This window comes from Salvelinus namaycush, chromosome 23 (genome assembly GCF_016432855.1).
Source record: "Salvelinus namaycush isolate Seneca chromosome 23, SaNama_1.0, whole genome shotgun sequence".
Taxonomy (NCBI): Eukaryota; Metazoa; Chordata; class Actinopteri; order Salmoniformes; family Salmonidae; genus Salvelinus; species Salvelinus namaycush.
Window position 1 is genome coordinate 43916945 of NC_052329.1, and position 107812 is coordinate 44024756.

At 43.4% G+C, this 107812-nt stretch overlaps 3 protein-coding genes across 6 annotated transcripts; 2 read left to right on the forward strand and 1 right to left on the reverse strand.

Moving 5' to 3' along the window:
* The first annotated feature begins 6395 nt into the window (after window positions 1-6395).
* Window positions 6396-24003, forward strand: zgc:162872 (BAR_ACAPs and ArfGap_ACAP domain-containing protein). 3 transcript variants are annotated; one of them, XM_038961686.1, is made up of 22 exons: window positions 6396-6981; window positions 7178-7235; window positions 7344-7463; window positions 7614-7667; window positions 7768-7826; window positions 8301-8484; window positions 11194-11238; window positions 11434-11529; window positions 12103-12177; window positions 12263-12366; window positions 12480-12531; window positions 12660-12760; window positions 13032-13143; window positions 13369-13565; window positions 13821-13890; window positions 14118-14212; window positions 14857-14933; window positions 15093-15247; window positions 15649-15758; window positions 17011-17121; window positions 17210-17271; window positions 22395-24003. In XM_038961686.1, exons 1-22 carry the CDS (start codon window positions 6929-6931, stop codon window positions 22562-22564), a joined length of 2160 nt encoding a protein of 719 aa, XP_038817614.1. In that variant the 5' UTR covers window positions 6396-6928; the 3' UTR covers window positions 22565-24003. The 3 variants fall into 3 exon arrangements, with proteins under 3 accessions (XP_038817614.1, XP_038817616.1, XP_038817617.1); XM_038961688.1 differs by having other exon boundaries at window positions 13396-13565; XM_038961689.1 differs by lacking the exon at window positions 12103-12177.
* Window positions 24004-27009: 3006 nt separating this feature from the next.
* On the forward strand, window positions 27010-59379 carry LOC120018466 (protein IWS1 homolog). 2 transcript variants are annotated; one of them, XM_038961691.1, is made up of 16 exons: window positions 27010-27415; window positions 28155-28240; window positions 30728-30871; window positions 30914-31856; window positions 37171-37233; window positions 37465-37666; window positions 39361-39418; window positions 41162-41277; window positions 41388-41538; window positions 41622-41704; window positions 52360-52489; window positions 52606-52723; window positions 53038-53149; window positions 57366-57422; window positions 57507-57618; window positions 58664-59379. In XM_038961691.1, exons 1-16 carry the CDS (start codon window positions 27373-27375, stop codon window positions 58787-58789), a joined length of 2544 nt encoding a protein of 847 aa, XP_038817619.1. In that variant the 5' UTR covers window positions 27010-27372; the 3' UTR covers window positions 58790-59379. The 2 variants fall into 2 exon arrangements, with proteins under 2 accessions (XP_038817619.1, XP_038817618.1); XM_038961690.1 differs by having other exon boundaries at window positions 30728-31856.
* LOC120018467 (coagulation factor IX-like) lies at window positions 59357-104420 on the reverse strand. The gene is made up of 8 exons (XM_038961692.1): window positions 104219-104420; window positions 103502-103668; window positions 67323-67347; window positions 67093-67206; window positions 63235-63369; window positions 61472-61731; window positions 60947-61061; window positions 59357-60825 (listed from the first exon to the last, which is right to left on the reverse strand). The coding sequence occupies exons 1-8, from the start codon at window positions 104286-104288 to the stop codon at window positions 60260-60262; spliced, it is 1452 nt and encodes a 483-aa protein (XP_038817620.1). The 5' UTR covers window positions 104289-104420; the 3' UTR covers window positions 59357-60259.
* Between the last annotated feature and the right edge of the window lie 3392 nt (window positions 104421-107812).

The window sequence follows — 107812 nt, forward strand, 5'->3', positions numbered from 1 at the left end:
CCTGCCACGGGTGAACAGAGATCTTACTGTGTTTGCCAGTCAGTGGAACCACCATGGGCTGAGGACTGAACAACGGCAGTCAGCTCTGCAGTTGTTTGTCTTGGCTTCCCTGGCAATGCAGAGGGCCAATCTGACAGCAGTCAGGGATTTGTTCGCCCCAGCTTCAACCACCATCAGCTCTCAAGCCACCACCACCACCTCAGCTCCTCCAACCACCAAACCTTAACAAAGAGTGTCAAGGTGTATGCCCCCTCGGTGGGTTCAGATATATATCTGTGTTTAGGTACTACTGGAGTTGCCAGTGCGCAGTGGTCCCGACACCGCTGAGGTAACTAGGTAACTTGTGCTGTAGCTGAACTGGAGCGGACCTTGACCAGAGTTGAAGCGATGAGAGGAGACCTTCCCAAAAGCTAAGTACTTCTCCATTCAACATATACCCCGCCTATCCATTTACCTTTGATTTTGAATGACCTTATCACACTTTGTTGATTTCCCCATTGAGTTGTGGATTTATATAATATTATTCATTGTTTTTTTCTTTGCCATTATTGTATTCCTGCTTTTGGAAACCCCTTCCACCCTCCCCACTATTTCACACACTATGATTTGGTCTCTAGAAAGGTACGACAGACATCTTCAACTCTAAACGGATGGGGACCAGAGTTCAGACACAGGTGGCCTGTTAGGTCATATTTGGAGAGAGTCAGGTACTGTTAAGATATACGGCCTATGGTTATTTTGCTCTATGGCGCTTTAGCACAGCATTCCATCTGCTGACACAATATTTGTCTTCCACTCAGTACAACACGACCCAGGAGAGGCCTACTGCAAGCACTGGATTGGAGCCTTCAGAGCGTGCCTGCCGTGGGAGGACAACAGAACATTCCGAATGGACATTATTAAAACAGAACTTTCATTTTTGTAATGCCCAATTGGGACTTTTATAAATTGTTAAAATAAATCATTGTGTGGAGAACGCCCTATAGTTTAAAAAATAAATTATGAAGATAGGGATTCTACTGGACCTGTGGTTCGTCCCCCGTTACATTTTATATCATTGTGATTAACAGCAACCTATTACAGTTAGTAACATAACATTGTTGACACATTGTGACAGCTCAAATGATGTGGTTGAAGATGGACTAGTGCAGGGCTCCTAACCTTGTTCCTGGAGAGCTACTGTCTTGTAGGTTCACTCCAACCCTAATCTAGTGCACCTGATTTGAATAATTACCTGCTTAATAAATGAATCAGGTTAGTTACAACTGAGGTTGGATTGAAAACCTACAGGAGGGTAGCTTTCCAGGAACAGGGTTGGAGAGCCTTGGACTAATGGATCTAGGTCTTAGATCAATGCATTTGAAATTTACAAAGGTGCAGTTCCCAGAAGTGGAGCTGTCACTTAATGCAATGGATGGGAAGCCTTATTGCATGTATCTCCAATTAAATTATAATGGCTGAAGTTAATTTGTTCTTAAATGTAGGACATCAAATGATCAGATTTGGATGAGTAGGCAGCAATATGGCAGCAGTTCTTCAGTCAATATCAGTAAAGGTTATTAGTGAAGTGTCCGTAAAGTGTTTCTAAAAAACAAAACCATAAAACACCAAGACAAACAACAATATGGACTGTATAATTAATTTAGAATTACTAATCATTAAGTGAACATTAACAGCCAATACAGATATACAGTGCATTCGGAAAGTATTCAGACCCCTTGACTTTGTCCACATTTTGTTACATTAGAGCCTTATTCTAAAATGGATTAAATAAATACAAATGTAGTGTCATACCCAAGACTCGATGCTGTAATCGCTGCCAAATGTGCTTCAACAAAGTACTGAGTAAAGGGTCTGAATACTTACTACGTAAAATGTGATATATATATATTTTTTATACATTTGCAAAAATATCTAAACACCTGTTTTTGCTTTGTCATTATGGGGTGTGTGTAGATTGAGGAAATAAAAGGGTCTGAATACTTTCCGAATGCACTGTACTAACAATACATAGAAGGTAAGTAGATAAATGCTTAAAATGTTGATGTGCAGTTACATTTTCAAACACTCAATTGTTACTGTAGTTTAGTGCTACTGGATACAATTCTATAATTTCTGTATCATAATATGTTTTTATGCAACACTGAAATGCGGGGAATTCACAATACCAGAGGTCATGAATTCCCTAAAGGCATTGTAGGTGCTATGAAGAGGGAGCCTTAGTGTCACAGCACACGTGTTTGCCTCTGGGTACTTTTTCTTCTGCTGCCCAGTGAGACTCCCTCGCGCTGTGTGGAGGAATTCGATGGTCGGGGGTCACCACTGTTGCCCCAGTAGCAAATGCCAACACCATCGCCACTGTTAGAGGTAGACATTCTCCATCTGAGGAGTACACAGTAAAACATTTAAAATACACATTTAAATCACAAAATGGAATAATATGCAGTTACCGACAAACTTGAGCAATTTAACTATCTTACCTTGCACCTCGGCCAGCCAGTTGAACCACTGGCAGATGGTGTTGTTCTCCAACCACTGCCGGTTGCCGCCAGGTATGGAATAGGTTACTTTTAACAGGTGGGAGGCTTTATGGAGTCAAGCTGTCGGGTGGTTCCCCAATGCCTCCAGCAGCCCAAGAGAGTTGAGACCATATTTGAACCTGTTATGGTTTAGAGACGGTACGTATATTTAAAAAATAAGTGTTAAGTGCAAATTTAGTGATGTGTATTGTTTTCAGGGGTGGACCGATTAAAAATACTTATGTTAGAGGAGGTAATGACAAGTACTTCACATATTTATGACAGTGTTGACTTACTGCTCCAAGGCCACCTGCATGATCCCTTGGACAAATTGTTGAGCCACCAATTCAATCACACCATCCCTGTCCTCCATTGTCTTGACAACAATCCTTTTCAGCCCCAGTAGGCTCAGCCAGTCTTCCAATTCCTCCAATTTGTTCTTCACCTCTGATCGGTCCTCTGCTTTTTTGATCTAGAATTTAAAAAATTTATGACAGGCAATCAAGAATTTTAAACACAGCAAAAGAAACCATACCTGTAAAAAATGATATATTATTTCCTGTTGCTGTTAGGGAGGACATCAAACTGACATTTTCCAAATGTGCTCTCAGAGTAGTGTGGCTCACCTCCTTCAGACTGAGTGGTGGTGCAGGCTTCCCACACACTGCTGCAAAGAGTCGCTCAGAGAAGAAGTGTGGACCAACCCCTCCATGGACCACACACACACTGATAATTTTCCCAATTGTTGTATACAGGCCCTCGTGATGCTAAAAAGACCATTTCAAATGTGTGCCAGCTGTATTATCCCTATGATATATCACCCTGGACAAAGCACCTGAAAAAGCCTCTTCACTAATTGTTTTTGCTTCATTTTTGTATTTTACATGAAAATCTGACCTTAATAATACAGATAAAAAGAAGGCTTACCATGAACATCAAGGGACAGGTGTTTCGCTCCTTCCGGACCCTCGAAGATGGCCGAGTCCCTGATGTCCCTCATGAGGAGCCTGTAATACTCCCTGGAGGGACCCCTTGGTCAACTGCCCCCTCCGCTTTGGACTCAACGTACACGAATGCAACATCCATCTTAGCCCCTGCATTCAAGTTTTTGCGTTGAAACGCATACAGGCTACTGTTTAGGACGTTGCCCCTGTGGACATTTATCATGTCGACGATGGGGCAGTTGTCCTGGTCCACTCGGCTCTATAGCGAACGTAAAATGTCACTTATGTCAAATCAAATCAAATCAAATTTTATTTGTCACATACACATGGTTAGCAGATGTTAATGCGAGTGTAGCGAAATGCTTGTGCTTCTAGTTCCGACAATGCAGTAATAACCAACAAGTAATCTAACCTAACAATTCCACAACTACTACCTTATACACACAAGTGTAAAGGGATAAAGAATATGTACATAAAGATATATGAATGAGTGATGGTACAGAACGGCATAGGCAAGATGCAGTAGATGGTATAGAGTACAGTATATACATATGAGATGAGTAATGTAGGGTATGTAAACATAAAGTGGCATAGTTTAAAGTGGCTAGTGATACATGTATTACATAAAGATGGCAAGATGCAGTAGATGATATAGAGTACAGTATATACATATACATATGAGATGAGTAATGTAGGGTATGTAAAACATTATATTAAGTGGCATTGTTTAAAGTGTCCGTTCTAGAGGGGGGAGCTCATTCAAAATGTATGACAAATCGAATAAGGATTGATCCTAAGGGAAAATACTCGGACATTAAGGTTTTAAATACTACAATTTGTTTATAAACAAATGGAGATGAGGGAGGTGAAGGTGAGGGAGAAGGAGAAAGTGAGTTAGAACATGAGGGGTGAAAATAAGAAAAGAGCTGCTGGATGGTAGGGTCAGCGATCAGGCAAACCCTCATATTTATCAGCCGGCTTCTCCCTGTTTGCCGCCTTTGGACTCCAGCATTATGCCGTCTCCTGAATGATTGAAATCTGACAGGTGCAAACGTTATAAAAAGTTACACTAATGACACTCAGCATAATCGACGCCGCCCATACTCGCACACCCCATGGTAGCAGTTGCTATAGTTAGCCATACCTAGCTAGTTAGTGTAGTTCAGTCCAGTCCTATGACCCTTCATGTTCAAGCGATATTTGAAGAAAAAATCTACGAAATCATAAAACAACATAACAGCAATGTAAAGGCCTAGTTTACTCGAACGGACATACTGTTAAATAACAAATGATAACATGGCTAGATAGGCTAATAATAGAAAGGGGGAGCGTTACATTAACGTTAGGTAGCTGTGCCGGTTAATGTTGACTTTTGCCAGGCATTACCAACCAGAATTAATCCTACCTTTGAGCCACCTGATCCTCCTGGGGTGGTTGTAAAGGTGGTTGTACTTGGTTGGCAAAACTTTAAAAGCGGTGTCATGTTTTCAAGGTTCGACACGACTTATTAGTTTGTTGGTGATGATGATTGACAATGTTTTTCACATAGCTGGCTTCACATGCGCCTTATTTGTGATTGGCCAATATTTGCATATTGTTATTTGACACGTCAAATAGTGTTATTTGATGTGTATCTTTTTTGACACATAAAGACCCAAACGGCGTTCCATACACTTAACCAGCATGGCTACCACAGCATTCTGCAGTGATATGCCATCCCATCTGGTTTACGCTTAGTGGGACTATCGTTTGTTTTTCAACAGGACAATGACCCAACACACCTCCAGCCTGTGTAAGGGCTATTTGACCAAGAAGGAGAGTGATGGAGTGCTGCATCAGATGACCTGGCCTCCACAATCACCTGACCTCAACCCAATTGAGATGGTTTGGGATGAGTTGGACTGCAGAGTGAAGGAAAAGCAGCCAATAAGTGCTCAGCATATGTGGGAACTCCGTCAAGAGTGTTGGAAAAGCATTCCAGGTGAAACTAGTTGAGCAAAGGGTGGCTACTTTGAAGAATCTCAAATATAAAATATATTTGGATTTGTTTAGCACTTTTTTGGTTACTACATGATTTCATGTGTGTTATTTCACAGTGTTGACATCTTCACTATTATTCTGCAATGTAGGAAATAGTAAAAATAAAGAAGAACCTTTGAATGAGTACGTGTGTCCAGACTGGTGCTGTAGATCCTACAGACCCTACTGTGTACTCCCAAAACCACTTTTACATCGCCTCAAATAATATTTTTTTCTCTATAAGCCAATATGTAAATCATATAATATGTAAAGCATATACAGTGATTTTCATTGTGGCCAATGGAATGGGTGTAGTAAAAGGCCAGCAACACTCTGTATTATTCAGTGCCCCATGAAATGACACTATATATAGATTCTACAGACCCTCATGAATACTCTCAACCCCACTTTTACATCCGCACAAAGAATATTTTTTTCTATATAAGCTTATATGTAATGCATATACAGTGATTTTCATTGTGGCCAATGCAATGGGCGGAGTAAAAGGCTAGCAACACTCCGCATGATTCAGCACCCTTTGAAATGACACCATATATAGATTCTACAAACTCTAATGAGTACTTCCAACTCCACTTTGAAACTGGCACAAATAATAGTTTTTTCATTATAACACCAATATTGTGACATGCCAGTCTAAAATGTGTATTTTTCAACAGTGGTCTGAAAATAATGTTTTTAAAAACATATATTTTCCATGAATTGCTTCTTGAATTTGCTAAGAAGCACAGTAAAAGTAGACATTGATTCAAATGTATTATCTTTAGAATGATTTATCCACCTTGCAATGTTTTGAAATGGGGGCTTTTATTTTGAAGGTTTCATCATTACCATAGGAACGTGACGTCATCGTTAGTGCCGCTAGCAGAAAAATAGTCATCATCGGATATTTTCAAAAAGCGATTGGCAACACTTTGCATGTATGCGGAGACAGCTGTTTGAGACTAGTATTTATAGTTAGTTATTACAAAGGGACATATCTACAATTCTGTTGAGCTGTTACACGCTCATGCAGTCCATCACTTGTTGTAAGCGGTCATTGCCGCTCGTGCTCAGAAAAACGAATGACAGTTTTTCAGATCCCATCGATCGTCTTTCAAGGAAGGATACCTAGCCGGCTAGCTTTAGGCTATCCTTTACTCGAAGCTTAATGATAGGCATGCCATTTTAATGCACTAGCTACTGAACATGTCAATTACATTTTGTTTCATTCTTTATACTTGTAGCAACTGGTTGTGTTATTGTCACTGTTGGTGATGCAAGTTGTGACTTTAAATCTGTATCATGAATAGCCTAGACAGTTTATAAACATAGCTAGCCTAACGGTTTTAGCTAGCTTAATGCTATCTAGGTCTCCCCATTGCATTGAATTATTTTGTCAAAACTATTAGCCAGCTACCGTTCTACCGAAGAGAAATCGCAGCCAAAATGGATTCATTCTTGGACTATGAAGAATGCATCCAGGACTCACCTGCATTTAGGTTGGTAACCTTCACTAGGGCCTGGAGTTTTTCCTGCTCAGGTGTTAAGGAAAAACTCCTTGCTCCTCTACCTGTCACAACACTGGTCTGGATGATTTTAAACAATATGACACTATGACAATATGGTGCATTTCATAGCTTTGATGGTGAGTTTCTGGAGACTGTGGAATAATCTGGTTTTATTGGTTTTGCTCAGGCTTACCCTGGATAAGTGTCAAACTGATGTTGCAGAGCTGCAGAGTCGAGTGGAAAAGGTGCAAAGTTCTTTGTGCTCTGAAAATGTAGCAGCATGATGATTTTGCTTCTGCAGTGATGTCAATTGTAAGTGATAAATATCTGAGTGTGTATACCTCCCGATGCAGGTGATGAAGCTCTGTGGCAAGATGGTTGAATCAGGGCAAGCATACAACACAGCAAATCAGCATTTCCTCGCCGGACTGGCTGAGTTCTCCACGTATCACAAACGTGACAGCGTCATCATGGTATGTATGAACAGGGAGGGTTAAAATGTAGGAAAGAAGTGTTTGGGGCAATTATAAGGGACACAAATCATGAGGCTAAAATTTGAATTTGGTTCTGTTTTATTATCACTAAATTGATGTCTGTTGCGTTCTACTCTTCTGTCCTCATAGAACTGCATGAGTCAGTTCATTCAAGGACTACAGGAGATGATCAACTTTCATACTGTGAGTTGAGTTCCACTTGAGACGGATGATTGTTGTCCACTTGTTATGTGCTTTAGTCAGCGCAGGTTTTACTCTCCTAGTGGTTCTCTCCTGTCTTTAGGTGCTGTTTGACCAGACGCAGAGAGCTATCACTCAGCAGCTGTCAAACCTTCTCACACAGTATGTTGCCGTGTACACACACACACACACAGGTGCACTTATAACTTGTTATAAGCATGAGCCTTAATAATGTCTTATAATAAGGCTTAGGTCTCTCGATGTTTCAACATTTCAACTTACTCAAAATGGCTGGAATCTAGTCGGGATCATTATCATTAGGGTGGCAGGTAACCTAGCGGTTAGAGCGTTGGGCTACTAACTGCCGGTTCGAATACTCGAGCCGACAAGATGAAAAATCTCTCGATGCCCTTGAGCAAGGCACTTAACCCTCATTTGTTACAGGGGCACCATACTACTATGGCTGACCCTGTAAAACAACACATTTCACTACACCTAACAGGTGTATGTGTCAAAAGAAGAAGAGATAATTATAAGACAGTGTACGGGGGTCATACATGCTCATGACAAGTTTTACAATGCATTATAACTGCATCATAATGCATTATAAATGTCCTTTATGTCTTTGTCATTTAGGTTCATACCCCAGCTAGGAGAGACTAGGAAGGAGTTTGTGCGGATTGGGGAGGATCTGGAGACAGCGGCGGTGAAAAATGCCCAGATATACCGCCACAAAGTCACCGATGCAGAGCGTGCCAGCCATCTGCTGTTGGCCACACGCAAATGTCACCAGCACTTTGCCCTTGATTACTGCTTGCAGGTAAATGCAATAGCCAGATGCATAACCACAGATCAGTACATACAATTGGAAAATAAACTGCTAGTTATAGTCGAAGAATTTCACTTTAGTTTGAGGAAGTACTAAGTAGGGTTGCAAAATTTCGGAAAGGTGTAAAAAGTCTCCAACCCGGAATTCCGAAAATACCTGCTAACTTTGGAGACAATTTCTGGAATTTTGCAACCCTACTTGGGATTAGGGATGTTTACACAGGGTAGGAATTGTTAGTGGAGTGAGTAGCACTCAGGTAATTCTTACTTAGATGATTCTTTTCATTCTGCTCATAGTGTAAAGTACACTCAGCTGTGATCTTTTTTATTTTACCATTATTTTAGCAGGTAAGTTTACCGAGAACACATTCTCATTTACAGCAATGACTTAGGGAATAGTTACAGGGGGGAGGAGAGAGAATGAAGGGAGATGCAGTGGGGAGAACAAGTATTTGAAACACTGCCGATTTTGCAGGTTTTCCTACTTACAAAGCATGTAGAGGTCTGTAATTTTTATCATAGGTAAACTTCAACTGTGAGAGACGGAATCTAAAACAAAAATCCAGAAAATCACATTGTATGATTTTTAAGTAATTAATTTGCATTTTATTGCATGACATACGTATTTGATACATCAGAAAAGCAGAACTTAATATTTGGTACAGAAACCTTTGTTTGCAATTACAGAGATCATTTCCTGTAGTTCTTGACCAGGTTTGCACACACTGCAGCAGGGATTTTGGCCCACTCCTCCATACAGACCTTCTCCAGATCCTTCAGGTTTCGGGGCTGTCGCTGGGCAATACGGACTTTCAGCTCCCTCCAAAGATTTTCTATTGCGTTCAGGTCTGGAGACTGGCTAGGCCACTCCAGGACCTTGAGATGCTTCTTACGGAGCCACTCCTTAGTTGCCCTGCCTGTGTGTTTCGGGATGTTGTCATGCTGGAAGACCCAGCCACGACCCATCTTCAATGCTCTTACTGAGGGAAGGAGGTTGTTGGCCAAGATCTCGCGATACATGGCCCCATCCATCCTCCCCTCAATACGGTGCAGTCGTCCTGTCCCCTTTGCAGAAAAGCATCCCCAAAGAATGATGTTTCCACCTCCATGCTTCACGGTTGGGATGGTGTTCTTGGGGTTGTACTCATCCTTCTTCTTCCTCCAAACACGGCGAGTGGAGTTTAGACCAAAAAGCTCAATTTTTGTCTCATCAGACCACATGACCTTCTCCCATTCCTCCTCTGGATCATCCAGATGGTCATTGGCAAACTTCAGACGGGCCTGGACATGCGCTGGCTTGAGCAGGGGGACCTTGCGTGCGCTGCAGGATTTTAATCCATGACGGCGTAGTGTGTTACTAATGGTTTTCTTTGAGACTGTGGTCCCAGCTCTCTTCAGGTCATTGACCAGGTCCTGCCGTGTAGTTCTGGGCTGATCCCTCACCTTCCTCATGATCATTGATGCCCCACGAGGTGAGATCTTGCATGGAGCCCCAGACCGAGGGTGATTGACCGACATCTTGAACTTCCTCCATTTTCTAATAATTGCGCCAACAGTTGTTGCCTTCTCACCAAGCTGCTGGCCTATTGTCCTGTAGCCCATCCCAGCCTTGTGCAGGTCTACAATTTTATCCCTGATGTCCTTACACAGCTCTCTGGTCTTGGCCATTGTGGAGAGGTTGGAGTCTGTTTGATTGAGTGTGTGGACAGGTGTCTTTTATACAGGTAACGAGTTCAAACAGGTGCAGTTAATACAGGTAATGAGTGGAGAACAGGAGGGCTTCTTAAAGAAAAACTAACAGGTCTGTGAGAGCCGGAATTCTTACTGGTTGGTAGGTGATCAAATACTTATGTCATGCAATAAAATGCAAATTAATTACTTAAAAATCATACAATGTGATTTTCTGGATTTTTGTTTTAGATTCCGTCTCTCACAGTTGAAGTGTACCTATGATAAAAATTACAGACCTCTACATGCTTTGTAAGTAGGAAAACCTGCAAAATCGGCAGTGTATCAAATACTTGTTCTCCCCACTGTAATTAGGTTACGATGATGGTATGAGGGCCAGATTGGAAATTGAATGAATGTGTGATTCCTCAGAGAGCAGATGATGGCTGCTGAAGTAGGGCATTCCCAGCAGAGACTATTTAGCAGAGAACTCAGATGACAAAGGACTCACTGACAAAGACATCCTGGAACAGCGGGAGGGGTTTATTTGTTTAAGGTTTGAGTAAGCAGGTGAGAGAACACGTTTAGGTACGTCTAACAGAGCAGGAACAGATACTGTATGTCATCATAAACAGGCCGGTGCATAACCAGACAACCCATGACATGGCTAGACAGTAGCAAACGTGCATTTTAGGATGGCTATTAATGACAAGGATGAGGCCTGGGTCGTGTTCTTTAAGGTGGAATTAAAATAATAATAATTGCAACAGAAAACAAAATATGAGCGTTTCTTATTGGATAAGTGAAGGAAGTCCCTCCTTGTTTCAGTCCATGTTCTTCTGTTTGGTGCCTAATAAACAGAACCCAGAGTTAACGGAGTTAAGGCATTCATTTTGGTTTCTTCAGCGATTGGTGAGGTCATATTAATACGTTCAATGCTTTGAAATTCATTTTGTAAAGTTGAACAGATTTTTAGATTGTGGCTTGCATTGTTTTTGTTAATTTGTCCTTTTAACCATTGCTCTTCTTGCAGCTGAATAACTTCAAGGCCCAGCAGAAGCTGGACATCCTAAATTCTGTGAGTCACAGTTTCTAAGCTGTAGTGGGTGATCTTAAATGCAAACGTAGTTAAATACCCAAGTGAACACAGTGCAATGAATGACAATAAATAATTAAAACGTGAATTGTGAAGAACATTGGAGAGTGGGCATGTCATATTGAAACTGAAGATGTAGAATTGGTTGATCAGTCATCCCTATATTGTTTGTTTCAGGTGTTCTCCTACTTCCATGCCCAGTATACCTTCTTCCACCAAGGCTTTGACTTGCTGAGAGACTTGGAGCCCACTATGAAGTCCATGGCCGCACAGGTGAGACTACAGTGACAGACCAGACGATGTGATTATTAGTTGAGGGAAAGTCACTATAATTAAGGACAGGAGTTTTTACTGACCATGCGACCTGACCAGGAAAAACTCTGTAGCTAAAAATACCTGGCATAACTGTAAAAAAAAACTAAAATCGCCTGGTTCTCAACAACAAAAAAGGACATACTCTCCATTCGGTGTCAGTGGCCACTGATTGCATGCGGAAGTCAGACGTGCGCACTTTAAACTGGAGGGTGAGGAGGGGGATTTTTCCCAAGAGTTAATTAAATTAGCTAGTTTAATGTGAAATTTGTTACATTTAAAATTAAAACATTGAAAAAAGACTAAAAATAAAATTTGAAAAAGTCATTAATAAAAAAAATCTGAACGGGGAGGAGGTCAAAAGGGCAGGTGCTCGGGCACTGGTTGAGCCCTATCTGTGCTTGTGCCTGCCACTTAAATACAAAAAAATCTGTGCTTGTGCCTGCCACTCAGGGAGTATATAGTCCAGAATGCGGCTGCCAATATCATTGCCTACTGGTTCATTGAGATTTATGATAATATGCCCTTTGACAGCTTGCTCAACTCTCGACTGAATGTACAGCTAAAAGAAAGGACCTGGAGAATACCCACCTACTGATCCAGCAGAGAGTGAGTGTTATCATCAGATGCCAGACGCTCACAGTTGGTGAAGGATTATCACTTAACTAACACAAATGTGTGTGTTTGTGTCCAGGATGCCTCAGGGGAGCCCATACTACGTTCCTGTCCTGATGGTGGGGAAACCATACAGGGCTACCTCTTCAAAAGATCTCGGAGAAAGAACAAGACATGGAAGAGGTGAGCGAGAGAAACACATTCTTTACTGTGATACCTTACAACTTATGTCACACAATGGCAGTTAATTACTCCCCTGTATTCAACACGTCACTAAATCTCAAATCTTGCTTTAGATGCTGGTTCTCCATTAAAGACAACCAATTGGTGTACACAAAGTCACACAAGGTAGGACAGTTTATTTATGTATTTATTTGGTCTTTTGAGCAATCATTTATTATAGTTGTACTGCAGAATTTTATTACAGACATTTTTGTGTCCTTGAATAGTTGTGATTGACAGTTGTCTTCCTGTAGGAGGAGCCTGTGTCGCTGTTTGATGACCTCAGGCTGTGTGCGGTGAAGTCTCTGGACAGCATTGACCGCCGCTTCAGTTTTGAGCTGGTTTCTGTTAAAAAGTAGCTAAGCAGTTTTAAATTCTATATTTGTTGTTGTATTTACATTTTTTCTGAAGTTTTCCACCAAATGTTGTTTAAATGTATCTCCGTGGGGCTTTATCTGTGAGATAATAAAAACTCAGTCATTGAAGATTTAACAGTGCAAGCATCGCAGCTGATTTCGGATACAGTGGAAATATTTGACTTATATTTTGTATGTGACGCATTGAATTAAAGCAGAGCTCAAGTCCAAGTTATCCCTCATTGACCTGTCTGTCTTCCCTCTGCCCAGATGCTGTGCCCTTCAGGCTGACTCAGAGGAGCTGAAGCAGGCTTGGATCAGTGCCGTTCTAGGGAGCATAGACATGGCCTACCGCGAGAGAGTGGAGTCCCAGCAGCCTCAGGTATTTACAACTCAGACAAGCTTACAGACACATTAACAGATTTTCCATACTACAATATTTAACTACAATTGTCGAGCACTTAGATTTTTGTATTAAAAAAAATAGTACAAAGAAAACAAAACAAAGTCACATTTAACTAAACAAAACAGCATACCGTCAGTGTCCTATTGACCTATTAACGAATCTCTAGGCAAATACATTCTAACTAAGCCTCTGTGTGCCCAGCCCAAAGAAATCCCTCTGCCCCTCCAGAGCCCCTCAGACCCCCAGCCAGGACAGCCTCCTCAAAGGCCTGCGGCTTTGGTTGTGGCCCTCCAAAGTCCGGGGAACCACCGCTGCTGCGACTGCAGTGAGGAGGAGCCACGCTGGGCCAGCGTCAACCTGGGTATCACCGTGTGCATCGAGTGCTCCGGCATCCACAGGTACTGCCTTGCTAGTGTGTGGTGTTTATAGTCCTGGGGGACTGACAGGGCGTGCAGGCTTTTGTTCCAGTCCAGCACTTTCACACCTCATTTTACAGATCAAGGTCTCAGATCAAGATCAGTTGAATCAGGTGTGTTAGTGCTAGGCTGGAACAAAAACCTGCATGCCCTGTAGTCCTGTTAGTCCCCCTGGAGCTTCCCAAGACCGGTGTTACTGACCACCATGTTTCTGTTGTGTTGTGTTTTTTTTAACAGGAGCCTTGGGGTCCATCTCTCCAAAGTGCGATCTCTCACCCTAGACTCCTGGGATCCCGAACAGCTGAAGGTACTGTAGCAGAATTCTCACATACATGTTACAAATTAAAGTTGAGAAGCTCAAGATAAAATATTACAATTATGAGTAGTAGCCCTGAGATTTTCCTGCCTGCATGACCATCTGGCTATACCTAGGGCCAAGAGTTTTACTTGTCAGAGCTCATGGTCAGGAAAAAACGAATCGCCCCTAAGTATGAGGTTAGTTTCTTAACTCTTCTGCTCTGTTCTTCTCGGCAGCTGCTGTGTGGTCTGGGTAATGATGTCATCAATGGGATATATGAGTCCAGGTGTGCAGCAGAGGGCAGAGTAAAGCCTAGTCCTGGCAGCCCTCGGTAAGCATTTCGCAACAGAGGTTCTTTGGCAACACTGTCAAACCCCTTATATTCCCCTTACTTCGCTACTATGGCCTATTTATTGCCATACCTCCTCACGCCATTTGCACACACTGTATATAGACTTTCTTCTTTTTTTTCCTATTGTGTTATTGACTGTACGCTTGTTTATTCCATGTGTAACTGTGGTGTTGTTTGTGTCGCACTGCTTTGCTTTATCTTGGCCAGGTCGCAGTTGTAAATGAGAACTTGTTCTCAACTGGCCTACCTGGTTAAATAAAGGTGAAATAAAAAGAAATAAAACCCTTTATATAAGTCTCACATGTTCCAATTGAAAGAGACGTACTCCATCAATTGAAAGGCATTGCTTTTATTAAAGAGCTACACTGAATGAACTGAACTCTTAGAAAGGTTCCATCTAGAACCTAAAAGGGTTCTTCGGCTGTCCCCATGGGAGAACCCTTTGAAGAACCCTTTCCACAGGGTTCTACATGGAACTATTTTTTCCTAAGAGTGAACACTCTTAGGTTTCAAAAGACTTCACATAGGGCTTTACAATGTTTGATTTGAAACAAAACTACTAAAATAGTTTGACTCCCTGCACAGTCCCCTGCTTTAACAGTTATTCTCTCTCTCTCTTTCAGCCCAGAGAAAGAGACATGGATTAAAGAGAAATATGTGGAGAAAAGATTTGTGAAGGATGCCAGCTCGCCTGAAACACGTAGGTCCCTATCGTACTACTCAGCTCTGCACGAGTTTGATGTTGTTTGTGTGTCTCTGTCGGTCGGTATGTGTGTCTTTGTGTGAATTTAATGAGTCCTACTCCTAAATTTCGTCTCAGTCCATTCCTCTTTCAATGACGCTATTATTGTTACTGTAGAGATTGGGAGGGAGAATGCAGGACGCCAGTTGTACCGGGCTGCTTTCCAAGGGGACCTGGTCACCATGGCATCAGCGTTGGCGCAGGGTGCAGAGGTGAACTGGAGCCAAGCTGAGGAGGAGGGACGCACTGCTCTCATTGGCTCAACTTTTGGGGTGAGTAGCGCCATGGACATTATTTAAGGGTACAGTCAGCGATGCACAAAGTAATCAGCAATATCAAGCTGCTCAGGACATTCAATCCCAGGGCTAAACTTCTCAGCTGTTTCGGTTTTGCAGTTATCACACTGAAGCTATTGAAGTGCACCGATGCACATGTGCAGATATTCTGTGATACTCTTGAGTGCATCGTGATGCATCATCTGCAACATCATGGCAACGTAATATTGCTAAGTCTGTTTGACATAGATTGTGTTATATTTATACTTTAGCATGGTAGGCCCCCAAGGTTATCCTGACTAGGTAGTTTGTTTTATGTGTATTTCTTTTTACTTCAGGGCCCTAAACATGGGTTGTGCACTTGTCTTACATGTATATGCTTTTCTGTCTGTCTGCAGGGCTCCCTGTCGGCCTGTGAGTTCCTACTGCAGAATGGAGCCAATGTAAACTACCGTGACCAGCGCGGTCAAGGTGCCCTTCACACTGCAGCCACCTGGGGCCACACAGGGTGAGGGTCACACCCATAGAGATACATCAGTTCCATATACAGTATATGTATGGTGTTGGAATAGTGTTCTATTTAATTCACACCAATGCTTTCCCACAGACTAGGGTTGGGCGATATTACTATAGTATCGTCTATTGGCGATGATTGACAGCTAGGTAGCCTGAATGTCAAGAGCGTCGGAAATAAATGATCTGGGCGGGTCAGAAAACCCCCTGACCCTCCATGGCCAATAACCTATCCTCCTACTAGGCCTATCATAAAAGCTTTAAGACAAGTTAGAATGATATACAGTAGCCTATATCCCAAATATTCAAATAGCCTCAGAAGGTTGACGCTTTAAAAAGGAAGAAGAATGAAAGTCGGAGTCTATAGGACCTAGGCGTAGGCTATTCTCAATCACAGCTTTACGAGAGCGATAGAACAAACAATATTAAGGGAGGATGAGGCAAATAGTCCTAAAGCGATTATTATCCAGTTCTAAAGACGGTAGACTTTGCTTCTATTCAGCCCTTGATTTATAACTCACTACCGTGAGACGGCCCATTTGACTGATAATTTGCTCCATCATAGCATGTGTCACAAAGACACACACACACACACACACACACACACACACACACACACACACACACACACACACACACACACACACGGACACACATAAACCTGTTTCACTTTGGCCAATAGGGGGCGATACCATCGTCCAACCATAACACAGTCAGGGAATACAGTATATAGAGCAGGGATGGGCAACACCATAGACTACGGCTGGCTATTTTACAATATCTACACTATGCATGCCCAAAACGTAGCTTCGTTTTTAACTGGTATGCTATTGGAACAGTGCCTGTAACTAGGACCCAGAGTTTATAGTCAGGGTAAAGTCCTTGGCCTACATATAGCAGTAGAAGAAGTACTTCCAGGTCAGGCCAAGGGTTTTCTTAAGTTTTTGGGGTCAGGGACCCCTTTTGTGATAGCAAATTCCTCCGGGATCCCTTCATAATCAGAACACAACTCCTACTTGAGAATTCAATAAAAAAGCATGCAAAGGGTTTTACTATGATTTCTGCAGTGCATGATCGGACTAACCAAGTATCTGGCTCCTTTTCTTCTTTTTTAAAATAATTTGGTCGCTGACCCCTTGCAGTACCACATTGAGAACCACTGATGTCTTAGGCTATAGTATATCAGTATATGATTGGTTAAAATCTGTTTGGTGGGTGCAAATGAATAACTATCATGTTTCTCACAGGCAAGTGTGTCTACTTCTAAAAAAGGGAGCCAATCAGTATGCAGTTGACGAGAGGGGGCAGGACCCACTCGCCATTGCCATAGAGACAGCACATGCCGATATTGTAACCCTGTAAGTAAATCCACTCTGAAATGCAGGAAAAGTGGAAGCTTTGTGGTAGTTTGTTAATGCCCTGTATTTTTTGGGGACTGTTTTCCAGACTACGAATGGCTCGCATGAATGAAGAGATGAGAGACTCCGAGGGATTCTTTGGATCTATGGGTAACATTCACTATGTTGATGTTTAATAAAATGCTGATACCTTTATTTGTTTCTCGCCTGTAGGCCTTTACACTCGTACCTGTATACGGGTTGAAAATGGAAGATATGTTAACTGATAAGTGACTAAATTGGAACGCAGTGGCTGCACAGTAACATGCTATACATGACATCAGAGCTCAGGGCCTCCACTTCACAGCTCTGTATGGGTTTTGACCCGTCAGCTTTTCTGAAATTGAGCACCGCACGTGACAAGAAGTTGCCCCCATCCTTCCCACTAATTGGGCATCTTTTGCAAATGTTTTGTTGTCTGAGTGAGGGGAATGCTGTAAATTTACATTTTACATTTAAGTCATTTAGCAGACGCTCTTATCCAGAGCGACTTACAAATTGGTGCATTCACCTTATGATATCCAGTGGAACAACCACTTTACAATAGTGCATCTAACTCTTTTAAGGGGGGGGAGGGGGGGGTTAGAAGGATTACTTTATCCTATCCTAGGTATTCCTTAAAGAGGTGGGGTTTCAGGTGTCTCCGGAAGGTGGTGATTGACTCCGCTGACCTGGCGTCGTGAGGGAGTTTGTTCCACCATTGGGGTGCCAGAGCAGCGAACAGTTTTGACTGGGCTGAGCGGGAACTGTACTTCCTCAGAGGTAGGGAGGCGAGCAGGCCAGAGGTGGATGAACGCAGTGCCCTTGTTTGGGTGTAGGGCCTGATCAGAGCCTGAAGGTACGGAGGTGCCGTTCCCCTCACAGCTCCGTAGGCAAGCACCATGGTCTTGTAGCGGATGCGAGCTTCAACTGGAAGCCAGTGGAGAGAGCGGAGGAGCGGGGTGACGTGAGAGAACTTGGGAAAGTTGAACACCAGACGGGCTGCGGCGTTCTGGATGAGTTGTAGGGGTTTAATGGCACAGGCAGGGAGCCCAGCCAACAGCGAGTTGCAGTAATCCAGACGGGAGATGACAAGTGCCTGGATTAGGACCTGCGCCGCTTCCTGCGTGAGGCAGGGTCGTACTCTGCGAATGTTGTAGAGCATGAACCTACAGGAACGGGTCACCGCCTTGATGTTAGTTGAGAACGACAGGGTGTTGTCCAGGATCACGCCAAGGTTCTTAGCACTCTGGGAGGAGGACACAATGGAGTTGTCAACCGTGATGGCGAGATCATGGAACGGGCAGTCCTTCCCCGGGAGGAAGAGCAGCTCCGTCTTGCCGAGGTTCAGCTTGAGGTGGTGATCCGTCATCCACACTGATATGTCTGCCAGACATGCAGAGATGCGATTCACCACCTGGTTATCAGAGGGGGGAAAGGAGAAGATTAATTGTGTGTCGTCTGCATAGCAATGATAGGAGAGACCATGTGAGGATATGACAGAGCCAAGTGACTTGGTGTATAGCGAGAATAGGAGAGGGCCTAGAACAGAGCCCTGGGGGACACCAGTGGTGAGAGCACGTGGTGCGGAGACAGATTCTCGCCACGCCACCTGGTAGGAGCGACCTGTCAGGTAGGACGCAATCCAAGCGTGGACCTTGCCGGAGATGCCCAGCTCGGAGAGGGTGGAGAGGAGGATCTGATGGTTCACAGTATCAAAGGCAGCCGATAGGTCTAGAAGGATGAGAGCAGAGGAGAGAGAGTTAGCTTTAGCAGTGCGGAGCGCCTCCGTGACACAGAGAAGAGCAGTCTCAGTTGAATGACTAGTCTTGAAACCTGACTGATTTGGATCAAGAAGGTCATTCTGAGAGAGATAGCAGGAGAGCTGGCCAAGGACGGCACGTTCAAGAGTTTTGGAGAGAAAAGAAAGAAGGGATACTGGTCTGTAGTTATTGACATCAGAGGGATCGAGTGTAGGTTTTTTCAGAAGGGGTGCAACTCTCGCTCTCTTGAAGACGGAAGGGACGTAGCCAGCGGTCAAGGATGAGTTGATGAGCGAGGTGAGGTAAGGGAGAAGGTCTCCGGAAATGGTCTGGAGAAGAGAGGAGGGGATAGGGTCAAGCGGGCAGGTTGTTGGGCGGCCGGCCGTCACAAGACGCGAGATTTCATCTGGAGAGAGAGGGGAGAAAGAGGTCAAAGCACAGGGTAGGGCAGTGTGAGCAGAACCAGCGGTGTCGTTTGACTTAGCAAACGAGGATCGGATGTCGTCGACCTTCTTTTCAAAATGGTTGACGAAGTCATCCGCAGAGAGGGAGGAGGGGGGAGGAGGGGGAGGAGGATTCAGGAGGGAGGAGAAGGTGGCAAAGAGCTTCCTAGGGTTAGAGGCAGATGCTTGGAATTTAGAGTGGTAGAAATTGGCTTTAGCAGCAGAGACAGAAGAGGAGAATGTAGAGAGGAGGGAGTGAAAGGATGCCAGGTCCGCAGGGAGGCGAGTTTTCCTCCATTTCCGCTCGGCTGCCCGGAGCCCTGTTCTGTGAGCTCGCAATGAGTCGTCGAGCCACGGAGCAGGAGGGGAGGACCGAGCCGGCCTGGAGGATAGGGGACATAGAGAGTCAAAGGATGCAGAAAGGGAGGAGAGGAGGGTTGAGGAGGCAGAATCAGGAGATAGGTTGGAGAAGGTTTGAGCAGAGGGAAGAGATGATAGGATGGAAGAGGAGAGAGTAGCGGGGGAGAGAGAGCGAAGGTTGGGACGGCGCGATACCATCCGAGTAGGGGCAGTGTGGGAAGTGTTGGATGAGAGCGAGAGGGAAAAGGATACAAGGTAGTGGTCGGAGACTTGGAGGGGAGTTGCAATGAGATTAGTGGAAGAACAGCATCTAGTAAAGATGAGGTCAAGCGTATTGCCTGCCTTGTGAGTAGGGGGGGAAGGTGAGAGGGTGAGGTCAAAAGAGGAGAGGAGTGGAAAGAAGGAGGCAGAGAGGAATGAGTCAAAGGTAGACGTGGGGAGATTAAAGTCACCCAGAACTGTGAGAGGTGAGCCATCCTCAGGAAAGGAACTTATCAGGGCGTCAAGCTCATTGATGAACTCTCCAAGGGAACCTGGAGGGCGATAAATGATAAGGATGTTAAGCTTGAAAGGGCTGGTAACTGTGACAGCATGGAATTCAAAGGAGGCGATAGACAGATGGGTCAGGGGAGAAAGAGAAAATGTCCACTTGGGAGAGATGAGGATCCCAGTGCCACCACCCCGCTGACCAGAAGCTCTCGGGGTGTGCGAGAACACGTGGGCAGACGAGGAGAGAGCAGTAGGAGTAGCAGTGTTATCATTGGTAATCCATGTTTCCGTCAGTGCCAAGAAGTCGAGGGACTGGAGGGAAGCATAGGCTGAGATGAACTCTGCCTTGTTGTAAATTAAGAGGTATTTTAAGTGTATTTTGAAAGATGAGACGTTGAGGATTATAATCAATACCGCTGTGATGTCATACAAGCAAGCCAAACACCTGTGAGTCCAAATGTGCACTTCACATTTCCATAAAACTCATGTCATATACAGTGCCAACGTTTATGATCACTATGTTGATGTACAGTTACAAGATGACATGGCTTCATACCCTAGGTTGTTATGAACAGAATGAGCCAATGTTTGTCTATTGTGAAGAAAATTTGCGGCAGAACTTGCACCTAAATGCACACATGACTCCTTTATGACTCCTTTTTAAGATTGTATTTTATAACTTAGCTAGTCATGTTGGCAATAGAACAAGCTTTCAAATTATGCCCACCTGACCCAGATTGCCATTTATAATGGGACGTTTTTGAATTGCGTAAACAACAACAGTAATTATGCTGGGGACAATAAAAGGCCACTCTAAAATGTGCAATTTTGTAGCACAACACAATGCCACAGATGTCACAAGTTTTGAGGGAGATACAACTGGCATGCTGACTGAATTAATGTCAACCAGAGCTGTTGCCAGAGAATTCAATTGTTAATTATTTTACAATAAGCTGCCTCCAACATTGTTTTAAAGAATTTGCCAGTATGTCGAACTGGCCTCACAACCGCAGACCACATGTAACCACGCCAGCCCAGGACCTCCACATCCGACTTCTTCACCTGTGGGATCGTCGGGGGGGGGGGGGGGGGGGACTCATTCTGATTGACTGAGCCTGGCTCCCCAGTGGGTGGGCCTGGCTGCCAAGTGGTTGGGCCTATGCCCCCCCCCCCCCCCCCCCCCCAGGCCCACTCATGGCTGCGCCCCTGGCCAGTCATGTGAAATCCATAGATTAGGGCCTAATGCATTTATTTCAATTGACTGATTTTCTTATATGAACTGTAAATGTTGCATGTTGCGTTTTTATTTTAGTTCAGTATAAAATGCACAGAAAACAGTTCTGCGGTGAACTGTTGTGTCCTCAATTTTGGTCAAATAATTTACCCGTAATCTCCAAACTGCTCCCTTTGAATTGCTACCATGCTTATGCATATGCTTTTCATATTTCTTCTGTAAGAAACATTTCAATTTAGCCCTATCCATAGAGTCCAATTCCAGTTGCAAGTCATAGTGATTTCCAGAGTTGAGGTGAACCAATCGACCCAACAATGTTTATCTAAACTTTGTGAGTAGACTTTGTTCTTTCACCTTCTGTGGTATTTGTCTGTAGCTTGGCTGACGCCACCCACATGGTACACAGCTAGGGAGTGCTGTGCCCCACTGGTCTGGACAGGAATTCATTTGTTGGTGCAATATTCATTCAGAAATAGAGCACGCTTTGATTGGTTATCTCAAACGTTAAGACCTCTCGTTTGGATGTGAAAAATCTAACATTTGTAAAGGAAGAGGGCGGTGCTCCGGGGCTGTGTGAGGCTGTCCATGAGGGTGTTTGAGAGAGAAAGACGAAGAGAACAAACCAGTAAAAGCACAGCCCCCTTCATTATTGACGCATAGTGCTGACAGCATCTAACAGCCTCCCTAGACTCTGTAGTCAGGAGGACTTCGAGTTTTGGTATCAGCCAGACTTCTCTGTCCGTGCTGAATGTGAAAACTCCTAGAATGCTATTTTGCTGTGCCGGGTTGTATTCATTAGGGCTCACCATAGCAAAACGTTTTGCAATGAAGACTAAAATGGCTTGTTTTTATTGAACAAGTACAGATAGTTCAGCCTGTTTCACTCTGTTTCATTTCGTGCCTACTAAACACAACCCTTAATTGAAACACAAAATGTTGCTGAAATGCTTGTGTGTTTCTTTCCAGGTGACGATGAGACATTTCAAGACATCTTCCGTGACTTCAGTGATATGGCTTCTCACGATCCAGAAAGACTCACCCGTCGACAGTTCAGCAGAAGCGGACAAGAGGAGGGACAGGACAAGAGGATGGTGAATTACCAGCACAAGGCAGAGAAGGAGGAGGAAGACACATAGGGAGAATCTCAATTGCATACTCCTCGTGTCCTCTCATCTTGCCTCTTTCTAAAAACCCATTGGAGGAAAAGGTCAGACGGGTGGGGCCTCTGGCATTCTCATCCAATGGGTTTTGAGAAGGAGGTGAGGAGAGAGCACACAAGGATTATGCAATAGAGATTCTCCCATGTAAATAAAGAGGAGGAGACCTAGGGTTTGGAATTCTAAAGGAAAAGGGGCGTTACCACTTTTCAGGTCAAGAATGGGGAACCCAGGGGTGAATCCAATGAGGTGAAACGTTCACAACGTTGCAGGTAGAAATAACATGGCTCTCAGTTCTACATAACAAACACTCACACCTCATCTATACAAAACATCTACAGTATATCTAAACATTCTGTAAAGTTGCTCCCTCCTGGTCCTTCAGGGCTGCAGTGTCGGACAGTTGTCATTGTGCCTCAGCAGTTAAATAACAAATCAAATTCTGACTTGAACAAAGTAAAACATATAGATTTTTTAAACTTTTTGAGGCACACTTTTAAAGTTATTAGAAAAGTTCCCTGAACAGTTTTACAAAGAAAAAGAAAACTTAAACTACTAGGCCTACTGCTACAAGGAAGCAAACGGTCTCAGGATCTCAATCCTGTTTAGAACTTATTATATTCAATGTTACAGATGCATATGAACTGTGTTTGCTCAGTCTGCTGTAATGCCCAAAAAGGACATAAATAAGGAATATAAAAGGGTTACATATTGAAATACTAAAGTATTATATTTTTTATGTATTGTTATTAGCCACTCCAATATTTCAGATGTTATTAGATGACTTACACTTACTGACTGAACTGCTGCATGCCATAGCCTATACATGTTGCTAATTACAGGTCATCTGAGGGAACAGTTGATTCTTGTTGAACGTGGGGTGTATTCACTAGGAACCAAACAGGACGAAACAGGGAGGGACCTACCCAAATCTGTCCAATAAAAACTCGTTTTCATTGCAGAACATTTTCTGTTGTGAAACATTTTTGTTACATTGTGTACTAATGATTACACCCCGGTTAATCTTTCAATTTGAGTCTGGATCAATCCCATTGAAAGCAATGGCTCCTTATAATAGACTGTTATTGTTATGTTTTTTTTGCAGAGGAATTAAGTGGACCAAAACTGTAAAATGAGAATGCAGGGATTTAGAATGTATTATAAAGCGGGTAGTTTGGGTCCTGGATTATAATTGGCTGAAACAGCATTTCAGCTGTGTGTATATCAGACAATATGACGCAGAAATACTTGTTTACTGTTCTACTTATGTTGGTAACCAGTTTATAATGGCAATTAGGCATCTTGGGGGTTTGTGGTATATGGCCAATATACCACATCCCCTTGGGCCCTATTGCTTAAATATAGGCCTATTATATATTATTTTACTGAGGCACAGTCAGATATAATAAAATGTGTCTTAATACTGTTTTGAGTTTTTATTGAATTATGGTGCACTGTGTCCCAGATGTGATTGAAATAATGAGTAAATGATGAGTACAGTCCTTAATGGAAAAGTAATTTTTTACAACCAAATCTCTATTTTGTATGTAAATGGATTGTTATAGAAGGGTCCAGACAAATATTTTGTGATTTCACCTTTTATAGAAATTGACCCCAGCAAACAGCAAATCACTTCCTCATCCTCGTTGTGTAGTATGTGGGCCCTGAAAAAGACATGAACAAGGCTCAAAAAACACCAAAATACATAATTTTAGAAACAGCAAAGCTCTCAGTATTGTGATGCAGGTCTTTAGATGTTGTACACATGAAATTGTGTCATACTGAACTTTATACACAACTTTATATTCCATTTTGTTGTGACTCCAGAGATACCCCTGTCCATTTTACAGGTAACTGCCAAATTAAAGGAAACACTTAACTAAATGAGGGGTACAAAATATATTGAAAGCATGGAGTGCTTCCACACAGGAAGTTCCAGACACTTGTAGAATATATGCCAAGGTGCACTGAAACTGTTCTGGTTGCTTGTGGTGTCTCAACGCCCTAATAAGGACACTCACTATATACTCACTATATGCCACTGACACGGCCCGCTACCAAAACCTGCGGACTCTCCTTCACTGCAGCCGATGTGAGTAAAACATTTAAACATGTTAACCCTCGCAAGGCTGCAGGCCCAGACGGCATCCCCAGCCGCGTCCTCAGAGCATGCGCAGACCAGCTGGCTGGTGTGTTTACGGACATATTCAATCAATCCTTATCCCAGTCTGCTGTTCCCACATGCTTCAAGAGGGCCACCATTGTTCCTGTTCCCAAGAAAGCTAAGGTAACTGAGCTAAACGACTACCGCCCCGTAGCACTCACTTCCGTCATCATGAAGTGCTTTGAGAGACTAGTCAAGGACCATATCACCTCCACCCTACCTGACACCCTAGACCCACTCCAATTTGCTTACCGCCCCAATAGGTCCACAGACGACGCAATCGCAACCACACTGCACACTGCCCTAACCCATCTGGACAAGAGGAATACCTATGTGAGAATGCTGTTCATCAACTACAGCTCAGCATTTAACACCATAGTACCCTCCAAACTCGTCATCAAGCTCGGGACCCTGGGTCTCGACCCCGCCCTGTGCAACTGGGTACTGGACTTCCTGACGGGCCGCCCCCAGGTGGTGAGGGTGGGAAACAACATCTCCACCCCGCTGATCCTCAACACTGGGGCCCCACAAGGGTGCGTTCTGAGCCCTTTCCTGTACTCCCTGTTCACCCACGACTGCGTGGCCATGCACGCCTCCAACTCAATCATCAAGTTTGCGGATGACACTACAGTGGTAGCCTTGATTACCAACAACGACGAGACGGCCTACAGGGAGGAGGTGAGGGCCCTCGGAGTGTGGTGTCAGGAAAATAACCTCACACTCAACGTCAACAAAACAAAGGAGATGATTGTGGACTTCAGGAAACAGCAGAGGGAGCATCCCCCTATCCACATCGACGGGACAGTAGTGGAGAGGGTAGTAAGTTTTAAGTTCCTCGGCGTACACATCATGGACAAACTGAATTGGTCCACCCACACAGACAGCGTTGTGAAGAAGGCGCAGCAGCGCCTCTTCAACCTCGGGAGGCTGAAGAAATTCGGCTTGTCACCAAAAGCACTCACAAACTTCTACAGATGCACAATCGAGAGCATCCTGTCGGGCTGTATCACCGCCTGGTACGGCAACTGCTCCGCCCACAACCGTAAGGCTCTCCAGAGGGTAGTGAGGTCTGCACAACGCATCACCGGGGGCAAACTACCTGCCCTCCAGGACACCTACACCACCCGATGTCACAGGAAGGCCATAAAGATCATCAAGGACAACAACCACCCGAGCCACTGCCTGTTCACCCCGCTATCATCCAGAAGGCGAGGTCAATACAGGTGCATCAAAGCAGGGACCGAGAGACTGAAAAACAGCTTCTATCTCAAGGCCATCAGACTGTTAAACAGCCACCACTAACATCGAGTGGCTGCTGCCAACATACTGACTCAACTCCAGCTCACTTTAATAATGGAAATTGATGGAAATTGATCAAAAATGTATCACTAGCCACTTTAAACAATGCCACTTAATATAATGTATATGTATATACTGTACTCTATATCATCTACTGCATCTTGCCATCTTTATGTAATACATGTATCACTAGCCACTTTAAACTATGCACTTTTATGTTTACATACCCTACATTACTCATCTCATATGTATATACTGTACTCGATACCATCTACTGCATCTTGCCTATGCCGTTCTGTACCATCACTCATTCATATATCTTTATGTACATATTCTTTATCCCTTTACACTTGTGTGTATAAGTAGTTGTGGAATTGTTAGGTTAGATTACTCGTTGGTTATTACTGCATTGTCGGAATTAGAAGCACAAGCATTTCGCTACACTCGCATTAACATCTGCTAACCATGTGTATGTGACAAATAAAATTTGATTTGATATGTTGGTGTTTCCGTTATTTTGGCAGTTACCTGTATCAGCAGGCTACATGGAAAATGGAACCGCTGGAGTTGCGCAAAAGGGCATTAATATAACATTGCGGATAAAGTTTGGAATTATACAATTTAATGTGTACAACATCTAGACCTGTATCACTGTACAGAGAGATTTGCCGTTTCTAAAATGCCGTTTTGATGTGTTTTGTTCATGTTTTTTTCAGGGCCCCTATACAACACAACGAGGATGAGACAGTGCTGTTTGGGGTAAGTTTCTCTAAAACATGTGAAATATCAAGAAAGGTATTTCTTTCTTTTAAAGAACTCTATTTACATATTTTTTTTTATAGATTTGGTTGTAAAAAGAAAACCTTTCCTTTAATGTAAGGTAGCCTACTGTACAACAGGAGTCTCGAAGAATTTCAAAATACATGCGCATAACACTACGTCATTCGAAGAGCGACCAAACTGAACGCATGAGCATATGACGGCGCCAGTCCTTTGACCCCATTTTAGACATCGCAGGACTGTTTTATACAGCTACTTGCTAATGTTGATCAATTAGCTGTTGTTTTAACTTGTTGACCGGCCAGAGACACTATCATTGCTGGCTAGCTTTCCGACTCATCTGCCCAGATGGTCTTATTTCGTTAGCTAGATCTTGACATTGTTCAAGTTGTGGTTGCTAATTAGCTAGCAGCAGGGCCCATTTTCGATGCAGATTGCTTGTTTCAGGACTTGCATTTTCTCGTTGACACAATAACCACATATACAATTGATTATTCGCCGAGCCTAGGTACTGAGTTGATTGTCCATAGTGTCCTTCGCACAAATGGATGGCGAAGAGGACGAATTCTTCTCCGGGAACCACTCTGGTAAGAACGGCTTTGATCCCGGCTCGGCGCGGACTACTGTAGCTTGCTAACGTTAGCCTAACCCTATTTATTTTATAACCCTATTATCGGTTAGGTCCTATTGGCAATAGGTTTATTTAAAAAAACGAATTATTAATAATAGTATTACTTTTTTTGTATTTGTTATGGATATCGTTGGCTGCTGCCAAGGCAACAACTCACTGTTACTCTTCCTGTGGTCCAGCAAAAATTAAGGAAGTACATTATATCATTTTTAAACATTAAAATACATTTTACAACAGGTTTCACAATACATTAATTGTGTGCCCTCTGGCCACTCGGGTGGCATGTCTTGTGGGGTATGCATGGGTGTCAGAGCTGTGTGTTAGTAGTTTAAACAGACAGCTCGGGGCATTCAACATGTCAATACTTCTTACAAAAACAAGTAGTGATGAGGTAAATCTTTCTTCTACTTTGAGCCAGGAGAAATTGACATGCATATTATTAATGTTAACTCTACGTGTACATTTAAGGGCCAGCCGGTGCTACCCTCTTCTGGGTCAGTTGTAATTTTCCCAAGGCCCTATGTGGCACCTGACCACACAACTGGGCAGTAGTCCAGGCGTGACAAAACTAGGGTTACTGTTGCATCAATGTTATTGTGTGCACGGTCCTCATGCCCGTTGTATATGATACACATATCTGTGAACATTAATTCTGGAATGCCAAAAAAAGTGTTGGTTATGTCCTGGTCCTGTAGATGGTGGTGGCACCCCGGTACAGGACGAACATGCTCCTGGTTCAGATGCGGAAGAGGAGATGAGGAATGAGCCACGCCACTCTGAGGTAAGGGGATAGTTATCTAAGCAAGACGTTCAGATAACCAGTGTGGTGGTCAAGCCCTCTTGATTTCCAGACCATCTTGCACATACCGATTTAACATTTAAAAATAAATATACAGTATCAGTCAAAAGTTTGGACACCTACTCATTCAAAGGTTTTAATTTATTTGGACTATTTTCTGCATTGTAGAATAATAGTGAAGACATCAAAACTATGAAATAACGGAATCATGTAGTAACCATAAAAGTGTTAAAAAAATATTTTATATTTGAGATTCTTCAAAGGAGCAACCCTTGACAGCTTTGCACACTCTTGGCATTCTTTCAACCACCTTCAAGTGGAATGCTTTTCCAACAGTCTTGAAGGAGTTTCCACATATGCTGAATACTTGTTGGCTGCTTTTCCTTCACTCTGTGGTCCAACTTATCCCAAACAATCTCAATTGGGTTGAGGTCATGTGATGCTGCACCCCATTAGTCTTCTTCTTGGTCAAATAGCCCTTACACAGCCTGGAGGTGTGTTTCAAAATCAAATCAAATTTTATTGGTTACATACACATGGTTAGTAGATGTTATTGTGAGTGTAGCGAAAAGCTTGTGCCTCTAAGTTCCTACAGTGCAGCAATATCTAACATGTAATCTAACAATTCCACAACTACCTAATACACACATCTAAGTAAAGGAATGGAATAAGAATATATTCATATAAATATGGATGAGCAATGACAGAGCGGAATAGGTAAGATGCAATAGATGGTATAAAATACAGTATATACATATGAGATGTGTAATGCAAGATGTGTAAACATTATTGAAGTGGCTTTATTAAAGTGACTAGTGATCCATTTATTGAAGTGGCCAATGATTTCGAGTCTGTATGTAGGCAGCAGCCTTTGTGTCAATGATGGCTGTTTAACAGTCTGATGCCCTTGAGATAGAAGCTGTTTTTCAGTCTCTCGGTCCCAGCTTTGATGCACCTGTACTGACCTCGCCTTCTGGATGGTAGCGGGGTGAATAGGCAGTGGCTTGGGTGGTTGTTGTCCTTGATCTTTTTGGCCTTCCTGTGACATCGGATGCTGTAGGTGTCCTGGAGGGCAGGTAGTTTGCTCCCGGTGATGTGTTGTGCAGGCCGCACCACCCTCTGGCGAGCCTTGCGGTTGTGGAGGGTGCAGTTGCTGTACCAGGTGATAATGCAGCCCGACAGGATGCTCTCTATTGTGCATCTGTAAAAGTTTGAGGGTTTTAGGTGACAAGCCAAATTTCTATAGCCTTCTGAGGTTGAAGAGGCGCTATTGCGCCTTCACCACACTGTCTGTGTGGGTGGACCATTTCAGTTTGTCCGTGATGTGTACGCCGAGGAATTAAAAACGTTCCACCTTCTCCACGGCTGTCCCGTCGATGTTGATAGGGGGGTGCTCCCTTTGCTGTTTCCTGAAGTCCATGATCATCTCCTTTGTTTTGCTGACACCACACTCCGATTTCCCGCACCTCCTCCCTGTAGGCTGTCACGTCATTGTTGGTAATCAAGCCTACTACTGTTGTCGTCTGCAAACTTGATGATTGAGTTGGAGGCGTGCATGGCCACGCAGTCATGGGTGAACAGGGAATACAGGAGGGGGCTGTGCACGCACCCTTGTGGGGCCCCAGTGTTGAGGATCAGCAAAGTGGAGATGTTGTTTCCTACCTTCACCACCTGGGGGCGGCCCGTCAGGAAGTCCTGGACCTGTTGAAAGACAAATGATAGTCCCACTAAGCGCAAACCAGATGGGATGGCGTATCGCTGCAGAATGCAGTGATAGCCATGCTGGTTAAGTGTGTCTTGAATTCTAAATAAATCACTGACAGTGTCACCAGCAAAGCACCCCACACCACCTCCTCCATGCTTCACGGTAGGAACCACACATGTGTACATCATCCGTTCACCTACTCTGCGTCTCACAAATACACAACGGTTGGAACCAAAAATCTCAATATTTTTAGCTAGGCACACCTGTTAATTAAAATGCATTCCAGGTGACTACCTCATGAAGCTGGTTGTGGGAATGTGCAAAGCTGTCATTAAGGCAAAGGGTGGCTACTTGAAGAATCTCACACTTTTTTGGTTACTACATGATTCCTTATGTGTTATTTCATAGTTTTGATGTCTTCACTATTATTCTACAATGTAGGAAATAGTAAAAATAAAGAAAAACCCTTGAATGAGTAGGTGTGTCCAAACCATTGACTGGTACTGTAGTATCCCATGGCTCTATGCTGACCTTTTTTGGAAGGAAAAATGTAGGCTCACACAGAAATTTAGGAGGACAATGAAAAATAAGGTAATAAAGCTAGAATCCTTAATTTTTCTAGGGGCACTAAATAAAAATGTCAGGTCGAACAGCAAAATATTTAGGGACATGTGCAAGTAAAACGGTCACACTGTAGAGCCTTGTATCCATTCCTAACCGTAGACTTATAAAGCGTTTTATATTTCTATTTTTTTTTTATTCAGGATGAGAATAATGATGGTGAGGGAGCTGCTCGGGCCATGGAGACAAACAGCGTGGCCAGCGGGTCAGACAACAAGGGCCCCAAAGGGGCGGACAGTGACTCTGATGGGGAGGCCCCTAGGCCTGCAGACAGGGATAACAAGGAGGAGTCCCCGCCCAAACGCGGAGGCAGCACCTCTGACATAGAGGAGTCCCCGCCCAAACGCGGAGGCAGCACCTCTGACATAGAGGAGTCCCCGCCCAAACGCGGAGGCAGCGCCTCTGACATAGAGGAGTCCCCGCCCAAACGCGGAGGCAGCGCCTCTGACATAGAGGAGTCCCCGCCCAAACGCGGAGGCAGCGCCTCTGACATAGAGGAGTCCCCGCCCAAACGCGGAGGCAGCGCCTCTGACATAGAGGAGTCCCCGCCCAAACGCGGAGGCAGCGCCTCCGACATAGAGGATTCCCCGCCCAAACGCGGAGGCAGCACCTCCGACATAGAGGATTCCCCGCCTAAACGCGGAGGCAGCACCTCCGACATAGAGGATTCCCCGCCCAAACGCGGAGCCATCACCTCCGACATGGAGGATTCCCCGCCCAAACGCAGAGGCAGCACCTCCGACATGGAGGATTCCCCGCCCAAACGCGGAGCCATCACCTCCGACATGGAGGATTCCCCGCCCAAACGCGGAGCCATCACCTCCGACATGGAGGATTCCCCGCCCAAACGCGGAGCCATCACCTCCGACATGGCGGAGTCCCCGCCCAATCGCAGAGGCAGCACCTCCGACATGGAGGAGTCCCCGCCCAAACGCAGAGGCAGCACCTCCGACATGGAGGAGAAAGAAACCAAACGGGATGCAGCCGGGAGCGACTCTGAGAACAAGAACCGGCCCCCATCCCCTGCCCGGAGCAGACACTCGACTGCACGCAGTGACTCTGAGATTGAGGCGCCCAAACACAAAGCGCAGATAGAGTCTGATGGAGAGGACGGCGGTGAGAATAAAGGGAAGTGGAAGGCTGTAATCCACTCCGACAGTGAGGATGAGGTGGAGGCTCGGCCAGTGAAAGCAGCTGCAGGCAGTGACCAGGAGAAGGAGAGTCCCGCAAAACAGGTGGTGGAAGTTAGTGAGGATGACGACGAGATGCCAAGTAGGTGCAATTTACATCAGTTGACTCTTGATAAGTGCACAATCTACTGATCCCTATTCAAAAATATTTTCTATTCACTTGCTCTAGATATCGACATGCTCTGGTTTAGTACACACATTCATACTACAACAGTTCCATGTTATTGTTTAAACCAGTGGTTCCCAAACTTTTTATAGTCCCGTACCCCTTCCAACATTCAACCTCCAGCTGCGTACCAGGGTCAGCGCACTCTCAAATGTTGTTTTTTGCCATCATTGTAAGCTTGCCAAACACACACAGTATACGATACATTTATTAAACATGAGAATGAGTTTTTGTCACAACCCGGCTCGTGGGAAGTGACAAAGAGCCCTTATAGGACCAGGGCACAAATAATAATATAATAATAATCAATATTTTTGCTCTTTATTTAGGCATTTTACATATAAAACCTTATTTGTTCAAGAAAAAATGTTAATAACCACAGGTAAATGAGAAGGGTGTGCACATAACTCTGCAATGTTGGGTTGTATTGGAGAGTCTGTCTTAAATCATTTCCCACACACAGTCTGTGCCTGTATTTAGTTTTCATGCTAGTGAGGGCCGAGAATATACTCTCACATAGGTACGTGGTTTAACCTGTCTAGGACTGGGGTTCCGCTAGCGCCAACAGCCAATAAAAATGCAGGGCGCCAAATACAAATCTCATAAATCTAATTTCTCAAACATACAAGTATTAGGCACCATTTTAAAGATACAATTCTTGTTAATCCAGCCACAGTGTCTGATTTAAAAAATGCTTTATAGCGAAAGCTCCACAAATGATTGTTAGGTCACCACCAAGTCACAAATGAATCCAGCCACAAATAGAGATAAAATGAATCACTAACCTTTGATGATCTTCATCAGATGACACTCATAGGACTTCATGTTACACAATAGATGTATGTTTTGTTCGCTAAAGTTCATATTTATATCCAAAAATCGTATTCTACATTCAGTAGTTCCAAAACATGCAGTGATATTGCAGAGAGCCACAAGAATTCACAGGAATACTCATAATAAATGTTGATGAAAATACAGCTATTATAAATTAAACTTTAGATACACTTCTCCTTAATGCAACCGCTGTGTCAGATTTCAAAAAAACTTTAATAACCGCCATGTTGGGTTGTCAACATTATTCATAAATAGTATAATAAATATTCACTTACCTTTGATCTTCATCAGAATGCACTCCCAGGAATCGCAGTTCCACAATAAATGCTTGTTTTGTTCGATAATGTCCATCATTTATGTCCAATATATTCTTTTGTTAGGGCGTTTGGTAAACAATCCAAAAGCGCCATCTGGTCCATTCGGAAGAAACGGTTCAAAAAAATATATTACAGGTCGAAGAAACTTGTCAAACTAAGTATAGAATCAATCTTTAGGGTGTTTTTTATCATAAATGTTCAATATTGTTCCAACCGGAGAATTCTATTGTCTGTAGAAAAGCACTGGGACGAGAGAAACCTCAAGTGAAAGCGCGTGACTGAGAACGAGGCTGTAGGCAGACCCCTTACTCAAACATCTCCCATCCGGCCCCCCTTCACATGAGAAGCCTGAAACCACGTTCTAAAAACGGTTGACATCTAGTGGAAGCCTTAGGAAGTGAGAAAATACCCATATCCCAAAGTGTATTCGATTGGGGTGAGTTCAAAAACTACAAACCTCAGATTTTCCACTTCCTGTTTGGATTTTTTCTCAGGTTTTTGCCTGCCATATGAGTTCTGTTATACTCACAGGCATGATTCAAACAGTTTTAGAGACTTCAGAGTGTTTTCTATCCAATACTAATAATAATATGCATATATTAGGATCTGGGGCTGAGTAGGAGGCAGTTCACTCTGGGCATGCTATTCAACCAAAAGTGAAAATGCTGCCCCCTATCCCAAACAAGTTTTAAAGGGCATCGGTGTCTTAACAGCACGTTTTGCCAAGGCAGGATACTCTGAGCACAGCCCTATCCAGAAATCTGGCAGTGGCTTCTGATTAAATTCAATTTTCACAAAACCGCTTGTTGCAATTTTGATGAGGCTCTCTTGTTCAGATGTCGGTAAGTGGCAGGGCATGGAAGGGAGGGCATGAAAGGGATAACAAATCCAGTTGTATTTGTCGTCCGTTTCGGGAGAGTGAAATCAAATTTTATTAGTCACATGTGCCGAATACAACAGGTGTAGACCTTACAGTGAAATGCTTACTTACGAGGCCTTAACCAACAATGCAGTTTCGAAACAATACAGATAGCAGGCAATATTAACCAGGTGAAATTGTGTCATTTCTCTTGCGTTCATTGCACGCAGAGTCAGGGTATATGCAACAGTTTGGGCCGCCTGGCTCTTTGCGAACTGATTTGCCAGAATTTTACGTAATTATGACATAACATTGAAGGTTGTGCAATGTAACAGGAATATTTAGACTCATGAATGCCACCCATTAGATAAAATACGTAACGGAATAAACGTTTTGTTTTCGAGGTGATAGTTTCCGGATTAGTCAAAGGTATATGGTTTAGAGAGAAATAGTCGACTCGTTATAATTCCTGTAATAACTTGCGGCTGAACTTGAAAGGGGTTCCTTCGTTATTTTACCGTTCATGTCTTCCATAGAGAATGTCTTGATCTACTTCAAATAAGGTCTGTGTTTCACGGAGGAGCAGACTGACAGGGGACCATGCAGACAAACTCTGCTTTCTGCACTACAACCTAAAACATAACTGGGATATTGAAGACCCATGAAAGCTGGTGGTTTGTTTTAACATATGTTATTTGAGACTAAATTTATTTTATTTATGTATTATATTAAGTTAAAATAATAGTGTTCATTGTTCATTCAGTATTGTTGCAATTGTCATTATTACAAAAAGGTGTGTGTGTATATGATATATATATATATATATATATATATATATATATATATATATATATATATATATATATATATATATATATATATACACACTGCTCAAAAAAATAAAGGGAACACTAAAATAACACATCCTAGATCTGAATGAATGAAATATTCTTATTAAATACTTTTTTCTTTACATAGTTGAATGTGCTGACAACAAAATCACACAAAAATTATCAATGGAAATCAAATTTATCAACCCATGGAGGTCTGGATTTGGAGTCACACTCAAAATTAAAGTGGAAAACCACACTACAGGTTGATCCAACTTTGATGTAATGTCCTTAAAACAAGTCAAAATGAGGCTCAGTAGTGTGTGTGGCCTCCACGTGCCTGTATGACCTCCCTACAACGCCTGGGCATGCTCCTGATGAGGTGGCGGCTGGTCTCCTGAGGGATCGCCTCCCAGACCTGGACTAAAGCATCCGAGATGAGATCCTCAGACCCCTTGTGAGACCATATGCTGGTGCGGTTGGCCCTGGGTTCCTCCTAATGCAAGACAATGCTAGACCTCATGTGGCTGGAGTGTGTCAGCAGTTCCTGCAAGAGGAAGGCATTGATGCTATGGACTGGCCCGCCCGTTCCCCAGACCTGAATCCAATTGAGCACATCTGGGACATCATGTCTCGCTCCATCCACCAACGCCACGTTGCACCACAGACTGTCCAGGAGTTGGCGGATGGAGCGAGACATGATGTCCCAGATGTGCTCAATTGGATTCAGGTCTGGGGAACGGGCGGGCCAGTCCATAGCATCAATGCCTTCCTCTTGCAGGAACTGCTGACACACTCCAGCCACATGAGGTCTAGCATTGTCTTGCATTAGGAGGAAACCAGGGCCAACCGCACCAGCATATGGTCTCACAAGGGGTCTGAGAATCTCATCTCGGTACCTAATGGCAGTCAGGCTACCTCTGGCGAGCACATGGAGGGCTGTGCGGCCCCCCAAAGAAATGCCACCCCACACCATGACTGACCCACCGCCAAGCCGGTCATGCTGGAGGATGTTGCAAGCAGCAGAACGTTCTCCACGGCGTCTCCAGACTCTGTCACGTCTGTCACGTGCTCAGTGTGAACCTGCTTTCATCTGTGAAGAGCACAGGGCGCCTGTGGCGAATTTGCCAATCTTGGTGTTCTCTGGCAAATGCCAAACGTCCTGCACGGTGTTGGGCTGTAAGCACAACCCCCACCTGTGGACGTCGGGCCCTCATACCACCCTCATGGAGTCTGTTTCTGACCGTTTGAGCAGACACATGCACATTTGTGGCCTGCTGGAGGTCATTTTGCAGGGCTCTGGCAGTGCTCCGCCTGCTCCTCCTTGCACAAAGGCGGAGGTAGCGGTCCTGCTGCTGGGTTGTTGCCCTCCTACGGCCTCCTCCACGTCTCCTGATGTACTGGCCTGTCTCCTGGTAGCGCCTCCATGCTCTGGACACTACGCTGACAGACACAGCAAACCTTCTTGCCACAGCTCGCATTGATGTGCCATCCTGGATGAGCTGCACTACCTGAGCCACTTGTGTGGGTTGTAGACTCCGTCTCATGCTACCACTAGAGTGAAAGCACCGCCAGCATTCAAAAGTGACCAAAACATCAGCCAGGAAGCATAGGAACTTAGAAGTGGTCTGTGGTCACCACCTGCAGAACCACTCCTTTATTGGGGGTGTCTTGCTAATTGCCTATAATTTCCACCTGTTGTCTATTCCATTTGCACAACAGCATGTGAAATCTATTGTCAATCAGTGTTGCTTCCTAAGTGGACAGTTTGATTTCACAGAAGTGTGATTGACTTGGAGTTACATTGTGTTGTTTAAGTGTTCCCTTTATTTTTTTGAGCAGTGTATATAAAAATACATATTATTATTATTATTTTAATCGGCCGATTAATCGGTATCGGCTTTTTTTGTCCCCCAATAATCGGTATCGGTATCGGCGTTGAAAAATCATAATCGGTCGACCTCTAGTACAGACATTGTAATTTATTGCCCTGGCCTCATCTGCATGCCTCCTTGCAGCATGTCTAAGGCAGATGTCATGTCTAAGGCAGATGAGCAGGGGCTTCTGCATTTTTTTTTTTGAGTCAGTAGAAAGGCCCCTTTAGTGTCCTAAGTTTTCATGACTGTGACCTTAATTGCCTACCGTCTGTAAGCTGTTAGTGTCTTAACAACCGTTCCACAGGTGCATGTTCATTAATTATGGTTCATTGAACAAGCATGGGAAACAGTGTTTAAACCATTTACAATGAAGATCTGTGAAGTTATTTGGATTTTTACGAATTATCTTTGAAAGACAGGTCCTGAAAAAGGGACGTTTCTTTTTCTGCTGAGTTTAACTCCATCTATCTGTCAGTATGTTAATGTGATTTTGATATCTATATACTGTTACAGTGAAGAGGAAGAAAGCCATCCTGTCAGACAGTGAAGGTGAGGAGGAGAAGGCTGACGAACCAGGTAATATGACAGACCGGCAGCTGGGCATGTGCAGTTGGGTGGCTCTAGTCAAAAGTAATGTACTGTATGGGGAATAGGTTGCCATTTATGAGGCACACCTTATCTTGAAGTCTATGATGGCTAGCTAGTGTGTGGTGATTAAGGCTGCATCTTAAATTACCCGCTATTTCCTACATAGTGTACATGGTAGTGATGGTAATGATGATAATGATGGTGACTTCTCTTCCTCAGTGGTGAAGAAGAGCCGCGCTGTGTCTGACGATGACAGCTCCGCCAGTGACGCGGGCTCAGAGGCGCACGACAAAACCATGGCCAAACTGCGGGAACTGGGCTCAGAAAGCGAAGACGAGGATGATGGACAGAAGGTGGAAGGAGGGAAGAAGGACGAGAAAACACTGTTTGGTAGCGACAGCGATTCAGGCGACGAGGAAGAGTAAGTATTCTGATCCCCCTCTCCCCCACACACACTCCTTTTTAGTTTAAGTTATGATTTTCCTTACACAAATGACAATTTTGTTGTTTACTTTCGTTTTTATGCACTTTGAGATTCTTACTGTAAGGAAAGTAGTAGTAGTATTTTTATTGTGGAACTTGACATAAATCCAATCAAATGCTTCGTAAACAACAGGTGTAGACTAACAGTGAAATGGTTACTTATGGGTCCCTTTCCAACAATACAGAGTTACAGATAGATTGCAAAAAATGATATTAAAATAGTGACAAGGAATAAATACTTAGTGAATAACAATGAGTAAAAATAACAGTTACAAGTACTGAGTCATTGTGCTGGGGTATGAAGTAGCTATGTACAGTGCATTTGGAAAGTATTCAGACCACTTGACATTTTCCACATTTTGTAACGTTACAGCCTTTTTCTAAAATGGATGAACGTTTTTTCCCCCTCATCAATCTACACACAATGCCCCATAATCACAAAGCAAAACGTTTTTTTTTTTATATATAAATAAAACGGAAATATCACATTTACATAACTATTCAGACCCTTTCCTCAGTACTTTGTTGAAGCACCTTTGGCAGCGATTACAGACTTGAGGCTTCCCGGGTATGACGCTACAAGCTTGGCACAACTCTATTTGAGGAGTTTCTCCCATTCTTCTCTGCAAATCCTCTCAAGCTCTGTCAGGTTGGATGGGGAGCATCGCTGTACAGCTATTTTTTAGGTCTCTCCAGAGATGTTCGAACAGGTTCAAGTCCTGGCTCTGGCTGGGCCACTCAAGGACTGAGACTTGTCCCCAAGCCACTCCTGTGTAGTCTTGGCTGTGTGCTTAAGGTCGTTGTCCTATTGGAAGGTGAACCTTCGCCCCAATCTGAGGTCCTGAGCGCTCCAGAGCAGGTTTTCATTAAGGATCTCTCTGTCTTTGCTCCGTTCATCTTTCCCTCGATCCTGACTAGTCCCCCAGTCCCTGCCGCTGAAAAACATCCCCACTGATTGGTGGAGTGCTGCAGAGATGGTTGTCCTTCGGGGAGGTTCTCCCATCTCCGCAGAGGAACTCTGGAGCTCTATCAGAGTGACAATCGGGTTCTTGGTTCTTGCCCTTCTCCCCCGATTATTCAGTTTGGACGGGCGGACAGCTCTTGGAAGAGGCTTGGTGGTTCCAAACTTCTTCAATTTAATAATGATGGAGGCCACTGTGTTCTTGAGGACCTTCAATGCTGCAGACATTTTTTGGTACCCTTCCTCAGATCTGTGACACAATCCTGTCTCGGGGCTCTACGGACAATTATTTCGACCTCATGGCTTGGTTTTTGCTCTTACATGCACTGTCAACTGTGGGACCTTATATAGACAGGTGTGCCTTTCCAAATCATGTCCAATAAATTGAATTTACCACCGGTGGACACCAATCAAGTTGTGGAAACAGGATGCACCTGAACTCAATTTCAAGTGTCATAGCAAAGGTTCTGAATACTGTTTTTGCTTTGTCATTATGGGATATTGTGTGTATAATGAAGAGGAAAAAATGTATGCAATCCATTTTAGAATAAGGCTGTAATGTAACAAAGTGTGGGAAAAGTGAAGGGGTCTGAATACTTTCCGAATGCACTGTATGTACTGAAAGGATGTGTGTGTGTTGTAGTTAGTATGGTATGCTCTCTCTCGTATAGGAAAATGATTGCAGACATTTTTGGTGACTCTGGCGATGAAGAGGGGGAAGAGTTTACGGTGAGTTGTACAAATCAAATTTTATTCGACACATGCTTCGTGAACAACAGTGAAATGCTTACTTACGGTATCTTCCCAACAATGCAGAGAGAAAGAAAATAGAGAAATAATAGCAAAGTAATAATACATACAGTGAGTAACGATACCAAGTCGTTGGTATCGTACCAAGTCGAGGTAGATACAGTGCCTTCAGAAAGTAGTCAAACTCCTTGACTTTTTCCACTTTTTGTTGTTACAAAATGGGATTAAAATTGATAGATTTTCTTTTTTATCTACACAGAATACTCTGACAAAGTGAAAGAAATGTATGGATTTTTTTTTAATATTGAGAAATAAAACACAAATATACAGTATCTTGATTAGATGCATGTCAGAATCACCTTTGGCAGGGATTAAAGCTGAGTCTTTTGGGTAAGTCTCTTAGAGTTTTGCACACCTGGATTGTACAATATATATTTTTTTAGCTCTTATTGTTGATCATTGTTAGACAGCCATTTTCAAGTCTTACCATAGATTTTCAAGCCCATTAAAGTCAAAAATGTAACTATACCACTCAGGAACATTAGTCATCTTGGTAAGCAACTCCAGTGTATATTTGGCCTTGTGTTTTAGGTTATTGGCCTGCTGAAAGGTGAATTTGTCTCCCAGTGTCTGTTGGAAAGCAGACTGAACCAGTTTTTTTTGTTGTAGGATTTTGCCTGTGCTTAGCTCTATTACGTTTCTTTTCATCCCCCCCAAAAACTCCCTAGTCCTTGCCGATGAAGAGCATACCCATAACATGATGCAGCCACCACCATGCTTGAAAGTATGAAGATTGGTACTCAGTGATGATGTTAGATTTGCCCCAAAAATAATGCTTTGTATTCAGGACAAAAAGTGCAAACAAATTTTGGAATATTTTTATTCTGTACAGGCTTCCTTTTCACTCTGTCATTTAGGTTAGTATTGTGGAGTAACTACAATGTTGTTGATCCATCCTCAATTTTATTCCCATCCCAGCCGTTAAACTCTTTGTAGTGACTGGGTGTATTGATACACCATCCAAAGCATAATTTATAACTGACATGCACTGTCAACTGTGGGACCTTTTTATATAGACAGGTGTGTCTATCCAAATCCAATTCATAGAATTTACCACAGGTGGACACCAATCAAGTTGTAGAAACGTCTCAAGCATGATCAGCGGAAAAAGGATGCACCTGAGTAAAAAGGGTCTGAATATTTATGTTAATAAATGTGCAAAAGTGTATTAAAAATAACTGTTTTTGCTTTGTCATTATGGGGTATTGTGTGTAGATTGAGTTTTATTTTAATCCATTTTAGAATAAGGCTGTAACGTAACAAAATGTGAAGTGGTCTGAATACTTTCCCGAATGCACTAAGTTTGGTTGAAGATTGGAGCAAGCCCATTTAAAAACACTTAGAATTAATTTGTTGCCAGCCTGGGGTCATGCACTCCCCATAAAACTTATTTACCCCTCGAACCTTTATTATTCAGTAACATCAAATACCGCCATAACGTCAAATTTGAAGAACACAGTGAAAAGGTCGAACTACCATATCCCGTCCTTTTCAGATCTGTGAACACCAAGGGTCGGTTTCCCAATCATAGATCAAGCTTAATGAGTCTGGGAAACCGCCCCCAAAAGGTTTAGGGACTCTCGGGAATTGTTTAGACACCGAAACTATACCGCATCTGATTCCTGTTCCCTACGGCTGATGTTGTTGTTTCTGCACCAATAGGGTTTCAATCAGGAGGATCTGGAGGGGGATAAGAGCCAATCTCAGGCCTCTGCAAAGAAAACAATGGCAGATGACTCTGATTCTGATGAGGGCGTGGACAGGGGTGGTGGCCAAGAGTGAGTAATCTCATGTATCTCCGTCAATGTTTTTTCAATCAGTCGATTTTCCACTTGCCACGATACTTTCATTCTATAGTGGAGGCATGGCTGACTCTGTTTCTATTCAGCACCAGTTTCATGTCGGACTTTGACGTGATGCTGGCTCGTAAGAAGGCCCAGAGCGGGAAGCGACGGCGGAACCGCGATGGGGGAACGTTCATCAGTGATGCTGACGACGTGGTCAGCGCTATGATCACCAAGATGACAGAAGCTGCAGAGGTGAGGTTCTGGCCCCAAAATGTGTGTTCTCTCATAGGTCTTCACAATACTGGTGTGGGTGTACCATTCTATGTGATTTACAGGAGGACAGAACACTGAACGCTCAGAAGAAGCCAGCGTTAAAAAAGCTGACCCTCCTCCCCACTGTTGTTATGCACCTGAAAAAGTGAGTCCATCCATGGCTCTCGATACTACCACAAGCCTTAGTCTATAGACACTGAGTGTAGAAAACATTAGGAACACCTGCTCTTTCTATGACAGACTGACCAGGTGAAAGCTATGATCCCTTATGGATGTCACTTGTTAAGTCCTCTTCAATCTGTAGATCAGGGGTTCTTAAACTTTTTCAGCCTGGAACCCAAATGAGAAATTCTCATAATTTCCTGGGACCCAAGCTTAGGAACGTATACGTAAATATTGGTACATTTCATTGCCCTTATGCCGAAAACAAATGCAATATAGACAAAAACGAATACCAATTAAATTAAATAGCCATATCAATAGCTAATCATGTTTATTTTCCCCCATTTAAAAACTCTGACATATCTGTCTAGGTTGGAGCTGTTGCTGTTAAAATTCCATAACTAATTTCCATTCTGAACTGGAACAAACTGATTGATCACATCACACAGATGCATAACAGAACTGACATGCAGGCTTTTTGATAGTGCAACCCTAAGTATATGATCAGACCTACTGTAGAAATTATTGTCGAAAGAAAGTCTAGGTTGGAGCTGTTTCTGTTAAAATAGAAGTCATCATTTTTATTCTGAACTGGAATAAACTGATTGATCCAGGCTGTATCTCATCCAGACGCGATTGGGAGTCCCATAGGCGGCGCACAATTATCCCAGCGTCGACCAGGTTTGGCTGGGGTATGCCGTCATTGTAAATAAGAATTGGTTCTTAACTGACTTGCCTAGTTAAATAAAGGTTCAATTTAAAAAAAAACATTCACACAGATGTAGACCAGGAAAGGCACACACACACACACACACACACACTCACACAGTTCTAATGAGAGGTGTGTGGCTGGTTGAAGTTTTCAACGAGCAGGTCTATTCTGGGATCAGTTTTTGACAGTACAACACTGAGGTCATGCTCAGCATTGAGACTGTTTCTGTACTTGTTTTTTAAGTAATCCAGAGTTGAGAACCCTGACTGACATGGGCATGTGGTACCAAACTAGACCAGAATATCTACTGCTTTCTCAGGCAGGAGACCGCTTCCTGCTGTAGATGAGAAACCCAGAACTTTGTGTGTGTTTGTTTCAAAGTATCTTGCTTCAATCAGTTTATTCCAATTCAGAATAAAAATGATGACTTGTATTTTAACAGCAAAGGTTCCAACCTAGACTTGTTTTCAACAATAATTTCTACAGTAAGATGTACAGTAGGCCTGATAATTTTTCATCTTAATCTGTACTGTTACTTAGGGTTGCACTATCAGTAGCTGGCTAGCTTGCTTTGGCTAACGTTAGCTATTACCTGTGTACAAGGCCAGGGGATTATTTGAAAGAGAAACTCGCATATAACGTTACTACTATGAGATAGTACTCCCTTATTTCTGCTTAACACCTGTTTATAAAATGACAACAATGCCTTGCTAGCTGACTTACTTTTCCACTGTCGAAGCACTGTTTCCTGTAGCATTCTGCCCTGTTCTGAAATAATTCCCTGGGTATACCGTCACGCTGTGGATGTTTGGTCATGACGTGTCGTTATATGAATTTGTTCGTTTTGATTGACTCATTACTAAGCACTTCCCCGCACAAAACACATTGAGGGAGCTTCTCTTTATTTCTCAAAGTTTTCGGTGTATTGGCGTTTCATGACGATTGAGCTCAGTCAAAACTTGTTGCTAGCATGAGTCCATTTGATGACAGCGGTGAGTGTTGGCGAGTGGGAATGACAAGTCAGTGGCTGACAGCGCATCGTCTGCTGCTGAACGACAGCGCTGCATCGTGTGTCGCCGAGTGATCTTCAAGAAAACTGCGAATTACACGGGCGTCTCCCTATCGCGCAGCTGCCAAGCTGAGCAGAGACCGCAGTTGCACTTGGCCAAATCAATTCCAATAATTAAATAATTATACATTTACTCTTGACGCATCGCGACCCATCATTAACATACTTTGAGAAAGGCTGGTGTAGTTGAAGGGGAGGAGACGGGTTAAACAATGTTTTTTAAGCCTTGAGACAATTGAGACGGATTGTGTATGTGTGCCATTGAGGTTGAATGGGCAAGACAAAATATTAAAGTGCCTTTGAACGGTGTATGGTATTATGTTCCAGGCGCACCTGTTTGAGTGTGTCAAGAACTGCAATGCTGCTGTGTTTTTCATGCTCAACAGTTTCCCGTTGGTGTCAAGACTAGCCCACCACCCAAAGGACATCCAGCTTTCGACACCTTGTAGAGTCCATTCCCAGACGAATTGAGGCTGTTCTGAGGGGAAAGGGGGGGTGCAACTCAATATTTGGAAGGTGTTCCTAATGTTTTGTACACTCTCTGTGTGTGTTACAGGAGGTTCGTGGCACCTTTAATTAAGGGAGGATGGGCTCGTGGTAATGGCTGCAGCGGACTGAGTAGAATACTATCAAGTACATCAAAAGTGTAGTTTGATGCCATTCCATTCGCTCCGTTCCAGCCATTATTATGAGCCGTCCTCCCCCTCAGCAGCCTCCACTGGTGTGTACAGTACCAGTCAAAAGTTTGGACACACCTACTCATTCAAGGGTTTTTCTTTATTTTCTACACTGTAGAATAATAATGAAGACACAAACTATGAAATAACACATATGGAATCATGTACTAACCAAAAAAGTGTTTAAAAATCCAAATATATTTTGTTTTAGATTCTTCAAAGAAGCCACCCTTTGCTTTGATGACAGCTTTGCACACTTGGTATTCTCTCAACCAGCTTCATGAGGAATGCTTCAACAGTCTTGAAGGAGTTCCCTCATATGCTGAGCACTTGTTGGCTGCTTTTCTTTCACTCTGTGGTCCAACTCATCCCAAACCATCACAATAGGGTTGAGGTTGGGTGATTGTGGAGGCCAGGTCATCTGATGCAGCACTCCATCACTCTCCTTGGTCAAATAGCCCTTACGCAGCCTGGAGGTGTTTTGGGTCATTGTCCTGTTGACGAACAAATTATATTCTCACTAAGCGCATACCAGATGGGATGGCATGTTGCTGCAGAATGCTGTGGTAGCTATGCTGGTTAAGTGTGCCTTGAATTCTAAATGAGTCACTGACATTGTCGCCAGCAAAGCACCATCACACCTCTTCCTCCATGCTTCATGGTGGGAACCACATGTGCAGAGATCATCCGTTGACCTACTCTGCGTCTGACAAAGACACGGCGGTTGGAACCAAAAATCTCAAATTTGCACTCATTTCCACCGGTCTGATGTCCATTGCTTGTGTTTCTTGACCCAAGCAAGTCTCTTCATCTTATTGGTGTTTCTTTGCAACAATTTGACCGTGTTAACTCTAATGAACTTATCCTCTGGAGCAGAGGTAACGCTGGGTCTTTCTTTCCTGTGTCAGTCCTCATGAGAACCAGTTTCATCATAGCTCTTGGTTTTTAAAAATGTTCTTGCAGAAACTTTCAAAGCTCTTGACATTTTTTCAGATTGACTGACCATCATGTCTTTAAGTAATGATGGACTGTCGTTTCTCTTTGCTTATTTGGACTGATCTTGCCATAATGTGGACTTGGTCTTTTACCAAATAGGGCTTTCTTCTGTATACCACCCCTACCTTGTCACAACACAACTGATTGGCTCAAATGCATTAAGATGGAAAGAAATTCCACAAATTAACTTTTAACAAGGCACACCTGTTAATTGAAATCCATTCCAGGTGGCTACCTCATGAAGCTGGTTGAGAGAATGAAAAGTGTGTGCAAAGATGTCATCAAGGCAAGGGGTGGCTACTTGAAGAATCTCAAATATAAAATACATTTTGATTTGTGTAACAGTTTCTTGGTTACTACATGATTCCATATACCTGTTTCATAGTTTTGATGACTTCACTATTATTCTTCAATGTAGAAAATAGTAAAAATAAAAGAAACCCTTGAATGAGTAGTTGTCTGAACTTTTGACTGGTGGTGTGTGTGTATACACATACAGTGCGTTCGGGAAAGTATTCAAACCCCTTGACTTTTTCCACATTTTGTTACGTTAGAGCCTTATTCTAAAATTGATTAAATAGTTTTTTCCCCTCATAAATCTACACACGATACCTCATGATGACAAAGCAAAAACAGGTTTTTAGAAATATTTTCAAATGTTTTCAATTTTTTTATATAGACCCTTAACTCAGTACTTTGTTGAAGAACCTTTGGCAGCGCATACAGCCTAGAGTCTTCTTGGGTATGATGCTACAAGCTTGGCACACCTGTATTTGGGGAGTTTCTCCCATTCTTCTCTGCAGATCCTCTCAAGTTCTGTCAGGTTGGATGGGGAGCGTCGCTGCACAGCTATTTTCAGATCTCTCCAGAGATGTTAGATCAGGTTCAAGTCCTGCCTCTGGCTCGGCCACTCAAGGACATTCAGAGACTTGTCCCGAAGCCACTCCTGCATTGTCTTGGCTGTGTGCTTAGGGATGTTGTCCTGTAGGAAGGTGAACCTTCGCCCCAGTCTGAGGTCCTGAGTGCTCTGGAGCAGGTTTTCATCAAGGATCTCTCTACTTTGCTCCGTTCATTCTTCCCTCTATCCTGACTAGTCTCCCAGTCCCTGTCGCTGAAAAACATCCCCACAGCATGATGCTGCCACCTCTGCTTCATTGTCGGGATGGTGCCAGGTTTCATCCAGACCTGACCCATGTCATTCAGGCCATAGAGTTCAATCTTGGTTTCATCAGACCAGATAATCTGGTTTCTAATGGTCTGAGAGACTTTAGGTGCCTTTTGGCATACTCCAAGCGTGACATTTTTGGGTACCCTTCCCCCGATCTGTGCCTCGACACAATCCTGTCTCGGAGCTCAACGGACAATTCCTTCGACCTCATGGCTTGGTTTTTGCTCTGACCTGCACTGTCAACTGTGGGACCTTATATAGACAGGTGTGTGCCTTTCCAAATCATGTCCAATCAATTGAATTTACCACAGGTGGACTCCAATCAAGTTGTGGAAACAGGATGCACCTGAGCTCAATTTCGAGTCTCATAGCAAAGGGTCTGAATACTTATGTAAATAAGATAATTCTGTTTTCTATTTCATGTGCAAACATTAAAAAAAAAAAAAAATATTTAAAGTGCTTTGGCATTATGTGTAGATTGCTGAGATTATTTAATACATTTTTGAATAATGCTGTAATGTAACAAAATGTGGAAAAAGTCAAGGGGTCTGAACACTTTCTGAAGGTAGTGTGTGTTTATATACACTACCGTTCAAAAGTTTGTGGTCACTTAGAAATGTCCTCTTTTTAAAAAAAAATTAAGAAAAGCAACAACAAAAAATGTCCATTAAAATAAGTGTTTTCTAATGATCAATTAGCCTTTTAAAATGACAAACTTGTATTAGCTAACACAACGTGCCATTGGAACACAGGAGTGATGGTTGCTGATAATGAGCCTCTGTACGCCTATGTAAATATTCCATAAAAAAATCTGCCGTTTCCAGCTACAGTAGTCATTTACAACATTAACTATGTCTACACAGTACTTCTGATCAAAAACAAGGACATTTCTAAGTGACCCCAAATTTTTGAACCGTTTGTGTGTGTTATTATATATATGTATACACACACACACACACTCTGAGTGTACAAAACAGGGACACCTTCCTAATATTGAGTTCCACCCCCTTTTTTCCCTACGAACAGCTTCAATTCATCGGGTCATGTACTCTATAAGGTTTCGAAAGCATTCCACAGGGAAAGTGCCCATGTTCACTCCAATGCTTCCCACAGTTAAGTTGGCTGGATGTCCTTTGGGTGGTGGACAATTCTTGATACACACAGGAAATTGTTCAGCGTGAAGACGCCAGCAGCGTTGCAGATCTTGACACTTAAACAGGTGTGCCTGCAACTTACTACCATACCCCGTTCAAAGGTACTTGTCTTGCCCATTCACCCTCTGAGTGGTACACATACGCAATACATGTCTCAAGGCTTTAAAAAAATGTATCTTTAACCTGTCTCCTCCCCTTCATCTCTACTGATTTTGAAGTGGATTTAACAAGTGACATCAATGAGGGATAATAGATTCACCTGGTCAGTCTGTCATGGAAAGAGCAAGTGTTCTTAATGTTTAATGTGTACTTGGTGTGTGTATATAATACCTGTCAAATTTGGACACCTACTCATTTCAGGGTTTTTCTTTATTTTTACTATTTTCTACATTTTAGAATAATAGTGACGACGTCAACACTATGAAATAACATATGGAATCATGTAGTAACCAAAAAACTTTTGAACAAATCAAAATATATTTGAGATTCTTCAAGTAGCCACACTTTGCCTTGATGACAGCTTTGCACACTTGGCATTCACTCAACCAGCTTCATGAGGTAGTCTCCTCGAATGCATTTCAATTAACAGGTGTGCCTTGTTAGAAGTCAATTTGTGGAATGTTTTCCTTCATGCGTTTGAGCCAATCAGTTGTGTTGTGACAAGGTAGGGGATGGTATACAGAAGATAGCCCTATTTGGTAAAAGACCAAGTCTGTATTATGGCAAGAACAGCTCAAATAAGCAAAGAGAAATGACAGTCCATCATTATTTTAAGACCTGAAGCTCAGTCAATCCGGAATATTTCAAGAACTTTGAAAGTTTCTTCAAGTGCAGTCACAAAAACCATCAGACACTATGATGAAACTGGCTCTCATGAGGACCACCACAGGAAAGGAAGACCTAGAGATCAGATCAAATCAAAGTTTATTTGTCACGTGCGCTGAATACAACAGGTGTAGTAGACCTTACAGTGAAATGCTTACTTACAGGCTCTAACCAATAGTGCAAAAAGAAAGGTATTAGGTGAACAATAGGTAGGTAAAGAAATAAAAACAACAGTAAAAAAGACAGGCTATATACAGGCAGTGATGCAACCGGTCAGGATGCTCTCGATGTTGCAGAACCTGTATAGCCTTTTGAGGATCTCAGGACCCATGCCAAATCTTTTTAGTTTCCTGCGGGGAATAGGCTTTGTCGTGCCCTCTTCACGACTGTCTTGGTGTGTTTGGACCATTCTAGTTTGTTGATGTGGACACCAAGGATCTTGAAGCTCTCAACTTGCTCCACTACAGCCCCGTCGATGAGAATGGGGGCGTGCTCGGTCCTCCTTTTCCTGTAGTCCACAATCATCTCCTTAGTCTTGGTTACGTTGAGGGTTAGGTTGTTATTCTGGCACCACCCGGCCAGGTCTCTGACCTCCCTATAGGCTCGCTCGTTGTTGTCGGTGATCAGGCCCACCACTTGTGTCGTCTGCAAACTTAATGATGTTGTTGGAGTCGTGCCTGGCCATGCAGTCGTGGGTGAACAGGGAGTACTTGTGACTGAGCACGCACCCCTGGGGAGCTCCAGTGTTGAGGATCAGCGTGGCAGATGTGTTGTTACCTACCCTCACCACCTGGGGGTGGCCCGTCAGGAAGTCCAGGATCCAGTTGTAGAGGGAGGTGTTTAGTCCCAGGGTCCTTAGCTTATTGATGAGCTTTGAGGGCACTATGGTGTTGAACGCTGAGCTGTAGTCAATGAATAGCATTCTCACATAGGTGTTCCTTTTGTCCAGGTGGGAAAGGGCAGTGTGGAGTGCAATAGAGATTGCATCATCTGTGGATCTGTTTGGGCGGTATGCAAATTGGAGTGGGTCTAGGGTTTCTGGGATAAGGGTGTTGTGAGCCATGACCAACCTTTCAAAGCACTTCATGGCTATGGACGTGAGTGCTACGGGTCTGTAGTCATTTAGGCAGGTTGCCTTTGTGTTCTTGGGCACAGGGATTATGGTGGTCTGCTTGAAAAATGTTGGTATTACAGACTCAATCAGGCACATGTTGAAAATGTCAGTGAAGACACCTGCCAGTTGGTCAGCACATACCCGGGGCACACGTCCTGGTAATCCGTTTGCCCCCGCAGCCTTGTGTATGTTGACCTGTTTAAAGGTCTTACTCACGTCGGCTACGGAGAGCGTGATCACACAGTCGTCCGGAACAGCTGATGCTCTCATGCATGCCTCAGTGTTGCTTGCCTCGAAGTGAGCATAGAAGTGATCTAGGACAGTTAACTCTAATGAATTTATCCTCTGCAGCAGAGGATAAGTTCATTAGAGTTAACTGCACCTCAGAAATTGCAGCCCTAATAAATGCTTCAGAGTTCATCTAAGTCACATCTCAACATCAACTGTTCAGAGGAGGCTGTGTGAATCAGGCCTTCATGGTCAAATTGCTGCAAAGAAACCACTACTAAAGGACACCAATAAGAAGAGACTTGCCTAGACCAAGAAACATGTGCTATGGACATTAGACCGGTGGAAATCTGTCCTTTTGTTCTGATGAGTCTAAATTTGAGATTTTTGGTTCCAACCACTGTGTCTTTGTGAGACGCAGAGTAGGTGAACGGATGATCTCTGCATGTCTGGTTCCCTCTGTAGCATGGAGAAGGTGTGATGGCGTGGGGGTGCTTTGCTGGTGACACTGTCTGTGATTTATTTAGAATTCAAGGCTTACTTATCCAGCATGGCTACCACAGCGATTCGCCATCCCATCTGGTTTGCACTTAGTGGGACTATCATTTCTTTTTCAACAGGACAATGACCCAAAACACACCTCCAGGTTGTGTAAGGGCTATTTGACCAAGAAGAGTGATGTAGTGCTGCATCAGATGACCTGGCCTACACAATCATCCAACCTCAACCCAATTGAGATGGTTTGGGATGAGTTGGACTGCAGAGTGAAGGAATAGCAGCCAACAAGTGCTCAGCATATGTGGGAACTCCTTCAAGACTGTTGGAAAAGCATTACAGGTGAAGCTGGTTGAGAGAATGCCAAGAGTGTGCAAAGCTGTCATCAAGGCAACGAGTGGCTACTTAGAAGAATCTAAAATATAAATGTTTTTCTTTAACACTTTTTTGGTTACTACATGATTCCATATGTGTTATTTCATAGTTTTGATGTCTTCACTATTATTCTACAATGTAGAAAATAGTAAAAACAAAGGAAAACCCTTGAATAGGTGTCTCCAAACTTTTGACTGGTTCTGTGTTTGTATGTATATATGTGTATGTACAGTTGAAGTCGGAAGTTTACATACAGCTTCGCCAAATACATTTAAACTCAGTTTTTCACAATTCCTGACATTTAATCCTAGTAAACATTATCTTTCTTCGTGCAGTTAGGATCACCAATTTTATTTTAAGAATGTGAAATGTCAGAATAATAGTAGAGAATGATTTATTTCAGCTTTTATTTATTTCATCACATTCCCAGTGGGTTAGAAGTTTACATACACTCAATTAGTATTTGGTAGCATTGCCTTTTTAAATTGTTTAACATGGGTCAAATGTTTTTGGTAGCCTTCCACATGCTTCCCACAGTAAGTTGGGAGAATTTTGGCCCATTCCTCCTGACAGAGCTGGTGTAACTGAGTCAGGTTTGTAGGCCTCCTTGCTCGCACATGCTTTTTCAGTTCTGTCCACAAATTTTCTATAGGATTGAGGTCAGGGCTTTGTGATGGCAACTCGAATACCTTGACTTTTTTGTCCTTAACCCATTTTCCACAACTTTGGAAGTATGCTTGGCTTGGGGTCATTGTTCATTTGGAAGACCCATTTGCATCCAAGCTTTAACATCCTGACTGATGTCTTGAGATGTTGCTTCAATATATCCACATAATTTTCCTTTCCTCATGATGCCATCTATTTTGTGAGGTGCACCAGTCCCTCCTGCAACAAAGCACCCCCACAACATGATGCTGCCACCCCCGTGCTTCACGGTTGGGATGGTGTTCTTGGGCTTGCAAGCCTCCCCCTTTTTCCTCCAAACATAACGATGTTCATTATGGCCAAACAGTTCTATTTTTGTTTCATCAGACCAGAGGACATTTCTCCAAAAAGTACGATCTTTGTCCCCATGTGCAGTTGCAAACCGTAGTCTGGCTTTTTTATGGGGATTTTGGAGCAGTGGCTTCTTCCTTGCTGAGCGGCCTTTCAGGTTATGTCGATATAGAACTCCTCCAGCATCTTCACAAGGGCCTTTGCTGTTGTTCTGGGATTGATCACCAAAGTACGTTCATCTCTAGGAGACAGAATGCGTCTCGTTCCTGAGCGGTATGACGACTGAATGGTCCCATTGTGTTTATAATTTGGTACTATTGTTTGTACAGATGAACGGGGTACCTTCAGGCATTTGGAAATTGCTCCCAAGGATGAACCAGACTTGTGGAGGTCTACAATTTTTTTTCTGCGGTCTTGGCTGATTTCTTTTGTTTTTCCCATGATGTCAAGCAAAGAGGCACTGAGTTCGAAGGTAGGCCTTGATATACATCCACAGGTACACCTCGAATTGTGATACAGTGAAATAATCTGTCTTTAAACAATTGTTGGAAAATGTACTTGTCATGCGCAAAGTAGATGTCCTAACTCACTTGCCAAAGCTAGTTTGTTAACAAGAAATTTGTGGAGTGGTTGAAAAACAATGACTCCAACTCCAACCTGTATGTAAACTTCTGACTTCAACTGTGTGTGTGTATATTTTATATATGTATATATTTTTTAAAACTCTGACTGAATGATTAGAGTTTAAAATAGAATGTAGTACCATTGAGTTTATGTAGCACATAGGTGTTTTGGATGCGTATATGGTCTGACGTATGTGTGCGTTCAGGCAAGACCTCAAGGAGACGTTCATCGACAGCGGGGTGATGTCGGCTATCAAGGAGTGGATCGGCCCGCTGCCAGATAAGAGTCTTCCGGCCCTCAAAATCAGAGAGGATCTCCTCAAGATTCTACAGGAAGTAAGTGCTAGGTATTCCATTTCCGCAACCCCCCCCCCCCCCCCCCGAGACGTCACCATGGTTTTTAATATTTATAAAGACCTGTGTTTTCATATGGTTGTCCGTTCTCCCCCCAGCTCCCCAGTGTGAGTCAGGAGACTCTCAAACACAGCGGGATAGGCCGAGCCGTCATGTTCCTATACAAACACCCCAAGGAGTCGCGCCCCAACAAGGACCTCGCCCTCAAACTCATCAGTAAGTCCCCTACATACCTATACTCAAAAACATATCAGATGTGCATTTAATCATGTGCATCTGTCTGAAGTAATAGCTGACCCAAGTATTGTCAGACTGAGTCAAGTAAAGAATGAATTAGGTCATTAAAGGGTTAAAAAGATTCTCTCATTTTCACTCAACTGTTTCATAGTGGTGTTTTTTTTCAAGTTCCAGCAGCTTCTAGTTAGCATGTAGCAATGGGACACGGCCCCTCTGTAGAGGTTTGAGTGTTGGTGTTATTGCTAGAGTATTAGTATTGATAGTGGGTATTGATACTTGCCGTGTCTGTACAGACGAGTGGTCCAGGCCCATCTTTGGCCTGACGTCTAACTACAAGGGCATGACACGCGAGGAGAGACAACAGAGAGACCTCGACCAGCAGATGCCGCAAAAAAGACGCCTCAGGTAAATGTGCGCACACACACCCCGGGGTTTCCGTTAGGACAATGTGGAGCTGGAAAATGTGACCAGGAAGATTTTTATTTATTTACCCATATGCTTTGGGTGCATAACATATTAGAGCGTACACCAACAGCGCTCAGAAGGATAGATATCACATTTAGATTATGGCAACTCATGTATTAAAGAGGACAATGAAGCATTTTCAAACTTTTATCGAAATGCAATTCGCGGGAAAACACCTTTCTAAACAGTTCACCTGATAGCGGTTATGATATGTGACAGAGATTAAAATCTAAAGATTTTTCAAACTTTACAGTTGGCACTATGCATTGGGGCAGGTAGCGTTCTCCTGGCATCCGCCAAACCCAGATTAGTCTGTCAAACTGCCAGATGAAGAAGCGTGATTCATTACTCCAGAGAATGCGTTTCCACTGCTCCAGAGTCCAATGGCGGCGAGCTTTACACCACTCAAGTCGACACTTGGCAATGCGCATGGTGATCTAAGGCTTGTGTGCGGCTGCTCCACCATGGAAACCCATTTCATGAAGATCCAGATGAACAGTTGTTGGTGCTGACGTTGCTACCAGAGGCAGTTTGGAACTCGTGGTGAGTGTTGCAACTGAGGACAGACTATTTTTTACTTGCTTCAGCACTCGCCTGTCCCGTTCTGTGAGCTTGTGTGGCCTACCACTTCATGGCTGAGCCGTTGTTGCTCCTAGACGTTTCCACTTCAGAATAACAGCACTTACAGTTGACTGAATCAGCTCTAGCAGGGCAGGAATTTGACGAACTGACTTGTTCTGAACCTGCAGTACCTCCGGAAAGTATTCAGATTTTGTTACGTTACAGCCTTATTCTAAAATGGATTGAAAAAATAAACAATCCTCTGCAATCTACACACACTACCCCATAATGACAAAGCGAAAACGGTGGTAGCAGAATCATGCTGATGTTTTTTAGCGACAGGGTCTGGGTGACTAGTCAGGATCGAGGGAAAGTTGATCGGATCAAAGTACATAAAGCTCCTTGAAAACCTGCTCCAGAGCGCTCAGGAACTCAGGCTGGGGTGAAGGTTCACCTTCCAACAGGAAGTTTCATTGTGTATCTTGTTTGCTCTGTTATTTTTTTTGTATTAATTAGTAATTTTACCATTCTCGAAGTTGAAACGTTGTTTACGGAGTTCACTACCTGCTACACGGTTTATTTTATAACCATCATTTATGAGATTTATCCATTTTTTTCATTGTCTTTTGTTTGTAGTGCTCCATGTGAGTGATGAGCCTGTCTGTTATCTCTGTCCTGATAATGTTGAGGAAGTATGTGCACCTGAGCACGCGTACAAGTACCTGGCCTGCAGAATGATAATATATTACAATTATAGTTCCTCACAGTAAGCTATTTTGAAATATCTTATCAACAGTCTCCCCCTCGATAATCACCAATCCTCTGTGTGAAAGAGCAATGGAAATTATAGGCCTACTGCTGCATTGGCCTATAGGCTATGAATTCCATGCGCTCATTTCTTCAGCCGCCAATGGATCACGGTGCGTCAATGTGTCCATATGGCAGAGGCTGGTGATCTCGCATTAGTTGAGTTAACTTTCAGATTTGTATAATTTTAATCCAGATTTTTATGATTAACCACTTGACAATGATTTTAAGAAAGAAAACGTTATTATTGCAATGAAACTGTTCCACGAAAATGCTCCTGTGAAAATCAAAACTAGCACGCAGAATAGTAGAAATGGTAGGATAAATTGCATGCTTCCCTCAACTTGAAACTCACGCACTGCACTGCCTATGAAGTCTTTATAAAATAATTTCCTCCCAAGTTTCTATGCTTGAATTTAGCCTATAGGCTACTTTGAAGCAAGGTAAGACATGCCTCGTAATATGAAATAAATTCAGGTTTCAAACAATTAAGTATATTTTCATAATGCATACTGCCTCTAGCTCATATTGTAAGTTGGTGGGTGATGCGCTGATAGCCTGTTTCCTGCACTTGAATGGTAAATAGTTGTGCTTCAACTACCAGTTGAGAAATAAAAAATAGTCCTTTTCAATCGTGCACCAAAACGGTTTTAAACACGCGATTTGCATTTAGAATTGTTGCGCAGTAAATGGGCTTATTATAAAAGCCCGTTTTACTCCAGGAGAAATCCTGCACAATATAGGCGGTGATAGTTGGATAAATAAGATACTAACGAAAATACACACAGGCCAATTTAATTCCACTAAATTATGCAAATTAACCTATAAGCATGACTGTCAAATGTATTTTCATCAATTAATAAAACGCATTATTTTGCAATGGGATTTTGTTTCGCCGGGTCATTTTTATCGGCTTCATTTTTTTCAGCGGATGAAAGCCTTGCCGGCTAATGGAAACAGTTAACACACTCATAGATGTCCCACACATATACTCACTTGTTATACAATATACCCCCTTAAACACATGCATGCAGTTGTCTCATGTGATCACAGTAGACATGATTTGTTCACTCCAACCCACCCTTTCCAGCTCATTGTCCCACTGTTCCTATCTATTCCTCCTGCCTGTCTGTCATTCATCCACTTTTCAGTCCTCACACTCCTCCTTTCACTGTGTCACTCTGCTCATCTTTGTCAAATCCACCCTCTCTCTCCATGACTGTCTACTTCCCAACGTGGTGTGTCTCCTCCCCCCCCCCCAGTCAGCCCCAAAAGATGGAGAGGTCCAAGGAACCGGATGTCTTCTCCCTGCAGCAACTCAGGTTCATGGTTGCATGATTGCTCCGCCACACGAGTGACTTTGGCTGCAGTCAGATGTTCAACCCCCCCCCCCCCCCCCCCCCCCAGGTTGTTTTTTTCCCCCAGAGACAATGATAGTTGTTGGTATGAATGATAGTAGAAGAGTCAGATTGAGCCTAGAGTTACTGAGGCTTTCTTGTGAGTATGGCTTCATTTTGAGCAGTGTTAATGGTGAGGGTTAGAAAGGCTGCTTTGTAAGCGTGTTTGTGTGGGAGATTCTGTTCATTTTAACCATGTTGGAGCAGTGTTTGCCGTTGTAACTCTTACCATGTCTGTCAGAAAGCTAAAACGCGTCACTGGGCCAGGGCTTCGATCTTGGCACAAAGCAGAGTATAGCTATGGCTCTCTTCCTCAGTTAGCAGTGAAGGTTGTCTGGCCATTTGCCCTCCCGCTGACCTTTAAACCCTAACCTCTGTGTACTTCATATCCTCTTGCTCTTCAAATGACATTTCTCTCCAGTTCAGGAATAAACATCTTTGTTTTTTTGGTGTTTCTTCATATAGCCTGTATGTAGCCAGTACGCTTTGTTTGGGTGTGCATTGTGTGTTAGAGTTCAATGCTTTATTAATACACTTATGTTAGGACCTAAGGAACTGAGTCAATCCGGGCAGCCACAGCAGGGCAGTACATGAGTGACATTCAGAGTAAATTTGCTATAACCTATTTCATTAAATGTTATATACACAACTCGAGGGTAATGTTGTCTCGACAGAGTGGATAATTCCACCAAAGCAGTGCCAAAAGGGGGGCGATTACAGTCATCTATCAAAATGTTTTTTTATAAGTACTTAATCACCGTAGAGTTTCTAAACCCAGAGGTGCAACATCTTGAGACTTCCCGGGAACGCTTGCGAAACTGTCCAAGCAAACCAGGCCGGGGTTTGGGGTTTGAGAAGTCAATGAGAGAAGGGGGAAATTCTTCCTTAGTTAATTTTCTTGAAATCTAAAGGCACAGCCTAGATTCGAGGCCAATGTCTTACGTAGTTATTCCTGCAACCTTGTGGAAGTGACCAACTGACACGTTTTAATTTGACTCAAAAACAACATATCAAAGGAGTGCCTTCGATATGACATGCAGCACGTGCGCAGTTCGGGCACGAGACGACCGTTAGACCCGATGACGTGTTTCTGCGCATGAGCTTAGCCAGCCGACGTCGCCATGACATCGCCTACAAGCATGATCAGGGATTTTTATCGATGGAGCAGTTTCTGCCCGTCTTCATACTGGTACTGTCTTTTTCTACTATTCTCAAACACTAACCTTTGAACAGGGAAGTGGCAGTAACGGCATGTGTTAAGACCAGTGTGCAGAGTGCTAGCGACACCCTTACTGTTGGTTAACTGTGTGTGGCCAGGTCAGTCAGTGGTCACTCAGACTCTGTCAATTCTGTCTCTCTTCCCATCTCGCTCTCCCTCCCTCTCTCTACAGCTCAGGGGGACAGACTCCTCATAGAGACCTGGAGAAAGTGCTGACGGGAGAAGAGAAGTGAGTAGTGGCCATCACATGTTGTGTGTGTGTGTGTCTGTGTTGCTCTCTGCTGACACCCCTCCTGTGTTTGTTGCCCGACAGAGCTCTACGCCCAGGCGACCCTGGATTCTGTGCCCGGGCCAGGGTGCCCATGCCATCCAACAAGGACTATGTCGTGCGGCCCAAATGGAACGTGGAGAGCGAATCCAGAGCAGTGAGTGTTTGTCCGTCCAGCTATCTGCCTGGGAGGAGAAAGGACCCCTTGATAGTTTTCCCATTTCTTTTAACTGTCTAAATCAGACCAATTTTCTTCTCCAACCTGAAATCCTGGATTCCGCAAATAACCGTTTCCAGGTCATTTTAGCTAAGTTACCTTAGTTGTGACTGGGTCTGAACTGTAGCTTGTTAGATGTTTTGTCACTACATGACGTGGGCATCGGTAAGGAGCTGAATGTGATTGGTTCCCGACTGTAGACATGCTTTAAGAAAGGGATAAGCCGATTGGAAAAGCACAAGCGTCGCATCGCCCAGCAGAGGTCACAGCGGCGCATCACGGCGGTGAAGATCAATGTGGACGGCAATGGCATGCCCCTGTAATTCCTACTGTCACCACACGGGGCAGTAAGTGCCACCTGCATGTCTTTTGCTGGTCCTGGGTAGGACAAAGTTGCCCATAGACACTGATCTTAGGTCAGCTAACGGTTACCCCCACTAATGGTGAATGTTGGGAATGAGAGAGGGTAAGCTGATGGTAACTTCTACCCAGGGCCACTGTGTGCAGTGTGGACTGGAGTGCAACCATCCCACCACTTACCAAGTCAAACGGTTCTGCACGCTGTTGCCCAGCCGCCTAATGAATGAATGAGTCCCCTGTTTAAAACATATAACACACAGTACTACACTGCTTGAGCTGTGACATTTGAACTTCCCTGGTTTTAAGACATTAGGCTATACCATCGTTGCTTAAGTTTGTGTCCAGCATGGTGGGAATGTGTTACTATTCAACTTAGTGTTCAGAGTTTTAAGTGCTATGGTTGCGAAACTCAACGAGAAATATCAGATCGACAGAACATTCCAAATTTGATGCGAGTGTGTTTGTGTGTCAGTAACCTTGCTCGCTAGGCTTGTAGTGGTACTACCACTGTCCAATATTGTGGCGGAGGCGCACTGTGTTTTGGCGAATGTTTGCGACAGAGTAGTTCCACTTTTCCTGTCTCTCCTTTTGTAATCCTCTCTTCTTTCCTCCCTCTGTCTCCCAGGCCCCGGTTAAGAAGGGCATGTCACGGGTGGACAAACAGTTGCGTCGCTTCGCCGACATAAAGCGTATGACAAAGACAGGCCACGCGGTGAAGATCAGCGTCCAGGGCAACCGGATGCCCCTCTGATGACATTTTTTTTTTAACCTTTTTTGGCTAGGTGAAAGCATAGGTTTCAATACATAGCTTTTACCGATCCAATAATATCAGAGCTATGATTATTCCAAGGAAGGATGCAATTATTTAAATCATTTGATTAGGGCAAGGATCCCACTTCTGTGTACTTTAGCCAACTTCTCTAACTAGCATGACAATGGTCAAAGCAGTTTGCTAAAGCACATAGATGAGACCATGCTATCGTCAAACCCCCTCAGGCCAGCCTGAATGTATGATAGCGGTGTAGCTTCACAGGCTGGTTGGCCTTCGGTCCTCACGCCTTTGAGAGATTCAATACGGAGTGTGGAAGATTGGTGTTATAGCACGATGAAAGTTTTAAGGTCATTTCCAATTGTGCAGACATGCAGCGTATACCGAACGTTGGCCTTAAGTTTCTATAGCGCGGATCTTCCATGCTCAGTTTTGAATGTACGTTAGGCCTTTGTTTTACTTTGTTTCTGAAGAAGCTGTACAGACGTAGGAGCTGCCTGTATGTCTTGACTGTGTGCCGGTTGTTTCCGAAGTTACTTTCATAATAAAGAGGGTTTCACCAGATGTCTTTATTTGAAACGTTACCTATGGCCTTGAACTAGATTCCTCTCAATCTCATTTGACCACTGTTGATGTCTAACATGATACATTGATTGGAGTGAACTATCACTTGAATGCACACGGTGAAATAATTCAAACGACTTATTGCTAGTGGCAGCTTATGTACTTTCACAAAACACTCCAACAAACTCCATTTAACAGTTCTAAAACTTGAAGCTTTGCATTACTTTAGGGGAAAACATTTAAATGGGGCAGTGAAACTGATCAAGTGCTCTCAGAACCAAATCTTACCTGATTAATAATGTGCACAGTTTGTATGTGGCCAATTCTTTGGTAACTTATTTCATTTTATTGTGAATAACATTATAAGATAACTGTTTGAAGCACCAGGGTCATGTTCAGTGAATTTAAAACAGTCAGAATAATGCAATGACTTGAGCTGACATGATTCCCAATTTATACATCGTCATGACAGAAAATCCGGGTTTTCAAAATGCATTTATCTAAACACATTGTTGCATTGTATTCTGAACTCACCCCAGGTGCAACTTATATTTCATAATGCACTCGGGCATTTCTGTAAATGTGAAAGGATTGGATGTATGCTATAAATTCTTCCCCGAATTCCCTCAGAGGTCAATTACAAGCTATTACTGTATTGCTAATACCTGGTTGGGGCTAGGGTTTGATACATTTGACTTGGAATTTATCATCGGCACTCCCAATTTGGGCCTTGTCCCCAACCCTTCGATCTTTGCAGGTGTGTAAGCAATATGGTAAAGGCCACCACCAAACTGCTTGCACCTATCCAGATCCTTCAGATGATCAGAGCTGCAATCGTTGAAGGGCCAAGGGGTAGGGACTGAATTGGGATCGTCTCCGAGCTGCACCTCAGGTATGTGTACTGTTATGCACCTGCCTTTCTATAGTATCTTGTATCCACTGCAGGTAGTTCCCTAGCCGGGTGTAGATGCCATACTTCCCCTTGGCGTGACACTTCTCCCCCCAGCTCACCACCCCTGTGAGGAACCAGGTCCCGCGGTAGTTGACCACAAAGGGACCCCCACTGTCCCCACTGCAGGCGTCCAAGCTGGCCTCCAGGTAGCCGGCGCAGAACATGTTGTCCGTGATGACCTGCTCCGTGGAGCTGATGCACTTCTGCTGGTCGACCACGGGCAGAGTGACTTTCCTCAGGAAGCGTGAGGAGAGCCCCAGGTACTGTGTGACGCCCCAGCCTGTGACCATGCCCCTCACATCCTCCCGCTGGAGGTGGCGGGCCAGCTGACCATTGGGAAGGCAGGCGGGCACCGCCACGGGGCTCAGCACCACAGGGGAAGAGAGGTAGACGAGAGCAATGTCGCTATCGAAGGTGTAGTCGTGGAAGTGAGGGTGGACGACAACCTTGGCCACCTTAATCTTTTGCTCATCTGGGTCGGTACGCCGCTTGTCGTAGTCCCCTGTAAAACACAGACAGTTTAAACAGGCACAGTGGATCATCATCGACGTGTTACACTCAATTCAAACGGAGCATTCAACAGTGTGCTCACTACTTCTAAACACTGGATCACATAGTCTCACCGATAGTCACATGGTCAGGGGTTTCATGCATGCAGTGTGCGGAACTGACCACCCAGCGCTGGCTGATCAGAGTTCCCCCACAGAAGCCATACCCATCCTCCCTCCAGATCATGACCTGCAGGGTCATGGAACAGGTAGGACTAGTATTAGGGGTACGCCACAAACACTTATCATCATGCACTACATGCCCTATGATTTATGAGATTAGTGCCTGCAGTGCCACTGACGCCTTCCACAGGGTTCTGTCAGTAGGACACGCCATAGAAAACCGCCTTGTAACCGGATACAAAAACATTGTTCTCATTGGACTTATTCAGGGGCCTCACTTTTACAATTTTCTTTTTTATTCTACATTTCTGCAATATGTTTCTTAAACTGCATTGTGGTGGTCTAAGCCACTACCTCCAGCACACATACTCCCCCCCACCCCTCCATTTCACTTTGTTCTGGACTGTTTCTTCCAATATGTGCCTACTGAACACGACCCTGCTTATCACCCCGTATCCCTGTGTGTTGTAGGCCTACCTGCCATGGGCTTCCTCCCTGCTTCTCCAGCTGCCCTCCTACTATCCGGGTGTCTTCATTAACGTCCTCCATGTAATCAGTGCTGTTCCCCCCTGGCTGGGTTGAGTTAATCGCAAATAGGGTGGAGGTTGAGTTCCTTTCCCCTTCCATGGTGAGGTTCCTGTCAGAGTGGCGGAAGGTCGGGGTGAAGGGCTCGGACTCGTCCAGTAGAGAGCGGCGCAGCGAAGCCTCACTCTGCTTCTTCCCACAAGGGAACGCCACTGGCAATGACAATGTACAGTATAACCATCACATTGACTTGACACCTACTCATTCAGGGGTTTTTCTATTTACTATTTTCTATATTGTAGAATAATAGTGAAGACGTCAACTATGAAATGACACGTAGTAACCAAAAAAGTGTTGAACAAATCAAAAGATATTTTCATTTGCCTTGACAGCTTTGTACGCTCAGCATTCTCTCAACCAACTTCATGAGGTAGTCACCTGGAATGCATTTCAATTCACAGGTGTGCCTTGTTAAATTTACATATGTGGAATTTCTTTCCTCAATGCGTTTTAGCCAATCAGTTGTGTTGTGACAAGGTAGGGGTGGTATACAGAAGATGGCCCTATTTGGTAAAAGGCAAAGTCCATATTATGGCAAGAACAGCTCAAATAAGCAAAGAGAAATGATAGTCTATCATTGACTGACTTCATGTCTTAAAGTCATCTGAAAAATGTCAAAAAATGTGAAATATTCTTCAAGTGCAGTCGCAAAAACCATCAAGCGCTATGATGAAACCGGCTCTCACGAGAACCACCACAGGAAAGGAAGACCCAGAGTTACCTCTGCTGCAGAGGATAAGTTCATTAGAGTTAACTGCACCTCAGATAAATGCTCCACAGAGTTCAAGTAACACACATCTCAACATCAACTGTTCAGAGGAGACTGCGTGAATCAGGAGTTCATGGTCGATTTGCTGCAAAGAAACCACTACTAAAGGACACCAATAAGAAGAGACTTGCTTGGGCCAAGAAGCACAAGCAATGGACATTAGATTGGTGGAAATCTGTCCTGATGAGTCCAAATTTTTGTTTGCAACCGCCGTGTCTTTGTGAGACGCAGAGTAGGTGAATGGATGATCTCCGCAAGTGTGGTTCCCACCGTGAAGCATGGAGGAGGTGGTGTGACAGTGTCGCCAGAAACGTACCCCGACACCGTCTGATTTATTTAGAATTCAAGGCACACTTAACCAGCATGGCTACCTCAGCATTCTGCAGCGATACGCCATCCCATCTGGTTTGTGCTTCGTGTGTTAGTGCTTGTTTTTCAACAGGACAATGATCCAAAACACACCTCCAGGCTGTGTAAGAGAGTGGAGTCCTGCATCAGATGACCTGGCTTCCACAATCACCTGACTTCAACCTAATTGAGATGGTTTGGGATGAGTTGGACTGCAGAGTGAAGGAGAAGCAAGTGCTCAGGATATGTTGGAAAACTGTTGTAAAATAATTCCTCATGAAGCTGGTTGAGAGAATGCCAAGAGTGTGCAAAGCTGTCATCAATTCAAAGGGCGGCTACTTTGAAGAATCTAAAATAGAAAATATATTTTGATTTGTCACTTTTTTAGGTTACTACATGATTACATATGTTATTTCATAGTTTTGGTGTCTTCACTATTATTCTACAATGAAGAAAATAGTAAAAATAAAGAAATCCATGAACGAGTAGGTGTGTCAACTTTTGACTGGTACTGTATGTTTTTCAGTGCTTAGTCTACCGGTTTCAGAGCAGGTCTTGCCGTCCTCATCTAACTGGTAACCCTCTGCACAGCTGCACTGGACCCCTGTGGTGCGCTCCTGGTTGGTGCAGTAATGCAGACAGCCTCCATTCTTAAACTGGCACTCAAACACCTCTGGAGGAACAGAGCAAGGTTCAAAGGTCAACAAAAGCATGGTATTAGAAGAGTAGAATAGAATTGACTCCTTAATTGTATTTTATTGAGCAGGCATTTAGCTGTCTTTTAAGGTGGTCATTTGAAACCTGAAAGGGTCCTACAGTGTCAATCAAAAATAGCTTATAAATATTTCCTATAAGTACAGTAATTAGTTTGCTAGCTAGTTTTTTAATAACACGTCACAATTCTATTGTTTAATATGCTGGTTTTCCCTTAGAACTATGTGAGTAAAATGTGAATGTAAAGTAAGTTCTGCAAGTGCTTTTCCAACAACTGTTGTAAGTGGATGCACTGAAGTCACATTCACAAAAGAATCCGTCGTGTTGTACAATGGTTGTAGACCAGAGGAGGATGGTGGGAGGAGCTATTGTTAAATAAAGGTTAAATAAAAAAATAAAAGGACAGGTTCATTGTAATGACTGGAATGGAATAAATGGAACTGAGTCAAATGTGATTTTCATACATTTATTCCATTCCAGCCTCCTATAGCTCCTCCCACCAGCTTCCTCTGTTGTGGATGCTCCAGTGTGAACGGCACCAGTACTGTAACAGAGCAATACTCAGTGTGGATTCCAGGCTATGACGGGGAGGGCCAGGGTCCTGTAACTCAGGAAGTGAGAGTTTTTATAGGTCTATAAAAACTCACTTCACAGGTAAAAACAGATGTATTATGACTATGGTTGCACATTTTGGGGAATATTCAGAGGTGGGAATTAACGGGAATATATGGGGAATTAACAAGAATATATGGGAATTAATGGAAATATATGCAACTTAATGTCAATACCATTTAAATGTATATGTTTTTTGCATTAGTTATATTTACCATATCATATGGAGACCGAAACATAAACCTTTCTACTTATCATAAGTAGACATCATTTCAAATGATTAAATCCTTAGAATAGAAATAAAAAAAACAATTTAGTTACGAATTGAACTTTAATTAAATGAGTTGACTCTTCACATGCAATGATTTCACTGAACAACAAAAGAAAGGGAATAGTGAATAATCCATTGCATCTCCCAAAAATGTTCTCAACGTGCATCGGTAAAATGATAGTCTAGTAACTAAAGCTTTGGTTGTCTTCCTCTCAAGCTTCCATGTCTTCTCCCTGGACCTCCTCAATGTCCACCTCTTGAACACCAGACATCTTCACTGTCCAACCTTGTTGAGGATGGCTCGTTGCCAGGCTCAAAAATCCTCAAATTTACCTGGATGTCCACCAATCTTTCAACCCTTGTATTAGTCAGCTTTGGTGTGTGTATGTTCCCAAACAAGGACTGACGTGGCTGATGTTGGTGGGATTTGGAGGATGATGGAGGCAACAGGGGAAAGAGCCTCAGATCCACAAAGTCCCCTCCACCTGATGAGATTTTTTTTAACCTTTATTTAACTACCACAAGTCAGTTAAGAACAAATTCTTATTTTCAATGACGGCCTAGGAACAGTGGGTTAACTGCCTTGTTCAGGGGCAGAAAGACTGATTTTTACCTTGTCTGCTCGGGGATTCAATCTTGCAACCTTTCGGTTACAAGACCAACGCTCTAACCACTAGGCTACCTGCCACCCCAAATATGTTGGCACGACTGCCATATCTCCATCCCAAAGCCCTTGCTTGGAAGTGTACTTAACCAGACTGCCAAGAACCTTGCCCTCATCCAGGCCAAGGTGGCGAGACACGGTAGTGATGACACCACAGACCTGGTTGATCTCTGCACCAGACAGGATGCTCTTGCCAGCATACTTGGGGTCCAACATGTACTCTGCGGCATGTATGGGCTTCAGGCAGAAGTCTTCACACATTCTGATGTATTTCAGAACTGCAGTTTCCTCTGCTTGGAGCAACAGTGAAGTGGATAGGGGATTTCTTCTCTTGCATCTGCAAGCGGAGTCTGAACATCAGACAGGATGGCATTGTCTCCCTCAATCCGTGCAATGGCAACTGCTATAGGTTTCAGGCTGCTTACCAATCTCTCCCAAAATACATCATCCAGGAGGATCCTCTTGATGGGCCTGTCCATGTCGGCAGACTCTCCATTTCTTGGAGAGACCCCTTCGGGAGACTGTCAAACATGATGACAACACCACCCCAATGGGTGTTGCTAGGCAGCTTCAATGTGGTGCTCTTATTCTTCTCACTTTGCTTGGTGAGGTAGATTGCTGCTATAACTTGATTACCCTTCCCATACCTAACCATTTACTTGGCTCTCTTGTAGAGTGTATCCATTGTTTTCAGTGCAATGATGTCCTTGAGGAGCAGATTCAATGCATGAGCAGCACAGCCAATGGGTGTGATGTGAGGTTAGGACCCCTCCACTTTAGACCAAGCAGCCTTCACGTTCGCACCATTGTCTGTCACCAGTGCAAATACCTTCGGTGGTCCAAGGTCATTGATGACTGCCTTCAGCTCATCTGCAATGTAGAGACCGGTGTGTCTGTTGTCCCTTGTGTCTGTGCTCTTGTAGAATACTGGTTGAGGGGTGGAGATGATGTAGTTAATTATTCCTTGCCCACGAACATTTGACCACCAATCAGAGATGATTGCCATAGTCTGCTTTCTCTATGATTTGCTTGACCTTCACTTGAACTCTGCATCCATTAAATTAGTAGATAAAGCATGTCTGGTTGAAGGAGGGGTGTATGCTGGGCAAAGACCATTCAGAAATCTCTTCCAATAGACATTGCCTGTGAGCACCTGAGGTGAACCAGTTGCATACACAGCTCGAGCAAGACATTCATCAGCATTTCTCTGACTACGTTCCTCCATTGAGTCAAAAAAACCTTCTGATTCCAGGAGGACCATGTGCTGTTGCTATCGGTAAGGTGTCTGATTCATCATTTTCACCTCAAATAGAAGTAGAGGGACTTTTGTCAGAGGTTGCTTGTTGTGAGCGTTGAGGGATCTTTATGCACTTGGCCAGATGATTCTGCATCTTTGTTGCATTCTTCACATATGATTTGGCACAGTATTTGCAAATGTACACAGCTTTTCCTTCTACATTAGCTGCAGTGAAATGTCTCCACACATCACACACCGTGGATTTTTCTGTAAAGATTAGAAAAAAAATAGTAAAAAACGAACAAATACAATTCCATGTACAGATAAATAGTTAAGCAATTAGATTAAACAACTCCTTTGTAAGATAAATGTTTTAAAATGAAACATGGAAACAGGTGAATTAACACTCCTCAGTTAGCAGGCTCAAGCAAGCTAAAACCCACATGGTAGCAAAAAAAACTAGCAGAAATTGTTAACAAGTTAGAAATGATTTAAACACACTTTGCGGTAGGCTACTATTTACACGTTAACAAAAAATCATGTATGTCATATAAAATATATTCACCCCACCCAGTATTGTCATCAAAACTTACCAGAAAACATGTGCTCAGACAGTGTAGTAGTGTGGGCTCAATAGCATCTCATTAGTGTGCAAGATCTTGAGAATCAGCTGTACATGTGATGGAAGAATGCACTGTGCATGCAGAGGGTTGCAATTCCATTGAATTGGGGATAGTTTAACCAAAATATGCCACAAGACCTAGAATTGCCTTGTGTATCCAGCAAAAAACATTCACTGTTATAAACTTTTTTGATGAATTTAAGCAAAATTCCAGGGCTTAACTTCCGGAAAGTTTCCAACCCTTTCCACCCCTATTATGTCTGAGTACAACTATACCTATTGCACAGGTTTTCCCATCGTAGCGTGGGGGACACAGACAGTGGTATCCATCCCGATCGATGGTGCAGATTCCTCCATTCTTACATGGGTTGTAGTGGCAAGGATTCAGATCTAATTCACAATTCATAGAGACATCATCACAAGCGTTCCTTTTAAGTGACTGTGGATTTTTGATGCAGTTTTTTTAAATAACTGAAAATAATCTAATGAAGCAATACCATACTCACTCTTATATCTATACCAAAACTCCATCTGTAAGAGAAGAGCAAAGGGATACAGTCAGTTTGAATGTTCTTTTGAGCTTTATGAGCCTACTCCTCTGACTATCCTTGTAATTTAAGAAGGCCTGGTTACACCTTGCATTAACATGTGGTTTAGTGATGCGTGGGTTGACTCTGCTGCGAGGCGGGTTTAGGCGGGCCAGTGGGTGAATAAAGAGAAAGCATTGCGTAAAAAATACATAAATGTAAAATTCCTGTGCAATTCATATCTATAGGCTACATTGAGGTTTTATTTCATTATTTTTATCTGCCATAAGTGCTTAAGCCTCTTGACAAGGTTTTGCTCCAACACGCTTGAACAAATTTGCAATTTTACATTTTTCTACTGCTTAGCTAGCAGGGTTCTCGTTGCTCACCATCCCAAAATTCCATGCACATTTCGCACATTTCTCTGCGTACCCTTGTTGTAAACGAATGGGGATGGAAGTTCTGCTGAATTCGCAGAATCGCTTTAGTGGAAATGAAAACTGCCCTCAGTCTGCTACTCCACGTAGCTGATTGGTCAGTTCACAACGCTAGTAAACCCTTGTTTCTGATAGGCTTTCTTTGAAAGGTGCGCTTGGCTAGCTTGCTGGATCGTCTCAGCATCCGATGAATATATAGCTAGCTACAGTCAGAGATGGGATAAAAACTTGTAGCTATAATCTTTGATGTTTTTTTATGGATTCTAAAAGAATATGAAGCGACACTGACGGTGAGGACAGGTAGCATCGATGTACCAGTGACTCTCTCAATAAGGAAGTGGTCAGATGACACAAATGCTAAGCTACAGGACTGTTTTGCGTTCCGGGATTCTTCCCATGGCATTGAGGAGTACACCAATCAGTCACTGGCTTCATCAATAAGTGCATCGATGACGTTGTCCCCACAGTGACTGTACATACCTACCCCAACCAGAAGCCATGGATTACAGAGCTAAAGGGTAGAGTTGTAGTCCCGCTTTCAATGAGCGGGACTCTAACCCGGATGCTTATAAAAAATCCCGCTATGCCCTCGACGAATCATCAAACAGGCAAAGCATCAATACAGGACTAAGATTGAATCGTACTATACCAGCTCTGACGTTCGTTCTGATGTGTCAGGGCTTGCAAACTATTACGGACTACAAAGGGAAAAACAGCCGCGAGCTACCCAGTGACACGAGCTTACCAGACGAGCTAAATAACTTCTATGCTCACTTTGAGGCAAGCAACACTGAAGCATGCATGAGAGCATCAGCTGTTCCAGGCGACTGTGTGATCAAGCTCTCCGTATCCGATGTAAGACCTTTAAACAGGTCAACATTCATAAGGCCACAGGGCCAGACAGACTACCAGGATGTGAACTCCGAGCATGCGCTGACCAACTGGCAAGTCTCTTTACTGACATTTTCAACCTTGTCCCTGACCGAGTCTGTAATACCAACATGTTTCAAGCAGACCACCATAATCCCTGTGCCCAAGAACACCAAGGTAACCTGCCTAAATGATTACCGACCTGTAGCACTCACGTCTGTAGCCATTAATTGCTTTTAAAGACTGTTCATGGCTGACAACACCATCATCCCAGAAACCCGAGACCCACTCCAGTTTTCATACCGCTGATAAGGGAATTATATGCTTAAAGGTAATGATCAAAGAATCCTACCCTGAAACATAACTAATTAGTATTTATTAGTTTATATAGCATGTATGATGAATAATTCAAGTACTAAACGTAAGTCCAACAAGGTTCAGAAGAGACCTGTGAGGGAGAGAAATGTGTGTGTGTGTGTCTAAGAAAATACCGAGAACAATTCAACTGTGTTTGACCCGTCCTGGCTAGAACTCTGAGAAACTTATTATAGGACAGGGAGCCCTTCTCAAGGTTCCTCTAATCTCCGGGGAATGGAACTGTCGGCTGGGTAGTGATAAACAGTGGTGAGAACTCTGGGGAAGGATACAACTCACCTACTGTTCGTGTGTATGTATGTGTGTAGGATATCTACTGTTTGTGTGAAAGTATGTGCATACGTAGGGAGCAAGTTATAAAATGGATGTCTTTGTATTATGGACTTCAGAGCGCTCTCGTGAATAAACTGTACAAACCTTTTGCATAAGCTGAGTCTTTGCCTAATTATTATTATACCCATGGTCTTACAAACCTCGGGGATTGGTCAAAGCTATTGATTGTTACTTATCATTGGGATCGAAAATTCCCCTGACAACTTGGTCCTTTTCGAGACAGATTTCAATACCTGCTTCTGTCGATCCATGGAGACACCGAAACCATGCACGGGCGGATGAAATATCCGTAGATTAAAGACCTGGCCCCAGTTTGAGGGTTCTTCACAGGCCGGTGGCGAACTGGTATACGACAGAAACGGTGACGAAATCCAACCAACATTGAAACCTCAGCTGCAAAAATAAGGTCAGTACTTTTTATTCACGGATAATAGGGGATAATATGATTGCATTAAATGAGGTAAATGATTTGAATGTATTCTGGGTGTTAGACGCTAAAATATCCGAAGGAGTTTATATCTGGTGACCTGTCTTTAGAATTTTGTGTGGAGAAAAATGTTTTTAAAGGGAACCAAGTATTCTATGCAAATGGAGGACAGGAATTAGTTGTAAATTCATCAATGAAGCAGGGTCCGTAATGACCCTGGGCAACTGTGGCCACTGCCAATTTAAAATAGTTAATGGTGAGACCTAAAACGTATTATAGGGTCAAAAAACGTAGACAGAAAAACGTAAATTGGAGGGCGAAATAGAATAATTTAATTATAAGAGAAGAAGTCAGAGACATGATTATATTAATATAAGTCGCCTGTCTAAATACGTTTAAATAGAAGGGGATAGTCGGATCTTTCGGAGGCGCACATCTAGGTCTGGTTATCCAATGAAGAAGGGAAACCTAATATAGCAGGGTGAGATACGAGATATTAACGAGTCAAAAGGAACAACAGAAAAATAGGCTGTTAACTAGGACTTTAAAAACCCTGGGATGTAGCTTATACGTGTGGGACCTAATCGAAAGACACCTCTATAGATAAGGTTTCAAGAAAGGAAAAAGCATACACATAGATTGTGAGACACATAGATTGTTAGAAGAGATCATAGTTTTAAAAGCACACACATAGAATAAGAAGATAATTATTTGCGTGTGAGATAGATATATTGATCGGTCAAAAGGCACAAGGAACAACAAAGAATAAGTACAACTTATGGTTGAATACGTGTGAGATCTAAATAATATATCAGGATTCATACAAATAATTATTCTAAAATTCTAGGAAAGATTAACGGGAGATATTTATCAACATAGGTTAAGGATAATAACGGTGAAAGCACACACACAAAGAAGGTAAAAAGCACATACACATTGATTGTGAGGAGAAGCATAATAACAATAATAGTAATTGAATAAACATGGGTAGTAAATCCTCTAAGGGGATTCTGGAATTAACGGTAGATGAGAGATATATCTATTTTGGCGCGAAATGGAGGGAAAAGTACGAATTTGACGGACGTTTAAATATAGAACAACTGGAATCAATGATTAAAAAAAAAAAATAGGGTTTGTGGGGACAAGGCAGAGAAGCAACGGACAGAAGGGCTCGACACCGCTCATATTTGGCTGGCTGAAGCTAGAAAAAGACCGGAGGGGGCCAAGAAAAAGGGAGCTACTAAGGAGGAAGAATTAGGTAGCCAGGAGCAGACAGAGAGGACTCCCACGGCTCCCGACAATTATAAATAGGGTTATTTTCTCTGCTGCCGTACAGCAAGAAGTACCGGTGCATCAAGACTGACAACAACAGGCTCTTGAACAGCTTCTATCCCACAGCAATACGCCTGATAAATAGCTAACAAAATAGCTACATGGATTATCTGAGTTTAACTTGTATCTTTATTGACCCTTTATTTCAATCTTTGCACTCTATGCACACTCACAGGGGCGTAAACACTCACACACACTGTCACTGCAACACACACAAACACTCACTGCATAATTTTCTCACTCACACATAATATGCACATACTTTTATACTACACACCCGCACACCCAATCACATACAAGCTGCTGCTACTCTGTTTCTTATATCCTGTTACCTAGTCCCCTTACCTCTATACATATCTACCTCCATCACTTCAGTATCCCTGCACATGTACATATGGTATTGGATTTGACTTTTAAAATATTTCCTGTACATAGTATGCTTACTTACTTACTTTGTATTTCATATTCTCTATTCTAATATATATATATATATTGTAATACATTGTTATTGATTATTTCATTGTTGGGTTTTGAGTTTGTTGGGTACTTGTGCATGTGACATTAAAACTTGAAACAAAGCTAGTCAATCAGAAACAACCGTTTACCAGCGCTGTGAACTGACCAATCAGCGATGTGGAGTAGCAGACTGTTCTTAGGGCAGTTTTTGTTTCCACTAACGCGACTCTGCGCTAATTTTTGTTGTTGTTGGCCTAACTGTACATATGCAAAATACACGCCAATCGCCAAATGCTTTTGAGAACATGGGCAGAAAAAGTTAACAGCGATCCACTGACGCAAAAAGGACAATGTCTGAGTTGAATTAAATAACAGAAAAGCTGCGAAATGGATAGTTGAAAATAAAGAAAAGGGAGGGCCAGAACACTGTTTGGGAAAGATTTTGTCAAGTGGTTAAAGAAGATGATAGCAGTGCCGGCTATGATATGCATGATGATTTGGAGGCGCTATACAAATTCAAGAGTCAAGACGGGGACTTAAAATATGACAAGATATGTCAAGGGAACAGTAGCCTAACTGAAATCTGGACACTGAATGTAGATATTTAACCTTTCACATAGCCTAATGTAATATTAACTGCTGCAGAATTATAAGCATTTATTGCAGTAAAGTTATACACCAAATGTACATTTTGACTCCGGAAAAGGAGTCGAGAAATATTAATGATTTATTTCAGCATCTTGAGAGAATGAATACGTGGCTAGTGTAACGGATGTGAAATGGCTAGCTAGTTAGCGGGTACGCGCTAGTAGCGTTTCAATCAGTTACGTCACTTGCTCTGAAACCTAGAAGTAGTGTTGCCCCTTGCTCTGCAAGGGCCGCGGCTTTTGTGGAGCGATGGGTAACGACACTTCGTGGGTGTCAGTTGTTGATGTGTGCAGAGGGTCCCTGGTTCGCGCCCGAGGTCGGGGCGAGGGGACGTACTCAAGTTATTGTAAGGAATTGTATTAGATATTGGTAACTTGTTTTAACAACTTCTCAACATTAGCTATGGTTGACACAATATACACACTCCCTTTTATATTGGACATATGCTGGACTCATTGGACACATGCACGACACCCACAACTCCCCTCCCCCATGACAATCACTCAGACACACACAACTCAGGGTTGGAGCTCCAGACAAAGAACTACCTCAGGAACCAATGGAACGTGGACACCAGGCCTGTACAGGACTACCCAAGACCCAGATCGACCAATCGGAAGGCCAGACTCGCAGATCAACCTACTTTGCTTGTTGTCTATATATAAAACTGTACTACTGTGGAAACTCTCTCTTTTCCTGACGACCCCATACGGATCAGATAGAAAGAGCCGTGCTGCACGCTTTGCATAATATTTTTACACTTGAATAAACCTGCCTTATTATAAAATTATCCACCTCGTCCTATGTCTCCACTTGGTCTCCTGTCTCAAGTAAAACGAATTATCAACAGACTTGGTAGCAGAGGATGGTTAAAACATATTTGAATTCGGCCCAATAGAAAATTCATCGGACAGGAGACGAGAGGGAGAAAGATTCAAGAAGGAGAGGTGACCCGCTCGAGGGAGACGTCGGCGATTCAACTCACCCAGGAAACTGATCAAAGAGCTCGAAAATATTAAGGTAAGCAGAGCCGGTTTAATCAAAATCTGCATATTGTATTATAGCCAATATCTAAATTTAATGATCAGAAGTACTGAGGTGAGTGTGAATTGTTGCTAAATTTATGTGGAATTGTTTAGAATCTAAGGCATTGTGTAAAGATATTTGCGAAGTATAAAATCAAGTCGAATTAGTAATCTGGAACTAGTTGAATTGTTCTTCAACTAGGAGTATCGGGGATAAATCTAAGCTTGACGCCGTTCAAGTCGAATTAGTAATCTGGAACTAGTTGAATTGTTCTTCAACTAGGAGTATCGGGGATAAATCTAAGCTTGACGCCGTTCAAGTCGAATTAGTAATCTGGGACTAGTGGACATGGCACCCCACTAGGAGCATCGGGGATAAACCTAAGCTTGATATAGGAGTAATGGTATTAAACTTGAAACTCAAAGTGTTGAAATGTAATGTAGCCTGTTCAAGTCGTATTAGTAATCTGAGGCTAGTGGATATGGCACTCCACTAGAAGCATCGGTGATAAATCTAAGCTTGGCGTATTGGGATTCAAGTCGCATTAGTAATCTGGGACTAGTTGAAACATTTTTCAACTAGGAGCATCGGTGATAAATCTAAGCTTGAAATAGGAGCAAGGGTATTAAACCTGAAACTCTCCAAATTAATGCTGTTCAAGTCGCATTAGTAATCTGGGACTAGTTGAAACATTTTTCAACTAGGAGCATCGGTGATAAATCTAAGCTTGAAATAGGAGCAAGGGTATTAAACCTGAAACTCTCCAAATTAATGTGTGTGATTGAGCGTTCCACGAGATCTATTGCTACTAATTAGCTATAAGCTAAGTTCAGGCTCCGTTAGTGGTGACCGCCGAGTCAGAATCTGTGTGCCACGGTGAAGCAGCCATTTACGGTTGATGAGTTGACCTGGTTTTCCCCTCTTATACTGTTGGTAAATCCTTAAGGGATAGAATTCATTTGAAAATTATTATAGAAGCGCGTGAATTACTAGTATATTGTCCCCAAAGGAAAATTTCTGAAATGTTTTGGCAAAGTATTTAATTAATCGGAAAAAGTTTAAATTAACCGGGAAAGTTAAAAGAAATAATATCTCTCGAGTTAAAGGTCTTATAATTGCCATTCCTAATTATATCAGGAGCGCCTGAATTCATTAGTATATTGTCCCCAAAGGAAACTTCTGAAATATTTTGCCAAAGTATTTAATTAATTAATTTAGCGAAAAGCAATAATATTTTTTTTATTATAAATACCCAAAACTGTCATTCCAATTATAACAGGAGCGCATGAATACATTCGTATATTGTTTCAAAAAGAGATAGCTGAAATATTGTTGGAAAACGAAAATAATTCATCGAATACACGGCAATAAAATCCTTTGTCCACGCGAGTCGGACACCAGACTGGGGGAGGTTAGAGGAAGAAAAATACATCGCTGGTTTCGATCAGTGACGGGCTAAAGTATACAAAGATAATAATAGACCCAGACATAGCTCAACGACAAAATGACCACGACTATCGTCCCCAAACACAAATTCACTTATTTAAAAAAGAAGGGACAAAGCAGAGGGAGAAGGCAGAGGCTGAGATGAAAATAGGATTATGGGCAATTGAGGAAATTAGAAAAGCTCTCCCTTACCGGAAACCTGATACGATGGGAGTGGTCACTGGAGCACCAACTGACACCAAAGAGGGCAGGCCCAACAATAATGACGCCCCACCTACCACCACAGCAGCCCCATCGGCCCCAACCCATCTCAGGGGCACTGTGGGGTTAATGGCAATTCCCCAGGCTCAGTTCAACTCCCATGTGCATCACCACATTACCCAATACAATAAGGGTAAGGGAGGGGCTGAAACACAAATCCAGTCCCTACAGGTACAACTTTTGAAACTACAATTGAAAGAGGCCCAGAAAGGAGAGAAACCCAAGAAACAGATGGTGGCTGAAGACCAACAAGAAATCTCACAAATCATTGAAAAAACTGTTTCCCGAATGATACAGCAACAACAACTACCCATCTTCACCCAGCAGGGACCACCTATACACCCACCCCAGGAGCAGCCATTCCAACTGCCGTATGCCTACCCGTTTCAGCCATACCCTTCATCGGAACCACCACTACAACCCTACTACCCACTACCACAATCAAACTATTCACCCACATGGGGACAGCCCCAGAGGTACTCTGGATCTTATGGAAGCTGTCATAATTGTAAACAAGCTGGGCATATGGTGCGACAGTGTCCGCACCCAATAACCCCGGCCCAAAGCCAGTTTCTGGCCAAAAGGGGACGAGGATACGCCCCTAGACTAAGGGGGAGTCAGGCCAATGATGTATCAACCACGTGCGGCCCTTCAACCCGCATACAATCACCCCAATCCAGACCCGAATCAGCAATCACCTCCCCCTTTTCAGGGCATGGCTGACGAATATGCCCCATGGCCCTGAAGCTGCTCACCACTAACCTACACTCATCATTGACCTGAACTACTGAAGCATCAAAGGCTTTTGCACTCTTGAAAACAGATCTCTAAGTGGCAGTAGCCCTAACAGCACCTGACTAAAAAAAACAAGTTCCATCTGGATGTTTCTGAAAAAGAAGGATTTACATCATCCATCCTTTTCCAGAACCTAGAGGGGGAGAGAAGAGTGTTGAGGTATCACTCCTCCAAACTGGACCACATTGAAGCAGGACAAACCACATGCTCCAGGTATGTGGCTGCAGTGGCAAAAGCTATTGGGAAAACAGCCCACATGATAATGTGCCATCCATTGGAAATCCACACCCACCATGGGGTTGCAGCATATCTGATGAGCAAAGAATTCACGTTCAGCGCTGAAAGGAAAACGAAAATCCAGAATAAATGCACACAATCACACATCACATTTGTCAACACTGACAAAAACACGGCAGACGCACTCAATGCTGAAGGTCTACCCCACTCCTGTGCAGAAAGAGCTGCACAGGAACTGAAACGGAGACCTGACCTGGGGAACGAACCACTCACCAACACACACAGATATGGGGAAAGACAATGTGACAAATGAAAAAAGGTACCTGTTAGTTATGGTAGACAGGTTCTCTAAATGGGTTGAGGCAATACCAACAGCAGGGGAGGATGCAAAATAGGTCATTAAGTGGCTGCAAACCGAACTCATGTGTGTTGTTTAATGACAAACGCTCCATGTACCAATAGGGTCGGATGTGTAAATGTCAACTGATTAATGGATGTGGTTTAATGATGGGGTTAGTGTACAGGCCACAATCTCATAAGTCTCGTGGAACGCGCCAATCAAATGTATGTGCAGGTTTGAAGTTGATTTGGGTTAAAGTCCTGCCCCTGGCGTTGCTGGCCATGATAGCCTCTCCAGGTGCAGGCACCCATCTCTCTCCTCATGAGACAATGGCTGGAGGAGTCATGCTGGGTTCACCAAGGAAGGGAGGTCATATGCCCGCCCTTGATGTACAACAAATTGTAATGTTTGATAATTGACGGAACTTTCTGCAGCTCTCTCCACACAGATTCACAAGGTCCAACGGGGAAGCAGAAGGGAGATCTGGCACACGGAAGGTAAAAATTGGTGACTGGGTGGGGTTAATGTCCACAAGAGAAAGTGGCTAGAACCCAGGTGGACTGGACAGTACGAAGTGAGGGAGGTTACTTCACACTCAGTCCAGGTCAAAGGTAAATCAGGCGCACCTTGGCACCACCTCACACATTGCACTCCAGCCCCAATCCCTTCTAGAACACGGACAGAAGTCAGAGCTGATTTAAACAGCTTAAATTCGATTCCAAATGAAGACATTCCTGACTCAGGTGATGCGGTATCAAACTCCGCCTCCCCTGATAAAGGAACCTCGCCCAGTTAGAGGGATATTTCTCCCTCCCTGGGCAAGGCTAGGGATATCTGGCCCCTTATTTGACATTTGGGGTGTCCCTGGGCACTTTCACATGGTTAATAGAATAACTATAACCGGATCCCCATGGATGTATGTCACGGACACTCTAGTCTAACTAGGTAATAATAGATTAAAAAATTAAAAAAAAATCAAAAATTTAGAAAACAATAGTTAAAATAAGAAACTAATATGGCTCAAATTGAGAAGGTTGAATAAGAGTGGGTGGAGAGCTATGCAGAGAATGGACAGAAGATGGCAGTATTGCAGCACCCAAATGGTCTCCCAGCCGACTGGTTGAATGCTGGTGACATAATTTTGTTTTTTGGAGTAAACATTAAGGTTAAGGGTTTCCGTGTACCCAGAGATAAGATATCTTAAAAGAATACACTCATATGGGAATAGGAGTTTTACTTTCTGAGTTTTATTTAGGCAAGGGACTTTGAGAAGATAAAGGGTTCTTTTGGTATGTTTAGATATGGAACACGAATGTAGGTGTAACATTTTGACCTGTTTTCTGTTTCCATTGCATTTTCCGGCGACTTGATCACTCGCGGGGAAATGTGGTGAGAATAATGAGATTGTGTCATTTGGGATACTAGTTTTGAGGTAAATTGATTATAATAGAGTTTATAACTCTTGACCATAAGGTAAGCATTTGTATTGGCCATTAGAAGATAGAGATAGGTTAATTAAGGTTATGTTAGGACTTTAAAGGTTGACACTATAAGACCTGTGGTTATTTTTAAATCCATGCAGATAAAGTCAAAACAGTGAGACACTTAGTTAATATTGTAAAGGAACACACAGTTGTTATTGACTATTATTACAAAAAGGCAGACAGATGGGTCTACCCCGCACTGTTCAGACCTTGAAGGTTTGAGAGCAGAGTGGGGAGGGTGGACCAGGAAATGAGCAAGGTAGGCTGTGAAATAAGATAGGAGAGAAAGGGGTTAACATATTTAAGCAGCACAGATACATTTCAAAATAGATAAGTCACTTGACAGAGAATTAGAAAAGAATAGATATGAATGTACGCCAAAGGGAGAATTGGATATGCGGGGAATAAAAGGGACGTTCCTAGAATATGATGTACTAAGTTATTATTTAGAGTAGGTAAGGTTGATACCTGGCCAGAGCCAGGTATCAAACGAAGGAGGGTACATTGTGGACTAGGAAAGGATGGGGCCTATTGGATAATAAACTTATTTAAAATTAAACATTTATAGCTAAAAAAATAAATAAATAATTAGGCATAGAAGTTAAATATATAATCAGAAAGAACAAATGAGGAACTGTTTGCTAACCAAACCTGTATGTCTAAGAGTTTATACATTGCAGGTGAATTAAGGGAGAAGGTGAATCACTCGACCTGGGGGCATATCGCACTTGGAGGGTGAGACACACTGACACTGCCGAATGATCACAGAGTTAAGGAGAAGAACTGTTGCTAATAGAGCTCGGGGATCAACTCCTTAATGAAGAATTCCCTGCCCCTGACCTTTCCTCACTGTGTTCGTTCATAGAAGTGAAAGTGTTGCTTGATCTCTGGCTGATGATGTGTTCTCTGGGAGAGGGTGGGGTTTTACAGGACTGCCTGTAGTCCTGAGCTGTCTGATAAGGATATGATGGGGAGGTTACCATCGCAGTGCTGCCAGAACCACCACCAGTTCCAACGGACCAGGGTTCAGCCGGCCTACTCCACCACTTCAAGACCAAGTCCCACGCCATCACCTAAGCTCTCCAATCTGGTACAGATAATAAATATAAAAGACATCTCAGATAGTGAACATTTGGGGACTGAAACTGTTTATGAGGAAAGGGAGAATATGTGTTTGGCCTACAAAACACTTAATAGAAAGGACTGTGTCGTATGTGGACATGCCAGACCTATTCTGGCTGCTCACCCATTTGTCCTAAGTAATGGGGAAGGTTGGATGTGCATCCAAATTTAACCCTGTGCAAAACTCTGAGTCTTGTGTTCCCAGAAGTCCCTCCCCAGAAGGACCGTGGGGAGTTAAGGCATATGGGGGACATAACAGCTGTAACACTGGTACAGGTAGAGGTATAGACTATGGAAGGCTCCCTGCTACTACCTGCATCACTAATACCACTATTAACTAGAGGTGTTGCTGATGTATGGTGGATGTGTGGACCTGCCAGGCGGTTGACCCCATTTTTTGAAAGGAAATTGTCGTTGCTCATGTGTTTTGGCCAGTCTGATACCACCGTTGCCTATTATGATAGCTAATCAACTTCTGGGAAGCTACACAGGACACAGAGGCTTGGGACCAACCCAGGAGACGGCAGAAACGTGACGCTCCTTGGTCCGAGGGTACAGATAACATGCACACCAACCTGTTGGGGGTCCCAATAGGGGTCCCCCACGAATTCCAGACATTAACCAGGAATGATGGCCTGTGGCATCTGATGCCCATCATTGGCCCAGCTATTGTTGATGTTAAAACAAAAGGTCTGGATCAATTATAAACACACCCACACAGGACTTACAGGGATGGCTGAACAATTGGATGCTGCCTCACAAACCAGTAGACACAATAGACTAACACTGGACATAAGTCTGGCCAACAAGGGAGGTGTAACAGTGTTGCACGTTTGTTCCTAACAATACTAGTCCGGATGGGAGCATTTCAAAAGCTCTGAGTGGGTTGGCAAGGTTATCAGTGGAGATGAAGGGTCTTGCAGGTGTGGAGGAGAGTGGACTGTTCCCCTGGCTGGGTGGTTGTTTTGGTAAGTACACTGCAAGGACGATTACTGGATTTCTGACACTAGTTGTGGTTTTTCATTTCTGTGTTGCCTGTATCATACCTTGTTTGAAGAAGTTTGTTACAGATGTGTAAGGGGCCTCTGGTTGATGCTCCAGTTGGAGAGGCTGATACGAAAACGAGCTTCCGCAGGAGAGTGGGCTGACAGAGGAGGACCCTTGGTTTGCTGTAGATGATGTTGTTGAATGAATAAAAAGTGATGTTTGTCCTCCCTGTTGTGAAGGTTTGAAGTTCCCGGGTGGCGACGAGCCCACCTGGTACAGGTTGTATAGAGGGATGGACCGGAGGGTTTAACATATTCTCGTTTTTTGGTTTACTAATGTGTGGTTGGCCACTCCAGGGGTAGTTATTGGAGTGGTCTCCTTTTTGGTCCTTGCTCATTTACGACTCAACTTACATTGATGCTATTGGTGTCCCTAGGGGGTGCCAGATGAATATAAACTGGCGGACCAAGTGACAGCTGGGTTTGAATCATCATTTTGTTGGTGGTGTACAGTTAATAAAAATGTGGACAGAATTAACTACATTCATTTTAATGTCCAGAAACTGGGCAATTGGACTCAACAAGGCTTCGAGGCGGTCCATGGACAATTGGCAGCTACGTCCCTGATGGCATTTCAAAATAGAATCGCGGTTGATATGTTATTGGCTGAACGGGGGGGGGTCTGTGCAAATGTTTGGTGAACAGTGTTGTACTTTCATTCCCAATAACACAGCTACGGATGGGAGTCTGACTGTAGCATTGGAGGGACTTCGTACCCTTAATGGTAAGATGAAACAGCATTCTGGAGTGGACACTACTATGTGGGACTCATGGATGGATGCTTTTGGTAAATATAAGACGCTGGTTTCCTCCATCCTAGTATCAATTTCTGTTTTTGCGGCCATTCTTGTACTTTGTGGATGCTGTTGCATTCCATGTGCGCGCACGCTTGCTAGCCGTGTTATAACTGCAGCCATAGACCCTAATCAGGAAAGGGCCCAAATGTTCCCATTGCTTGAGGATGGGGAAGCTGGACCTGTCTATCTATTTGAGGACTAAGATACTTTTATGTCACGTCTCTTGTGAGACGTGAAGAGAGGGAATTAAAAAAATTGTCTTCTGACAAATTTTATCCCTTAGCTTTGTCTTTTTATATACTTTTATGTCACGTCTCTTGTGAGACGTGAAGAGAGGGAATCAAAAATTTGTCTTCTGACAAATTTTATCCTTTAGTTTTGTCTTTTTATATACTTTATGTCACGTCTCTGGTGAGACGTGAAGAGGGGGATTTGTAAGGAATTGTATTAGATATTGGTAACTTGTTTTAACAACTTCTCAACATTAGCTATGGTTGACACAATATACACACTCCCTTTTATATTGGACATATGCTGGACTCATTGGACACATGCACGACACCCACAACTCCCCTCCCCCATGACAATCACTCAGACACACACAACTCAGGGTTGGAGCTCCAGACAAAGAACTACCTCAGGAACCAATGGAACGTGGACACCAGGCCTGTACAGGACTACCCAAGACCCAGATCGACCAATCGGAAGGCCAGACTCGCAGATCAACCTACTTTGCTTGTTGTCTATATATAAAACTGTACTACTGTGGAAACTCTCTCTTTTCCTGACGACCCCATACGGATCAGATAGAAAGAGCCGTGCTGCACGCTTTGCATAATATTTTTACACTTGAATAAACCTGCCTTATTATAAAATTATCCACCTCGTCCTATGTCTCCACTTGGTCTCCTGTCTCAAGTAAAACGAATTATCAACAGACTTGGTAGCAGAGGATGGTTAAAACATATTTGAATTCGGCCCAATAGAAAATTCATCGGACAGGAGACGAGAGGGAGAAAGATTCAAGAAGGAGAGGTGACCCGCTCGAGGGAGACGTCGGCGATTCAACTCACCCAGGAAACTGATCAAAGAGCTCGAAAATATTAAGGTAAGCAGAGCCGGTTTAATCAAAATCTGCATATTGTATTATAGCCAATATCTAAATTTAATGATCAGAAGTACTGAGGTGAGTGTGAATTGTTGCTAAATTTATGTGGAATTGTTTAGAATCTAAGGCATTGTGTAAAGATATTTGCGAAGTATAAAATCAAGTCGAATTAGTAATCTGGAACTAGTTGAATTGTTCTTCAACTAGGAGTATCGGGGATAAATCTAAGCTTGACGCCGTTCAAGTCGAATTAGTAATCTGGAACTAGTTGAATTGTTCTTCAACTAGGAGTATCGGGGATAAATCTAAGCTTGACGCCGTTCAAGTCGAATTAGTAATCTGGGACTAGTGGACATGGCACCCCACTAGGAGCATCGGGGATAAACCTAAGCTTGATATAGGAGTAATGGTATTAAACTTGAAACTCAAAGTGTTGAAATGTAATGTAGCCTGTTCAAGTCGTATTAGTAATCTGAGGCTAGTGGATATGGCACTCCACTAGAAGCATCGGTGATAAATCTAAGCTTGGCGTATTGGGATTCAAGTCGCATTAGTAATCTGGGACTAGTTGAAACATTTTTCAACTAGGAGCATCGGTGATAAATCTAAGCTTGAAATAGGAGCAAGGGTATTAAACCTGAAACTCTCCAAATTAATGCTGTTCAAGTCGCATTAGTAATCTGGGACTAGTTGAAACATTTTTCAACTAGGAGCATCGGTGATAAATCTAAGCTTGAAATAGGAGCAAGGGTATTAAACCTGAAACTCTCCAAATTAATGTGTGTGATTGAGCGTTCCACGAGATCTATTGCTACTAATTAGCTATAAGCTAAGTTCAGGCTCCGTTAGTGGTGACCGCCGAGTCAGAATCTGTGTGCCACGGTGAAGCAGCCATTTACGGTTGATGAGTTGACCTGGTTTTCCCCTCTTATACTGTTGGTAAATCCTTAAGGGATAGAATTCATTTGAAAATTATTATAGAAGCGCGTGAATTACTAGTATATTGTCCCCAAAGGAAAATTTCTGAAATGTTTTGGCAAAGTATTTAATTAATCGGAAAAAGTTTAAATTAACCGGGAAAGTTAAAAGAAATAATATCTCTCGAGTTAAAGGTCTTATAATTGCCATTCCTAATTATATCAGGAGCGCCTGAATTCATTAGTATATTGTCCCCAAAGGAAACTTCTGAAATATTTTGCCAAAGTATTTAATTAATTAATTTAGCGAAAAGCAATAATATTTTTTTTATTATAAATACCCAAAACTGTCATTCCAATTATAACAGGAGCGCATGAATACATTCGTATATTGTTTCAAAAAGAGATAGCTGAAATATTGTTGGAAAACGAAAATAATTCATCGAATACACGGCAATAAAATCCTTTGTCCACGCGAGTCGGACACCAGACTGGGGGAGGTTAGAGGAAGAAAAATACATCGCTGGTTTCGATCAGTGACGGGCTAAAGTATACAAAGATAATAATAGACCCAGACATAGCTCAACGACAAAATGACCACGACTATCGTCCCCAAACACAAATTCACTTATTTAAAAAAGAAGGGACAAAGCAGAGGGAGAAGGCAGAGGCTGAGATGAAAATAGGATTATGGGCAATTGAGGAAATTAGAAAAGCTCTCCCTTACCGGAAACCTGATACGATGGGAGTGGTCACTGGAGCACCAACTGACACCAAAGAGGGCAGGCCCAACAATAATGACGCCCCACCTACCACCACAGCAGCCCCATCGGCCCCAACCCATCTCAGGGGCACTGTGGGGTTAATGGCAATTCCCCAGGCTCAGTTCAACTCCCATGTGCATCACCACATTACCCAATACAATAAGGGTAAGGGAGGGGCTGAAACACAAATCCAGTCCCTACAGGTACAACTTTTGAAACTACAATTGAAAGAGGCCCAGAAAGGAGAGAAACCCAAGAAACAGATGGTGGCTGAAGACCAACAAGAAATCTCACAAATCATTGAAAAAACTGTTTCCCGAATGATACAGCAACAACAACTACCCATCTTCACCCAGCAGGGACCACCTATACACCCACCCCAGGAGCAGCCATTCCAACTGCCGTATGCCTACCCGTTTCAGCCATACCCTTCATCGGAACCACCACTACAACCCTACTACCCACTACCACAATCAAACTATTCACCCACATGGGGACAGCCCCAGAGGTACTCTGGATCTTATGGAAGCTGTCATAATTGTAAACAAGCTGGGCATATGGTGCGACAGTGTCCGCACCCAATAACCCCGGCCCAAAGCCAGTTTCTGGCCAAAAGGGGACGAGGATACGCCCCTAGACTAAGGGGGAGTCAGGCCAATGATGTATCAACCACGTGCGGCCCTTCAACCCGCATACAATCACCCCAATCCAGACCCGAATCAGCAATCACCTCCCCCTTTTCAGGGCATGGCTGACGAATATGCCCCATGGCCCTGAAGCTGCTCACCACTAACCTACACTCATCATTGACCTGAACTACTGAAGCATCAAAGGCTTTTGCACTCTTGAAAACAGATCTCTAAGTGGCAGTAGCCCTAACAGCACCTGACTAAAAAAAACAAGTTCCATCTGGATGTTTCTGAAAAAGAAGGATTTACATCATCCATCCTTTTCCAGAACCTAGAGGGGGAGAGAAGAGTGTTGAGGTATCACTCCTCCAAACTGGACCACATTGAAGCAGGACAAACCACATGCTCCAGGTATGTGGCTGCAGTGGCAAAAGCTATTGGGAAAACAGCCCACATGATAATGTGCCATCCATTGGAAATCCACACCCACCATGGGGTTGCAGCATATCTGATGAGCAAAGAATTCACGTTCAGCGCTGAAAGGAAAACGAAAATCCAGAATAAATGCACACAATCACACATCACATTTGTCAACACTGACAAAAACACGGCAGACGCACTCAATGCTGAAGGTCTACCCCACTCCTGTGCAGAAAGAGCTGCACAGGAACTGAAACGGAGACCTGACCTGGGGAACGAACCACTCACCAACACACACAGATATGGGGAAAGACAATGTGACAAATGAAAAAAGGTACCTGTTAGTTATGGTAGACAGGTTCTCTAAATGGGTTGAGGCAATACCAACAGCAGGGGAGGATGCAAAATAGGTCATTAAGTGGCTGCAAACCGAACTCATGTGTGTTGTTTAATGACAAACGCTCCATGTACCAATAGGGTCGGATGTGTAAATGTCAACTGATTAATGGATGTGGTTTAATGATGGGGTTAGTGTACAGGCCACAATCTCATAAGTCTCGTGGAACGCGCCAATCAAATGTATGTGCAGGTTTGAAGTTGATTTGGGTTAAAGTCCTGCCCCTGGCGTTGCTGGCCATGATAGCCTCTCCAGGTGCAGGCACCCATCTCTCTCCTCATGAGACAATGGCTGGAGGAGTCATGCTGGGTTCACCAAGGAAGGGAGGTCATATGCCCGCCCTTGATGTACAACAAATTGTAATGTTTGATAATTGACGGAACTTTCTGCAGCTCTCTCCACACAGATTCACAAGGTCCAACGGGGAAGCAGAAGGGAGATCTGGCACACGGAAGGTAAAAATTGGTGACTGGGTGGGGTTAATGTCCACAAGAGAAAGTGGCTAGAACCCAGGTGGACTGGACAGTACGAAGTGAGGGAGGTTACTTCACACTCAGTCCAGGTCAAAGGTAAATCAGGCGCACCTTGGCACCACCTCACACATTGCACTCCAGCCCCAATCCCTTCTAGAACACGGACAGAAGTCAGAGCTGATTTAAACAGCTTAAATTCGATTCCAAATGAAGACATTCCTGACTCAGGTGATGCGGTATCAAACTCCGCCTCCCCTGATAAAGGAACCTCGCCCAGTTAGAGGGATATTTCTCCCTCCCTGGGCAAGGCTAGGGATATCTGGCCCCTTATTTGACATTTGGGGTGTCCCTGGGCACTTTCACATGGTTAATAGAATAACTATAACCGGATCCCCATGGATGTATGTCACGGACACTCTAGTCTAACTAGGTAATAATAGATTAAAAAATTTAAAAAAATCAAAAATTTAGAAAACAATAGTTAAAATAAGAAACTAATATGGCTCAAATTGAGAAGGTTGAATAAGAGTGGGTGGAGAGCTATGCAGAGAATGGACAGAAGATGGCAGTATTGCAGCACCCAAATGGTCTCCCAGCCGACTGGTTGAATGCTGGTGACATAATTTTGTTTTTTGGAGTAAACATTAAGGTTAAGGGTTTCCGTGTACCCAGAGATAAGATATCTTAAAAGAATACACTCATATGGGAATAGGAGTTTTACTTTCTGAGTTTTATTTAGGCAAGGGACTTTGAGAAGATAAAGGGTTCTTTTGGTATGTTTAGATATGGAACACGAATGTAGGTGTAACATTTTGACCTGTTTTCTGTTTCCATTGCATTTTCCGGCGACTTGATCACTCGCGGGGAAATGTGGTGAGAATAATGAGATTGTGTCATTTGGGATACTAGTTTTGAGGTAAATTGATTATAATAGAGTTTATAACTCTTGACCATAAGGTAAGCATTTGTATTGGCCATTAGAAGATAGAGATAGGTTAATTAAGGTTATGTTAGGACTTTAAAGGTTGACACTATAAGACCTGTGGTTATTTTTAAATCCATGCAGATAAAGTCAAAACAGTGAGACACTTAGTTAATATTGTAAAGGAACACACAGTTGTTATTGACTATTATTACAAAAAGGCAGACAGATGGGTCTACCCCGCACTGTTCAGACCTTGAAGGTTTGAGAGCAGAGTGGGGAGGGTGGACCAGGAAATGAGCAAGGTAGGCTGTGAAATAAGATAGGAGAGAAAGGGGTTAACATATTTAAGCAGCACAGATACATTTCAAAATAGATAAGTCACTTGACAGAGAATTAGAAAAGAATAGATATGAATGTACGCCAAAGGGAGAATTGGATATGCGGGGAATAAAAGGGACGTTCCTAGAATATGATGTACTAAGTTATTATTTAGAGTAGGTAAGGTTGATACCTGGCCAGAGCCAGGTATCAAACGAAGGAGGGTACATTGTGGACTAGGAAAGGATGGGGCCTATTGGATAATAAACTTATTTAAAATTAAACATTTATAGCTAAAAAAATAAATAAATAATTAGGCATAGAAGTTAAATATATAATCAGAAAGAACAAATGAGGAACTGTTTGCTAACCAAACCTGTATGTCTAAGAGTTTATACATTGCAGGTGAATTAAGGGAGAAGGTGAATCACTCGACCTGGGGGCATATCGCACTTGGAGGGTGAGACACACTGACACTGCCGAATGATCACAGAGTTAAGGAGAAGAACTGTTGCTAATAGAGCTCGGGGATCAACTCCTTAATGAAGAATTCCCTGCCCCTGACCTTTCCTCACTGTGTTCGTTCATAGAAGTGAAAGTGTTGCTTGATCTCTGGCTGATGATGTGTTCTCTGGGAGAGGGTGGGGTTTTACAGGACTGCCTGTAGTCCTGAGCTGTCTGATAAGGATATGATGGGGAGGTTACCATCGCAGTGCTGCCAGAACCACCACCAGTTCCAACGGACCAGGGTTCAGCCGGCCTACTCCACCACTTCAAGACCAAGTCCCACGCCATCACCTAAGCTCTCCAATCTGGTACAGATAATAAATATAAAAGACATCTCAGATAGTGAACATTTGGGGACTGAAACTGTTTATGAGGAAAGGGAGAATATGTGTTTGGCCTACAAAACACTTAATAGAAAGGACTGTGTCGTATGTGGACATGCCAGACCTATTCTGGCTGCTCACCCATTTGTCCTAAGTAATGGGGAAGGTTGGATGTGCATCCAAATTTAACCCTGTGCAAAACTCTGAGTCTTGTGTTCCCAGAAGTCCCTCCCCAGAAGGACCGTGGGGAGTTAAGGCATATGGGGGACATAACAGCTGTAACACTGGTACAGGTAGAGGTATAGACTATGGAAGGCTCCCTGCTACTACCTGCATCACTAATACCACTATTAACTAGAGGTGTTGCTGATGTATGGTGGATGTGTGGACCTGCCAGGCGGTTGACCCCATTTTTTGAAAGGAAATTGTCGTTGCTCATGTGTTTTGGCCAGTCTGATACCACCGTTGCCTATTATGATAGCTAATCAACTTCTGGGAAGCTACACAGGACACAGAGGCTTGGGACCAACCCAGGAGACGGCAGAAACGTGACGCTCCTTGGTCCGAGGGTACAGATAACATGCACACCAACCTGTTGGGGGTCCCAATAGGGGTCCCCCACGAATTCCAGACATTAACCAGGAATGATGGCCTGTGGCATCTGATGCCCATCATTGGCCCAGCTATTGTTGATGTTAAAACAAAAGGTCTGGATCAATTATAAACACACCCACACAGGACTTACAGGGATGGCTGAACAATTGGATGCTGCCTCACAAACCAGTAGACACAATAGACTAACACTGGACATAAGTCTGGCCAACAAGGGAGGTGTAACAGTGTTGCACGTTTGTTCCTAACAATACTAGTCCGGATGGGAGCATTTCAAAAGCTCTGAGTGGGTTGGCAAGGTTATCAGTGGAGATGAAGGGTCTTGCAGGTGTGGAGGAGAGTGGACTGTTCCCCTGGCTGGGTGGTTGTTTTGGTAAGTACACTGCAAGGACGATTACTGGATTTCTGACACTAGTTGTGGTTTTTCATTTCTGTGTTGCCTGTATCATACCTTGTTTGAAGAAGTTTGTTACAGATGTGTAAGGGGCCTCTGGTTGATGCTCCAGTTGGAGAGGCTGATACGAAAACGAGCTTCCGCAGGAGAGTGGGCTGACAGAGGAGGACCCTTGGTTTGCTGTAGATGATGTTGTTGAATGAATAAAAAGTGATGTTTGTCCTCCCTGTTGTGAAGGTTTGAAGTTCCCGGGTGGCGACGAGCCCACCTGGTACAGGTTGTATAGAGGGATGGACCGGAGGGTTTAACATATTCTCGTTTTTTGGTTTACTAATGTGTGGTTGGCCACTCCAGGGGTAGTTATTGGAGTGGTCTCCTTTTTGGTCCTTGCTCATTTACGACTCAACTTACATTGATGCTATTGGTGTCCCTAGGGGGTGCCAGATGAATATAAACTGGCGGACCAAGTGACAGCTGGGTTTGAATCATCATTTTGTTGGTGGTGTACAGTTAATAAAAATGTGGACAGAATTAACTACATTCATTTTAATGTCCAGAAACTGGGCAATTGGACTCAACAAGGCTTCGAGGCGGTCCATGGACAATTGGCAGCTACGTCCCTGATGGCATTTCAAAATAGAATCGCGGTTGATATGTTATTGGCTGAACGGGGGGGGGTCTGTGCAAATGTTTGGTGAACAGTGTTGTACTTTCATTCCCAATAACACAGCTACGGATGGGAGTCTGACTGTAGCATTGGAGGGACTTCGTACCCTTAATGGTAAGATGAAACAGCATTCTGGAGTGGACACTACTATGTGGGACTCATGGATGGATGCTTTTGGTAAATATAAGACGCTGGTTTCCTCCATCCTAGTATCAATTTCTGTTTTTGCGGCCATTCTTGTACTTTGTGGATGCTGTTGCATTCCATGTGCGCGCACGCTTGCTAGCCGTGTTATAACTGCAGCCATAGACCCTAATCAGGAAAGGGCCCAAATGTTCCCATTGCTTGAGGATGGGGAAGCTGGACCTGTCTATCTATTTGAGGACTAAGATACTTTTATGTCACGTCTCTTGTGAGACGTGAAGAGAGGGAATTAAAAAAATTTGTCTTCTGACAAATTTTATCCCTTAGCTTTGTCTTTTTATATACTTTTATGTCACGTCTCTTGTGAGACGTGAAGAGAGGGAATCAAAAATTTGTCTTCTGACAAATTTTATCCTTTAGTTTTGTCTTTTTATATACTTTATGTCACGTCTCTGGTGAGACGTGAAGAGGGGGATTTGTAAGGAATTGTATTAGATATTGGTAACTTGTTTTAACAACTTCTCAACATTAGCTATGGTTGACACAATATACACACTCCCTTTTATATTGGACATATGCTGGACTCATTGGACACATGCACGACACCCACAACTCCCCTCCCCCATGACAATCACTCAGACACACACAACTCAGGGTTGGAGCTCCAGACAAAGAACTACCTCAGGAACCAATGGAACGTGGACACCAGGCCTGTACAGGACTACCCAAGACCCAGATCGACCAATCGGAAGGCCAGACTCGCAGATCAACCTACTTTGCTTGTTGTCTATATATAAAACTGTACTACTGTGGAAACTCTCTCTTTTCCTGACGACCCCATACGGATCAGATAGAAAGAGCCGTGCTGCACGCTTTGCATAATATTTTTACACTTGAATAAACCTGCCTTATTATAAAATTATCCACCTCGTCCTATGTCTCCACTTGGTCTCCTGTCTCAAGTAAAACGAATTATCAACAGACTTGGTAGCAGAGGATGGTTAAAACATATTTGAATTCGGCCCAATAGAAAATTCATCGGACAGGAGACGAGAGGGAGAAAGATTCAAGAAGGAGAGGTGACCCGCTCGAGGGAGACGTCGGCGATTCAACTCACCCAGGAAACTGATCAAAGAGCTCGAAAATATTAAGGTAAGCAGAGCCGGTTTAATCAAAATCTGCATATTGTATTATAGCCAATATCTAAATTTAATGATCAGAAGTACTGAGGTGAGTGTGAATTGTTGCTAAATTTATGTGGAATTGTTTAGAATCTAAGGCATTGTGTAAAGATATTTGCGAAGTATAAAATCAAGTCGAATTAGTAATCTGGAACTAGTTGAATTGTTCTTCAACTAGGAGTATCGGGGATAAATCTAAGCTTGACGCCGTTCAAGTCGAATTAGTAATCTGGAACTAGTTGAATTGTTCTTCAACTAGGAGTATCGGGGATAAATCTAAGCTTGACGCCGTTCAAGTCGAATTAGTAATCTGGGACTAGTGGACATGGCACCCCACTAGGAGCATCGGGGATAAACCTAAGCTTGATATAGGAGTAATGGTATTAAACTTGAAACTCAAAGTGTTGAAATGTAATGTAGCCTGTTCAAGTCGTATTAGTAATCTGAGGCTAGTGGATATGGCACTCCACTAGAAGCATCGGTGATAAATCTAAGCTTGGCGTATTGGGATTCAAGTCGCATTAGTAATCTGGGACTAGTTGAAACATTTTTCAACTAGGAGCATCGGTGATAAATCTAAGCTTGAAATAGGAGCAAGGGTATTAAACCTGAAACTCTCCAAATTAATGCTGTTCAAGTCGCATTAGTAATCTGGGACTAGTTGAAACATTTTTCAACTAGGAGCATCGGTGATAAATCTAAGCTTGAAATAGGAGCAAGGGTATTAAACCTGAAACTCTCCAAATTAATGTGTGTGATTGAGCGTTCCACGAGATCTATTGCTACTAATTAGCTATAAGCTAAGTTCAGGCTCCGTTAGTGGTGACCGCCGAGTCAGAATCTGTGTGCCACGGTGAAGCAGCCATTTACGGTTGATGAGTTGACCTGGTTTTCCCCTCTTATACTGTTGGTAAATCCTTAAGGGATAGAATTCATTTGAAAATTATTATAGAAGCGCGTGAATTACTAGTATATTGTCCCCAAAGGAAAATTTCTGAAATGTTTTGGCAAAGTATTTAATTAATCGGAAAAAGTTTAAATTAACCGGGAAAGTTAAAAGAAATAATATCTCTCGAGTTAAAGGTCTTATAATTGCCATTCCTAATTATATCAGGAGCGCCTGAATTCATTAGTATATTGTCCCCAAAGGAAACTTCTGAAATATTTTGCCAAAGTATTTAATTAATTAATTTAGCGAAAAGCAATAATATTTTTTTTATTATAAATACCCAAAACTGTCATTCCAATTATAACAGGAGCGCATGAATACATTCGTATATTGTTTCAAAAAGAGATAGCTGAAATATTGTTGGAAAACGAAAATAATTCATCGAATACACGGCAATAAAATCCTTTGTCCACGCGAGTCGGACACCAGACTGGGGGAGGTTAGAGGAAGAAAAATACATCGCTGGTTTCGATCAGTGACGGGCTAAAGTATACAAAGATAATAATAGACCCAGACATAGCTCAACGACAAAATGACCACGACTATCGTCCCCAAACACAAATTCACTTATTTAAAAAAGAAGGGACAAAGCAGAGGGAGAAGGCAGAGGCTGAGATGAAAATAGGATTATGGGCAATTGAGGAAATTAGAAAAGCTCTCCCTTACCGGAAACCTGATACGATGGGAGTGGTCACTGGAGCACCAACTGACACCAAAGAGGGCAGGCCCAACAATAATGACGCCCCACCTACCACCACAGCAGCCCCATCGGCCCCAACCCATCTCAGGGGCACTGTGGGGTTAATGGCAATTCCCCAGGCTCAGTTCAACTCCCATGTGCATCACCACATTACCCAATACAATAAGGGTAAGGGAGGGGCTGAAACACAAATCCAGTCCCTACAGGTACAACTTTTGAAACTACAATTGAAAGAGGCCCAGAAAGGAGAGAAACCCAAGAAACAGATGGTGGCTGAAGACCAACAAGAAATCTCACAAATCATTGAAAAAACTGTTTCCCGAATGATACAGCAACAACAACTACCCATCTTCACCCAGCAGGGACCACCTATACACCCACCCCAGGAGCAGCCATTCCAACTGCCGTATGCCTACCCGTTTCAGCCATACCCTTCATCGGAACCACCACTACAACCCTACTACCCACTACCACAATCAAACTATTCACCCACATGGGGACAGCCCCAGAGGTACTCTGGATCTTATGGAAGCTGTCATAATTGTAAACAAGCTGGGCATATGGTGCGACAGTGTCCGCACCCAATAACCCCGGCCCAAAGCCAGTTTCTGGCCAAAAGGGGACGAGGATACGCCCCTAGACTAAGGGGGAGTCAGGCCAATGATGTATCAACCACGTGCGGCCCTTCAACCCGCATACAATCACCCCAATCCAGACCCGAATCAGCAATCACCTCCCCCTTTTCAGGGCATGGCTGACGAATATGCCCCATGGCCCTGAAGCTGCTCACCACTAACCTACACTCATCATTGACCTGAACTACTGAAGCATCAAAGGCTTTTGCACTCTTGAAAACAGATCTCTAAGTGGCAGTAGCCCTAACAGCACCTGACTAAAAAAAACAAGTTCCATCTGGATGTTTCTGAAAAAGAAGGATTTACATCATCCATCCTTTTCCAGAACCTAGAGGGGGAGAGAAGAGTGTTGAGGTATCACTCCTCCAAACTGGACCACATTGAAGCAGGACAAACCACATGCTCCAGGTATGTGGCTGCAGTGGCAAAAGCTATTGGGAAAACAGCCCACATGATAATGTGCCATCCATTGGAAATCCACACCCACCATGGGGTTGCAGCATATCTGATGAGCAAAGAATTCACGTTCAGCGCTGAAAGGAAAACGAAAATCCAGAATAAATGCACACAATCACACATCACATTTGTCAACACTGACAAAAACACGGCAGACGCACTCAATGCTGAAGGTCTACCCCACTCCTGTGCAGAAAGAGCTGCACAGGAACTGAAACGGAGACCTGACCTGGGGAACGAACCACTCACCAACACACACAGATATGGGGAAAGACAATGTGACAAATGAAAAAAGGTACCTGTTAGTTATGGTAGACAGGTTCTCTAAATGGGTTGAGGCAATACCAACAGCAGGGGAGGATGCAAAATAGGTCATTAAGTGGCTGCAAACCGAACTCATGTGTGTTGTTTAATGACAAACGCTCCATGTACCAATAGGGTCGGATGTGTAAATGTCAACTGATTAATGGATGTGGTTTAATGATGGGGTTAGTGTACAGGCCACAATCTCATAAGTCTCGTGGAACGCGCCAATCAAATGTATGTGCAGGTTTGAAGTTGATTTGGGTTAAAGTCCTGCCCCTGGCGTTGCTGGCCATGATAGCCTCTCCAGGTGCAGGCACCCATCTCTCTCCTCATGAGACAATGGCTGGAGGAGTCATGCTGGGTTCACCAAGGAAGGGAGGTCATATGCCCGCCCTTGATGTACAACAAATTGTAATGTTTGATAATTGACGGAACTTTCTGCAGCTCTCTCCACACAGATTCACAAGGTCCAACGGGGAAGCAGAAGGGAGATCTGGCACACGGAAGGTAAAAATTGGTGACTGGGTGGGGTTAATGTCCACAAGAGAAAGTGGCTAGAACCCAGGTGGACTGGACAGTACGAAGTGAGGGAGGTTACTTCACACTCAGTCCAGGTCAAAGGTAAATCAGGCGCACCTTGGCACCACCTCACACATTGCACTCCAGCCCCAATCCCTTCTAGAACACGGACAGAAGTCAGAGCTGATTTAAACAGCTTAAATTCGATTCCAAATGAAGACATTCCTGACTCAGGTGATGCGGTATCAAACTCCGCCTCCCCTGATAAAGGAACCTCGCCCAGTTAGAGGGATATTTCTCCCTCCCTGGGCAAGGCTAGGGATATCTGGCCCCTTATTTGACATTTGGGGTGTCCCTGGGCACTTTCACATGGTTAATAGAATAACTATAACCGGATCCCCATGGATGTATGTCACGGACACTCTAGTCTAACTAGGTAATAATAGATTAAAAAATTTAAAAAAAATCAAAAATTTAGAAAACAATAGTTAAAATAAGAAACTAATATGGCTCAAATTGAGAAGGTTGAATAAGAGTGGGTGGAGAGCTATGCAGAGAATGGACAGAAGATGGCAGTATTGCAGCACCCAAATGGTCTCCCAGCCGACTGGTTGAATGCTGGTGACATAATTTTGTTTTTTGGAGTAAACATTAAGGTTAAGGGTTTCCGTGTACCCAGAGATAAGATATCTTAAAAGAATACACTCATATGGGAATAGGAGTTTTACTTTCTGAGTTTTATTTAGGCAAGGGACTTTGAGAAGATAAAGGGTTCTTTTGGTATGTTTAGATATGGAACACGAATGTAGGTGTAACATTTTGACCTGTTTTCTGTTTCCATTGCATTTTCCGGCGACTTGATCACTCGCGGGGAAATGTGGTGAGAATAATGAGATTGTGTCATTTGGGATACTAGTTTTGAGGTAAATTGATTATAATAGAGTTTATAACTCTTGACCATAAGGTAAGCATTTGTATTGGCCATTAGAAGATAGAGATAGGTTAATTAAGGTTATGTTAGGACTTTAAAGGTTGACACTATAAGACCTGTGGTTATTTTTAAATCCATGCAGATAAAGTCAAAACAGTGAGACACTTAGTTAATATTGTAAAGGAACACACAGTTGTTATTGACTATTATTACAAAAAGGCAGACAGATGGGTCTACCCCGCACTGTTCAGACCTTGAAGGTTTGAGAGCAGAGTGGGGAGGGTGGACCAGGAAATGAGCAAGGTAGGCTGTGAAATAAGATAGGAGAGAAAGGGGTTAACATATTTAAGCAGCACAGATACATTTCAAAATAGATAAGTCACTTGACAGAGAATTAGAAAAGAATAGATATGAATGTACGCCAAAGGGAGAATTGGATATGCGGGGAATAAAAGGGACGTTCCTAGAATATGATGTACTAAGTTATTATTTAGAGTAGGTAAGGTTGATACCTGGCCAGAGCCAGGTATCAAACGAAGGAGGGTACATTGTGGACTAGGAAAGGATGGGGCCTATTGGATAATAAACTTATTTAAAATTAAACATTTATAGCTAAAAAAATAAATAAATAATTAGGCATAGAAGTTAAATATATAATCAGAAAGAACAAATGAGGAACTGTTTGCTAACCAAACCTGTATGTCTAAGAGTTTATACATTGCAGGTGAATTAAGGGAGAAGGTGAATCACTCGACCTGGGGGCATATCGCACTTGGAGGGTGAGACACACTGACACTGCCGAATGATCACAGAGTTAAGGAGAAGAACTGTTGCTAATAGAGCTCGGGGATCAACTCCTTAATGAAGAATTCCCTGCCCCTGACCTTTCCTCACTGTGTTCGTTCATAGAAGTGAAAGTGTTGCTTGATCTCTGGCTGATGATGTGTTCTCTGGGAGAGGGTGGGGTTTTACAGGACTGCCTGTAGTCCTGAGCTGTCTGATAAGGATATGATGGGGAGGTTACCATCGCAGTGCTGCCAGAACCACCACCAGTTCCAACGGACCAGGGTTCAGCCGGCCTACTCCACCACTTCAAGACCAAGTCCCACGCCATCACCTAAGCTCTCCAATCTGGTACAGATAATAAATATAAAAGACATCTCAGATAGTGAACATTTGGGGACTGAAACTGTTTATGAGGAAAGGGAGAATATGTGTTTGGCCTACAAAACACTTAATAGAAAGGACTGTGTCGTATGTGGACATGCCAGACCTATTCTGGCTGCTCACCCATTTGTCCTAAGTAATGGGGAAGGTTGGATGTGCATCCAAATTTAACCCTGTGCAAAACTCTGAGTCTTGTGTTCCCAGAAGTCCCTCCCCAGAAGGACCGTGGGGAGTTAAGGCATATGGGGGACATAACAGCTGTAACACTGGTACAGGTAGAGGTATAGACTATGGAAGGCTCCCTGCTACTACCTGCATCACTAATACCACTATTAACTAGAGGTGTTGCTGATGTATGGTGGATGTGTGGACCTGCCAGGCGGTTGACCCCATTTTTTGAAAGGAAATTGTCGTTGCTCATGTGTTTTGGCCAGTCTGATACCACCGTTGCCTATTATGATAGCTAATCAACTTCTGGGAAGCTACACAGGACACAGAGGCTTGGGACCAACCCAGGAGACGGCAGAAACGTGACGCTCCTTGGTCCGAGGGTACAGATAACATGCACACCAACCTGTTGGGGGTCCCAATAGGGGTCCCCCACGAATTCCAGACATTAACCAGGAATGATGGCCTGTGGCATCTGATGCCCATCATTGGCCCAGCTATTGTTGATGTTAAAACAAAAGGTCTGGATCAATTATAAACACACCCACACAGGACTTACAGGGATGGCTGAACAATTGGATGCTGCCTCACAAACCAGTAGACACAATAGACTAACACTGGACATAAGTCTGGCCAACAAGGGAGGTGTAACAGTGTTGCACGTTTGTTCCTAACAATACTAGTCCGGATGGGAGCATTTCAAAAGCTCTGAGTGGGTTGGCAAGGTTATCAGTGGAGATGAAGGGTCTTGCAGGTGTGGAGGAGAGTGGACTGTTCCCCTGGCTGGGTGGTTGTTTTGGTAAGTACACTGCAAGGACGATTACTGGATTTCTGACACTAGTTGTGGTTTTTCATTTCTGTGTTGCCTGTATCATACCTTGTTTGAAGAAGTTTGTTACAGATGTGTAAGGGGCCTCTGGTTGATGCTCCAGTTGGAGAGGCTGATACGAAAACGAGCTTCCGCAGGAGAGTGGGCTGACAGAGGAGGACCCTTGGTTTGCTGTAGATGATGTTGTTGAATGAATAAAAAGTGATGTTTGTCCTCCCTGTTGTGAAGGTTTGAAGTTCCCGGGTGGCGACGAGCCCACCTGGTACAGGTTGTATAGAGGGATGGACCGGAGGGTTTAACATATTCTCGTTTTTTGGTTTACTAATGTGTGGTTGGCCACTCCAGGGGTAGTTATTGGAGTGGTCTCCTTTTTGGTCCTTGCTCATTTACGACTCAACTTACATTGATGCTATTGGTGTCCCTAGGGGGTGCCAGATGAATATAAACTGGCGGACCAAGTGACAGCTGGGTTTGAATCATCATTTTGTTGGTGGTGTACAGTTAATAAAAATGTGGACAGAATTAACTACATTCATTTTAATGTCCAGAAACTGGGCAATTGGACTCAACAAGGCTTCGAGGCGGTCCATGGACAATTGGCAGCTACGTCCCTGATGGCATTTCAAAATAGAATCGCGGTTGATATGTTATTGGCTGAACGGGGGGGGGTCTGTGCAAATGTTTGGTGAACAGTGTTGTACTTTCATTCCCAATAACACAGCTACGGATGGGAGTCTGACTGTAGCATTGGAGGGACTTCGTACCCTTAATGGTAAGATGAAACAGCATTCTGGAGTGGACACTACTATGTGGGACTCATGGATGGATGCTTTTGGTAAATATAAGACGCTGGTTTCCTCCATCCTAGTATCAATTTCTGTTTTTGCGGCCATTCTTGTACTTTGTGGATGCTGTTGCATTCCATGTGCGCGCACGCTTGCTAGCCGTGTTATAACTGCAGCCATAGACCCTAATCAGGAAAGGGCCCAAATGTTCCCATTGCTTGAGGATGGGGAAGCTGGACCTGTCTATCTATTTGAGGACTAAGATACTTTTATGTCACGTCTCTTGTGAGACGTGAAGAGAGGGAATTAAAAAAATTTGTCTTCTGACAAATTTTATCCCTTAGCTTTGTCTTTTTATATACTTTATGTCACGTCTCTGGTGAGACGTGAAGAGGGGGATTTGTAAGGAATTGTATTAGATATTGGTAACTTGTTTTAACAACTTCTCAACATTAGCTATGGTTGACACAATATACACACTCCCTTTTATATTGGACATATGCTGGACTCATTGGACACATGCACGACACCCACAACTCCCCTCCCCCATGACAATCACTCAGACACACACAACTCAGGGTTGGAGCTCCAGACAAAGAACTACCTCAGGAACCAATGGAACGTGGACACCAGGCCTGTACAGGACTACCCAAGACCCAGATCGACCAATCGGAAGGCCAGACTCGCAGATCAACCTACTTTGCTTGTTGTCTATATATAAAACTGTACTACTGTGGAAACTCTCTCTTTTCCTGACGACCCCATACGGATCAGATAGAAAGAGCCGTGCTGCACGCTTTGCATAATATTTTTACACTTGAATAAACCTGCCTTATTATAAAATTATCCACCTCGTCCTATGTCTCCACTTGGTCTCCTGTCTCAAGTAAAACGAATTATCAACATTATACTGTTACACTAGGACCCGTCTGTAACAGTGCTATCTTTATCAGCATCATACAAACGGATAGTATTTAAACCACAAAATATGCATCCAAGCCGAACTGAAATCTTATCAAACATTTTGGGTCATTTCACATTTTTAAATTTCCTTAAAACCGGTCAAACTGGAAATCTCGCACAGAAAATCTTTCCATTTAAAAGAAAATTGCGATGTAAACTAGATTGAAGAATTCATAAATGTATTCTGGTGAGCAGTGTTTATTTAGTGTTCTAGGGCAGCAATGACGGAAGAGAAACTACATGTATCTAATTATAGACACGTTGACTAACAAATAGCCTATCAAATGTCGGAAATTACAAGCAGAAACATATCTAAATTAGGCTTCAAAAATAATATCCTGCACCCCCTGTCAAAAATGTGTTATGCCGTCCGTGTCTGTACAGCGCATATTCAATCTGCCTATTTGCGGGGAAGGGTCGGTTGCGGGACTCAAATTTTCACTTTAGAGTCAGGCGGCTGACCCGCTTATTCTGTCGACTAGTGGAATTCACCAGAATCTCCGAAGTAGCTTGAAGAACCAATCATACAGGTCGAGTGGTGAATGAGGGAGTCCTTCCCCTCATACTAAAGAACTACCCGCCTGCCCTCTGATCATTTTCGCCTCTCTTCTTCATAGAAGAGTTCTACTTAGCTCATCTCAGCACGACTTGATCTGTTTTCCTCTAACTGTTCAAAGGTGAGCGCAGGATTTGTCAGCTCTCATCTTTTGTGTTGGATGTCTTTATCGAAAAGGAAAAGTTTTAGCTTTGGGTAACAATTTGCTTCACCGCAAGGCTAGCTATCCTACCAACTGTTTTTTCTACCTGGAAGGGTAGAATTACTAGTTCGCTCTCTCGTTTAGCTCAACCCACTAACGCCATTGACTGTCCTAGCGTCACTGTTTATTGGTCAAGAGCCACGCGTTTGTTCGTCGTAAGACCAACATAGCTCTAACCTTTTCCTAACTAGCTAGGCTACTAGCCCACATGGTGAATGCTAGCTATGTTCACATTGTTAAAGGGTTAGCTTCTCTGGCTAGCACTGTGCTAACTAGCTAGGCTACTAAGCCCAAGTGGCGAATGCTGGTTACGTTTCACTTTGTTCTCGGATTAGCTGTTTTCTGGAGCCATGGAACCTGCTAGCTTGGCTCAGAGGGCACCAAGCAAGGCCCCTGCCCCAGCACCGGCACATCTATGCCTATGTGGGGCGACCATTTCGGGCAGGGTGTCGAACACGCAGAAGCAGCATTCAACGACCACCGGTCATGCATCCATTGCAAAGTTTTGCTGCTAACACACTCCACCAATGAGAGTGCAGAGTTGCCCAACGTAGTTCATCTCCTACTCTTAAATCGAGTGGGGAGACTTCTTCGCAGACCCAGCCCTCATGGGCTGACATCTTGGATGGCTACCCCGAGGACCTTCACCCAATTTCCCAGGGCTTGGCTCCAGAGGAGGGGGAAGGGGACCTCGTTTTCGAAGAGGATGATGGAGAGGGTATGACCGACCTCCTCCAGGCAACGGAGGAGGAAGAGGATGAGGAGGCGCAAGCCACTCGGCCCTCTTCCGCCTTTAGCAGGGCATCAATGGCAGATGAGATATTTGCTCATTGACGTCTGCAAACAGGTAGCTGAGCCTTGCCATGAGCCTTGCCATGAGCGTTGCAGTGGTTGGGGATAGAGCTTTGTGGCTCAACCTGTCCAGCCTGATGGATGCTCATTTTCACTTTATTTTATTTCACCTTTACTTGCCAGCACACAGGTTTCTGAAGTTCGCTTTTCAGGGCACAGCCTAAAAATACCTTGCTATCCCATTCGGGCTAGTGTTAACTCCCCGAACGTTTAGCAGGTGTGTAGAGGCAGCTCTCTCACCCCTAAGAAACAAGGGGCTTAGAATCTACGCCTACATAGATGATTACCTGCTTTGCTCCCTGTCCTGGGAGGAAACGGTATGAGACACAACTGAAAAAGAGCTGTTTGGTGCCAACACAGAGAATAGAATACATAGGCGTAAGGATTCTCTCTCTGATCAGGCTACACTAGGAAGACGGCATTGCGTCTTTCTGACAGTGCCTCTCCCTGTTCCGCAGGGGGTGCTCGGTCATGTTCAGGATGGGTAGAACCACTTTGCCTACTAAGGTTGAGAGACTTCCAGTGCTGGGTGTTTGCCCAACGCCTGTGTGCATGGCGTCACCTCAATCGGCAGATAGATGTGACTTCTGCATGCTTTTCGCCTCTCCATCACTTGAAGAGCCCCTCGATCTTAGTTCATGGCATTCCCCTAGGGGTAGTGGCAACAAGGAAAGTGGTGACGACAGATGCGTCACTCACAGGCCTGGGAGCAGTTCACAAGGGAAATGCAATAAACGTACCCTACAACTCCACATTGCTCACATACATTTTCTACCTAACCAATCGGAATTGTCACGTCTTGATCGGAACAGACAATATGACTGTCAGGGTAGAACTCGCTCCCTGCGCTTACACAGACTATCCTCCTGGATTATTCTGTGGAGCAGAGCACACCTACTGCCCATATGTCCCGGGAGTACTGAACATAGGAGTGGACTCATTTTCCAGAGGGAATCCCAATCTAAGGGGCTGGAGACTCCTTCCCCATGTGGTGAAACAGATCTGGGAGAGATACGGTCAAGCGTCCGTTGATCTCTTCGCAAGAAAACACATTCTGCCCAATGCTTTTCATGCTAGCAGGAGACGCACCACTGGGAGTGGGGACGAGCTGGCACAACCTTGGCCAAGGGTGTTGCTTTACACTTTTCCTCCCCTCAGCCTCACTCCCCATTCTGGCCAGAGTGAGGGAAAAGGGCTTATCCCTTATCTTGATAGCCCGTCGATGGCAAGGCAAGCTCTGGATAGCGTAGATCACTCCCCTGCTATACAATAAGCCTTGTCAACTACTGTTACGCAGGGATCTGCTGACCCAAGCAAACAGAAAGATTTTCCACCCTCACCCGGAAATCATGGCCCTCTGGACCTGACCCGTGAGAGGTTAAATCTGGATGCAACTGGCTTGCCTTTTGTAGTCATTGAGACAATCCAGAGTGCTAGGGCCCCTTCTACAAGCTCACTGTATGGAAATAAGTGGTGCATTTTTTTAGAAGTGGTATGACCAAAAACAGATCATTCCTAACCAATGCTCTGTATCTGAGGTTTTCTACTTCTTGCAGGACCTTTGGGACAGAGGGAAGGCTTTATTCACTGTCTAAGGTCTATCTAGCCACTATTTAGGTCTGTCATATAGGCTTTGTCAAGAACACAGTGGGAAAACTAACCGTTATGTCATTTCATGAAGGTGGCACGTCGCTTATGTCCAGTTCCCAAGCATTTAGCCTCATCATGGGATTTGTCTATTGTGCTTGAGGCTATTTCACAGCAGCCTTTTGAGCCATTGGAATGTGCTGAGATTAAATAGCTTTCCTTTAAAACCACATTAAGTGAGCTACATGCACTGTCAGTTAACCATTCGCGCCTGCAGTTTGCCCGGGGCTTTTCCAAGGTCACCTTGTTGCCCAACTCCGCCTTTATGCCCAAAGTTAGTGGCAATTACAATTGTCTCGCTTTGAAGCTTGTGGATTTCCACAAGCCAGTTTTCCTTTTTATGGAAAAGGAGCGGCTGCACCATTTGTGTCCAGTACGCACGCTGCACATATACTTGGATAGGACGAGAGCTTTGCGCAAGCAACTCTGTGTCCTGCAAGAGGAGGCCCCTCTCTCGTCAAAGGTTATCACATATTGTGGAAGCTATTATATTGGCCTATAAAAGCAAGGGGTTACAGCCTCCAGATGGCCTAAAGGCTCACTCCACCAGAGCTATGGCTACCTCTTGGGCAATGCTCAAAGGCATGTCCTTGCAGGAGATTTGCGATGTGTCACTGCGCCCTCTTTGGCGCATATTGTCCTTAGTGTCGGGGCCTCTGAGGGTTGAGACTATCTGGCTTCAGAGAGCGTGTGCGATACGGGAGTTAGCCATATCCCAATAGTGAGATGTCGAAACGAATAATTGAAAGAGAACTAAAGGCTACTTACGTAACTCCGGTCCTTTGATATTATGAGTGAGACAGCTCACCACATTTTCCTACTTGCAAGAGTGTGAGGAAGTTCGGTACGCTCGAGAGCGATCCGAGGGCAGGCGTGTGGCTCTTCAGTATGAAGGGTGGTGCACTGACAGACATATATGATTGGTTCTTCGAGATACTTAGGAGATTCTGGTTAATTCCACTAGTGAGATGTCGCACTCATAATATCAGAGAACCGGAGTCACGCAAGTAACCTTGAGTTTGTCTTCCAGTCAAGATGATCCAATCACTATCTAATCAAGGCTCAGTAAGTCTATACATGGTATTAAAATGTATCTCTTATTGGTCCACTGTGTCCGCACTGTGGCCAGATGAGGGCACAATCAGAATGTGGTCAAAATCCTGACATAGGACACGTTAGTGCAAACTGCAAAGTATGAACAGAGCGTTCATAAGCTCTGGTCCAGGGGGCGAGTGCGAATTCCCTGCACCAGAGCTTTCATGTGATGGAGCTGTTCTAGTACCGTCTTCTCCTTGGTCTGGAAGATCTCGGCAGCCTCCTCCTGGGAACAGGTCTCCTCGTAGCACTCCCGCTCCAGGTTGCCGGGCATCATCTCCTCAAGGAAGAAGTTGGCCCTGGGCCGCCGGGGCCCTCGGAGTAGCTGCACTGCATGCCTCTGCTCCAGAAACACTGTACAAACAGAGTAGGGTGAAGTTGCCCCTAAATGTTGATTTTGGGTCAGTTTAGCATTTCCCCCACTTATGGTTAAGGTTAGGATTGAGGGAGGGGAAGCTGATCCTTGATCTGTACCTAGGGGAAATTTCACCCCAGAGTGGGCACAACACTGCAGTCCTGTGTGGCTCAGTTGGTAAGAGCATGATGCTGACAATGGCAGGGTTGTGGGTTCAATACCAACACATTAATGTAGGCCCATGCTTCTTTGAAGGAAAAAAAGTGTTTTAAGTTGCATTTATATACAATACTGATGTCTGTAACCCATTGACAAGAGCCTCGAGCAGAGATTTGCTGGTTTTAGTTGTGTAGCTTAATCATATCACTGAACTGAGTTCCATTTTAAGTTACTGGAGTGAGAATATCAGCCATGTACGACACCCATCACAAAAGTAAATATCTCATCAAGTATCTAGTAAGCTGGAATTGAGGTAGGTGGTTTAATTACATATTGCAAATACAGTACAATAAATAGGCACTTTCCACTGACTACAAGGTGAGGTGTTACCTTTTGATTCAAACAGGGAACCGACTGAGACCAGAAGTACTGTGAGGAGCCAACCGTCGGACTGTGACATCCCTCCGCTCCAGGTAGAAGTTGAAGGGATTGAACTGGGATCAGCTAGGTTCACTAATCTAGATTTAGTTACGAGAGAGAACCTACCGTTTTCTGTGGGCGCCTGCTAAAATGGTGGCTTTTCCCCACAAGCTCGGCAATTGATCTTTAACTAGATTCTAAATATTGACACAGTGAATCATTGGCACTAGCCAAGGCAGCATTCAAGTCACTCAACAGTTGTGCACTACTCATCATACTCATTCATGTGTGTGATTCTAAAGTATCATGAGACAATGTTTTATTGAGAAACACATTTTCATCTGCCATAGTTCTAAAGTGTGGCCCGGGAATATTCAGCACAATGTTTCACCTTCAATTTACGAACTAAACATTTTGAAACAATTTAAATCTTGAATGTAATCCACGTGAAGGAAATTACTAAAGAAACATATCCAAAGACCCAACTCACACAGACAATTTTTATTACAGGATGGTGGTATTTCACTGTACAAGACAGCCATATTACAGCCCAGGGCGTTGGGGTTATGTACATGGAAAAGAGAGGTATAGCATTCAGTATTATTTCTAACGTATAAATTATCAATAAGTACTGGAACGTTAGAGACCACTTCCCAGGGGTTCACGATTCAGGACAAGCAAAGAAAAAAGGGACAACCCCAAAGGTTGTGAGGAGGGAAATGATATGACCATACAGACCATAATAATGAGAACATAAAACACAACTCTGACATCCACACAAGACTGAGCGGGAGAGAACATGACTACATTTACATTTTAGTCATTTAGCAGACGCTCTTATCCAGAGCGACTTACAGTAGAGTGCATACATTTTTACATACTGAGACAAGGATATCCCTACCGGCCAAACCCTCCCTAACCCGGACGACGCTATGCCAATTGTGCGTCGCCCCACGGACCTCCCGGTTGCGGCCGGCTGCGACAGAGCCTGGGCGCGAACCCAGCCCAGCCTGGGCGCGAACCCAGAGACTCTGGTGGCGCAGCTAGCACTGCGATGCAGTGCCCTAGACCACTGCGCCACCCGGGAGCAAAAGAGTTTCTCCTGACCCAGGTACTTAACCAGGAAGTACACTGGGCCTACTTATTATACCCTAGATATTCCCTGAATCCCAAATAAACCCCGTACCTCTTATTCACTTGTGCAGACCTAAGAGGATAGGTAAGAGTAATTTGCGACAATTCCACCTGGCCCGTCAGAGGGAAAAACTGAGCTACCACCATGCTGCTTATTTTCCTATCCAATCCTCTCAGATCTACACAAGTGCCAACGGGGGTAGGGGCTAGTGGTCGAGTTGAGTTTCAGGATATAACATGGTCAGGAAAAACTAGAGGCTCTAAGCATTACCGTCCGGTTTCTTGGACCCAGATTGAGTCTACTCCTGAACTAAAAAGCACTTCTGAGGTATATTCTCCATTAAGTGTGCCTTTCTAATCCAGAAGTAGGCTTAATCTGGGTCTGGGGAAACTACATTCACTGAGGAGAATAATCTTAAAGCAGTGTTCATTGTTTGAAAAATGTGACACAGATCTACTGTAACTCTACTTGACACCAAAGAGTGCCGAAACGTGCTCCACAGACCCTGAGACCTGCCCGATATGTGAGAGTTTGTAGATTATGTAAGGCATGGTTGAGTTTGGCTTTTCCATACAATACATAATAAGTCTTGTTCAGTAGGTGGGAAACTTTTTGAAACCTGATTCTCTGATAAGAACACAGATCTTTGTTTTTCCTTGCCAATCATTTCACTATGGTGTGCGCTACTGAACACGACCATCGGGGGAGCTTCACGCTCTAACATAGGACGTCTGGTGACAAAGCAAGGTCGTCTAGTTCACCAGCCCCACATTCAACCTAGGTAGTTGAAATTGTAATCTGTATAAAAAGGACATGGATGAGGAGAGACATACAGAGAAAGAAATTACACATGCACATGGTTCGATTCATTAGAGTGATTGGTTGATTGTCACTGCTTATCCTTGTAGTTCAGACCTCTTCCAGTCTTTCTCTTTTGGGAGCATATTACAGTACCTGGCATCCCACATAATTTTCAGAAATATCCTGGTTCAAACACATTCAAACTCTGGGACAACATATCCGGTACAATGCATATAAGAAATAAATAGATGCATATTTCAATACAAAAAACTGTTCCATCAGTCTTTTCTATGATCCAGTCAGTGGAAACTATGGAAATATAGTCTTTGAGCTGCCCCCATACGTTGTGCACCTCAAAAGACACCTCCTAGTATCCCCCATGCACTACATTACCTCTTGACCAGAGGCCTATGAAGCTCTAGTCAAAAATAGTGCACTATATGAGGAATAGGGTGTCATTCGAGATGCAGCCTTGCTAGTTTCTACATCATTCTTGACTTGGCTAACGAGCTTCTAAAATGTATCAACGATTGAATTAAAACTTTAGGGCTAGGCCCCTTATTTCTCCACTTCCTGTCTGAATGATGTGCCCAACGTAAACTGCCTGTAGCTCAGGCCCTGAAGCCAGGATATGCATATAATTGGTACCATTGGACAGAAAACACTTTGAAGTTTGTAGAAATGTTAAAATAATATAGGAGAATATAACAATAGATATGGTAGGAGAAAATCCAAAGAAAACCCAACCGGATTTTATTTTTGAGAGTTAGAAATGCAAGAGAAAGGTCATATTGAAAATTAGCTACCTGTATGCAATTCCTATGGCTCCCACAGGGTGTCAGCAGTCTATGTTCAAGGTTTCAGGCTTGTAACTTCAAAAACAAATATCAGTTTTAGTAGAGGGACACAGTCTCGGAAATTTGTGTTTGAGCGCCATAAAGACATTACGCACCTACTAAAACGGTTTCCTATTGAACATACTTCTTTCTGAAATAAACATAGTTTGATTACATTTTAAGGTATCTGAGGAGTAAATAGAAATGTATTGTGACTTGTTGAAACAAAGTTTAGGGGTAGATTTTTGGATTCCTTTCTCTGCAAGTTGAACGAGTGGATTACTCAAATCGATGGCGCCAACTAAACTGGATTTTATCTAACAAAACGACACTACATGTTATAGCTGGGACCCTTTGGATGACAAATCAGCGGAAGATTTTCAAAAAGTAAGTGAATATTTAATCGTTATATGTGAATGTATGAAACCTGTGCCGGTGGGAAAAACATTTTGATGTGGGGCGCCGTCCTCAAACAATCGCATGGCATGTTTTCGCAGTAATAGCTACTGTAAATCGGACAGTGCAGTTAGATTAACAAGAATTTAAGCTTTCAGCCGATATAAGACACATATGTACATAAATGTTTAAAATCCATCATATTTATAATTATTTATTTGAATTGCGCACCCTCCAGTTTCACCGGAAGTTGGGTGTCTAGCCCTAAGAAAAGTTAAATTGGTCTAACATTAATTGGTGGAGTCTGGCGCTGGTTTGTTGATAAGGCATTCTGGGTAGTTGAGTTTCTGTCGGCAGGCTTTGTTCCTGGTAGTCAGCCCGACTGGATTCCGTGCA

Bases quoted from the DNA above. Each gene is read 5' to 3' on its own strand.
- LOC120018467 (XM_038961692.1), bottom strand. From the start codon at position 104,288: ATGTCACAGTCCGACGGTTGGCTCCTCACAGTACTTCTGGTCTCAGTC. The intron at 63,370-67,092 runs GTATAGTTGTAC...CTGTTCCTCCAG, and splicing joins TGGGAAAACCTGTGCAATAG to AGGTGTTTGAGTGCCAGTTT. The intron at 61,062-61,471 runs GTAGGCCTACAA...ATGACCCTGCAG, and splicing joins AGGGAGGAAGCCCATGGCAG to GTCATGATCTGGAGGGAGGA.
- LOC120018466 (XM_038961690.1), top strand. From the start codon at position 27,373: ATGGATGGCGAAGAGGACGAATTCTTCTCCGGGAACCACTCTG. The intron at 39,419-41,161 runs GTGAGTTGTACA...CTGCACCAATAG, and splicing joins AAGAGGGGGAAGAGTTTACG to GGTTTCAATCAGGAGGATCT. The intron at 57,619-58,663 runs GTGAGTGTTTGT...TCTGTCTCCCAG, and splicing joins TGGAGAGCGAATCCAGAGCA to GCCCCGGTTAAGAAGGGCAT.
- zgc:162872 (XM_038961686.1), top strand. From the start codon at position 6,929: ATGGATTCATTCTTGGACTATGAAGAATGCATCCAGGACTCACCTGCA. The intron at 14,213-14,856 runs GTAAGCATTTCG...TCTCTCTTTCAG, and splicing joins CCTAGTCCTGGCAGCCCTCG to CCCAGAGAAAGAGACATGGA. The intron at 15,759-17,010 runs GTGAGGGTCACA...TGTTTCTCACAG, and splicing joins GCCACCTGGGGCCACACAGG to GCAAGTGTGTCTACTTCTAA.